Consider the following 144,179-nt stretch of genomic DNA (forward strand, 5'->3'; position numbering starts at 1 on the left):
ATGTGAAGGGGATGACACTGTAATAGTCTCTGGGGAGGTTGTTAATGGGTCTCCTGAGATACTGGAGAATGTAGTTGTGAGTCCAGTTGAAGAACTGAGGGTTGTTCAGGATGAGGGAGACAGTCCTACATCTGAGATGATACTTGAAGATGGTTCAAGTGAAGGGATTCCAGAAGATGAAAACCAGCAATGTGAGGGTGTAAGGCGCTCTGCTCTGCAAGGCAGATTAAACCACCAAAGAAATTCCACTATCCTCATTTAGGGAATCCTTTGATTTCTGTTGTTCAGTCCTTATTACAAGGGTTAAGTACTGCTTTTACCCAGTCTGAGGAAAATTCTGATTTATTCTGGAATAAATGTGTCATGGTACCGGATAATCCCTTGTCAGTACTGACCACACAGCCTCATCCATGCCCGAGGACGTGCATATGATCAGAGGGGGAGGGTGTAACCCAGGTTACCAACATTCTATTGAGCTGGGAGTAGTTATTTTCATGAGCTCTGAAGATGCCAATAAGAGCATTTCATATATTGAAGAATTGACCAATCACGAGTGAGAATGCAGCATAGTGCTTTTTTTTTTTTAGTGGGTGACGACATATTGATGTCTTAAGACAAAAAAAGGATCGGTTTGTGCGAGAAACCAAACAGTATTTATATAATTTTTTTTATAACTCTAAAACACCAATATGTCCAACTGCATTCAGCATTCGCTCGGTGATATCTGACTGCACTCTGACAGCGGCAGTGATGTCTTGCGCTCATTGAAGTATATGCGCGAGACCTCACTGCCGTTGTCAGAGCGTGATCAGACCTCACAAATCGAGTGATGAATGCAGTTGGACATAGTGGTCTTTTAGAGGTAAAAAAATATAGAAATAGTGTTCGGTTTCTCGCACAAACCAATCGTTTCATGTCTTAAGACATCAGTGTGTCGTCACAAACCGCAGGGTTTAATTTGGATTTGTCTGTCGTGTTTTATTTACTCTTATAGTCAAAGTTCCCGCTGACTTGCATTATACCACTTAAAAGTTAAAAATAATCATTTGTGTTCTACTGAAGAAACAAAGGCACCTACATCTTAGATGCGCTGGGGGTAAGCAGATAAACATCAAATTTTCATTTTTGGGTGAACAATCCCTTTAAGTGAAAATTATTCAATGCCCTTAAGTGATAGATTTGGATGTATGCTGTCCTGCACGAAAGAAAAAAGGGTTGATCTCATCTTTTGTAAATTATAAGTATAACAAAAACTGTGGAGTTTATAAAGCACTAGATAAACTTATAGATTGTAGTATGTCAATTCAACAACATTTTATGAATGAGTTACTGATAGTGTTACAATTCCACTGGTGTATAAAGCACACAAACGAGGAGATAAGAATTAAGTCTTTAGTTGAAAATCCTACAGGAGTAGACACGAACACCACCCAATAATGTACTGAACAGAAACAGGAACTTAAATACACTGATTGATTAACTCAAATGACGAACAGCTGTGATGAATGTGATTAGTGTCCATGGTTACTGATTGTGGTGGAACATTAAACAAAAGGAACAAGTGACAGAATGACAACAAACAAACAAACTGAAAGTCCATGTGAATGTAACAGATAGCTTATTGCTGACTGTTTTTTTTTTTTGTTTTTTTTGTTTTGTTTTTCACTCTAAAATGTTTTTTGGACCTAGTGAAAAATGGTTGGCTCCTCTGGTTTATACTTGCTTGTATAGTTAATTATTAGGAAAATGTAGAAAATGTGTAATTCTCATTTTTTTTATGAACTGTATTTATTTTAAAACGTTAATTTCTTCTTTTTAAATTCACTTCAAGGCACTTTCAGTTTCACATGACAAGTTTTCACCTTGCTGTAGTTTCCTGTCATGTGATTTACTGAAAAGCATCAGCCTTCAGATCACATTTAAGCTGTGGCCCAATTCAGGAGCTATACACACTTCAGAGTGCATGAAAGGGGTGGGGCTTTGGAGTGGAAGGTTGCCAGGTCTGCGCAACAAAACCATCCCAAAAGTAACGTAATCACAGCACAAGTGTAAAAGTATCCCAAACTCCAGACGTGGCAACAATGAGCCGAGCGTCGTTATGCGGCTGTGTGACAGGCAGCTGACAGTTGACATTTGTGTGTGCATTTTAAAATTGTATGACTTTCTATTGGGTTTTGACATTTACTGCCGGTGACGACGGGACACTGGACCAAAATATGTATGGTTAACTATGTAATGTTAGTTTTATATCATTAGCAATTAGTTAACCTTGTTTGTTTTTTTTATGTTAAATGAAATGTTAACTGTGTCAGTTGTCAGGTTTTAACTAAAATAAACTTGCACTGACATATCTTAAAATATACCTGGTGAGCATGACTTAATTGTAACAGGCAAGAATTTTAAAGCTATGATGACCAAGACAAAATTTGAAAGGACCATCTGTTTTGTATGTTCAAATATTTTACGATTGTGTCAGCCCTGCAAACCTGTTGGTAGATACGCAGTGGACAGAGGAAATATGCACTCCCAGTTGATGTCCCACCGGCAGAGAGGCCTTAAAGGGTCTCTAATGTGGAGCTCATCCAGGTCCAGCAGCTCCACCAGGGTCTCCCTGCTCAGCTAAATTAAAGTGTACATAAATAATTTTTATGTACCGTTAATTGAAAATGTTATGTTTTTCTGATGTTAAACCAAAGTTCTGTTGTAAATAGTTGTAAAGGTACTTTATGTAATGTCACTAGAACAATGTATTTTAATGTAAAAACATTTAATTTACATGATGAAAAAAATGATTGTATGTTGTATATGTATAATGTTTCATGTAAAATTATAAGTTGCATAAAAGAAATAAACAATGAACAGAACAATTCTTTTATTTACACATGTGAACATATGTAAAAACAATTAACAGAAATTACTCCAGCTCATTTACAAATAAATTACATTACAAATATAATGTATACAACTTATGCATTTCATTTTTAACTTACATCACAAAAATAAGTTGTACAGAAATTAGGCTGTTTCATTGACAAAGTGGCCTTTGAAGTGCGATTCACCGCGGCGTGAGGAGGGCTGACGTAATTCGAGAGTGACTTCAAGTGCACCCTCTCCGTTTCCCCGTGGAATGAAGCGTCGATTCACGGTCTACACTATCCCACAGTTCATTGCACGCCGGTAACGACAGGAGTTCTGTGTGAATTCACATAAATGTAAGCAATGCCCCGATTTCACCAATATGTAATATCTAAATCAAACTGTAATATCCGTGATATCCAAAACGTCAGTTTTTCATATTTGTCTCTGATGAGTGCAGTTGAATAAAATCCTAAAGTACTGTACTTTAAATTTAGACTGAAATACAGAATAAATGTACAAATATGAATGTGTATATTTTCACAGTTAATGTTTTTTAACATAAAAACAAGGTTAACTAATTGCTAACGATATAAAACGTCTCAGGTTACGTATGTAACCATAGTTCCCTGAGAACAGGGAACGAGACTCTGCGTTCGATGACGCAATGGGAAACGTCCACGTGACCTGGTGTTTCGAAACCTCACTACCAAAGACTCCAATCCTATTGGCGCGACCCGGAAGTATAAAGGTGCGTCTATGGAAGCAGTCAGTATTCATCGTCTTTGAGGGACTGTTCCGCAGGCAGCCCCAAGCATGGCATAGAAACGCAGAGTCTCGTTCCCTGTTCTCGGAACTATGGTTACATACGTAACCTGAGACAGAACTTCTACTCTGCGTTCGATGATGCAGTGGGGAACGATATACCCACGCCTCCATGCTTAGGGGAGTGCATGCCAAAGAATGGCTGAGACAGACGTCTGTACAGTTCTTATAGAAATTGTAGCAACTCCCCCTCAGGTCACACCAGACTGTCAGTGACAGCATTCCCTAAGGCCAACAGCCTAAGCTACGCCTATAAGAGGCCTTCCTCACAGGAGAGAAGGCCTGATAAGGCCGCTAAGAGCTTCTGAGACCAACTCTTCAGCAGACGGAGTGGTCTCTTCTAGGGAATGAGGGCAGGGAGCCAAAGGGGATCCCGACCAGCCACTAGAGGGGACACCCTCAATGGCACCAGTGAAGCTGACCTGGTCTTATCATAAGACATGCTAAGTCTTAACCAATCCCTGTCTGAACACAGAATCTTAGAAACGCATCCTTTACGCATGGGTTTGAGTTGCTCCTGCCCTACTTCAGTCACTCTTACCCGTTCCCTTCTGTAGAGACAGGCATCCTGGAGAGCAGAACTCAGATTAAGTGCTATGAACCCTCATATTGAGGGGAGTGTATTCCGCTCACCTAGGATCTACTTAGTGCCTGATTAACGCACTAAGGAGGCTGTGTGCTAAACACCTGATTCCTCAGGGGAGCACAAACCAGCCTAAGGGCTGAAACTCCATGATCGGCTAAGGGGGCTAAGCATTATTACGTACACAACCCAAAGGGAAGTACAAAGCTCGTCTAACAGGTAGACCATGCAATGGGCCAACAATCATAGAGGCAAAAGAGGGGCCTACAGCATGCATGACAAAAACTGGATATGAAACAGCAGAATATTCAGAAGGTGGCTTAGAGTAGCCACCCCGAACATCTGTTATGTTCTGGAGCAGACAGAACACTTTGTTCGATTGCATGATACTCTACCCAACACGAACAAATGAGCAGTGTACTCTGTAAAAGCACCTTTTACTCTTTCAGCAAGAGGAGTACCACATACGCCAACACTTCATCGAAGAAGACCTATACAGGCCTGTCACCTCATCAGCTCATGGCAGTGTTTAGGCACCTGAAATGATACTAACTGACACGGAGGTTAACTACCATCTAGACCCGTGGCCAACGGTGTGTGTAAAGATCCTCAGATCTAAAAACACATCAACATATACCATATGTTGAGAAAGGCGGCTTATAAGGCCTAGACACCTTTAAAGGGCACCTATTATGCCCCTTTTTACAATATGTAATATTGGTCTTGGGTGTCCCCAGAATGTATTTGTGAAGTTTCAGCACAAAATACCCCAAAGTTAATTTATTATAACCATTTGAAAATGTCATTTTTGGGGCCTGTTTTAAAAAGAGCTGTTTTGGTGTGTACCACCTTACATATAAATGAGCTGCATATCCCCGCCCTGCCTTTGGATGAGGGCGTAACTTGCATACCTATGGCAATAAACAGTCAGTAGAAGCAGAATGGCTGAGAATGAGAGACCCTCTGTTTTGTATGGCATTCAGCCGTACATGTTTGAACCGGAATCAGACTCAGATGATGAAGAGACTCCGGCAGGAGAAACACAATTGAGTACAGAGCAGGACGTCTCTGAATGGTTATTTGATACATTTATGTACTTATAGAGTTTTAATCGTGTCCCCTTTGCAATTATGGATGTGCAACACACACACACACACACACACACACACTGTGATAACATTCGCGCAATTTTTTGAAACTACAAACACAAATACTGTGATAACGTTTGCCAAGTACGTTAGATACACACTATACAAACAAGGTTTAAATTATATACACAGACATTTCTACGACGACGACGACAACAACTTTAGATGCATTTGTTATTGAATTGGCTGACATCGACTGAAATGACTATTTGCTCAAAAAAACATTAAATACACTTACTTCTTCTGGAGGTGATGTTGGATCGCGAACAGTAGGCAACGATCCACACTTGAGGATTAATTTTGAAGCAAGAACTGCTTTGAATTGACCTTCGTTCTCAAAACAGTCAGTCAAAACATTATTCGGCAAACATAAATGTATTTTGGAATTTTGAGTGGCTCTGATGTCGGAAGTAAGTGAAAACTACTATGTTCATTATTATATCCCACAACAGAACACTTATGTTTCTTAGGAGACATTACCGGCTGTCGTTGAAACAATGGAGGATGGTTGACAGATCATCGACGGCGGGGTCTATGCCAAAACCAGATTGTCAATCAAACCACGTGGGTGGGGCTTAGCGCAATTCTACGTCACAGTGAGAGCAATCTTAGAACAGGGCGTTCTGAGACAGTGCTTATGAATTATTGAGATTGTAAAAAAAAACACTGGGTGGATTTTTCTCATTCTAGGGTGGTTTTGCTCACATACTGCCAACACACATTTATGGTCAAACACCATGTAAAAGTGAATTTTGCATAATAGATGCCCTTTAAACATATGGCATAAGTCCATTGGCCTTCACTAGGAGCATAAAAAGATCCAACTTAGACATCTCGGTGGGTGGAGCTCATCTAGCATATCTCATAGGCTCAGTGAGATAGATGTAGTAAAAAACCAAACCTCAGTAAGGTTCACTACACTCTACTGAGGGGCTAACCACTCAGAGTACTCAGAAAACCCACACCATTCCTACAGCAAGAAGAGTACTCTAGGAACTCTAGGATTGGAACACTAGAAACACGAACGAACCACGGTTCGTTTGCGTCATCAATCAACAGCTGTTTACTCTGTTGCTTAGTAACGACGGCACAGGAAAAGGCGGCAAAATCTCTTCACTTTTATATTTTTGTTTTTGTACTATTGGTTTTGTTCATAACAGCACTGTAGAATGCTGAAGGTGAGCAGAAATGAGAAAGGCTACACCTGCTCTCTGCTTGCAGCACGTCAGTCACGCTTGTCAGGAAAGTGAGTGAAAGACACACACAAACACACATTTTTATCAAATAATACGGCATTAATAGCCGTTCACTTCCGCAATTTGGCACGTTTGCATTCATATCAGAAGCGAACCGTACAGGAGTTCACTTGAACCGCAACCCAGACCAGCCTTTTTAAGCAGACTCGGGTATGGTTCGCGGGTGCACACCCGAGTTCAGAAGACAGTGTTCACATCATCTAAATGTGATATGGTGATTAAGTTCTCAAAGTTAATATATTGTTAATAGTATTTTTCTAATATTATAAAATTGTATTTAATTAATTATATGTGTTTTTTGAGAAGTAAAGTCTGTTTTGTGCATTTCCTAAATTAATTGTTTTCATTTGGCATACCTGCGTCATGACGTCATCGCACAATAGTTTGGTGCGTGCCTGTGATGTGCTTCATTCGTTGCAAATGAAGAGACGAGAAGCCATCACAGCAGACTCTATCTTCTTTCATTTTACTTCTTTCCAGGTAACTGCGAAGTAAAATGCACAAAGCACACTTTCAGTTTCAGTATAAACACTGTCTAAAGTAAAACGAGCAAGTTGTATGTGTTCTAAGCTGTTATTTTGTACTTTACAAAACTTGTCGTGAGTTCAGTGTGGTTGAGCACATGATTAGCATGTGCTCCGCGACTAGCGCAAAAGCCCACCTATATTATAATGTTAATAATAGAAATATAATTCAAATATATTGTGACGAGCAGGGCGGGCGAGAGCCGTGAGGGAACGGCGCGAGGCCGGTGACGCGAGTGATAACGAGCATCACCTGCGAGGCGTGCCGGCCTCCGGAGCTCCTCCGTGAGAGACTCGCAGGTGATGCTCGTTATCACTCGCGTCACCGGCCTCGCGCCGTTCCCTCACGGCTCTCGCCCGCCCTGCTCGTCACATATATATATATATATATATATATATATATATATATATATATATTATTGTTTTAGCGTTATGAGATATCTTCATTTTGCATACATGGTTGTTTAATTCATGGTTATTTGCGTTACATTTGACAATATATGTGACGAGTGAATTTCATATTCAATATAATGCATCAGAATGAACTGGGAATATTGTTCATCTTCTCAATGTATTTATTTTGACATAAATTTAATGTTATTATTTAGATAAAGGTTAAAGGTTAAATACTAGTGATGTCAAAAATATATATATAGAGAGAGATTTAATATATAGATATGTTTATTATATATATAATATATAAAAGCGTTTGATGCTTATCTGTATATTTTAGGAATCTTAATCTTGTAAAAGAATAAGACATTTGAGTGTCACTTGGTGGATTCTGATGATGAAAAATATTGTTGTTCATGTTTATACCCAGTCATTGCTGTACAAATATGCAAGTCATACACGTGTTGACCACTGTAATGTGACAAACTTTTGTTATATGCATTATTGCTTCATTCGTTGCAAATGAAGAGACGAGAAGCCATCACAGCAGACTCTATCTTCTTTCATTTTACTTCATTCCAGGAGTATTACAATTTTGGAGGCACTGCTGGGATTCGATGTTCGGTGGAGTGACTCCCTGACCGGCAGAGCCCATCAAGCAACATCATCCCTCACTAGCGAACCAGTTGAGCTACAGGGTGAGACAGCCAGGACGAGTGGTGGAAACGATCTGATTGAGCAGTGCGTGCACTGGTGGTTCAGTTTGATACCAGCGACGGCTAAGTCAAGTCAGTAAGTGAAATACCACTCTCAACGGCATGTCTACATAGCAGCTAAAATGGATGAGCTAAAACATCTTCAAGAGGAAATTGGTGAGAAATTATGCACACTATCACGTGAAAAGCTGATAAAACTCTGTGTCTTCCTTCGGCTAACGCGAGAGGATGAAACACACGTGACACGTTTGTCCCTGTTAAACCTTATTAGCAACTATTTACTGAGAGCTGAGCTAGAGGAGTTCGAAGATGGCGGTATGGCCAAACTGTTAACAATTAATGATAAACTGAGCCAGCTCATGGGAGTCACAATTACTGCTCCTGAAAAAGATACAGAGAGGGAGGAAAGTAAACTTGGAGATGTTAACACAGCCCAGAGAACAATACAATTAAGTGGAGAGAATACAGCTGAATTGTTTTCTGCCATGCACATTAGCCCCACCGCATCACAAAATGCAGCCCAGAACCTAGTTCATTCTTCACCCGCTTTTCAGAGACAAGTCACCTCAACATGGCAGAAAGACTTTAAAATTTCTGGTCTAATAGGAGATCTAGGGCAGAAGGATCGACTCTCATTCTCCAGTCTGGCACGGCAGATAGAAGGTGGACTCAAAAAAGGCTATGCAGAACAGAAATAGTAGATTCTGTCATCAGGGCTATCACACCAGGGCTTCAGCTGCGGAGCTATCTTGAGGGAAAGGCAGGGCTTACGCTCCCAATGCTAAGGCGGATACTTCGTTCTCATTATCAGGAGAAAAATGCAACTAAATTATATAAGCAGCTCACTACAGAAGCTCAGTGCACTAGAGAAACACCACAAAGCTTCCTAATTCGAGCCCTGGATCTGAGACAGAAAATTCTGTTTGCTTCCCAGGAGGATGACTCAGGGTTGAAATATGATCCCGCCCTATTTCAGAATATGTTCTTGCACACCGTCTTGACTGGATTGCAAAACGATCGAATCCAAAGTGACCTTCAACCATACCTTTCAGATCCCGCTGTCCCAGATGAAGTGTTGCTGGAGAAACTCAATGTTGCTTGTTCCAATGAATCTTAAAGACAAAATAAGCGAAAATATGAAAAAAATGGTACTGTTCATGCTGTACAGTTAAATGAGTCTGCCCCTGAACAAAAACTTCAGTGCAAACAGTCAAAGTTTGATTTAATGTCACAACTGAAAAGCCTGAGTGATGATATCATGCAGATTAAAGAGTCAATTCAACAGCCCTTATCTGTGCCTCAGCAGTGTTTTGCGGTTTATGACAAAGAACCAGCAGCAGCGTCCCAACAGACATCAGGATGGACCCAAGTCCAAGAGCATAAGACCTGGAAACCCGATACAGTTACATATCAACAACAGGGAAGTCCATACATGTCTCCACACCAGTTCTCACAAAGCCAACAAAAGGTGAGAGAACAGAAAATGCCTCTTGTACCTGCAAACCCAGCTCAGTTGTCCACTGTTCCACCAGAACATTCTCTCCAGTCACGTCAGCATTATTCAATGGTAGAAACTCACCATGGACAGCCGTATGTGTATCGCTCTCCTCAGCAGCTCCCCATGTCCATCAATTATGAATCTCAGCCGTCAAACTTTGCAGCACCGCAGTATTATCACCAGCAGTATATGGTACCACCACAGCAGCACCACCATCAGTTCCGCCAGCCCCGTCCCTCACGAGCCAGACAATGTTTCCATTGCCAGCAGCGCAAAACAGAAGAACCTTGCACCCATTGTTACCACTGTGGCAGCAGCGAGCACTTCTCCGCTGGCTGTAAGAGTAAAGGTGTCAGGCCTCAGCGTGGAGCTCCGTTAAACAGGAGCGGGTTACCCCCAAGGGACAGGGTGTGACCCGAACGACAGAAAAGTCCCAAAAACATGAGAAATGTAGCATGGGCCATCAGAGACAGTTTGAGTTCCATTCACTTGATAGTACTTTAACTGCCCCTTGTCAAGTTAACCATCATTCTGCCATCACGTCCTTAGTGGGGAAACAGTGCCTTGTTACCTGTTATCTACAGGGAAAAAAGACTGAAGCATTATGGGACACAGGCTCCCAAGTATGCATTATAGATGAGGAGTGGAAAGCCAAATATGCACCTGAGGTGACACTGAGAAATATTTCAGAGGCGATCAAAGCACCAGACAGCTTGCGCCTGGTGGCAGCCAATGGAGCAAACATGCCATACAGTGGATGGGTGGAGTTGACTTTCAAGCTGGCATCTCCTGTGACCAATGGGAAAGAGTTAAACATTCCTGTGCTCGTTTTGAAGGACCAAGAATTGCCCAGGCCCATCGTCGGGTATAATGTGATAGAACAAATACTGAAACAAGTCGATCTCTTGATGTGACTAATGCTTGTTTGTACAGAACTGTTAGAAGTGCTTTCCCTAGCATAAAGAAGAAAAGTGTTCATACCTTCATCAACTTGGTGACCGCAGAGGACCTCAGCGAGTACGTAGTAAGAACCAGGAAGGAGCCTGTGAACATACGGAAACACACCGTTATGCAAATTCAGTGTCTGCTAAAAGTGCCTCACGTGCATCAAGATACAGTGCTACTGTTTGAGCCACATGTTAACCCAATTTACCCAGATGGCCTTGAACTCTTTGATACCCTCCTCATTCTGAAAAAGGGGGTCCGTCCAATAATTACTATCAGTGTGCAGAATAGAACAGATCATGACATCACGCTCAGTGGTAGAACAGAGCTAGGAACTCTGCAGCCAGTTAAATCTGTCTTACCAATATCAAATACACAGGGTGAAGCCACAGCATCTGTTACTCAGGTTCTACCAGAGACAACTGAGGGAGATGGCGATACAGATCGATGGGACCCTCCAGTGGATGTGAACCATTTAACTCCGCCCCAACAACAACAAGTTAAGCAGATGTTACGTGAAGAATGTCATGCCTTTTCGAAGTCAGATGACGATATCGGCTGTGTTCCAGGTTTGCAACTGAGTATCTTATTAAATGATAACACCCCTGTTGCCCGCACATACACATCAGTCCCTAAACCGTTATATCAAGAGATGAAGGACTACTTACATGACCTGATTACTCAAGGGTGGGTGGCCAAGTCTCATTCCCCTTACTCGTCTCCAATCGTCTGTGTCTGTAAAAAGGATAGCAGCCTCAGGCTGTGTATTGATTACAGGGACCTGAACAACAAATCTATCCCTGATCGCCAGCCAATACCCAGAGTGCAGGATATCCTAGATGGGCTGGGAGGTAACGCGTGGTTCTCACTGCTAGACCAAGGAAAGGCGTACCACCAAGGTTTCATGTCTCCAGAGAGCAGGTACCTGACTGCATTCACAACACTGTGGGGCCTATACGAATGGATTCGTATTCCTTTCGGCTTTATGACTGCGCCTGCAGCATTCCAACGATTCATGGAAGAAAGCCTGGAAGTGTTAAGAGACAAAATTTGCATACCATACTTAGACGACATCCTGGTCTTCACTGAGTCCTTCGATGAACAAGTGGAAGCGGTGAAGAAAGTACTGCAGAGGTTACAGTTCCATGGAGTCAAGTTAAAACCAAGAAAATGTGAGCTCTTTAAGAAAGAGGTACGATATCTTGGGAGAATTGTGTCAGCTGAAGGCAGTCGTATTGATCCCGCAGATACTGTTGCTGTAACGGCACTGAAGGAACAGACACCAAGCACGTGGGGGAGCTACGCAAGATTCTTGGCCTGCTTAGCTATTATCGGCAATACATTAAAGATTTTTCCCGAATTGCCAGTCCCCTCTATGACCTGCTAAAAAGTAGCATTGAGGATGCTGGGCCACAGAGAAAGGGAAAACACAAAGTAAGAAACAACAAAAGAAATCATGTGGTGCCATCAAGTAAATCAATTGAGTGGACAGCAAAACACCAGGAGATACTAGAAAAGTTGATTAACTGCTTGATTGAGCCTCCGATCCTGGGATTTCCAGACTTCTCTCAACCATTCATCCTTCATACGGATGCGTCCAACCAAGGGTGGGAGCTGTCTTATACCAGCAGCAGAATGGCAAGCTGAGAGTAATTGCCTATGGTTCTCGTACTTTGACGGCAGCTGAGAAAAATTACCATCTGCACAGCGGTAAGCTGGAATTCTTAGCTCTGAAATGGGCCATCACTGAAAAATTCAGAGACTACCTGTACTATGCACCAACATTTACAGTTTTCAGTGACAATAACCCATTGACCTATGTCTTGACCTCTGCAAAGTTGAATGCCACTGGGTGTAGATGGGTGTCAGAGCTAGCAGATTTTCACTTCACCATCCGTTACCGTCCAGGTAAAGAAAACATAGATGCTGACTCGCTCTCCAGGATGCCGGCAGGCCTTCAAACAACAATGAGAGAATGTACTGAGCAGTTTTAACCTGACTGCGTGGGAGCCGTGATCCAAGCAGTGGAGCTTCAAGGGAATCCAGATGTGACACTTGCAGTAGCCTGTCAGAGTGTACTGGCAAGTATGGAGGAAAATGAGGGAGTCCTCAAACCCCTGTCAAAAGAGGAAATCAGATTAGCACAAAGGGAGGACAAGGACATTAGAGTAATAATTGAACACTTACAAGCAGGATCTAGGCCTCCTCAGCAGTGGCGTTCAGTCGACTCGGCAGCCAAAGTTCTGCTGCGAGAGTGGGAGAAGCTGAAGTTAGATGAGCATGGCATCCTGTTCCGCCAAACGTCTCAAAGAAAACAGCTGGTGTTACCAGCGCAATTCAAAAGAACTGTTCTGAGAGAGATGCACGATGAGATGGGTCATCAGGGACTCGATCGCACCACAAGCCTCATAAGGGATCGTTTTTTCTGGCCTTACATGCAGAAAGACATTGAAAACTATGTCCTGAGAACTTGCTGCTGTATTAAACAGAAAAAACCCTGCCGTGAGACAAGAGCGCCCCTTAAAAGTATCAAAACGACTCACCCATTTGAATTGGTTTCCATTGACTTTCTGCATCTGGACAAATGCAAAGGTGGCTATGAGTACATTTTGGTAATCGTCGACCACTTCACTCGATTTGCCCAGGCATATGCCACCACCTCGAAATCAGCAAAAACATTAGCTGACCGGTTATTCAATGATTTCGCCCTGAAGTTTGGGTTTCCGTCCAGAATTCACCACGATCAAGGGGGAGAATTTGAAAACCAGCTGCTCACACAACTCAAAAGTACAGCGGCTCAAGGACCACCCCCTACCACCCCCAGGGGAATGGGCAGGTGGAACGATTTAACCGGACATTATTGCAGATGCTGAAAACCCTGACTGAAAGACAAAAAGCTAATTGGAAAGATGCACTGAACAAATTAATCTTTGCCTATAACTGCACTAGATGTGATGTGACTGGCTTCTCACCTTTCCAACTGCTGTTCGGACGCTCACCAAAGTTGCCCATCGATACTCTCTTCGGACTCAACTCTGACAGTAACTCCCAAAGTTACAGTGAGTACATGGAACGATGGACAAAGGGAATGCAGGAAGCTTGTGAGATAGCGAGAGAACAGGCAAACAAGTGTGCAGAAAGAAATAAAAGGAATTATGACCAACGAGTGAGATGTACTGACCTGTTCCCAGGAAGCAGGGTCCTCGTAAAAAACCTGACCCCGAGAGGTGGGACCGGGAAACTGCGAAATTACTGGGAGGATGAAGTTCATGTTGTTACGCGCCAGGTGGCAGATGATGCACCAGTCTACGAAGTAAAACCTGAACAGAGTAAAGGTAGATCACAAGTTTTACATCGCAATCTTCTTCTTCCATGTGACCATCTACCTCTCGAAATCACACCAGCTCACAGTACTAAACCAAAACAAGGACATCAACTAAGAAACCGCAGAACGCAGCCCGCCCGGGAAAGAGAATGTGAGTCAGAGTACAATAATGAAAGTGAAGAGGATGAGTACTACTTTCAAGTGGAGCCCTTTCAGATAAGACCACAAGGAAGCAGTGATTGCCTAGAAAAAAGAAATGTGTTATCACAACAGTCAGTACCTTCTGAGCCTCGATCTAACTCTCCAGTGGTGGAACCAAGGCCACAGTCACTTCCAACCGAGTCAGAGATAGGTCGCCCAGAGTCTGCACCTGAAATAAGAGAACAGCTTAATGAAAAGGAACCAGCTGTTGACCTAATGCAACAAGACTTACCTGTTAGGGAAGCAGCTGCAGCGCCTGGGTCCAGAGACAGGACCTCAGAGGAAGAAAACCAGTACCAGTTCACCAAGAGAAAACGACGGCCACCTAAAAAGATTACCTACGACAATCTTGGGTCCCCATCATGCTACAATGTGCATATAGTGGGCAACAACCACTACCCAAACTTTGCATCCAGTGGGATGACAGCTGTGACGCCCGTGGTATAAACACCCCTTTGTTACCCCCAGTCCCCATATGTGTGCTATTAACTTTGAATTGCACTACCACATGAATTCTACCCCATAACTAGTCACTGTATGGCCTGTGTTGAAAGCATGAAATGTCATGATACAGAATATTACCCAGGGACTGTTTATTGCCCATAGTGAGAAACTATTGCAAAACGAAAACAGTAGACTGTTATCAGATTTTGAAAAATAATGGACTGTTGTGCGGTTTTGAAACTGTGGACACTTTGAATCACTTTGAGACTTTCTTTCTTGACACTTTTTTAATCTTTTTTTCTTCCGTGAAGGACATTTTGCCATTTTTTCTCGATAGAGCAAATGAATGGACTGTTTTTCCTTCCTAACAGAGACTTGTTGGTGGTTTGCAAATTATTTTTTTTTAGAATTCCTTCATGGGACTATTTACAAACAAGTGCCTCATGTCTATCGACAAATAAGGACTCTTGTGAGGTGAAATGAGCAATAGCACAACTGTGAATGTTTGATTGTGAAAAAAAAAGGGGAGAATGTACAAGGAAAATTATAACAGTGCTGTAATATCTGATGTGGTAGACAACTGTTGGGTAAAGTGAAAAGAGTTTAAATACTGTAATTTGAGCATTACTGTGACTGACTATTTAAGCAATTAGATGTCGGGACGACATCTTTATGTTGAGGGGGAGAGTGTGATATGGTGATTAAGTTCTCAAAGTTAATATATTGTTAATAGTATTTTTCTAATATTATAAAATTGTATTTAATTAATTATATGTGTTTTTTGAGAAGTAAAGTCTGTTTTGTGCATTTCCTAAATTAATTATTTTCATTTGGCATACCTGCGTCATGATGTCATCGCACAATAGTTTGGTGCGTGTCTGTGATGTGCTTCATTCGTTGCAAATGAAGAGACGAGAAGCCATCACAGCAGACTCTATCTTCTTTCATTTTACTTCTTTCCAGGTAACTGCGAAGTAAAATGCAAAAAGCACACTTTCAGTTTCAGTATAAACACTGTCTAAAGTAAAACGAGCAAGTTGTATGTGTTCTAAGCTGTTATTTTGTACTTTACAAAAACTTGTCGTGAGTTCAGTGTGGTTGAGCACATGATTAGCATGTGCTCCGCGACTAGTGCGAAAGCTCGCCTATATTATAATGTTTATAATAGAAATATAATTCAAAATTATTGTTTTAGCGTTATGAGATATCTTCATTTTGCATACATGGTTGTTTAATTCATGGTTATTTGCGTTACATTTGACAATATATGTGACGAGTGAATTTCATATTCAATATAATGCATCAGAATGAACTGGCAATATTGTTCATCTTCTCAATGTATTTATTTTGACATAAATTTCATGTTATTATTTAGATAAAGGTTAAAGGTTAAATACTAGTGATGTCAAAAATATATATATAGAGAGAGATTTAATATATAGATATGTTTATTATATATATAATATATAAATGCGTTTGATGCTTATCTGTATATTTTAGGAATCTTAATCTTGTAAAAGAATAAGACATTTGAGTGTCACTTGGTGGATTTTGATGATGAAAAATATTGTTGTTCATGTTTATACCCAGTAATTGCTGTACAAATGTGCAAGTCATACACGTGTTGACCACTGTAATGTGACAAACTTTTGTTATATGCATTATTGCTTCATTCGTTGCAAATGAAGAGACGAGAAGCCATCACAGCAGACTCTATCTTCTTTCATTTTACTTCTTTCCAGGAGTATTACATAAACGTACCGAACTCTGACGTCAATCGAACCCGGGTGCGCACCAAAAGTGCTAATGTGAAAGCACCCTAAACAGGAAGCTAAAAATAAATAAATAAATAAATAAAAAAATCACCATCTTTCCTCAGAAAGTGGTAAAGCTACCCTGAGTATGCAATCCAACTGGTGATGCACTCAGTAACACCAATAAACCTATCAATGGGGAATATTAAGTCACCAATGTCTACAATAGCGATTAAAAACAAGCCAGCTATCATGTGACAGGTGCCTACCTGTTGCAGCATACTAAGCTCACATACAAATATGTAGGGCAAGGATCTAGAACTTAAAGCAAGCACACAGCGGCTTTAATATATGTCATTTCAAAAAAGGAAATCGTTCTTCCATACAGATTCTCAAATCTGTGCTAAGCCATAGAGGACAAAAAACTAAATTATAGTAATGTCCACTCAACTTGATTGTAGCATACAACAAGTTGCCTAGAGGAGAAAACACAAAATTGACATAGCGTTCTAGAATGTGGGGCCTAGCAAAAACCTGCATAACTTATCTGCCTCAACAAGATAAGGGCCTAATCCACCAGAATAAAATGATTTTATTTTATTTAGTAACGTTTTGTATTTATCTTTGCTAAACATTGTATCACCTTGATAAGAAAATCTTTTTTTCCTGAATAATTTTAACATGCTTCTTTGGTAATTGATTAAGCAGACTTGAAGGAACATTATGGCTGTTTTTCAATTCCAAGAACGCAGAGAACGGACTTGCGTTCTCGTGGAGTCCGGTCTTGCCAGGCGACCTTGAAAGAACGATCTCGGAAGGACGCGAGGACAGAGAACGCAATACATACATATACATACATATATATACATACACACACACATATATATATATATATATATATATATATATATATATATATATATATATATATATATATATATATATATGCATACATATACCTATATAGGTACATATATGCACCTATATGTTCACCTATAATAGCAAAATTAAAATCCATAGCTGCTAGGCAACATAAATAAAAGTCCAAAATGTACAAATGTACATTATTTACTCAAGATCAATCAAATAGTACAAAACAAAAAAATATAGTACAAGAACAAAAATAAGACAAAAAAACCTGCTAGGCAACATCAATAAAAGTCAAAAATATAGAAACTAATATTTTTGTAAGTCCTTCAAGATTTCAAAAACAATATAGAAACTGGAACTAAAACCATAAGAAAGGGAGCAAGAGAGAATATTGACTCTGAAATTCTACTCACAGATTGAGTTGTACACTCAATTTACAGTGACAGGAAGTCCGACTGCATCCTTCAATTTCAAAACAACACACTTCAAAAAGGTCAGTGTCTTTTTCAGTCCTTTAGGATAATGGATTGGATTCGATTCCAAATGCAAAATATACACATAGGAGGAGGTCCAGTGCCATCAAGATGTCCTCACTCTACTCCGTGATTAACTGGCCATCCAACGTGAACAAAATGTGGTCATACTGCATGAGATGATCCTCCCGCAGGCTTTAGGTACTATCTTAGGTGTTGGGATGACAGGAGGGCTGGTCTGAGCATGGCCCTGCAGAAGAGGGGATAATAGCATTAACCATCTTCACATATTTATTTGAAAGGCAAACCTTATAAGCTAAATTAATTCCAACTACTGTCATAAACAACTGCTCAAATACTTTTGGCCATTAACTGAAAATGAATGTAACTTTCTCTTCACATTGAGAGAATAATTTGTGTATTATCATTTGTATAGCAAAATGTGCAATAAGTGTCGTGCTTTGATTAGGTTGTGCTTCACACACTGTAGTCAACTGTTCATGGCTCACCTCAATGTCAAACAGCAACCCCAGGTCCACCTTGAACAGTGCAGGCAAGAGGAGAACAGCTGCTTCCAACTGTAGGCCTTTAAACCAAATAACATCATTAGGTTAACATAACATGGGGGATGCTTTTACCCAATACTTTTTGGTTTTGTTTTTTAAACATTCATTACTGTGTGTAAAGCCCAAAGTGTACTTCGTATTTTATGTGTATGCTTTTTCTGAACTCAAAACAAATTAAGATCTTTTTGATGAAGTCTGAGAGGTTTCTGTCCCTCCAATGATGAGGGTGAGTAATTAATGACAGAATTTTCATTTTTGGGTAAACTAATCCTTTAAAGGTGATTACCCTTGCACAAATCAAAGCAATTCTCAAACAACACAACTGGATATTCATACAACTACACATTTGTACTAGACATACACTAGAGCTGCAGGATTCTGGATGATCATTAATAAAGTAGGATCACGTGGGTGTTTGAATCGAGATCTTTTTACGATAAATTGTGCAGCTCTAACATACACATACAAAGTAAATCAAAGGGGTTTCGGACAAGCAAGGTTGATTATGTATATCATACCTGATGTAACCTCACCTCACAAGCTGATGTAACTGAAGTAAGTTGATTCAAAACTTTAACTCCCTCAATGTCAACAGATGGTTCATGAAGTTCTCCCCCTCCTTCCAAATAATGAACAACGCCATGGTGAGCTGCTCCTCAATCATCTGTCGGGTTATCCTAAAATAGTGAACGTAAAAAAAACAAATTTGGTCACCTTTTGCTAGCATAACTACAAAATACACAAATTTAGACTTATTTTTCTGAAAATAAACCAAAATAGAATATTCTTACGTTCAACTCAGAAAGTACTCCTTGATGAGGTCTTCAGGACTTTCTCTCAGGAAAAAGGTAAGGGCCTTCTCAGGTGAATGGTTTCAGTCTGGGATAAAGCAATTGTGATTATTTTTCTTATTAAAAAAAAAAAAAAAAAAAAAAATCACAATAATTTGTAATAGGGAATCAATTTTTTGCAGATTTGCAATAGCAAAGGACAAGAAAATATGAAAATAATTTGTATTAATGACTGGCCAAATTTGCAATTAATATATTTATGGACAATATCAGCAACACTTGTGGCGTTGAGGGATCCAAAAAAAATAAATATATAAATAAAAAATTTTTAAAAATTATTTTTCCAATGCGTTTCAGCACACAGGCCTTCATCAGTGCTAAAATACTACAGATTTAGTCATTGGTTTCATTTAAAATTATGAATTTATAATACATAATTATAAGTCTGAAAATAAAACATGCATCAATTAATAAATTAGCTTTATACCCCAATATATTTAATCATTCTTGATTAAAGGGATATTTCACCGAAAAATGAAAGCTAGCTGTTAATTTACTTACCATCAGGCCATCCAAGTTGACTTTTTTTTTTTATTTCTTCAGTAGAACAGTAAATATTTTTAGCTGGAACTGTGATCTTCTGTGATTAATGTAATGTCAATGGCTACTGTCACTGTGAGAATAAAAAAATAAATAAATACAAAATTAATACAAAACAACAAGAAAAAAAATTCACATGCATTTGAGATGGCATAAGAGGGAGTTGATGAATGTTTTGGAATGGATAATTCTTAGTCTAAAGTTTGTTAATGAGGATAACATTCAAGTCAATAGACAGCATTAGATGGATTTTATTCAAACATGTCCAACATTGGTAATTCATATTATCTATTAACAATTATAGCCGTTTTTATAGAAATTACTTACCATGTAAAGTTATTGCAAAGTGTCCTTAGTTGTCAAACATTGAAGAGTTTTAGATACTAAAAGGGGGAGGGGAATCAGTGTTTATAAATGAAAAAAAAAACTTGTTTGCTGCATTAATTAGTTGTGTAAATACGCAACCATTTCATTCTACTAAAAAAATAGTATAAAAAAACACCTCGTGCTAGTCAAATGAAATAAGCCTTAACTATGTCTTTACTCACAGACTTTCTTCGTCATTTTGGTCGAACAAATAGATCAATAAATCAGAGCTAACGTGAAAAAGACAAATAAAAGAACTGACAAACATTAATTTAAAAACCTAAACTCAATAATTGTAATGCGAGGATCCCCTCAGCCTCGACTCGAGCGTCTCTCCCGCTCCCCACGCACTTCCTGCCCGCAGCATTTCAAATAGTACACGCTACATACACGGTAGGGACGTTTCTTTTAAAAATTATTTAGAGACATACTTACATGGTCCAAACTGAATACATTTCTTTATAATAAAACGAGTAAATTCAACATCTTGTAACTAACCGAATGTTTGAATTTATTGCAGGCCGCGCAAATTCAAAAATTAGGTTAGATACTATTTCGTTAGTATTCATGTTCACAAACAACGTTAATTAACTCATAAACAGCTAAAACACATGTTCAACCTTTGCATTATCGAGTAACAGTTATATTAATTAAAACATTTCCAACCTACCTTAATACATCCGAGTCCAGGGGAAATTAATGGCGGCCGAGCAGAAAACTCGAGAAAGGCTCGTGAGTCATGACGTCAGAAAAAAAAACGTCTGTCACTGGGTCCTTAACCTCCTGAGACCCGGCCTGGTGTGCATTTTATAATTGTTCTTGCTATTTGGGATATGTAGGACCTAATAAGTATAATACCTAAAATTTGTTTTTGTACAGGAAGTAGTTTTTGCAGAAAAAGATGTCCTCATGTGAGGACAATGGGTCTATCATAACTTTTTGAAATATTATTTGCTGTTGGGGCCAGAAGGTCCTAATTAGTCAAAATTCTAAATTTCAGCTTAATACAATAAGTAGTTCTCTAAAAAATGAATGTCCTCATATGAGTACAGTGGGTCTATCTTACTGTATGACACACATAGACTCCATTGCTACAAAAAGTTAATTTGACACACTTTCACAGTTTATTTGAAAATGTAAACATCAGAGTGTAAAGCCTACATAAAATGTAAACAGCCTGAAACATGGCTAAAATGTAAACAGCCTGAAACATGGCTAAAATGTAAACAGCCTGAAACATGGCTAATAAAACAGCTAAAGTGCAAACTGTAACAGTAACAAACAGTTGAGTTGAACAGTGTGAAATGCTGCAAAGCAGTTTCGTTCACTTTGCAAGCACAGATGCACATTGCATGTCATGCATCGCACACTGGATTTCCCAGTGCAGCCTTGTGCTCTGCAACGAATGGGGTTTTTCAAGGCCACCATCTCCGGGAGATGAGCAGCACTGCAACGGACTGAGATATGGGGGATTGGAGCGACCCTAGATTTTTTGCCTGGTGGTGGAAGGTGTCCGTTCTCATTCTCTTCTTCTGTGACATGAGCACCTTCATGAAGAACATCAGACTTGCTGAGGAATACCTAAGCCACTACCATGCGAAACTCAAGAAACTTCATGATAGATTTCCTTGGGGTGCCATTTTCCTGGTTATATCTGCGATACAGCAGCCAGCTGTTGGCAACGGCAAGATCCATGAAATGCATCAGCATGTGAATTGTCCACTTCTTCGTCCGCACAGGCATTCGGTAGTAGCTCATCATTCTATCTGACATGTCTTCACCTCCCATCTTTGAGTTGTACTCACGCACGATGCTTGGTCTTGTCACGGTCACATACTTTTTTCCCTTCTTGGACCACCGCTAGCAAGTATCTTCTGGCTGCTCTGAGTGAACAGTGGAGAGCATCACAATTGGCTTGTTGTCGTACCACTTGACCACGCATAGTTTCCCATCTGCCCTGGTTACTGTGGAGACGGCACCTCTCCCTTGGTGTTTCAGGGTTTTGTCATCGGGTAACTTGTTCATTGCTTGTTTGACTCGGCCCTTCATCACTGTACCAATAAGATAAATATCATCCTTCAGCATGTGGTCAACTGCTTGTATGGTGGTAAAGAAGCAATCACAATACACTTGTGCTAGCAGTGAGGGTTTCGGAAAGACGTTTGATGACAAGTGTTCCTAGACCCAATCCATCTGAGTCCTGAACCTTCGAAGCCAGGGTTTTTGAACCTTGATAGACTTCAAAGTCTAGCACGAGTCCATCCACAGATGCCAGCACAAAGTTCTTCATTCCCACTGGATTTGGCTTTAGTGGCACGTATTGTCAGAATGGACAGGCCCCTGTAAACGGGATTATCTGCTCGTCTATTGAGACACATTCTGGACGAACCTGAAGGCGGCAGCCGGTAAGTATACGGTCCATAAAAGGCCTCACCTTCCAGAATTTTTCGGTTTCCCCCTTATCTTCTGATACATCATAGTCAATAACTACTTTCAGATGGCTCCTAAGTTTGAAGAAGCGATCACGTGACATTGTGTTACTAATGGCGGGGATTTGTAGGGCATTGGACCAAAACACTCTTATCTGTGGATAAGGCACGCAAGACATCAAGATTGCTGCTCCAAAAAAGTGATAAATCTCATCTACCGAAGTTGAGAGAGATCGCCCACTGTTACCCAGTGACATGGCATTTGTGCAGTCAGCAATGAGTTTCATCAGGTCTGAGTCAATGTACTGCTCCACATAATCCAGTGGCTGCCAACCTGTTCGCTCATCTTTCAGTCCATCATCTCCATCCTGAAACTGGACCAAATTTGGTCTAAATGGAGCAGACCTCCAGCGTTCTCCACGTCCAGCATTCCTTGGTTCTGGTCTGGGCTCTCCATGTCTCTGATCTTCCTCATCCAGCTCATCATCCTCAATATGCTGTTGTTTACGTCCGCGTCTGTGCACTTGTGGATGATTTGGCTGACTTTCATTCTCAGTCAGTATCTTCAGCTGCATCAGGTGGTGTGTACTCTTCACCGGAATCATCTCCTGATGAATCAGGTGGCGAAAAATCTGGATGCTCATCCATGAGGTCAACATCTTGTAAAAATGACTTTGTCCACAGCAGGATCATTATCTTCCCCATCTGAGAGGTCCTCCACTTCAGAGTTGTTTGCAATTGCCATGAGCAATTGTTCTGCTCTTGACAATGAAAGTTTCGCAGTAATAACATGAAAAAAATTTGAGATCCAGCTGGGGTTTGGGTAGGCCTATCTGCCGATATCCGATATTTACTAGCATGATTCACCTGTATAAACCATATTGTAGTATTATTTACTATGATTTACCATGATTTGCTCTGGTCACACACACACACACACACACACACACACACACACACACACACACACACACACACACAAACACACAGACAAATGTTGTTTTTTCAATGCTAATGCATCTAAATCCATCTAAATATTCCCATGTTTAGCTAACCACCTGGTAGAAAAAATAATATTATAGTCCCAATGTCCTCAAACGAGTGCTTCACATTTACTGATGTCCTAGAGTGCTACTATTACTAAAATATGTCAAATTTTAATCCCCATATGACGATAGAGACAGTATTGTACATAAATACATTTGTTTCATTCATATAATTTGAATAGATTTTTTACCTGGGTCATTTTTTCTTTCGGGAACTGGAGTAGAAGTTTTTTGCTGATATTCCAGCCATTGTGTTCTCACTGACAGTGGTGTAATGTTGTGATATCACCACAAGGTTGTGTGGGCAGTGTCCCTAAATGTGGCCAACAGGTCTAAGATTCACAAAATTGACTATCATTGTATCAAGAGGCAAAAATGTAATGTCCTCATATGAGGTCACAGGGTCTCAGTATAGGTTAAAGAGAAATTATCCTTTGGCTGAAAGTGAGATATTTGAGTAGTTGAGTGTACAATATTGAGAGCAATTCGCAGAAAGAAGAAGTAATTAGACTCAAATAGTTATAGCAATCCAACTTACACCCATATTCACTTTTACAGAGGGCTTGGGGACAAAAAGGTTGAGAACCAGGTTATGTTTAGAAAATACACTGTAATTTAATGTTGTTTTTAATCCTTTCCCCACCTAAACTAAGAGAATAAGAGAGTTAGAGAACCTTTAAAGAACTATACAGAGGCTTAACGGGTTCTTTTTATGGCAGTGGTGCTATATAGCACCTTAACCACAGCAAGGAACAGCTGAAGAACCATACAGGGGCTTCACAGGTTCTTTATAAGGTAGTGGTGCTATATAGCACCTTAACCACCCCAAAGAACCGCTGAAGAACCAATTTTTTAAGAGTATAGTTAAATTCCATAACATGCCAATTACATGTGATACCAATTTCACGTGTTCGCACATACATAAGTTCTTGCATAATTTTTTTCGTTAATTCGTAGTTTTTGCCTTGATAATAGAAAATATAATATTTTGTTAATGATTTGAAATAGGCTATGTTATTTAAATGCGAATGGGCAAGGCTACAAACAGCTCTTGAGATTTGAAGTTTGTTTGCATTAGCCTACTGTTGCACACGATAGGAATAGTAAAACTCGATGATCTCCGTTCGCTTGCATTAACTCTGCCCGCTCTGCTTCTGATGGCTGGGGCCGCTCATGTTTTTTTTTTCACCTTATTTCCCGGCTCATGCATGGAAGCAGCTGGCCTGATTAGGGAAGTATCAGAGACGAGCTTCAAGTTAATTGCCCACATGGTGTATACGATTCTACAGCTGCTTGATGCTCCAAACAAACTGATGCAGAACATGGACCTTCTAAGTGCTGTCAAATTAGTTACATGTGCTTCGGAATGCCTTACGAATTTGCGCAATGAATCTGAATTCTTAGAGCTGTGGGAGAAGGCTGACGACACTGAAATGCCAAGAACCCCCAAACGAAAGCGCACCATCAACAAAGGCCTTCAAGATTATCTGCTGGAGGAATTGCCAGCATTGGCCAGGCTCAAGATGATTTGGGAAATCAAGAAGAGCTCAGATGATTATACTACAGTACTTTGGACGCAGTGCTTGCAGAAATCTCGGAGCGTTTCGTAGAAAGAAAAAGCAAGTTAATTGAAGCTCTTTCAGCTTTTGATCCACAGTATGACAGCACTTTCTTGGATGCGCAACTCGTACGAGATATGATGAACTTAACTAATTCGAAGTGATTCATTCAGAATTTATTGTGGCCCGTCAATTCCTGCGTAAAGTACTGGCTAGATCGATTTCTAGTAGCGAGAAATTAACTCTTGAACAAATACTTCAGGAGCATCATACCACGCTTGAAGCTATGCCGAGTGTACTCGCTGCAATGAAATGTGCACTGACATTAGGAGCTTCTACAGCTACATGCGAAAACTCATTTTCTACTCTGAAAAATGTGTTCACGGACAATCGAAGGAGCATGCTACATCAGCGAAAGGCACATTTAGTGCAACTGGCATTTGAAAGAGACTTGACAAGAAAATTTCGGGATGAATTGAAAGATGCTCTACTGAGAAGGTTCAACCAGAGTAAGCGCCGCAGACTCCAGCTGTTCTAGCAGGTTGGTGTTATTTTATTTATTATAGAATGCGTTTATAATGTTTGTTTATAACGTCATCTTATTTTAATCCTGACTTTTAAAAAAATGTTTGTGTAAAGTCTGAACCAGTTCTGATGTGCAAAATTATAATACATTTTTCTTCTTTGCGAATAGTGACATAATTAGTAATACTAATCACTTTGTTTTATAGGCAAAATTAAATTATATCGATACCAAACGCCCACTGACACTCACGCTATGTGCCCCCCCGAGCAGAAGGGATAGCCCCCCCCTGTTAAAATGTCCTGGCGCCGGGAGTGTGCCTAGAGGAGAAAACATATTTTCCTTATTGACATAGCGTTCTAGAACGTGGGGCCTAGCAAAAACCTGCATAACTTATCTGCCTCAACAAGATAAGGGCCAATCCACCTGAGATAACAGAACAGGGAGTACCACGATAGTTTTACAACCTAGCTGTTAACTCAACCCATGCACCTACATAAATGGGGGATAATGGGCATGCGGCCTAACAACTCCCTCGGGAGGAAGCCAAAACTAGGAATATGTATACATATACCTTGTGTCACTTTTGAATGATTTATGACTTTTACACATGATTTATTGCACCCTCATAATTCTCAGACTGACAACTGACAGTTGTCAGTTGATTGCGGGTTGTGTTAAAAGACACCCAAGCCTAGTTTGTGTTATGCTCACACCTCACCAGGAATAGTAATGGCTGTTCAATACAGTATATGTTAATTGAGTCAAAATATTTGGGTCAAGACAGTCAGATAGACAATCACCCCCCAACACAACAATGGGTATATCCATTTAAATAACATGTGTGTGTGTGTGTGTGTGTGTGTGTATTGCCATCATAGTACGATCAGTTGTACCTGAACTATAGGTTAACATTAGTGCCTAAGACAAACAATCAGAAATATTCATCAAGCCAAAGAGTCCTCATTACCTATACACCACAGAATAGGTGTTGTTTGGGAAGATTTTCTTTTTTTTTTTAGAAAATCTGTATCTGTTTCCAAACACATTGATATGATCATTGTTAAAAAGACAAAAGAATGAAAAGCATTTATTTATTTAACTCACAGTGAAGATGTTTGTGAGTCAACCTAGTGGGGGAAGTGCATACTATATGTTTCTGTGTTAATGGTTTTACAACAGTTGCTAGATGTTTTAAGAATGACACTTCATCAAAACCTTTCTGGTGATTCTCTGGGCTCTCACACAAAAACATCCTAGACTGATTCAGTGTACATAAATTTGTTCAGTTCAATTCCCATTTATTTGTATAGTGATTTGCACAATACACATAGTTTTCAAGCAGCTTTACAGAAAATGCATGTCAACATTACAATTTAAAGTGATCTGTTATCAGAGGTGACTGTGTGCAAGTTATGTAATTTCATAAATGTATATACAATTCACGCAGTTAGCTAACAATCTATTAATTTAAATGTATTAATTTAAGGCTGAAAACAACAAGCTCACTGAAGTAATGATTACATGTTAACAGATGATTAAGATATATAGAAAAATGTAGCATTGGTGCGTGTTGATCCAAAAATTGTGTCATCTGAAGACCTCACAGCGGGTTGGGGTCATATCTTCACAAGTGTCAAGACATCTGAAGTCTTCATAAGATCTGAATGTGTCTTTACTTTTGATAAATTTTAAGAAACGTTTTAGTTTTAATTAACTTATAGTGTGTGTGTGTGTGTGTGTGTGTGTGTGTGTGTGTAGGTGTGTGTGTGTGTGTATGTGTGTGTTTAAACGTTTATACATTTGTTTGGTTTGCCGCAAAAAACAATGCATGTTGTCTATTGTTTTTAAATAAAACTTTTATTTTTTCTTTAATTTCTTTTAAAACAGCCTGATGACCATTTTTATTTTATGTTTTTTATTTTTGTAAAATATTAGTAGTAGTAGTAGTAGTAGTAATGTAGCCGAGTGGTTTCACACGATGAGTAAACACATGAGTAAAACTTTTTGGATGTGTTTGTAGCAAACACATCATTTTCACATAGAAAACTTTTAAATGTATGAATGAACCTTTTTTTTTTCTTTTGACAAAACTACATTTCAAATTATTTACCTGAGGTGTTTAACAAACACAAAAGGAAGTATGTTGATCACTAAGTTTAAGCATATAGTACAAACACGCAATGAGATGGAATTTAACTATTACCATCTTCTATGACCCCACATGTACAAGTAACTGAACAAGTAACGGAATGTTCTATCACAGCGACATAACATACACTTAGATCTTTTTCTCTGCATGTATGTGTGTAAATAGTTATGCTAAAATCTTGTGCGTATTTTTACACGCTGACATATTTTGTCAGGGCTATGTCACATCGCTGTGATGCAAAGTTCCACAGTCTATAGATAACTTTCAGACATAATCTTTATACAGAATTATGTGTATCTAAAACACTTAACATTCAAAAGTCCAAACCACTAAGAAAAATGAGTACAGCATGTATTTAAAAGTATAGTTATTATAAAAGCACATACACACACACACAAAAAACAAAAACAAAAAAAACATTTGTGAGCAGTTGTGAAAGTTTGTAAATCGTTAGCCTCATAGCATAATTGCCTAAGTCATTCATTTTCAAATGATACTTAGGCAATTATGCTATGAGGCTAACGAAATGTGGTTTTGTAAGTGATGTTTTTTTTTTTGTTTGTTTTTTTATTACTCCACTAGTTTTAGTTCAGATAGCAGATGACGCTGTTCACATGTTGTTTGTTGGAAACGTGCTTAGTTTGTTTTGGGTTTTTTTTTTTTTTTTTTTGGTGAAGACTGTTCTTTGAGAGTTCTCAACGTTCACTATAGGAATAAATGAAAATGAGGAACTTAAGTGATAGCCTTTCTGTTCGAGTGTTTGAATACTATATTGATGTTTCTTTTAGTGCAACTTTCCAGCTATCTATGATATGGGATCACATGAAGCATCAACACGAAAAGTAAGTAACACTGTTTTACACTTAAAACTATGATGATGAATCACAACTAAGTAACGCCCTGAAAGCTGCACATTTTATTTTTTAAGTTTGAGGTTATTAAACAGCATACCACGCTCTGGTAAACCCGAAGATAAAATTAAAAGATTTTGTGTACACCATGAAACTTCAAGAGCCCAAATCACCTAGAAAACACGGTATACTATACAAGAAAAGCACTGTTTATAATAAATACAGACTACAGAAAAGTCATTCATGAGCAATTTCTAAGTTTGTTACAAGTTTGTAAATGTGGTTTTGCAAATGCCGTTTTTACTACTCCACTAGGTTTAGTCATCTTGTTCAGATAGCAAGTTACACTATTCACATTTTTGTTGGTTGGGATGTGTTTTGTTTTAGGTGAAGACAAAACAGTGTAAGTTTATGCTTTTCCTCACATGGGAAAGCATGTGTGATGAAACTTTTTCAAATGTGTGACTGAATGTTCTCTTTTGATAAACCAGCATTTCAAATGCTTTTCCTAAGGTGTTTTACGTCTGCAGAATAATTTCTTTCAACATCCCGCTTGAGGTGAAAGATTATAGTATGTTTTCAACTATTATCACCATCTTCTCTGACTCAAACAAAGCTACTTTATGTGCTAAAAATCTTTGTTCATTTATGCTCTTCTGTCAGATTTGTTAGAGGGACTATGCCACACTGATGTAATGCAAACACATTAAGAACCCTAAAGTCACATGCCTTTGTAAAGACTATAGATGTCACGGAATGAAGGAAGGATGCAGATGCAAGTTAAATCTCTTTAATAGAGCTTCACACCGAAGGTAGTCAGCTTCAACATACACAAAGAACATATAACAGTCAGCAGGAGAGTGGTAACACAGGGACGTCGATGGGCGGTGAAGATCCGTGAAGAGTGATGACCGAAGAGCAGTGTCCGTGAAGTAATCCGTGCGTGAAGTCCAGAGAGTAATCCAACGAGAACACGAAAACCAGGAAGCAATGAATCAAAGTCCAGTCCAGGGAAACACACAACAAGCAACACAGGAAACAACACGCGGACACCGTACAACGATCTGACAAACAAGAGACGAAAGACAAGGCGTTATATAGGCAGATGGTAATTGCTCACAGCTGCCGCTGATCAACAATCAGCGGCGACGCCCACACAAAACAATCAGGTGACACACCCACACCATCACACAGACACCAGAATGAGACAGCGGATTCATGAACCGTGACAGTACCCCCTCTCCTAGGAACGCCTCACGGCGTTCCCAGAACTCCTTACCTGCCGATTGTAATCATCGATAAGGGAGTGATCCAGAATGTCTCTAGCAGGAACCCAACTTCTCTCCTCCGGACCGTAACCTTCCCAGTCCACCAAGTACTGGAATCCGCGTCCCCTCCGCCTCGAGTCCAGAATGCGATTAACCGAATAGGTTGGTTCCCCGTCTACGAGCCGCGGCGGTGGGGGAACCGGAGTAGGCGGATTAAGATGCGAGTGAAAAACAGGCTTAATTTTGGAAACATGGAAGGCGGGATGAATCCTCCTGTACGCCGGAGGCAATTTGAGTCGGACTGCCACTGGGCTAATAATCTTAGTGACAGGAAACGGGCCAATGAATTTGGGAGCTAACTTATTGGCAACGGAACGGAGCGGAATGTTCTTGGTAGAAAGCCACACTTTTTGACCCACGACGTATACGGGAGGCTTTGACCGGTGGCGATCAGTCTTAGCCTTGGTGCGCGCCCTCACTTGTAACAGAGTCTCGCGGGCTCTGTTCCAAGTGCGGTGGCACCTCTGGACAAAGGCGTGAGCAGAGGGGACCGCGACTTCAGATTCCAGACTGGGAAACACAGGTGGCTGGTAACCTAAACTGCATTCGAACGGAGAGAGGCCCGTAGAAGACACTGGTAACGAATTGTGTGCGTACTCAATCATAGAGAGTTGTTGGCTCCAGGAGGAAGGATTCTTGGACGCCAAACATCGCAACATACGCTCTAAATCTTGGTTGGCTCTCTCGGTCTGTCCATTGGTCTGGGGGTGGAACCCAGAGGAAAGACTAGCCGTCGCGCCCAGCAGTCTACAAAACTCCTGCCAAAATTTGGACACAAACTGGGGACCCCTGTCGGACACCACATCTACCGGGAGGCCATGTAACCGAAAGATGTGGTCTACGACAGTAACCGCTGTCTCCTTGGCAGAGGGCAATTTGGTCAAGGGAATGAAATGAGTCGCCTTTGAGAACCGGTCCACTACGGTCAAAACGACCGTGTACCCCTGGGAGGGTGGGAGGGCGGTGACAAAATCTAGAGCGATGTGGGACCAGGGTCTCAAAGGGACAGACAGCGGTTGGAGTAACCCATCTGGAGGGCGGTTGGACGTCTTACCAGTGGCACAAACCGAGCAAGCCAAAACAAAACTGCGGATGTCCCGAGCCATAGCAGGCCACCAGAATCGTTGCTTAACCAAAAATCTGGTTCGATTAACCCCTGGATGACAAGCCACGTTGGAACAATGCCCCCACTTGATGACGCAGGACCTTAACTCCTCCGGCACAAACAAACGGTTCGGTGGGCACCCGGGCGGAGGCATTACCCCTTCTAAGGCCGCCAGGACCTTCGATTCGACCTCCCATGTAAGAGTGGAGACTACTAATGTCTCAGGAAGAATACACTCGGGAGTGGACGGGCGCTCGGATGGATCAAAAATACGAGATAAAGAATCGGGCTTGATGTTTTTGGAGCCCGGGCGGTACGATAGAGCAAAGTCAAAATGTCCGAAAAAAAGTGCCCACCGAGCCTGCCTGGAGTTGAGTCTTTTGGCCGATCGAATATATTCTAGGTTCTTGTGATCAATCCAAACGATGAAGGGCACCCCCGATCCCTCCAACCAATGACGCCACTCTTCCAACGCTAATTTGACTGCCAACAACTCTCTGTTACCAATGTCATAATTGCGTTCAGCGGGAGACAAACGATGAGAAAAATACGCGCAGGGATGCATCTTCTCGTCCGAGGGCGCCCGCTGGGAAAGAACTGCTCCTACCCCCACCTCTGACGCATCGACCTCCACCACGAACTGACGCGAAGGATCAGGGGCGATAAGAATGGGAGCCGAAACGAAGCGGCTCTTCAGTTTGGCAAATGCAACCTGAGCTGCATCTGACCACCTGAAGGTCGTTCGTGGTGAGGTCAAGGCGGTCAGAGGCGCGGCTAGCTGGCTGAAATTGCGAATAAAACGCCGGTAAAAATTGGCAAACCCCAGAAACCGCTGTAGGGCCTTACGGGAATCTGGACTTGGCCAATCCACCACAGCCTTAACCTTGTCAGGATCCATGCGAATTCCCTCGGACGAGACGATGTACCCTAGAAAGGAAACAGACTGTGCATGAAATTCGCATTTCTCCGCCTTGACAAAAAGCCCATTCTCTAGCAGACGCTGGAGCACTCGTCTGACGTGTTGAACATGTTCCTGGAGAGACGACGAAAATATCAATATGTCATCCAGGTAGACATAAATGAACTGATCAACCATGTCTCTCAACACGTCATTGACGAGTGCCTGGAAGACCGCGGGCGAGTTGGAAAGCCCGAAGGGCATAACCAAGTATTCAAAGTGCCCTCTAGGGGTGTTAAAAGCGGTCTTCCATTCATCCCCCTTCCTAATGCGGACCAAATGATAAGCGTTCCTCAAGTCCAATTTAGTGAAAACGGACGCTCCCTGCAACCTCTCAAAGGCTGAAGACATCAACGGCAAAGGGTAAGTATTCTTTACCGTGATGTTGTTCAACCCTCGGTAATCAATACAAGGTCGCAGAGATCCGTCCTTCTTCCCCACAAAAAAGAACCCCGCCCCCGCTGGAGAAGAGGAAGGGCGGATGAACTTAGCTGCCAGAGAATCAGAAATGTATTTCTCCATGGCCTCCCTCTCGGGAACAGACAGAGAGTATAATTTGCCCTTAGGCGGAGACTTACCCGGAACTAAGTCTATGGCACAGTCATAGGGACGATGCGGAGGGAGAGAAGCAGCACGGGACTTACTGAACACTTCCTTCAGGTCCAGATACTCCGCGGGCACGTTAGACAAATCCGCAGCCTTTTCCTGTAACACAGAGACAGACACAGTGGGACAAGCAGACTTAAGACAAGACCTGTGACACAAAGTGCTCCACTCGGTGATGGTGTTGAGTTGCCAGTCGATCCGAGGATTGTGCTTGGTGAGCCAGGGGTGTCCGAGAACTACGGGTGCTTGCGGTGAGTCCAAAAGCATGAACTGAATCCTCTCGTTGTGGATACCGGAGGTGGTGAGGGTGACGTAATCCGTGATCTGAGAGATGTTAGGAAGACGTTGACCGTTGAGTGCGTTGACTGTAACCAGGTGAGTAAGTGAAGAGATGGGTAGTCCATGCTGTAGTGCGTAACTGGTGTCCATAAAGTTCCCCTCAGCCCCGGAGTCAATGAGTGCATTGCAGGTGATGTTGTGAGACGCCCATCTCAGTCTTACCGGGAGAAGAGGTGATGGTGAGGACTTCTCAGCGGAGATCCCGCCCGATAGTAGCCTCGAGTTTACTATCGGGCTTGGTCTTTTACTGGACAAGACCTGAGAAGATGTCCCGATGCCCCACAGTATAGGCATAAGCCCAGGGATCTCCGCCTTTCTCTCTCCTCCTGGGAAAGCCGAGCTCTCCCTACCTGCATGGGCTCAGGATCTGTGGCGGGACCGACCGTATTAGCAGCGCTGGCCGTCCGGCCCTCCGCTCCCTGTAGTCTGGTGCTGGGGACCTCCAAAAACTCCAGTCTCTGGAGGCGGGAATCCACCCGTAAAGCGAGATCAACCAGCCCGTTGAAAGTCTGAGGAAGGTCCAGGGTGTAAATCTCGCGGTGAATACGGCCGGCCAGCCCATGCAGGAACACATCCCACTGCGCCTCCTCGTTCCAACGGCACTCCGCCGCGAGGGTGCGGAACTGGATGGCATAATCCGCGACCGTGCGGCTGCCCTGCTTGAGTTCGGTAAGCTGTCGAGCGGCCTCCTTTCCTGCCACCGCACGGTCGAACACCCTCTTCATCTCGGCGGAGAGTGCCTGGAACGAGGAACAACATGGGTAATTATTCTCCCACACCGCCGTTCCCCATAAAGCCGCCTTCCCAGTCAACAATGTAAGGACGAACGCCACCTTGGATTCCTCATGCTCGAATGTACGAGGCTGCAGAGAAAAATGCAGGGAACACTTATTCAGAAAAGCTCTGCAAAACTCTGGCTCACCGGCGTAACTCTGGGGCACAGGCAGGCGGGGCTCCGGTAGATCGCGTCGCTCCAGCGACGCGGGGGGAACAGGCGGTGTGGGTGGCGCAGTGGGAGCGCGAAGTTGTTGAAGTTCCCGGGAGAGCTCGGACACCTGTGTTACCAGCGCTTGGACAGCGCGTCCGGTGGAAGTGATGCTCTCCTGCTGCTGGTCCATGCGGGAGATGCTGTGGTTGATGAACTCCGTTAAAGCTGCTGAACTCGCTGCATCCATATTGGTCAGATCGTTCTGTCACGGAATGAAGGAAGGATGCAGATGCAAGTTAAATCTCTTTAATAGAGCTTCACACCGAAGGTAGTCAGATTCAACATACACAAAGAACATATAACAGTCAGCAGGAGAGTGGTAACACAGGGACGTCGATGGGCGGTGAAGATCCGTGAAGAGTGATGACCGAAGAGCAGTGTCCGTGAAGTAATCCGTGCGTGAAGTCCAGAGAGTAATCCAACGAGAACACGAAAACCAGGAAGCAATGAATCAAAGTCCAGTCCAGGGAAACACACAACAAGCAACACAGGAAACAACACGCGGACACCGTACAACGATCTGACAAACAAGAGACGAAAGACAAGGCGTTATATAGGCAGATGGTAATTGCTCACAGCTGCCGCTGATCAACAATCAGCGGCGACGCCCACACAAAACAATCAGGTGACACACCCACACCATCACACAGACACCAGAATGAGACAGCGGATTCATGAACCGTGACAATAGATAAAATCAAACACAATCTTTAAACATGTTTGCACAAAAGTCAATTAAAGACATCGATTTACTACGAAAGTGTTGTAAGGCATATACGAAAAAACAATTAGCTATAAGGAAAGCTATAAAGAAGAAATTTGTTGATTTGTAAGTGTCATTTTTACCACTAGTCGATGATGCTGTCGATGATTTTTTTTTTTTTTTTTTTTTTTTGTACATTTGTACAGTTTGTAAAGTCTATACTCTGAGCGTGGTCAAATGTGTTCATAGGAGTTAATGAAAAAGGAGTTAATGAAAATGACACTGCTTAAGACTAAACAAATGATATTTCTTTTAGGTCATCTTTCTGGTCTGTCTACAGGATCACAAGACACAAAGCCCCAACATGAAAAGTGAGTCTTGCTGTTTTTCTGTTATACAGCTATTACACTTCAAACTTTTCTAACTATTACACTTAAAGCTGTGCATTTCACGGCACAGTCATAGATACACAGCTCTTTTGTGTTTGTCTTTAAACAACAGTTAAGTAAATTAATTACAGTTGATAAGTAGTAGTTTTAAGTGAAAGGTGTGATGATTCATGCCTTTTTTTTTTTTATTCTGTCAACACCAATACTTTGGCACCAGTGTTTTTTGGTGTCTGTCCTTTAGATCTGATCCAGAAAACAGATGTTGTGTTCTATGTCTATATAATTTCTTATTCTTTTTATGAAGAAAAAAAAAAAATGTGATAAGCAGTTTTTGTCTTCATCAGCAGAATACTAAAATGGTTTAACATACTGTAAATGTCAATAGTTATAATTAGCAAATGCTAGTGAACTGTTTTTTACTGAGATAATTTACAGTTATATGTGAAACAAACTCAGTCTCAGTCAGTTGGATTCTAGTTTCTACTGAACACTGTTATTGTACCACGTTTAACAATGCTTGTGTTCACGGCCTCATCAAACTTCACACAAATCACATACTGACTCTGAAAGCAGACCAAATATAAGGATGTAACAGTTTGGAGACATTTGTGTTTTCTTTGATATGTTTGCACTTTTCCACTGTTTTCAAAATTGTCTACCTATTTTTAATACATGCTCAGTGTATTGCTGTGTGACTGTAGTGTGTGTGTGTGTGTGCTTTCCTTACACATGGCAAAAACAACTTTGAAAAACAAACTGTTTCCTTGAATCTGTTGTAATGTTAGTGAACTCTAGGTGTTCTTGGCTTGTTTGTCCGTATACGTTCCCCATGAATTTGCTTGACTTAATAAAATAATGGTTTAAATCATCTTCTTCACTTGAGATCTTTACATTATTTTATTATACTATCCTATTTTTAAAATAGTGCTATTTTCGGGTGGTATGTGGATATTGAATTCAGCACAAGGAACTCTGAAATATTTTATCTTGTAAAACATCTACGTAGGGTTTTAAATAATTTAAGATAATTATTTTATTAAGATAATTTAAGGTTTTTTTATGATTATTTTATTTTATTACCTCCTATAGAATCAGGATTGCAAATTTTGTAATACTGTTTTTAATGAGGTCAGACATGGTCATAAAATAACAAGTAATCAAACTTTTATTTCAACATTGTTGATTATACACTGAAGTTGTGAAGAAATGACATTACACACAAGTAAAACAGTAATAATGACATTACAGGTGGTCTAACCATAAAAGAAAATCTCTGCAAGCTATCATGTTTCGGTCTAGGGTGTAATGGACCAGTGTTTCAACAATTTGTGCCGATCATCAGCATTGTTTGAACGCAGTGAGACACAAACATCTGTAACAATTGTACACATACAGAGAACCACAGTAACGTGGACTGCTGTGCTACTGCAAAACATCTCTTTGAGCAAAATTTGAAGCAACATTGTATGTTACATGGACCGCCAAAATCAATTTCAACATTCCTGTCTGTCTGAGCCTGACGCTTCTTTGACTCACACTTTGGGGGATCAGACCCAAAAACCTGAACTTCAAACCATGAATGCACAAGACCTACATGTAAGGACTGTCTCACAGGATATTCCAGGAACTATTCGAATCTTTCACCATCAAATAGGGGACAAAGTTTATACCGTGCACCAAGTTGAGTTCTGAAAAATCCATCTTCAACGTATGTGTAATAAGAAAAGTTCTGGATGTGATGTCTGGATGTACCGAAGAGTTAGGAGTTACTGTGGTTCTCTGTATGTGTACAATTGTTACAGATGTTTGTGTCTCACTGCGTTCAAACAATGCTGATGATCGGCACAAATTGTTGAAACACTGGTCCATTACACCCTAGACCGAAACATGATAGCTTGCAGAGATTTTCTTTTATGGTTAGACCACCTGTAATGTCATTATTACTGTTTTACTTGTGTGTAATGTCATTTCTTCACAACTTCAGTGTATAATCAACAATGTTGAAATAAAAGTTTGATTACTTGTTATTTTATGACCATGTATGAGCTCATTATAAACAGTATTACAAAATTTGCAATCCAGATTCTATAGGAGGTAATAAAATAAAATAATCATAAAAAAACCTTAAATTATCTTAATAAAATAATTATCTTAAATTATTTAAAACCCTACGTAGATGTTTTACAAGATAAAATATTTCAGAGTTCCTTGTGCTGAATTCAATATCCACATACCACCCGAAAATAGCACTATTTTAAAAATAGGATAGTATAATAAAATAATGTAAAGATCTCAAGTGAAGAAGATGATTTAAACCATTATTTTATTAAGTCAAGCAAATTCATGGGGAACGTATACGGACAAACAAGCCAAGAACACCTGGAGTTCACTAACATTACAACAGATTCAAGGAAACAGTTTGTTTTTCAAAGTTGTTTTTGCCATGTGTAAGGAAAGCACACACACACACACACTACAGTCACACAGCAATACACTGAGCATGTATTAAAAATAGGTAGACAATTTTGAAAACAGTGGAAAAGTGCAAACATATCAAAGAAAACACAAATGTCTCCAAACTGTTACATCCTTATATTTGGTCTGCTTTCAGAGTCAGACGAGCACTGGGAAAGACCATGTGATTTGTGTGAAGTTTGATGAGGCCGTGAACACAAGCATTGTTAAACGTGGTACAATAACAGTGTTCAGTAGAAACTAGAATCCAACTGACTGAGACTGAGTTTGTTTCACATATAACTGTAAATTATCTCAGTAAAAAACAGTTCACTAGCATTTGCTAATTATAACTATTGACATTTACAGTATGTTAAACCATTTTAGTATTCTGCTGATGAAGACAAAAACTGCTTATCACATTTTTTTTTTTTTTTTTTTTTTTCATAAAAAGAATAAGAAATTATATAGACATAGAACACAACATCTGTTTTCTGGATCAGATCTAAAGGACAGACACCAAAAAACACTGGTGCCAAAGTATTGGTGTTGACAGAATAAAAAAAAAAGGCATGAATCATCACACCTTTCACTTAAAACTACTACTTATCAACTGTAATTAATTTACTTAACTGTTGTTTAAAGACAAACACAAAAGAGCTGTGTATCTATGACTGTGCCGTGAAATGCACAGCTTTAAGTGTAATAGTTAGAAAAGTTTGAAGTGTAATAGCTGTATAACAGAAAAACAGCAAGACTCACTTTTCATGTTGGGGCTTTGTGTCTTGTGATCCTGTAGACAGACCAGAAAGATGACCTAAAAGAAATATCATTTGTTTAGTCTTAAGCAGTGTCATTTTCATTAACTCCTTTTTCATTAACTCCTATGAACACATTTGACCACGCTCAGAGTATAGACTTTACAAACTGTACAAATGTACAAAAAAAAAAAAAAAAAAGAAAATCATCGACAGCATCATCGACTAGTGGTAAAAATGACACTTACAAATCAACAAATTTCTTCTTTATAGCTTTCCTTATAGCTAATTGTTTTTTCGTATATGCCTTACAACACTTTCGTAGTAAATCGATGTCTTTAATTGACTTTTGTGCAAACATGTTTAAAGATTGTGTTTGATTTTATCTATAGTCTTTACAAAGGCATGTGACTTTAGGGTTCTTAATGTGTTTGCATTACATCAGTGTGGCATAGTCCCTCTAACAAATCTGACAGAAGAGCATAAATGAACAAAGATTTTTAGCACATAAAGTAGCTTTGTTTGAGTCAGAGAAGATGGTGATAATAGTTGAAAACATACTATAATCTTTCACCTCAAGCGGGATGTTGAAAGAAATTATTCTGCAGACGTAAAACACCTTAGGAAAAGCATTTGAAATGCTGGTTTATCAAAAGAGAACATTCAGTCACACATTTGAAAAAGTTTCATCACACATGCTTTCCCATGTGAGGAAAAGCATAAACTTACACTGTTTTGTCTTCACCTAAAACAAAACACATCCCAACCAACAAAAATGTGAATAGTGTAACTTGCTATCTGAACAAGATGACTAAACCTAGTGGAGTAGTAAAAACGGAATTTGCAAAACCACATTTACAAACTTGTAACAAACTTAGAAATTGCTCATGAATGACTTTTCTGTAGTCTGTATTTATTATAAACAGTGCTTTTCTTGTATAGTATACCGTGTTTTCTAGGTGATTTGGGCTCTTGAAGTTTCATGGTGTACACAAAATCTTTTAATTTTATCTTCGGGTTTACCAGAGCGTGGTATGCTGTTTAATAACCTCAAACTTAAAAAATAAAATGTGCAGCTTTCAGGGCGTTACTTAGTTGTGATTCATCATCATAGTTTTAAGTGTAAAACAGTGTTACTTACTTTTCGTGTTGATGCTTCATGTGATCCCATATCATAGATAGCTGGAAAGTTGCACTAAAAGAAACATCAATATAGTATTCAAACACTCGAACAGAAAGGCTATCACTTAAGTTCCTCATTTTCATTTATTCCTATAGTGAACGTTGAGAACTCTCAAAGAACAGTCTTCACCAAAAAAAAAAAAAAAAACCCAAAACAAACTAAGCACGTTTCCAACAAACAACATGTGAACAGCGTCATCTGCTATCTGAACTAAAACTAGTGGAGTAATAAAAAAACAAACAAAAAAAAAAACATCACTTACAAAACCACATTTCGTTAGCCTCATAGCATAATTGCCTAAGTATCATTTGAAAATGAATGACTTAGGCAATTATGCTATGAGGCTAACGATTTACAAACTTTCACAACTGCTCACAAATGTTTTTTTTTGTTTTTGTTTTTTGTGTGTGTGTGTATGTGCTTTTATAATAACTATACTTTTAAATACATGCTGTACTCATTTTTCTTAGTGGTTTGGACTTTTGAATGTTAGGTGTTTTAGATACACATAATTCTGTATAAAGATTATGTCTGAAAGTTATCTATAGACTGTGGAACTTTGCATCACAGCGATGTGACATAGCCCTGACAAAATATGTCAGCGTGTAAAAATACGCACAAGATTTTAGCATAACTATTTACACACACACATGCAGAGAAAAAGATCTAAGTGTATGTTATGTCGCTGTGATAGAACATTCCGTTACTTGTTCAGTTACTTGTACATGTGGGGTCATAGAAGATGGTAATAGTTAAATTCCATCTCATTGCGTGTTTGTACTATATGCTTAAACTTAGTGATCAACATACTTCCTTTTGTGTTTGTTAAACACCTCAGGTAAATAATTTGAAATGTAGTTTTGTCAAAAGAAAAAAAAAAGGTTCATTCATACATTTAAAAGTTTTCTATGTGAAAATGATGTGTTTGCTACAAACACATCCAAAAAGTTTTACTCATGTGTTTACTCATCGTGTGAAACCACTCGGCTACATTACTACTACTACTACTAATATTTTACAAAAATAAAAAAAATAAAATAAAAATGGTCATCAGGCTGTTTTAAAAGAAATTAAAGAAAAAATAAAAGTTTTATTTAAAAACAATAGACAACATGCATTGTTTTTTGCGGCAAACCAAACAAATGTATAAACGTTTAAACACACACATACACACACACACACACACCTACACACCTACACACACACACACACACACACACACACACACACACACACACTATAAGTTAATTAAAACTAAAACGTTTCTTAAAATTTATCAAAAGTAAAGACACATTCAGATCTTATGAAGACTTCAGATGTCTTGACACTTGTGAAGATATGACCCCAACCCGCTGTGAGGTCTTCAGATGACACAATTTTTGGATCAACACGCACCAATGCTACATTTTTCTATATATCTTAATCATCTGTTAACATGTAATCATTACTTCAGTGAGCTTGTTGTTTTCAGCCTTAAATTAATACATTTAAATTAATAGATTGTTAGCTAACTGCGTGAATTGTATATACATTTATGAAATTACATAACTTGCACACAGTCACCTCTGATAACAGATCACTTTAAATTGTAATGTTGACATGCATTTTCTGTAAAGCTGCTTGAAAACTATGTGTATTGTGAAAATCACTATACAAATAAATGGGAATTGAACTGAACAAATTTATGTACACTGAATCAGTCTAAGATGTTTTTGTGTGAGAGCCCAGAGAATCACCAGAAAGGTTTTGATGAAGTGTCATTCTTAAAACATCTAGCAACTGTTGTAAAACCATTAACACAGAAACATATAGTATGCACTTCCCCCACCAGGTTGACTCACAAACATCTTCACTGTGAGTTAAATAAATAAATGCTTTTCATTCTTTTGTCTTTTTAACAATGATCATATCAATGTGTTTGGAAACAGATACAGATTTTCTAAAAAAAAGAAAATCTTCCCAAACAACACCTATTCTGTGGTGTATAGGTAATGAGGACTCTTTGGCTTGATGAATATTTCTGATTCTTTGTCTTAGGCACTAATGTTAACCTATAGTTCAGGTACAACTGATCGTACTATGATGGCAATACACACACACACACACACACACACACACACACACACACACATGTTATTTAAATGGATATACCCATTGTTGTGTTGGGGGGTGATTGACTATCTGACTGTCTTGACCCAAATATTTTGACTCAATTAACATATACTGTATTGAACAGCCATTACTATTCCTGGTGAGGTGTGAGCATAACACAAACTAGGCTTGGGTGTCTTTTAACACAACCCGCAATCAAAGAAAGCACGGTCACAGACATGACACCTTTTGCACCATCAGACTGGAAGGAGCCAGCAGTCAAGGAAGGAATAATCATAAAACATCATTGCTGAGTGAGAGATGTGATACCCTATCAAAAGTCAGAAGTCTCCCCCTGTTTGATCTGCTTTTTAACACGTACAGACAACAGCTTGGGAAGTCATACAGCCACTGGTATAGGAAGTCACATAGCCACGTCACAATGTAACACCATGGGTCATATATTACCTGACATATGTCCTGACATCTGACATCTGACAACTGACAACTGTCAGTCTGAGAATTATGAGGGTGCAATAAATCATGTGCAAAAGTCATAAATCATTCAAAAGTGACACAAGGTATATGTTAACACTACTTGTATCCAATGGGGATAATGTAAATAAAGTTATTTGCAAATAACACCCCTAGCTCTAGCCTAGCCGCTTAGCTTGTGGGCAAAGAAAAACAGCAAACAAAGACTATTTTAAATATTGCTTTCAATCCCTATAAAAAGAGAGGAAAGCAACATACCCAAACAAAAAAGTCAGGCGGCCGAACAAAGCCACCGACTTTGCATAAACTGAAGTGATAGGATTCGAGTCTTTGGTAGTGAGGTTTCGAAACACCGGGTCACGTGGACATTCCCCATTGCGTCATCGAACGCAGAGTAGAGGTAATAGTTTAACCATACATATTTTGGTCCAGTGTCCCTGTCGTCGCCGGCAGTGAAGCATGTCAAAACCCAATAGAAAGTCATAAAACTTTAAAATGCACACACAAACGTCAACTGTCAGCTGTCTGTCACACAGCCGCTAGTCATGTAATGACGCTCGGCTCATTGTTGCCGCGACTGGGATTGGGATACAGGTCGGGTTTACACTGCACGTGTGTGCGGCGCGTTACGGCTGCGACGCGGCTACCGGAGCTGATACGCGGCCACTCTAGTCAATGCTCGTGTTTACACCAGCCGCGGCGCGGTGCGTTTGAGAAGCGCCCCAGAAGCGGCTCGTCGCGCAGCTTTGCTAAAGATAGGCGCCTCGCCTATTTTTGACGGACGCCGCGTCCAAGACAGCTTAAATACAACATAAAGTCAAAATAATCACCCTGAGTAAACTCCCGCTCATATTTCACTTCACTACGATGCCAGAAACCGACGACAAGAGATTCAAAGTTGAAAAACTTGAAATTTCTTTGTTTTTGTTGTCCATAATGGAATATTAAGTGTACAATTATTATTAACTTAATCTGTATAGCTACAGCAAAATAAATTATGGCATAGCAATAAACACAATTAAACCGGGCAATATATAACAATTTAGCCATTAAAAACATGAAAAAAATCAACGAAAGCAACGTTGGACGGGTAATCTAGTGGTCTCGCGAATCCAGCCGCTTCGCTTCTGAAATGCTTCTGGTGTGAGTTGACACAGAGGACGGAACAAAACTATGCCGAAGCCGTAACGCAACGCACACGCGTGCAGTGTAAACGAGGGGTTACACTTGTGCTGTGATTACGCTACTTTTGAGATGGTTTTGTTGCGCAGACCTAGCAACCCTCCACTCCAAAGCCCCACCCTTTCATGCACTCCAAAGTGTGTCTGCTGATACTTAAATGAATATGGATAGCTGCTTACCTTTTTGACTTGGTTAAATATTCACATTCTTCATGGTATCGTTTATATTTTATCCTATTTAATTATAATTTGGTGTTTTCACTTCAGCTTTGTAGTATTCGGTTCACAATGTTGATCTGGTTACCATGAGAACAGTGTCACGTGCTGCTGCTTCAGCCATTGTATGGTAGAAAATGTCCAAATAAAATAAATGTGTTCAACAACCTTACAGAAGTTGATCCATTTATTTGTTGGAAGCGTGTAAATGTAACTAGTTTTAATGTCGTCTTTGTAAATATTCACTTTCCCATATGACCACGGAGGAGAATCGGAGGGTCACGTTCAGGACACAGACACGCTGTATTTTTGTATTTATTTCAACAAATGACAACCAAAATCAAACCCATAGAAGCTCGTGAACAGTTTTGAAGTGGCTGTGTGCAGATAGGCGAATCATTCACAAGCCGAGTACTCTAACATAATGTTAATTATTACACAAAAACCAAATACAAAACTAAGCAAAGTATGTGATTATTTTGAGTGAAAGGCAGTGGGTTTATTTAGTGACATTAGGCTATTACATGTGCTAGTCGTCTTCCCTCACCTTTTCAACCAAGGCGAAAATTGTCTATTATCGTGCATTTTTTTTCCACGAACGATATCGTGAGTTCCTATTACAATTCTCGATTCAGCATAAATAAGCACATGGAACCTTAAAATGCTATGGGAAAAAAGTTCTTGTACTACAGGGAAAAGTTGTAAAAGATCTAACCAGACATTTCATGTATTACTGTAAAATGTAGTTAATGATATAGTTTTTAAGTAAGTAAAAAAGAACAAATATAATTTATATAAATATAATTTATCAAAATTATGTTAACTGTAAACTGATATTCCTTTTGTGAGACTCCACATTTGAAAGTATTTTGTTTATATAATCATGTTTCTTAATAGTTTTTGTTATCTGATATGTACATGAGCACACCCCCTCAGAACAAATACAAAATATGTATTTTCTTTATTATTACTAATACAATTCATGCAAAGATGGCAAAACTGAAATATATTAAACATATACATATTAAAAACTGAGAAATATGTCATTAAGAGCAAAAAAAAAAGAAAATCTTTTTTTTTTTTTTTTTTTTTTTTTTCAAAATGTTGTTTAAATTAAGGATTGCAGAAATGAGTACACCCTAGATTTAATTCAACAAATGTATAATATTCCAGTATCTGTCCTGTTTAACTCCTGGATGATGAGCTACTTAAGTGCCCTGTGCCCGGTTGCATAAAGCACCTTAAGTGTAATTTTCCCTTAAGATCGCCCTTATGTTTCCCTTAAACTTAAGGGTGTTGCAGAAAATAACCGTTAAGTGTTACTTAAGGGTTTCTTTAGGCGAAACGTCATAAACCCTTAAGAATTTCCCTTAAGTATATATTTTTCACTTAAGTAATGCGTAAGTGTTGCATAAAGCCCCTTAACCTTCATTTCCCTAAGTATATCGTAAGGTTCGTAAAACTTCACCTTAAGTGTTACACAGAGTGAGCAGGTTCAATCCAAGTCGTATAACGTGCCACGATCGGCTGCTTTATATGATAGACAAATTGTACTTTAGCGGTTTATTCACGTAAACATTGATGAAATATAACATATCTTATAACATATCTTATATGGTCAACGGAAGCGCAAACGTGCGTGCATCACACGCAAAAACAAACCTCATTGGTTCTTGCGCGCACATTTGAGCTTCCGACACAGCCGTAATCATATGGATGTCTTTCAATAAATGGACATAAATGATGAGAGAATATTAAAAATATCTTTATTTGTTATCCAAAGATGAATGAAAGTCTTATGGGTTTGGAACGACATGAGGGTGTCAGGGTGAGTGAATGACGGCAGAAATCTCAATTTTGAGTAAACAATCAATTTGAGTTTCTCGTCTCTTTCATATTTGGTTTTCTTTTTTGTTTTCCTTATCCATATTATGTTGTTTTCTGTGAAAACTTACCACGATACGTATTAACAAATAACGTGTCCATGGCAACAGTAGAATTTTTTAACGGCAAAACCTGGGATGCTGTCGTTAAACACTTAACGGTTTCCCTTTCCTAAGAGAACAGTTTAAGAGATTATATGCAACACCCTTAAGTCATCCCCTTAGTTAAGGGGAAATCACGCCTTAAGTGTCATACTTAAGGGAAAAACTTAAGGTGCTTTATGCAACCGGGCACTGATCTTTAATGGGGAATGTTGCTCAACTCGTCTCCACAGAATCCCCTGCAGGTGCTCAAGAGTGTTAAGAATGAATGCAATACATTTTTGTTTTTCACCTTGGGAGAATGCATATCCTCATTGCCATGTTGAAAAAAAAAAACCAACAATGCAGGGAATGAGGAAAGGTTAACTTCTTCTGTTTCAAGTTTGTGTATTAAATTACACAGTGGTGTGGAAATTCATGACAGCATTGATAAAGCACAACTCCCTCATACCTTCAGCACTCATACATCCCTATATAAGAGCTTTACTACCACTGAACTTTATTGTGGGAACTAGGTACTTCTCAGTGTACTCCTCCTCTAGCAACACCATAACATTTTGGATGTTGTTAGATAAATATGGGCTTTTGAAATGGCTAATTTACTTTATTGTGCTTTCGCTATAGGTAGTTTCAGTGAGAACAACAACAATGCATGTTATTTCTGCAGGCTGCATCTTACTCTGTGAGATAAACGGTCACTCTTTTCATAGCTTTTGCTGGCTGAGACTCTCCTGACAGTTATCTCCCAACTAGTTCCATTGTTGTCAGCATTAAGTCTGAGAATGATTCAGTGGGCTATATAACACTTTTAATTGTCAATACATTACTTCTCTTTAAATGTTTTGGTTTAACATACTACCTCTTGATCAAACATTGCCTTGAACTTGTACCAGAATAAAATGATTTTATTTTATTTAGTAACTTTTTGTATTCATTTTTGCTACACAACATTTTATCACCTTGATAAGAAAAAAAAAAATGTTTTTTCCTGAATAATTTTGACATGCTTCTTTGGTAATTGATTAAGCTGACTTGCAGGAACATTATATCTCTAAAGAACCCTTACATGTCTTCTAAGTAACTGAGTAATTGCTGGCTTTCAGAAGTTTCAGAGGGGGTGTACTTACAGTGGCATGAAAAAGTATGTGAACCCCTTGCAGAATCTGTGAAAATGAGAATTATTTTAATAAAATAAGAGGGATAATAAAAAATGCATGTTATTTTTTGTTTAGTACTGTCCTGAGTAAGATATTTTACATAAAAGATGTTTGCATTTAGTTCACAAGACAAAACAATAGCTGAATTTATTAAAATAACCCCATTCATAAGTATGTGAACCATTGATTCTCAATACTGTGTGTGGTTACCTGATGATCTACGATCTATGTTTGTTTGTTTTGTGATGGTTGTTCATGAGTCTCTTGTTTGTCCTGAGCAGTTAAACTGAGCTCTGTTCTTCAGAAAACTCCTCCGGGTCCTGCAGATTCATCAGTTTTCAAGCATTTTTGCCCAAGCCTGGCAGAAGAGAACGTAAAAACTTAATTAAATTGTACAATGTGACATAAAATGTGGTGTAATTTCAATTATAAATAAAAATAAAAACAAAACCTTACAAATTTTACATTGAATCGAATTTTAATTCAACCATAACCACTAAAAAAATATCAGGCAAAAATCTGTCATGACTGTCGGACTGATAGTAGGCGGAGATTTGTCTCCTAGTAACGCTAGCCTATCAGGGAGCTTCTTACAATTGCGAGTGATTCATCAATGATGGCTAATGTTAGATAGATTACTATAAGGCAGTATAAAAATGGATATACGGAAATATATGACAAATCGGTTCCGTAATTTGCAAGATGCAATTGTACAATTGCAAGCATCTAACAGCAACTCGGTAGACACGCCAGTCGACAAGACACCAACATCGATTGATCCTCTGCCCTCATGCTCCAGCTCATGCACATCTGGACCGCCAAGAGTGCCTCTCGACCTTGGTGAGGATAAACCGAATCAGGTTAAATTAAGACATTTTCCTCTTCACCTTTGCTACAACCAGCATCGATCATTTGTTGCGTCATGGTATACATCACGGGAGTGGTTGGAATACTCTGTGGAAGCAGATGCTGCATTTTGTTTTCCATGCAGGAAATAATTTCTCCATCAGACTCAGCTTTCACTGTAAGGGGCTTCAGTGATTGGAAGCACACTGTAGAGGCGGGAAAAGGCCTTAACAAACATGGAGCGTCAAAAGAACACATTACAAGTATGGCACTCTGGAAAGACAGAGAAAAACGGGCTGAAAGTGGACTTAAAATTTCCACTATGGTTAACAGTAACCAATTATCTAGGAATCGTTACTACCTCTTATCTGTAGTGGACATGATTGAATTTCTTGTCGTGAATCATTTGCCACTAAGGGGAAGCACAGATGCTTTTGATAGTCTAACAGAGGATGGAAGTGGACTTTTCCTTTCATTATTCGAATATACCCTCCGAAAAGACCCAGAGTTAAGGAGTGTTATGAAGACAATACCACGCAATGCAACGTACAGTTCTCACGAAATTCAAAATGACGTCATTGCAAACATGAGCAGTCTGGTGACTGAAGAAATAGTTTGAGAAGTTGCAGACTCCTGGTACACAATCAAAGTAGATGGCACACGTGACCCAACTGGAATGGAAAATATTTCCATAATCGTTCGCTTTGTTAAGGACAATTATCAAGTCACAGAGCGACTTCTTTCCATGACAACAACTGAAAAAGGGGATGCCCTGACCCTGACCAACACAATAATTACAGAGCTTGAAAAGAATGGGCTCAGTACTTGTCACGATATCCAGTTGGAGTACCCTGGTTGGCCACCAGAGGGCACTCCAGCATGGACTACGTTTTCACTTCATTTCCCATAATTCAACCCTTGGACTTATCAGCCTCATGTCATTGCACTCAGGTGTTTTGTGTTTGCTCATTAGTTCTGTCTATTTAGTTTCAGTGTTTTTGCCTGTGTTTGTGGTTCGTTGTTTACTGTTTCGTGCACTTTGTTTCTGGGTTCTGTTTTTGTGGACTGTTTATTCCCTGGGCTTACATCATTAAACTGCACTTGGATCTTATCATTTTGTGTCTGTGCATTCCGTGACAGAACGAACCACCAATTAAGATCCAGCATCATGAGGACTATTTTGTCAGGCACATGCAGGGAGCGTGTGGCTCTGCTTGGGGCAGTGATGGCGTTACGCCAGGAGGGAGAAGAGGTAGGATGCTTTGCCAAGGTTTTTTGGACGATGGCGGTGGGGCTGAGGTACAACGATGCGGCACTGAAGGATATCTTTAATGGCTGCATTGACGATCCTCTACCTCTGTGTGAGATGGAGGGGCTAAAGGACTTGGATTTCTGGAGATTCGCCGCCTATCTTCGCCACCGGGTAGATTGGGCCTCACCAAGTCAACCAGGCAGTGTGCATGCTCTTGACCATGAATCCGTCTCTGAAGTCACCGGGGAGGTGGGCACTGAGCCTCAGCTTCACCCTGGTAAAGCAAGGAGGAGAAGGAAGAAGGTTTCCTTCGGACGTCAGGGCCCGGAGGCTGCTCCAGCCAGTGAGTCCACTCTAGAGCCCGCTCCAGCCAGTGAGTCCACTCCAGAGCCCGCTCCAGCCAGTGAGTCCATTCCAGAGCCCGCTTTAGTCAGTGAGTCCACTCCAGCCAGGGATTCCACTCCAGAGCTCGCTCCAGTCAGTGAGTCCACTCCAGAGCCCGCTCCAGTAAGTGAGTCCACTCCAGAGCCCGCTCCAGTCAGTGAGTCCACTCCAGAGCTCGCTTTAGTCAGTGAGTCCCGTCCAGAGCCCGCTCCAGCCAGGGAGTCCACTCCAGAGCCTGCTCCAGCCAGGGAGTCCACTCCAGAGCCCGCTCCAGTCAGTGTGTCCACTCCAGAGCCCGCTCCAGCCAGTGAGTCCACTCCAGAGCTCGCTTTAGTCAGTGAGTCCCGTCCAGAGCCCGCTCCAGCCAGGGAGTCCACTCCAGAGCCTGCTCCAGCCAGGGAATCCACTCCAGAGCCTGCACCAGCCAGGGAGTCCACTCCAGAGCCTGCTCCAGCCAGGGAGTCCACTCCAGAGCCTGCTCCAGCCAGGGAGTCAATTCCAGAGCCCGCTCCAGCCAGGGAGTCAACTCCAGAGCCCGCACCAGCCAGTGAGTCCACTCCAGAGCCCGCACCAGCCAGTGAGTCCACTCCAGAGCCCGCACCAGCCAGTGAGTCCACTCCAGAGCCCTCTCCAGCCAGGGAGTCCACTCCAGAGCCCGCTCCAGCCAGGGAGTCCACTCCAGAGCCCGCTCCAGCCAGGGAGTCCACTCCAGAGCCCGCTCCAGCCAGGGAGTCCATTCCAGAGCCCGCTCCAGCCAGGGAGTCAACTCCAGAGCCTGCACCAGCCAGGGAGTCCACTCCAGAGCCCGCTCCAGCCAGGGAGTCCACTCCAGAGCCCGCTCCAGTCAGAGAGTCCGCTCCAGCCAGGGAGTTCGCTCCAGAGCTCGCTTTAGCCAGTGAGTCCACTCCAGAGCCCGCTTTAGTCAGTGAGTCTACTCCAGCCAGTAAGTCCACTCCAGATCTCACTCCAGTCAGAGAGTCCACTCCAGCCAGTGAGTCCACTTCAGAGCCCGCTCCAGCCAGTAAGTCCACTCCAGAGCCCGCTCCAGTCAGAGAGTCCGCTCCAGCCAGTGAGTTCGCTCCAGAGCTCGCTTTAGCCAGTGAGTCCACTCCAGAACCCGCTTTAGTCAGTGAGTCTACTCAAGCCAGTAAGTCCACTCCAGAGCCCGCTGCAGCCAAGGAGTCCACTCCAGAGCCCGCTCCAGCCAGGGAGTCCACTCCAGAGCCCGCTCCAGCCAGGGAGTCCACTCCAGAGCCCGCTCCAGCCAGGGAGTCCACTCCAGAGCCCGCTCCAGCCAGTGAGTCCACTCCAGAGCCCGCTCCAGCCAGGGAGTCCACTCCAGAGCCCGCTCCAGCCAGGGAGTCCACTCCAGAGCCCGCTCCAGCCAGGGAGTCCACTCCAGAGCCCGCTCCGGTAAGTGAGTCCACTCAAGAGCTCGCTTTAGTCAGTGAGTCCCGTCCAGAGCCCGCTCCAGCCAGGGAGTCCACTCCAGAGCCTGCTCCAGCCAGGGAGTCCACTCCAGAGCCCGCTCCAGCCAGGGAGTCCACTCCAGAGCCCGCTCCAGTCAATGTGTCCACTCCAGAGCCCGCTCCAGCCAGTGAGTCCACTCCAGAGCTCGCTTTAGTCAGTGAGTCCCGTCCAGAGCCCGCTCCAGCCAGGGAGTCCACTCCAGAGCCCTCTCCAGCCAGGGAGTCCACTCCAGAGCCCGCTCCAGCCAGGGAGTCCACTCCAGAGCCCGCTCCAGCCAGGGAGTCCACTCCAGAGCCCGCTCCAGCCAGGGAGTCCACTCCAGAGCCCGCTCCAGCCAGGGAGTCCACTCCAGAGCCCGCTCCAGCCAGGGAGTCCATTCCAGAGCCCGCTCCAGCCAGGGAGTCAACTCCAGAGCCTGCACCAGCCAGTGAGTCCACTCCAGAGCCCGCTCCAGCCAGGGAGTCCACTCCAGAGCCCGCTCCAGTCAGAGAGTCCGCTCCAGCCAGGGAGTTCGCTCCAGAGCTCGCTTTAGCCAGTGAGTCCACTCCAGAGCCCGCTTTAGTCAGTGAGTCTACTCCAGCCAGTAAGTCCACTCCAGATCTCACTCCAGTCAGAGAGTCCACTCCAGCCAGTGAGTCCACTTCAGAGCCCGCTCCAGCCAGTAAGTCCACTCCAGAGCCCGCTCCAGTCAGAGAGTCCGCTCCAGCCAGTGAGTTCGCTCCAGAGCTCGCTTTAGCCAGTGAGTCCACTCCAGAACCCGCTTTAGTCAGTGAGTCTACTCAAGCCAGTAAGTCCACTCCAGAGCCCGCTACAGCCAGGGAGTCCACTCCAGAGCCCGCTCCAGCCAGGGAGTCCACTCCAGAGCCCGCTCCAGCCAGGGAGTCCACTCCAGAGCCCGCTCCAGCCAGGGAGTCCACTCCAGAGCCCGCTCCAGCCAGTGAGTCCACTCCAGAGCCCGCTCCAGCCAGGGAGTCCACTCCAGCCAGGGAGTCCACTCCAGAGCCCGCTCCAGCCAGGGAGTCCACTCCAGAGCCCGCTCCAGCCAGGGAGTCCACTCCAGAGCCCGCTCCAGCCAGGGAGTCCACTCCAGAGCCCGCTCCAGTCAGTGAGTCCACTCCAGAGCCTGCTCCAGCCAGTGAGTCCATTCCAGAGCCCGCTCCAGCCAGGGAGTCCACTCCAGAGCCCGCTCCAGTCAGTGAGTCCACTCCAGAGCCTGCTCCAGCCAGGGAATCTACTCCAGAGCCCGCTCCAGCCAGTGAGTCCACTCCAGAGCCCGCTCCAGTCAGAGAGTCCGCTCCAGCCAGGGAGTTCGCTCCAGAGCTCGCTTTAGCCAGTGAGTCCACTCCAGAGCCCGCTTTAGTCAGTGAGTCTACTCCAGCCAGTAAGTCCACTCCAGAGCTCACTCCAGTCAGAGAGTCCACTCCAGCCAGTGAGTCCACTACAGAGCCCGCTCCAGCCAGTTAGTCCACTCCAGAGCCCGCTCCAGTCAGAGAGTCCGCTCCAGCCAGTGAGTTCGCTCCAGAGCTCGCTTTAGCCAGTGAGTCCACTCCAGAACCCGCTTTAGTCAGTGAGTCTACTCAAGCCAGTAAGTCCACTCCAGAGCCCGCTGCAGCCAGGGAGTCCACTCCAGAGCCCGCTCCAGCCAGGGAGTCCACTCCAGAGCCCGCTCCAGCCAGGGAGTCCACTCCAGAGCCCGCTCCAGCCAGGGAGTCCATTCCAGAGCCCGCTCCAGCCAGGGAGTCTACTCCAGAGCCCGCTCCAGCCAGGGAGTCCACTCCAGAGCCCGCTCCAGCCAGGGAGTCCACTCCAGAGCCTGCTCCAGCCAGTGAGTCCATTCCAGAGCCCGCTCCAGCCAGGGAGTCCACTCTAGAGCCCGCTCCAGTCAGTGAGTCCACTCCAGAGCCTGCTCCAGCCAGGGAATCTACTCCAGAGCCCGCTCCAGCCAGTGAGTCCACTCCAGAGCCCGCTCCAGTCAGAGAGTCCGCTCCAGCCAGGGAGTTCGCTCCAGAGCTCGCTTTAGCCAGTGAGTCCACTCCAGAGCCCGCTTTAGTCAGTGAGTCTACTCCAGCCAGTAAGTCCACTCCAGAGCTCACTCCAGTCAGAGAGTCCACTCCAGCCAGTGAGTCCACTTCAGAGCCCGCTCCAGCCAGTAAGTCCACTCCAGAGCCCGCTCCAGTCAGAGAGTCCGCTCCAGCCAGTGAGTTCGCTCCAGAGCTCGCTTTAGCCAGTAAGTCCACTCCAGAGCCCGCTCCAGCCAGGGAGTCCACTCCAGAGCCCGCTCCAGCCAGTAAGTCCACTCCAGAGCCCGCTCTAGTCAGTGAGTTTACCTTAGCCAGTGAGTTCACTCCAGAGCCCGCTGCCGTTCTGGAGCAGCTCGAGCCCGCTGCTGTCCCGGAGCAGCCCGCTCTCCCTGATACGGCCACGGAGGCCGTCACCGAGCTGCCCGCTCTCCTTGATACGGCCATGGAGGCCGTGATTGAGCTAACCGCTCTCCCTGACACGGCCACGCAGCGCCCTTGGTCAGCCCTTCCACCGCTGCCATCCAAGCCTTCTGCCCTGCCGCCGCCACCTGAGCAGTCTGAGCCTGCTGTCGTTCCTGAGCAGCCCGAGGCCACTGCCGTCCCAGAGCTGCTCGCTCTTTTCGATATGGCCACGGAGCACCCTCGATCGGTCTTGCCGTCGCTGCCCAGATCTTCTGCTCTGCCGCCGCCATCCAGGCCTTATGTTCTGCTGCTACTGCCCAGGCCGTCTGAACCATTGAAATTGGCTTGGTCAGTTCCTCCAGCGCCGCCCTGGCAAACAGCTAGGACTCCAGACCAGCCAGTGCCCGCCTGGTTGGTTCCTCCAGCACCGCCCTGGCAAACAGCTAAGACTCCAGACCTGCCAGTGCCCGCCTGGTTGGTTCCTCCAGCACCACCCTGGCAAACAGCTAGGACTCCAGACCTGCCAGTGCCCGCCTGGTTGGTTCCTCCAGCACCGCCCTGGCCTTCGGAGGAGCACGCTGGATCTGGCCCGCCATCCCTCCCCCTGATCCTCCTCCTAGCCACCTCCCTTCTGAGTTTTGTTTTGTTAAGTGGAGCGTCTGGTATCCGCTCCGTAGGGAGGGGGTAATGTCACGATATCCAGTTGGAATACCCTGGTTGGCCACCAGAGGGCACTCCAGTACGGACTACGTCACCAGTTTTCATTTCATTTCCCATAATTCACCCCTTGGACTTATCAGCCTCATGTCATTGCACTCAGTTGTTTTGTGTTTGCTCATTAGTTCTGTCTATTTAGTTTCAGTGTTTTTGCCTGTGTTTGTGGTTCGTTGTTTACTGTTTCGTTCACTTTGTTTCTGGGTTCTGTTTTTGTGGACTGTTTATTCCCTGGACTTACATCATTAAACTGCACTTGGATCTTATCATTTCGTGTCTGTGATTCCGTACGTGCATTGCTTCAATCATCAGCTCCATCTTGTGGTAGTTCATGCAATATCCACAGAGCCTGCGGTTGAAGACTTCTTTAATGTGTGTTATTAATTCATAAAGAAGCCAACCGTTGCCGTCTTGTATAGAGGGCAGCAACTTAAGAGATTACTTGAACAGCGTTGGACAGGGCATCTTCAAACGGTCAAAACAATTCTGAATTCTTTTCAAGACATCACTGAGTAGTTAGCCGTGATCAATGGAAACCACAGATACGAGACGGAGGTGCGCATGGAGCTTCAAGTTAATTGCCCACATGGTGTATACGATTCTACAGCTGCTTGATGCTCCAAACAAACTGATGCAGTCAGAGGACATGGACCTTCTAAGTGCTGTCAAATTAGTTACATGTGCTTCGGAATGCCTTACGAATTTGCGCAATGAATCTGAATTCTTAGAGTTGTGGGAGAAGGCTGACGACACTGAAATGCCAAGAACCCCCAAACGAAAGCGCACCATCAACAAAGGCCTTCAAGATTATCTGCTGGAGGAATTGCCAGCATTGGCCAGGCTCAAGATGATTTGGGAAATCAAGAAGAGCTCAGATGATTATACTACAGTACTTTGGACGTAGTGCTTGCAGAAATCTCGGAGCGTTTCGGAGAAAGAAATAGCAAGTTAATTGAAGCTCTTTCAGCTTTTGATCCACAGTATGACAGCACTTTCTTGGATGCGCAACTCCTACGAGATATGATGAACTTAACTAATTCGAAGTGATTCATTCAGAATTTGTTGTGGCCCGTCAATTCCTGCGTAAAGTACTGGCTAGATCGATTTCTAGTAGCGAGAAATTAACTCTTGAACAAATACTTCAGGAGCATCATACCACGCTTGAAGCTATGCCGAGTGTACTTGCTGCAATGAAATGTGCACTGACATTAGGAGCTTCTACAGCTACATGCGAAAACTCATTTTCTACTCTGAAAAATGTGTTCACGGACAATCGAAGGAGCATTCTACATCAGCGAAAGGCACATTTAGTGCAACTGGCATTTGAAAGAGAATTGACAAGAAAATTTCGGGATGAATTGAAAGATGCTCTACTGAGAAGGTTCAACGAGAGTAAGCGCCGCAGACTCCAGCTGTTCTAGCAGGTTGGTGTTATTTTATTTATTATAGAATGCGTTTATAATGTTTGTTTATAACGTCATCTTATTTTAATGCTGACTTTTAAAAAAAAATTTGTGTAAAGTCTGAACCAGTTCTGATGTGCAAAATTATAATACATTTTTCTTCTTTGCGAATACTGACATAATTAGTAATACTAATCACTTTGTTTTATAGGCAAAATTAAATTATATCGATACCAAACGCCCACTGACACTCACGCTATGTGCCCCCCCGAGCAGAAGGGATAGCCCCCCCCTGTTAAAATGTCCTGGCGCCGGGACTGTGCCTAGAGGAGGAAACATATTTTCCTTATTGACATAGCGTTCTAGAACGTGGGGCCTAGCAAAAACCTGCATAACTTATCTGCCTCAACAAGATAAGGGCCAATCCACCTGAGATAACAGAACAGGAAGTACCACGATAGTTTTACAACCTAGCTGTTAACTCAACCCATGCACCTACATAAATGGGGGATAATGGGCATGCGGCCTAACAACTCCCTCGGGAGGAGGCCAAAACTAGGAATATGTATCCAATGGGGATAATGTAAATAAAGTTATTTGCAAATAACACCCCTAGCTCTAGCCTAGCCGCTTAGCTTGTGGGCAAAGAAAAACAGCAAACAAAGCCTATTTTAAATATTGCTTTCAATCCCTATAAAAAGAGAGGAAAGCAACATACCCAAGCAAAAATGTCAGGCGGCCGATCAAAGCCACCGACATTGCATAAACTGAAGTGATAGGATTCGAGTCTTTGGTAGTGAGGTTTCAAAACACCGGGTCACGTGGACATTCCCCATTGCGTCATCGAACGCAGAGTAGAGGTAATAGTTTAACCATACATATTTTGGTCCAGTGTCCCTGTCGTCGCCGGCAGTGAAGCATGTCAAAACCCAATAGAAAGTCATAAAACTTTAAAATGCACACACAAACATCAACTGTCAGCTGTCTGTCACACAGCCGCTAGTCAGGGATTGGGATACAGGCCGGGTTTACACTGCACGCGTGTGCGACGCGTTGCGGCTGCGACGCGGCTACCGGAGCTGATACGCGGCCACTCTAGTCAATGCTCGTGTTTACACCAGCCGCGGCGCGGTGCATTTGAGAAGCGTCCCAGAAGCGGCTCGCCGCGCCGCTTCGCTAAAGATAGGCGCCTCACCTATTTTTGACGAACGCCGCGTCCAAGACAGCTCAAATACAAAATAAAGTCAAAATAATCACCCTGAGTAAACTCCCGCTCATATTTCACTTCACTACGATGCCAGAAACTGACGACAACCCAGCAAACAAGGGACGTCCCCCGGACGTTGTGAACGTCCGTTAAGGTCCGCGTTTGGTCCACTTTGTAACATTCGCTGACCGACGTTCGGGGGACGTCCGCGTTCAGTCCGCTTTTTAACGTTCGCTGGTGGACGTTCGCCGGACGTTCGGGTGACGTCCGCGTTTGGTCCGCTTTGTAACGTTCGCTGACGGACGTTCGGAGGACATTCAAGTCCTTGCCAGTTTGCGAAAGTCCTACTGTCGTCCCTCATCTGGTATTTCCATAACAACACTTGTAAAAAAAAAAAAAACAGCCTTTTATCAACAGACCTGACACCTTGAAACTGTCACGGGTTGCACAGAGACAAGAGAGTAAGATCCATGTGCAGCTTAGTTTATTAAAGGGTAATCCAAAACGTAATCCAAACAGGCAATGGTCAAACTCCAGAGAAACAGTCCATACAAAATAAATAAAACAAACAGAGAATCCAGTGACAAACAATGAACCACAACCAAAGACAGAAACAGCTCCGTATAAATAGACAGACACTAATAACATAATACAAAACAGGTGTGTGCAATGAAGTGATCATGAGATAATGAGTCCGGCAGTGCGTTATGGGTAATGTAGTTCATGGGGTGAAAACAAGAGTCCAGGATGGAGTGCCCTCTAGTGACTGATACGGGCACTCACTGACGGTCGTGACAGAAACTCAGACAAAGGGCAAATGAAACTAAACCTACTGGATTTAAAGGAGGTTGTGTTCCTTAAAAATCCCTTTAAACATGATAATGGATTTACAGAAACCATGATTGTTTTGTTGTGCAGGTTGATATTATGGTTTTACTTCAAGTAAAAATAGTTGAATTCAGGTCATTCTACAGAAAAGTCCACTTTTGGTATGACAAAATGTCTTAAAATGTATTTCTTTTTCTAACGTTTAAACTTAGACCACATTATTATATTACACATTGACTTTATGAATACAAATGACAGCTTTATGATTTATTATTACTATTTGTTACGGTTGCTGGTGTATAAAGCACACGACGAGGAGAAATATACATAAACAAGTCTTTTACTGGAATATCCACTGGAGAATACAGGAACAGGCAGGAACATACACCAAACAATACAAGTACAATACCGGACAACACAGGACTGGAAACACAGGGCTTATATACAAGGGATAACAAGCAGGGTTATAAGGAACAGCTGGGTGTGATGATTAGTTGCTATGGTGAATGACTAGTGGCGGGAAATAGAACAACAACAAGTCCTGAGTGAGGCCAAAACAGAGTGCACATGTAACATATCGGCCCCTCCCGGAAAGGCGCGTCCTCGCGCCGTGGAGAGGGGAAGAAGAAATGGATGGTGCTGATGGTGTAGGAGGCGGTTCGGGAGGCGGACGGCTATCTGGGAGGAGGCGAAGTGCAGGAGTCCAGGGAGGTGCTGATGGAGGAGAAATCCAGGGAAGTACAGGTGGTGAAGTCCAGGGAGGTGCCTTGAGCATAGTCCAGATGTTGCTCCAGGCCACAGCCAAGACGGCGACCCAAGGCGGCGCTGCTGGAGGGAGGAGCAGAGGTGGTGAAGCGTTCCAAACCATCTTGGGGAGGCGTGGAAGCAGCGCCGCCGATGAAGAGGGACCCTTAGGCGAAGACAGAGAGCCGAAGGAGCGAAGTGATGCCAATGACCTCTGAGTCCGCGACGACATCCTCGTGACGGCCCCCCGAGGCAGCAGCAGTGTACCGGAGGGCTGAGGTGGAGCTGGAACGACTGAGGGCCGAGGCGGAGTCTGAGGGAAGGCGGAGCCCAACGGAGCCGTAGGGGTGGAGGGTCGGAGAAACTCGAACGAAACGTAAGTCCGTGGCGAAGTGCTGGCGATGACTGACCCAGGCGGAGTCGCAGGACCGAGGGAGTCCAGTGGAGCCGAACGCTCGATGGTCACTGCTGTAGACGAGGGTGGCAGGAGCAGAGGCGGAGGAGTCAGGACGATGAGTCGAGGTGGAATGACGTGATCTGAGGCCAGAGGCGGAGCCACAGGTCCTCATCGCCTGAGGCTGGCTCACAGCAGGCCCCAGGTGTAGCCACGCCACTGAGAGGAGGCTGGAGTAGAGCTGAGGGCGTGATGTGAGAGTGAAGGCTGAGTAGCAGGCAAGGTTGTGGGCTGGAGAACAGGCAGAAAAGCAGAGGGACTAGGACAAACAAAGTCATTAACAGGGTTTTGGAGAGGAGGTGGGAGAGGGAGGCTGGGCGGGACCATTTCATCTAAAATGAAAATGACAGTCTCAGGAGGTACTAACGCAGGTAAGGAATCTTCTTCAAAGTCATAATGGTCTATAGTGCTTGCCTGGAACTCCCTCTCAGTGGCGGGAGTGTGGGCGGGGATCCCATCCAACCCCTCGTCTTCCACACTGTCTCCTTCGGCGATGGTAGCAGCAGACTCACACACCTGGTCAGACACGCTGGGCTCCGTCTCCGCGGCGATGTTACGCTCAGTCGTTCCACTCATCGCTGGCTCTTGCATCGCGGTGGAGGCGGGCTCTCTGTCTTCGGTGGCGCTGCGCTGTCTTTCCACGCCGTCAGAGGGTTCCGGGCTGGGCACTGGAGTGGGAGTGGGACTGGCGTCGTTGTCACAGAAATCCACGGTCAACGACGATCCACAGGACGCCAGTACCCACTCCACGTATTCAGGGAAGCTCCCTCGAGGTCCTTCCCCGGACAGCAGCGCTTTGGTGGCGGTGTTCAGTCCAGCAAACAGGAAGTTGCAAAGGCTGCTATCCGGGTAATGTGTCGATGGTACAAGAAACAAAGTCATTCAAATGTTCCTCGAGGGAGCGGTCCTTCTGCTCAAGGCAGATTAACAGAAATGCGGGTGTGTACATAGTGACGGGGAAGAGGAGTGAAACACAAAAAAAACACTGAGACGGAAAACAACAAAACACTAAACACGCCGCAATCTGTTTGACTGTTTTGGTCCGGTATTCTGTTACGGTTGCTGGTGTATAAAGCACACGATGAGGAGAAATATACATAAACAAGTCTTTTACTGGAATATCCACTGGAGAATACAGGAACAGGCAGGAACATACACCAAACAATACAAGTACAATACCGGACAACACAGGACTGGAAACACAGGGCTTATATACAAGGGATAACAAGCAGGGTGATAAGGAACAGCTGGGTGTGATGATTAGTTGCTATGGTGAATGACTAGTGGCGGGAAAAAGAACAACAACAAGTCCAGAGTGAGTCCAAAACAGAGTGCACATGTAACACTATTATTATTATTATTTTGTGCATTTAAAGACAGCATGTACCATTTTTTTTTGTCACTGGTGTTACCATACTTCTCTGGCATTTTAAACATTTTTATGAAATTATATTTCTCAATTTTTTTCAGCACATGCAGTCAGTTACAGAAAAAAAGATAATGAAAAAAATAAGGAGATTATGTGTTTTTTTTTTTTTCAATCAGGTTAGTTAAAAGTGATTGAATTATGCTAATTTAATTATGCATGTATTTGCTATAACAATGGAAATACTTGAAAAAAAGTTATAAACAAGTAATGCAATCCTTTATATCTTAATTCTTGAGTTTAGCAGAATTCAATGAATGTAAAAGTATTATCATGTCACATATGACACAATGAATCACCAGTGACAGATACGACCAAAGATAACCTACTTATTCTTCAACTATAATCAAGGAGAGGAGACTTTTTTACATTTTTTTATACAATCAAAGACTTTTCATTGACACTTAGTGAAAGCAGTCGGTAAAAGATCATAAACAACATTTTAAAAATGTCTGTAAAATACGCTGCCCGTAAAGTCGCTGCTTCTCAGCTTCTCAGTTTCTCAGTTTAGCCAAATACCCTCAATTTAGCCATATCTGACCAAAGGAGGATTAACAATAGGAAAAAAAGTTAGAATCAAATTATTCAGTGCTATTTTATGCAAAATAACTAAATAAATAGCTTTGAATAAAGTTTTTTTTTTTTCTATAAACAACACCAGTAACAGTAACACCAGTGACATTTTTCATGAAAAATCCATTTTATGGCTGCTGCAAGGTATCAATCCACATGTTGTCAATCATGGTATAGTCACTAAATTAAGTAGTTTAATCCATTTGTATTCTTTTTTTTTTTTTAAATTCCCTAATAATAAAGTAGGTCACACCAGTGACTTCGACTAAAAGTTTCATATGAAATTATGATTTTCTAATTAAAATTTCTATAACTGAAAAGAGATAGTGGACTTTCCATGTGTCTTTCTTCATGGATCTTCAGGAAATAGGAAGAAGGTAGTCAACTGATGTCAACAGTGTGATTTTTATTTCAAAATAAGAGATTTTTGTTAAAGGTAACACCAGTGACACAACACCAGGTTTTTTTTATATATATATATATATATATATATATATACTTTATAATATTTATTCAGCATTTGTTTTTGTTTTTTTATGTCATTTACATAATATATTTGACAGTTATTCATACATTATTGTATTTAAACCCTGTTTCTGAGCTCAAAATAAAGCACTTTCCCACATGACTGTGGGGACGAGCACTTCTGTGCTGTTTGGAATTTTTATAATTAAAAAACAAATACTGCCACATTGATGCGCAAGAAGGTTTAATTGTTCAAATATTGTTTCATATTAAAATATTTTAAAAAAATTGTTTTCAATATAAAAAAAAAGTGTTTTCAAGTGTAATATTTCTGAAAAGGGACAGAAAAGTTGACTTTTCTGTAGAATGACTCATTTATTCTGTTTAATGACTGTTCTGTTCTGTTTAATGACTCAATTATTATTAACTTAATCTGTATAGCTACAGCAAAAGAAATTATGCCATAGCAATAAACACAATTAAACCGGACAATATATAACAATTTAGCCATTAAAAACATGAATGTAATGGTGTCGCGAATCCAGCCGCTTCGCGAAATGCTTCTGGTGTGAGTTGACACAGAGGACGGAACAAAACTATGCCGAAGTAGGGTGACCACCTGTCCCGCTTTGCGTTGTACCGCACAGCATTTTGACTCAATGTCCCGCATTTTCATCAGTCTGTTGGTTTTCACTTATAATATTAAGAAAACGTGCATGCGTTCCTTTGCCTTTAAAGAAAGCAATTTATTTATTATTTTTGCTGCGTAGTTTTTCACCTAACTTACCAGCGCTTCGACAGAAGTAACATCCCAACAGCCGTTTTTTTTAAATCCTATATCCAATGGTTGAAAGAAAGGAGTAAACACGGTCACTAGTTGGTTGTGACGGCTGTCAATCCAAATGTGGAGCGGAGTTGGACTTGGTCAGAACTGTTTCAAAAATAGGGTGACCAGGCCGGTTTTTGGTGTTCTGTCCCCGGGAATGTCCCCGTTTTACATATTGCTTAAAACAACCCGCATATACATTGCAAAAAGACCGACGAGCGTAGGCTACAGCAGCCTGCTGGAGAAATTGTGTAGTGATCATGTTCTCCAACAGAAGGGGCTGTGCAGCTACACTTGGTCGCGCGCGCCTATAGTTCATGAGGAACGTGATCTGGATCTGATCTGGACCAGAGCAAAGCGCCATTAATAGTTATCTGCATGATGCCTGATGCATTAAGGTCGGTGATATTTAATTTAAATGACATGTAAAATAAAGACATACAGTGTGATGTAATGGCGTTTTCTGGAAGGGACTAAAGAACAAGGTATTTTTTATAAGCTGAAAGGTATAATACAAATGTTTTTATTATGTTAGATAGGCATTATAACAGCTTCAGGTTGTGTTTTAGTGTTGGTAACATGTCCCACATTGTCCCACACAAACTTAGCAATCGTCCCACATTTGGTTTGTTTGATGGTGGTCACCCTATGCCGAAGCCGTAACGCAACGCACACGCGTGCAGTGTAAACGAGGGGTTACACTTGTGCTGTGATTACGCTACTTTTGAGATGGTTTTGTTGCGCAGACCTAGCAACCCTCCACTCCAAAGCCACCCTTTCATGCACTCCGAAGTGTGTATTCGCGTCTGCTGATACTTAAATGAATATGGATAGCTGCTTACCTTTTTGACTTGGTTAAATATTCACATTCTTCATGGTATCGTTTATATTTTATCCTATTTAATTATAATTTGGTGTTTTCACTTCAGCTTTGTAGTATTCGGTTCACAATGTTGATCTGGTTACCATGAGAACAGTGTCACGTGCTGCTGCTTCAGCCATTGGTAGAAAATGTCCAAATAAAATAAATGTGTTCAACAACCTTACAGAAGTCGAATCCATTTATTTGTTGGAAGCGTGTAAATGTAACTAGTTTTAATGTCGTCTTTGTAAATATTCACTTTCCCATATGACCACGGAGGAGAATCGGAGGGTCACGTTCAGGACACAGACACGCTGTATTTTTGTATTTATTTCAACAAATGACAACCAAAATCAAACCCATAGAAGCTCGTGAACAGTTTTGAAGTGGCTGTGTGCAGATAGGCGAATCATTCACAAGCCGAGTACTCTAACATAATGTTAATTATTACACAAAAACCAAATACAAAACTCTGCAAAGTATGTGATTATTTTGAGTAAAAGGCAGTGGGTTTATTTAGTGACATTAGGCTATTACATGTGCTAGTCGTCTTCCCTCACCTTTTCAACCAAGGCGAAAATTGTCTATTATCGTGCATTTTTTTACACGAACGAGAGTTCCTATTACAATTCTCGATTCAGCATAAATGACCTACGATGGCGACATTTTTTACAATCACAACAGAAAATCAAAATACTGCTCTAACTTCACTAGTAGAAAGGCAGAGCGATATAAACAAACCCAGACTAGAACTGAACACGGCGTGGGCAGCTTCACATCCTCTGCGTCCTCGATGGCAGGAAAGTCTTTTAATTCAGCTGAAAAGTCGCTCATCTTTATAACATAAGGATCGCGTCCAACATATGTTGTGATTTTCTGTTTATACCTTTCTAAACCAGCAAAGAAAGGACTTACCACATCTTTTCCATTCTAATTTTCATTGCTTGCCCTCCACCGGAATTTCGCGCGTCACCAGAACCACGTAATTGCAAACAACCTATTGGGACACAGCTTCTGATTGGCTGAATTGTAGAGCTTTGTAATCGAGGTAAATGTATTTAAGACCACAACATAGTGTGCAGCATTCTTAATCGGTCAGGTTATTCAAGGAACCAAAACACATTTGTTTTTCATCCATTTGCTGTTTGGAATTCTGATTCATTTCAGGTTTGTAAGATTTTATTTTATGACAGGGGAGAGTGGGGAGTGTTGGGGGGGTAAGCACATGGAACCTTAAAATGCTATGGGAAAAAAGTTATTGTACTATATAGCTACAGGGAAAAGTTGTAAAAGATCTAACCAGACATTTCATGTAATTATTACTGTAAAATGTAGTTAATGATATAGTTTTTAAGTAAGTAAAAAAGAACAAATATAATTTATTTAAATATAATTTATCAAAATTATGTTAACTGTAAACTGATATTCCTTTTGTGACACTCCACATTTGAAAGTATTTTGTTTATAATCATGTTTCTTAATAGTTTTTGTTATCTGACAGTGCACATGAGCACACCCCCTCAGAACAAATACAAAATATGTATTTTCTTTATTATTACTAATACAATTCATGCAAAGATGGCAAAACTAAAATATATTAAACATATACATATTAAAAACTGAGAAATATGTCATTAATAGCCATAAAATAAGTAAATCTTTTTTTTTTTTTTTTTTTTTTCAAAATGTTTAAATTAAGGATTGCAGAAATGAGTACACCCTAGATTTAATTCAACAAATGTATAATATTCCAGTATCTGTCCTGTTTAACTGATGAGCTACTTAAGTGCCCTGATCTTTAATGGGGAATGTTGCTCAACTCGTCTCCACAGAATCCCCTGCAGGTGCTCAAGAGTGTTAAGAATGAATGCAATACATTTTTGTTTTTCACCTTGGGAGAATGCATATCCTCATTGCCATGTTGAAAAAAAAAATCCCAACAATGCAGGGAATGAGGAAAGGTTAACTTCTTCTGTTTCAAGTTTGTGTATTAAATTACACAGTGGTGTGGGAATTCATGACAGCATTGATAAAGCACAACTCCCTCATACCTTCAGTCTTACTTTGTGAGATAAACAGTCACTCTTTTTATAGCTTTTGCTGGCTCTGAGACTCTCCTGACAGTTATCTCCCAATTAGTTCCATTGTTGTCAGCATTAAGTCTGAGAATGATTCAGTGGGCTATATAACACTTTTAATTGTCAATACATTACTTCTCTTTAAATGTTTTGGTTTAACATACTACCTCTTGATCAAACATTGCCTTGAACTTGTACCAGAATAAAATGATTTTATTTTATTTAGTAACTTTTTGTATTCATTTTTGCTACACAACATTTTATCACCTTGATAAGATTTTTTTTTTTTTTTTCCTGAAAAATATTATTTATATAGATAGATAGATAGATAGATAGATAGATAGATAGATAGATAGATAGATAGATAGAGGGTTCAGGTCAGGGTACTGGGATGGCCATGGCAGAAGCTCCATTTTGTGCTCAGTGACACTTTTTTGTGTTGGTTTTGATGTTTGTTTTGGATCATTTGATGGAAGATCTAATCATATATATATAATATTCTGCAATGACTTATAAACTTATATCACTTATTATAATATGAGAATGATTATTGTTTAGATCTGTAATAGATTAGTATTGCATTATTTTTTTTAATCTAGAAAATATTTAGGAGTATAGCACTTTATCCAGGTATAACCCTTTATCCTTTATGTTACCTTCTTGTCCACATGATTTGGTCAAAATAATCTTATCATTTGTCTCTTTAAAGGAGGATAACTGGCTTGAAAGAAGAACCTTGAAAGAAGGGAGACGAATCTGAAAACCTGATAATTTTAGAAGACCCACTTCATATCCTTGCAATTTAAAATTGAGCAACATGGGTAAGAATTATTTTTTTCAATACAATAACATCAATATCCTATATATGCAAATATATTTGATTTTTATATGATGATATTTGGTGATGATTTTTTTTTTTATATTGTTGCACTGGCAGGAAAAGCAGCAGCAGGAGAAGAACCGAGGGGAACTCTACTATCACCACGAACATTAACATTGATAGTTGTAATAGTTGTAGCAATAGTAGTAATTTATGCATTTATGTTAACATTAGCTGAAGTAGTAGTAGGAGCAGCAGCAGGAGCAGCAGCTGGAGTATGCATTTTACAATTACTGTGGGAAGAAAAAGAAAGAAAAGAACCAGTAGCAGTAGTAGTAACAGCAGTAGCAGGAGGCGTAGCAGGAGCAGCAGCAGCAAATTTGCGATTAATGGTAGGAGCATACTCACTAACAGGATCAGCAATAGTTGGAGCGATAGCAGGAGCTGCAATTGTAGCAATATCAAAAAAACTGTTACAATATGTTATACAAAAAATACAGTGGATAATAAAACACTTTAAGACATTGGAAATAGTGTCTCTAGTGGGGGCAATTGCGGCAATAGCATTATGGGCAAGAAATAAAATAAAGTGGTTGGGAGATCAAATAAAGAAGGCAGTAGACAAAGTAAAGAATGCAGTACAATCGAGTAAAGAAGCTGCCAAAGTAAAACAAACACAATCGACTAAACAAGATGCAGCCAGATTACCATCAACGGGAGGATCGGGATCAACAGCAATACCAGGAGCAGGATTAGAAGCAGGAGCAGGAGCAGTATTAGCAGCAGCAGGAGCAGGATTAGCAGCAGTAGGAGCAGGATTAGCAGCAGCAGCAGCACCAGGATCAGCAGAAAGACAAGATAAGGACAGATTAGCATCAATGGGAAGATCGGGATCAACAGCAATACCAGGAGCAGGAGCAGGATTAGCAGCAGCAGCACCAGGATCAGCAGAAAGACAAGATAAGGACAGATTAGCATCAATGGGAGGATCGGGATTAACAGCAATACCAGCAGCAGGATTAGGATTAGCAGCAGCAGCAGCAGCAGCAGGATTAGGATTAGCAGCAGCAGCAGGATTAGGATTAGCAGCAGCAGCAGCATCAGGATTAGGATTAGCAGTAGCAGCACCAGGATTAGCAGACAGATTAGGACAAGCTGCAGACAGATTAGCATCAATGGGAGGATCGGGATTAAAAGCAATACCAGCAGCAGCATTAGGATTAGCAGCAGCAGCAGCAGGATTAGCAGCAATAGGGACATCAGTATCGGGATTATTTGGAGGGTTACTGGGACTTGTGTTAGTACTTGCAGTAGGAATTACAATCTTTGGATTGCACTCGAAAGAACAATCACAAGGACAATCACAAGCAACAGATGTCGGGTTACAAGTTGCTTTTTTTGTTTTTTTGCTTTTTGTTTTAATTTGTTTTCTTGTTTCCTCAATGGGTTTGTTGCGATTTTGCTGTTTGTTGTTGTTTCTTTCTCTTTTCCTATGTATTCTGCTGCACAACCGCTCTGAAAGGAACTGATCATGTTCACCAAGAAGGCCAGCATAAAAACCAGCTGATGCCTCAGGGAAAAAAAAAAAAAAGAGACTTATACATGTTATCTCCGTATTTACAATTCTTTAAAGCCTTTAGCTACTGCCTACAAACTCTAGATGCTTCTCTGAAAACCGAAATTAACTCACTCCCACTAAACATTTACTCTTTAAAATTATTGTTCCTGGAAAGTTGACACCAGTGTGACTAAAAGTTTACTAAGAAGTATTTCCTTCTCCTTCTTCTCCTTCCTCTTCTTCTTTTAAGATTTATTGGAGTTTGTCAAACAGTGAAATGGATCATTACTGCTACCTACTGGTATGGAGTGTGGACCAAAATGTCTGTTATCTACATTTTATTTTATATGTAGAAAAAACTATATCTGTAGACCTATTTTGTGTTTGCAAACAGCGATAACATTTTTTGTGTGTGTGTGTGGGCGGAGCGTACCTAGTGACAGAAATAGTTCTGCAGTTGCAGACTGTGGAAGCCACAGAATAAAATAATAAAATAACTTATGTTATAGACTATGCTTAAAATTAAAAATGTTCTTTCATGCTATAAATTCTATGTATGTATGTCCCCTATGTACTGCATATGGGAATATTTTGTAGACTTACAGTTTACATCAAATTCTTGCTTTAATAGTAGACTAATCAATGCAGGTTTCATCCGTCCAGTCTGTGACTTGCAACATATAAACATATCCGTTTAGCTTCAAAGGGCGTCTTCAAGGATGGTATTCTATAAAAATGAAGACTATATTGTTTTGCATTCCGATTCGATCATACAAAGACACAAAACATTTTTCTCTTATTCGATCTTCCTCAAACCTCATTTCTCCCACTTTTCTTTGGATCCTGTGAAACCATTGCCCTTTTCTTGCATCTTCCCTTTCCCACCTTTTTTTCAGTCTCTTTTTAGTAATGCCCTTGACTTCTGCCCTGCTGATGCTGCAAATCACTGTGATCACTTAGTGACTTCCTTTGCTACCTTATCTGCCATTTTATTTCCCTGATCCCCAGTGTGTACTGGTACCCACAAAAATACTACTGTAAGCCACATCATTTGTATTCTGTATGTTTCTTGATTCTCTATCAAAATCTCTATCTGGTGTGTTTCTAAATGACTGCACTGTAAACTGATGAGCTTGAGCCTAAACAATGATTGCTTTTAGTGGTCTTAGATCCTATAATAGCAATATTGCAAGCATTTCTCCTGTGTAAACTGTTAATCTCTTAGTGATCCTTTTGAAATATGAAATTCTGCAACAATAAATGCTGAATCACCTGAATTCTTTGATGCATCTCGAGTTACCAGTTCAGGTAACAAGAACCCTACAATTTAGTGTGCCTCCTCTATTTTAAAACCCACCAGCTGCCCCTGCATCTCTGTACCAATAAAATGTGCATCACTTTACATTTTACTACCAAATTATGTGTAACAGCTAATGAATTTAAATTACACTGGAAGGTTTTCTCCGATCTCGCAATTTCAGGGCTCGAGAGTTCCAGAGTATGATGAACAAAGGAATACACTTGGCCTCAAATACTCACAGTTTTGAAGCTATATTAGAGTGGGCATTGGGACAGGCCATGTGTTTTGTTATAGGGAAGTTATAGAGGTCCAAAAATTAAATAAGCCAACTTCAATTTTTCACTTGTTAAATTTTTTTTTTTACTCCTAGTGCTGGGGCATTAGATGAGAAATTGGTGTCTAGTTTGTTACAAATCCTGATTTTGAAAAGTTTAATTTTAAATGAATTTTGCTACCAAGTATTGTTCTTGCTGTGATTGTGCATTACTTGATGTAAAAAAACAAAAAAAACAAACAACCCAAATCAATTGAAGAAATTGCTTCACAAAATTATTCCCTGTTTTGAAGTAACTGGTTTCAAATAGTTTTATTTATTTATTTTTTTACTATTTCCTTAAAACAATTTAAAATGAAAAGATGGTGGTGGGTGGCATAATGATTTGTAAGGTAAGTGACCCCAGTAAGCCTACGTACCAAATATAAAACCACTTTTTTTTATTTTTAAATATAAAGAATTCTAAAACTTTTTTCTGTTTTGACAATGCTTTTAAGTAGAAGTTCGCTTGTGGTGGCATTCCTCCTTGTTATCTGTCTCTTACTATGGTTTAGTGCTCTTAAAAAAAATGAAGTGCTAGCTATAGGTCTTTGGTAAAGTGCCTTGACTCAGGGTATAAGCTATTCTCCCCAAATATCCCCTAAACCTACCCATCAGAAAACTATTTACATTTTTACATTTTCAAAAACACCATTCTGTATGATGTATAAGCTGGTTTCCCCATTGGGGCCAAGAAATGTCCAAACAAGATCAAACATTTTTGGTATTACTATCCTTGTGGGGGTATCTGACCCCAGAATGTAGGGAATGCCTGAACAACACACACACTGTCTGCCTTACTATCATTGTGGGGACTCTCCATAGACAAAATGGTTTTTATAATAGACAAACTGTATATTCTATCCCCTTATAATAACCCTACCCATCACAGAAAACGTTCTGCATTTTTACATTTAAAAAAAAAAAAAAAAAAAAAAATCTGTATGATTTATAAGCTTGTTTCCTCATGAGGACCTCAACTTCGGTCCCCACTGGGATAGAAAATCATACACGCACACACGCACATGCACACACACTTGTGTTTGCATTTGTAAGTAGTCTAAAACAGAACACAAACATATGCATGCTTAAAGGTAATTTTATAGATACAATATATAATTCTTTTATTTAAGATCTGAATTTGAAAGACAAAAATACATGGTATGATTGAAACATCTTGCACTACATCATAATGTTTTGCACAACAGGCATCACATGTGCAGTAAATGAAAGTTCAATTTAAATATTAAATAACTGATGACAAAAAAAAGTAAATATGTAAACACTAAGCTAGTAAGATATTTGTTTTTCTATTGCAACACTTCCGATTAAAGTGGTTGGTAACAGTACAAAGAAAGAAGTAATTGAACAAAACTCATTTTCTTCCAGTTGTGGTGAAAAAACACAGTGCTCTTCAAACATCCTTGCAGTAATTCAGTTACTTGACTTTTGTTAAAAAAAAAAAAAAATGGTCCATGGATTTATTTTTTCTGCTTCATTTCTGCTCACCCCATTCCAAACATCTGGTAATAAACCTAAATGAACTCCCAACCATCTGTTGTTTTAAACCAAAGCACTGACGATTCATTGGTGTGTATTTTTAGGAAAGGGGCATTAATGCGAACAGTCCTTCTGTGCAAGTGAGTGTGCGTTAGTGGGCTTCTCTATTTTTAATTCCCGTATTAGAAGATGACAGATTTTGATTTAGTATAGTAAGGCCCCTATGCTGGATTAAGATCAGAATAGACTAGACTAGATTAAATTAGCATCTGGGAGAGAAAGGGGGGTCGGCAGGTGACTCTGTGAATGACTTGAGCTCATAGGCAGCACCACTGTCCACTTCCATGGATTTACGGGAAAAAAGGAGCCGGATGTCCCGATGGAGGTAGATCTTTCCAGATTTGGAGCTCTGGAACCTGAGAGACAAATGGATGAGAGAAAGAAAGAGCAAACAGTTAATAAGAGTAACTAGTGTCATGCATACAACAATTGATCAGACATATTTTGTTTAAACCACTAGGTGGCAAATACAGCAAGCTAACAGTTTCTTTGTCTTCCTCAAGGGGGCGCTTGATGGCTCAGAATGTTGAATCCTTGGTGGAGTCTTACTTCAAAAGAGCAACTATTTTGATGGGATACATTATTGATACTATACAAAACATTAAACTGCAAAAGTATCATTATTTGAACGTGTTTATTAAAAAGGTTGGTGCCTGACATACAATTAAATATCTTGCACTAAGTCCAAATAGTGTTAAATGCCAAATGCAAATAGCGATAGATGCTATTTATTGAGCTATTGAAAATAGCTGTATTTTTTAAACATAAATATTTTTTAGATACACTTCAGTGTATTATAGTACATTATACAACAGTATGCAATAATAACAACATATTGAGTGTAAATGATTATATTTATTAAAATCATGAAATGGATGCGGCCTTATTAGGACAATAAAGTCCTCCCCATACCTACTCCTGACCCTACACAATAAAACTTTATTTCTACTATTAAATACCCGTTCTTTCCACTTTTCGAACCTTTTCTTCATTTTTATTTAAAACTTTCTGATCTGATATGTAATGGGAAAAGGGAGAAATGGGTCAATTGCGTCAAAAGTTACCACCACCCACATTACTCTCCATGCCACTGAATCTGTTATTTGGCAAGATTCTTTTATAAATTTGTCTGGCCCAACCAGACAGTGGGGGGCGGAGTTAATGTAAAAAGTTAGTGTCAATAGCCTCTGCTAACAATTTACACTTAGTGTGAATAGACGTTCCGTTAAAAAATCTTTAAAAGATTCTTATCCAGTAATCAAAAAGGACTGATAAGCACTGAAAAAAAGCATTTCATGCTATTTATGAAGCAGTGATCTAAATAATAATTTAATTATTAATAATTATAATTATTTTTAATTATACATTTAATTAAATAAATAAATCAATGCCTAGGCTGTCATTTCCAGGGACCTTTTCCTCACTAATTTCATGCTAATTCTACTCACTTATTCTTTTTATATGGGTTGAACACATGAGAAATATCTACATGAGTGATGCAACAAAAGTTCATGGCCCACTGGGCCTAAATCTGAAACCCAAAATGCTAATTTTTAATATAGAACAACTATGAATTACATTCATATAATTACATTCATATAATGATAATGTAACTATGAATTACATTCATAGTTACATTATCATTATTTCTATATAAATATCAATGTAAGTTATATATTTTTCCAAAAGTGATTGCACTTGTTACCTTTAAAGGGTTAGTTCACCCAAAAATTAAAAATTCTCTCATTAACTACTCACTCTCATGTCGTTCCACACCTGTAAGACCTGTAAGAACAAAAAATAAGATATTTTTGATGAAATCCGAGAGGTATAGGACTCATCTATAGACAGCACTTTAACCACCATTTTCAAGGCCCAGAAAGGTACTAAAGACATTGTTATGCTGTTTACGTTCAGCGCTTTCAGGTTCTACGTCAGAACGCAGGCTCAGTATCAGCAGAGGCTGTTCACGTGAGCAGCATTTGTGTGATACTGACGCAGGAGCCGGCCAATAATGACTTGGCGTTCTGACTTAGAACCTGGAAGTGCTAGATGTAAACAGCGTATGAGAATGACACAGAAGAGAAGATATTTGTTGAATAAAGTCGTTTTTTTGTTTGTTTGTTTTTGTGCACAAAAAGTATTTTCATCGCTTCATAAAATTAAGGTTGAACCAGTGCAGCCGCATCGACTGTTTTAACTGTCTTTAGCACCTTTCTGGACCTTGAAAGTGGTGGTTAAATTGCTGTCTATGGGCGAGTCATATTCCTCCCGGATTTCATCAACAATATCTTAATTTGTGTTCCGAAGATGAACGAAGGACTTACGGGTGTGGAACGACATGAGGGTGAGTAATTAATGACAGAATGTTCATTATAATACAACTTCTGGGGGCTCCTAGTGAAAATAAGTATACATCATGAATAGGAAGCCACAGGCCACAAGGTACCTTTTGTGAAAGTGTGGTCTAGACCAAAAGCTCTATGACCATTTTACAGTAAACACTGAACATTTAAGCCCCGTATGCCTGAATGAAAATAAGTGAGGACTCAGGGTGACCGGCTTGACGCCATGGTACTGACCTCAGATGGACGAGGTAGCGGAGGGTTCGTCCTTGCCCCAGTGGGGACGGCTTTTTGTTGTTATGTCCATTGAACTCGCGTTTGACTGGGACTGAGAAGGTTCTCTGCCGCAGGAATGTCTGATGGCTGGCGGGCATTTCTCTCAGATCATACATCACCACAAACATCTTCACCACTGTCTTATTGGGGTTAAATAAGGTCTGACATACGGAGACAAAAGACAAAACATCCGCTGAGCATCAAAGTTACAGAATCCAAAGCAGAAAGCATGCATGCAAATCCAGTACAATAACAGTCAGTGAGCATTTCATCAGTAACACATGAGCAGAGAAACCATCAAAACCTCTAATAAAAAAACGTATTTCACGATCGTCCAAAATCATTAAATAAAAACAGTGAATCAGAGCAATTTGTTCATGACTAATGAAAATCTTCCAAGCACAAGTATCGACAACATTTGTGTCTTAAAATCAGTTACCATGGTAAAGTCTGTTCCTTTAATTATTGTTTTAAGATTTACACCAGATATGAAAGGTTAGTAAGTTATTATTATTATTATTATTTTTTTTTTACCATTGTTCTGTTTGCATGTAAATGTAATTCCTACACATTCACCAGTAGAGGGCACATCTGTAAACAATTTTAATAGTTGACATTCTCCTTTGTTCTCAGAGTACTGTCTGATGGTTATTACACACACTTGTGAGTAGTTATTACTCATTTGCAAAAGTGTGTCATTACCATGACACATAGTGTGTAAGCAGATAATTATGTATGTATTTAAAATAATCTGATGAATCTTACCACTTGAATGGTTCCTGAAGGAGGTACTCGATATCCCCTCTTACCGAGGGACTCCAAGTTTATGACACCCTGGAGAGAAACCAGAGAATTCAATCAATAAATAGTATGAGCCTTTTAAATCATTTAAAAAATTATTATTGCCTCCTTAACAGATGTTTGTATTACAATTCTCTGTACAACTACACAAACCTCAAAAAAAAAAAAAAAAAAAAGGGGGTATTTTGGGCAGCATTCAAAATACTGCCTAAGAAATTTTACTTTAACATATTCAAAACAAGTACACAAAATATGTAAGAAACTCAGCTTGGGTTATTACCATGTAGGGGGAAGGTGCGTTATCATCAGAGACGCTGTAGAATGACACGTCCACAGGTAAGGTCATGTGACTGGGGCAGAAGGTTCCGCTGGCACCCACCTCTGCTGTGAAACCCTCAACAGTTCCCAACGGCTCCAAGCGGTAATTCAGAACACACTCCTACACAAAAACACAAAGATATACACATCAACACACACAAAGAAACATCTGTCATCTGGGTATGTGCTCATTTGGAAAAAAAAGGTATAAAAATAAACCAAATAAGTTAATTAAATTATAAAAATGCTGGAAGATTTCTGTTAGGGTTATAGTGTGGGTTAGGCAACAGTATTTTTTAACTAGCTGTATATAAAAACAACAGAAGTCTATGCAATGTCCCCTTTTAGATAAGTAACTATATGTTTGTGTGTGTGTGTGTGTGTGTGTGTGTGTGTGTGTGTGTGTGTATGTGTGTGTTCTGGCATATGTGGATTTCGAGGACACAAATGAATATAATGGCATGGGTGTTACAACATATGAGGACACTTCCTGTGTCCTTGTAAACCAAATGGCTTTAAAGGTGCCATCGAATTGAAAATTGAATTTAACTCGGCATAGCTGAATAACAAGAGTTCAGTACATGGACATGACATACAGTGAGTCTCAAACTCCATTGTTTCCTCCTTCTTATATAAATCTCATTTAAAAGACCTCAGAAGAACAGGCGAATCTCAACATAACACCGACTGTTACGTAACAGTAGGGGTGTACGCCCCCAATATTTACATATGCCAACCCATGATCGAGGCATTACACAAGGGCAGCCAGTATTAACGTCTGGATGTGCACAGCTGAATCATCAGACTAGGTAAGCAAGCAAGAACAATAGCAAAAAATGGCAAATGGAGCGGTAATAACTGACATGATATCATGATATTTTTAGTGATATTTGTAAATTGTCTTTCTAAATGTTTCGTTAGCATGTTGCTAATGTACTGTTAAATGTGGTTAAAGTTACCATCGTTTCTTACTGTATTCACGGAGACAAGAGCCATCGCTATTTTCATTTTTTAAACACTTGCAGTCTGTATAATGCATAAACACATCTTCATTATTTATAAATCTCTCCAACAGTGTGTAATGTTAGCTTTAGCCATGGAGCACTATCAAACTCGTTCAGAATCAAATGTAAACATCCAAATAAATACTTACGCGATTAGACACGTTGCATGACGAACACTTTGTAAAAATCCATTTTGAGGGTTATATTAACTGTGTGAACTTTGTACATGCACTGTTTAAGGCAAGCGCGAGCTCCGTGGGCGGGGAGCGTGAGCATTTAAAGGGGCCGCAGCCCTGAATCGGCTCATATTTGATGATGCCCCAAAATAGGCAGTTAAAAAAATTTATTAAAAAAAAAAAAAAAATCTATGGGGTATTTTGAGCTGAAACTTCACAGACACATTCAGGGGACACCTTAGACTTCTATTATGTCTTTTAAAAAGACGTTCTAGGGCACCTTTAACTGTTTTTTTTTTATTATTATTAAAAAAAAATGAATAAAGTTTTCTGTGATGGGTAGGTTTGGGAGTAGGGTTAGTGTAGGGGAATAGAATATACAGTTAGTAGAGTATAAAAACCATTACGACTAGGGAGAGTCTCTGTAAACCACATGTAACAACGTGTGTGTGTGTGTGTCTGTGTGTGAAATAATTTGTCCATCTACCTCAAAGTTTCCTAAAAGGCTGAGGCTGGCGGGTGGAGCGCTAGCACTGAGGATCTGCTGCTGAGACTCATCACAGTCTTGTGATCTTTTCAAAACCCTGCAAACACAAACACAAAATTCAGTCAGCCATTTTGGGTAGTCTGTAGCTTTAGGGATAACTCTAGTGTATGTGTGCACAGCAGATGGCAGTGTATGTAGAAAAGTCTCAGTAAAGGAAATGTCAGTGAAATTTGGAACAATGGCACTACAGCAGGAAATAAAGTGAGGAAAAAAGTCATACCTCTTATTGGTTGCCCATGGCACACCTCTGCAATGAATCAGCGATGTGTCTAAATCAAAATATCCTGTCTGGCTTTTTCTTTGAGGAACCTGAGGGGGAAAAAAAGGAGGAAGCAGATGAACACATTTACATCTTTGTTTTGCAAGGTTGTGACCACTTGCAAAATGTACATTATATAAATATCTATTTTCTAACTGTACAAAACAATGTACCCAATTTACACTTGTACATATGTTCATTTACTGTCTAGATTTTTAGATTTGTAATTTGTTTTGGATATTTAATACAAACAAGTGCTTAAAGCTTTTGCAAATCAGAAAATATTTTGTGTGCTGTGATATAGTATCATATGATAAAACCATGGTATATCATCATCAACAAAAACATTTACTTATAAAGCACATTTAAACACAATCTAATCTGATCCAAAGTGCTGTACAATATGATTTAAGAGTACATTTAAAAATGCCAAATGAAAAAGCAAACCTCACATGAAATGGGGAGACTATTCCAAAGTTTGGAGCCTTATATACAAACAAGAGAATTTTAAAAAATTAACCCTGGAATTAACGGAAAGCCAGTGGAGGGACACTAGTATCGGGGAAATATGGTCCCACCAGTGAAGGTCCAATTATTGTATCTCACTATTCAGTCTTTACTCTGTTTGGTTATTGCCATGTGTTAATTTTTGCCTACCCTAATCATCAACTACCCATTAAATCCATGGGAAATTATTGGTTGATGAAAAGGTTGTTCATGCATCAATCACAGATCAAACCTAACCTAATCTGACTGGTTGATAGGAATGTTATTTCAGGACCAAAAAGGATGACAAAATCATAGTCATCATGGTATGTCAAAAAGAGGAAAACATAGTACTTTTTTATAGGCATGCTTCTGATCTTTTTTTAGTCTGTTCCTGTCTTTGAAAAAATGCTGAACAAAACAGTTCAGTTGTTTGTAACATTTAATGAAAACCAATAGAAAGTATGAGAATTACATCTGAGTGGATCTCATCTGAGAGAACAAGAGCACCACTCATCTGGAGTAACAGCACCAAACTCCCACACACAGTGAAAGCACTTGAGTCATATGGCACAAATCAGAACTCAGTCCACAGAGCAAAACTGACATCAGTATGATTTGAAAACACACATGGCTTAATTTGCAAAGAGTATTAATGGAAAGTATTATTAAAAACTTGAGTTACAGGGAGGAAGTTATTATTATAGGTCTATTCTGGCCCATGAGACTTCTTTAGCGAGTCATCTAGGAAGCACAGGAACTCTGTGGACAGCACTGAGACAAACAAGAAGTGATTCAGATGTGAGGCTAGATGAGTCACAGGCACAAAGGGTTTGGGGCCCTTTCAATATGATGCTGTGCTATAATCTATATATTGGAGGGAAACAGAGGGATCTGCGCTCTTACAGGGCTGGAGAGGAGAGGTAGGCCTGTGCAGGGGTGAAAGGCTTTTGTTGCAGTTCCGTCTATGGAGTGGCGATTCTGTTTCTTCCAGTTACTGCATGGCTTCAGAGGGGAGGGAGGATGTCTCTGATATTAAAAAGACAAGGAGGAGAAATTCAGCAGAGGACATTAGATAGGCAATGTAAGTGCTCTGATAGACTTGGTTTCAAAGGAATACTTTTTTTAAAAGGTTTTAAAACAAAACACACTCTTGAACTTAAAAATCGTAAGGTAGGAGAGACAATCAACTCACTGTATAATTGCTCTGGGCAGGGGAATGGGCAGGACTAGAGGTGTTGAAGGTAAGGTTGGCTGGTGTGCTAGAGGGGGACGCCCAGGGCTCCTGGTTCTCATCCTTCTCAGGACGAGTGAACCCATCCCGGACATGCTTTTCTGCTTCTTTCTCATGGATTGTCTCTTGGGTCTTGGAGGGCTGGAGGTATCCAGTCTGGGTCAGTCCATTCTCCTGAGGAGAGCTTGCATGGCTAGAGTTGTTTTTCAAGGAGGTCCAGGACTCTCTACTGGCATACTGTTGGTGATTATTTGCCGTTAAAGGCTGTGATTTTGTGACGCTGTGGTCTTCAAGTTTTGAGCTGGCCACCTCTAGTGGACTAGGGGAACAGTCTCGCTTACTGCGACTAGATTCAGGAGATCTGTAACATTTTGTTGCTTGAGACATACGAGGATCTGTGCTTGCCGCACCATTGGGTGCACTTGAAAACTTCTTATGGCTTGGTGGTGATATAAAGCCATTTGTCTGGGCTCCGTGGTTTGCGCCAACCTGTTCGTTGTGAGAGGTCTTCACTTTATAGGTGCCATTCAGGAGACTGTAGGAATGTTGCAGGCGCTCCTGAATCAACCTCGAAATGTCCTGAACAGCATCTGCAATCAGCGAACCCTCAGTGGACTGATCACTGAGTACCAGGCGCCTACATGTTGAGAGTTTTGGGGAAGTTTTTGATTCACGGTCAACTCCATCCAGCCGTTTTCTGCTTCTAGGGCTCATGGGGGTGTCAAAGAGAGAAGACCGGCTCCTCTCGGGGATTTCTGGACTGGTTCCATTGTGGTTTTGAGGCTGGGGGACTGGGAAGAGGGGTTCTTTGGATTTCTTCAAGCGCTCCTTATCCTGTGATGAGTTCCAGGTTGTTTTGTGTCCTGGAGGTTCTTGAGAAGTGAAGAGAGCATCAGGGAGATGGGGAGCTGTAGGATCGCAGAAATTCAGTCGCTGAGCAATGCGAGCGATGACTTCCTGTCTCTCCTGAAGCAAGGAACCAATGAGGGGGTTGGTTTCACCTGAGATGGACCTGGGGCTCGGACTGCGGGTAACTAAAGGGTCGGTGATGGAGAGTGATTTAAAACCACGAATTGGTGACTCCATGCTTGAGGTCTTTGGGCTCTCTGCCCCATTAGTACACAAGCTATATGCCTCCATAGGGGGGGTGTCCACACTGCCATTCAGCCGAGAATATAGCCACTTGACTGCTTTGCCTGGTGGGAGAGGGGACTCAGGGCGAGAGGGGCATTTACGGGTGTTAAGAGGGCTGTGAGGAGTAGGAGAAGGGTGTAGTGGTCTGGAGAAGAGTGGAGATCCTGGCAAACGGAGGGAACCGTGGTTCTCTCCAGCATGGTTACCACCCTCGCCACGCTCCAGGCCTCTCTTGCCCAAAAAAGCTAGACCTGAGTGGATGCTACATTTGAGTACAGGGTATTTGGGCTGGCGGGGCAAAGACTGAACCCGCACTTTGAGAGCGACGCTATGGGACACGTTTGGGACAGGGAAGGCATGTTCAGAGGGCGTTTGTGAGAAGTTCCATATCAGTTCTTCATCAGCTGCACTTATTCTGCAAAATATAGCAAATGGGATTGTCAAAAAACAATGTAAGGTCTTTCTTCCTTTCTCTCTTGACTGTCCTGACTTCCTGTTTCACCTGACCAAAACATGTAAAATCTTTTGGATGGTTTTATGAACCATTTACACAGTATTATTTTTCTCCTTATGTTTCATGAACAAGCCTCATGGAATCACAAACATACACATAGGCTGTGTTCCAAAACCTACTGAGAATCCTAGAGAAATACTGATTTTAAACAAAAATTTATATTTTATTCAATACCAATAATATTAATAAAGTCCTTCTGAAGCGAAGTGATGCGTTTGTGTAAGAAAAATATCCATATTTAACAAGTTATAAAGTAAAATATCAAGCTTCCACCAGACCGCCGTCGTCAGTTATGCTTTTTTTGTAAGTTGAATATGGAAGGCGGTCTGGCGGAAGCTAGATATTTTACTTTATAACTTGTTAAATATGGATATTTTTCTCACTTCGCTTCAGAAGGACTTTATTAACCCCCCGCAGCCGTGTGGAGTACGATCATAAAGGAGGGATTCACTTTCTTCAGCTTCATACTTGTTGTTTCCCGTTCACTGCCATTATTAAGCTTGGATGCGTCAGTATATTTATTAATATAACTCTGATTGTGTTCATCTGAAAAAAGAAAGTCATATACACCTAGGATGGCTTGAGGGTGAGTAAAGCTTAGGTTAATTTTCATTTTAAAGTGAACTAATCCAATCTAAGTCCATACCAGGAAAATGTCATCATTCTTTCCTACTCTTGAAAGAATTTTTTATGTGTAAATTATGTTACCTGTAAAGGATGTTTCTAGGTACAAGTCCGTGAGAGGCACTGAGCCATGCGCTCAGCTGCGAGAAAAACACGTAGGAACGCACGGCCAACAGCAAGGTTTTCTCCTCAATAAATCGATCTCCACTTCTGCAACAAATACCAAAACCACTTTATTATATTTCCCTAGACCTGTGTGAAAGAATATATATTAGAAGTACTGTAAGTGACGAGTATATGTCTTACTGTCTGGGCACTGGCTGTAAAGTCCATCTCTCTAGTAAGAGCGCATCTTGCTTTATTGCTGGGTCATTTAGGTCTGTGCAGTCTGTGGTCGGGCCTTCATCGCTATAGCAACAGTCAGGAAGCAGCATCACCTCGATCATGATGGGGATGTGATTGCGCCATAGTAACATGACCTCTGACCTTGTTCTCCTTGCTTGACGACACTGTATTAGGGAAAAAATATTTTTTTCTTTCTTTACTACATTGCACATGATGCAAAATAACCTAAACAGTATGCACAAGAACCTAAAGCTGACGTGCAATTTCCTTGTCACTAGTGGAAAAAAAAAATGGAATTGCAAACATTCTGACAGTTTTCAATCAGGTTTCCAAACATGATTGTTTGTCTGTCCCTGTTAATAAAGACCAAGAGTTGAAAAAGTTGTATTCTCAGAGATGTACAGCTGTTATACTGATGACAACATAAGGGCATAATAATTGGATGCATCTTATCATCTCAACTGCATGCCCCACCACGGGTGGATAAAAAAGGTGTAACCCACCTGTGGTATTTTGTCACTGCATTCATGTTTGGTGAGGACAGGCAAAGCAGACTGGGCAGGTGGGCAGTGAACACCCTCGGTCCGCCCCTTTACGGAACATTCTGGAGTCCGTCCTTCTGTGATCAGGAGTGTCAGGAACACCAGGAACTCCTCAGCATCATACTCAAAGAACTCCTCCGCTGCTTCTAAAAAGATAGAGATGAAACATGGATCGAATTACTGACATGTTGCCATTTAATAATAAAAAAACCTAAAAAAAAAAAAAAAAAAAAAAAAAGAGCAAGATTACTCAGATAATTTGTGGCATATATCCTCTCAGAGTAACACACTCTCACATCTGGATTATCAGATTGTACAGTAGGTTTCAATAGCTTTTTCTGTTTCTTAGAAGACACCTTTCAATTTGTCAGACAATTTGTCTCCATGAAATGCCTTTTCTTTCCTTAGGGTGGGAAATACTGTGCGGTTTGTCAGGAGTTCACCTCAGAGCGCCAAAACCATTTACTTATGACTTGCTAATTCTAGTCAGTGTCAGATGATGGAGGGACCTACTCACTCTTCACAGCATTTTATTGGATAAAAATGCCCCAGTGAACAAGATGATATATCTGCTATAAAGTTTATTTTGTCAAGTTTTAGGAGTGCACTAGCATAAAGAAAAGCCTCAAAGCCAATAGATATGGACTAAAAATGCTAACTGATACATTAGGAGTATCTTTAAATTCTGTTTTCATAACACCAGACACACATAGATAGTTACACAGCTCCAGAGAAGATAACACTGTTTATCCATAGCAAAGCAATCTTCTCTCAGCTGTGAACACTGGTCTAAACAAACATGCATACTCCAGCAGCAAAACATTCCTGATAAACGGCTTAATAAGAAAGCAGCTGTCTATATTTACATGGAATGTAGAAACACGTGTTCAATGCGACACTCCATATTCTGAGTCAGAAATTCCAAAACAAAGCTGGATTTGACCACAACCTGATGAACCTGTTGAATTACATGTGTTGTGTATACAGAATGTGTACAAAAAAATGCAAAGCTGACAATTAAAATTCAACTCAATTGGTCTCATAATAGGTCAAACATTTGCTGTCATAATCATTCCAATTAAAACCTGTACTGCAGGTGAATCCTCATAATTTGGTAGTGCGCAAATGTAACAGGCCCACGATGACAACTAAAGTTCAACACAGAATTATTCCATGTTTGTTGAGAAGCAGATTGAAGTGAAATTCACAAGAGCAGAGTAGGTTAACCCACAGCTTTGAGCAGCAAACAAAAGGCATCTACATGGCAGTTGAGGTCCGTTACAGACGGCCAATGGGCCTATTGTTCCGGCAGCGTCAGACTCCCAGGACAACAGGACCAACAGAGAATATGCCATCCTGGACTGCATAGCCTTATCTGTCTCTCACTCTTTCTCTGTCTTTTATCATCTAAAGGTGTGGGTTTTCATAGTCAAATAAAGTTTGTGAACCAAAACAGTATTCCAAAGAAATTATTCATTAATCACTTTTCTTTTGCTGAACAAACAGAGTTTTAGTTTTTAAAATTCCACGCTGTTGGTTCCACCATGTTAGGATCAAAAAAGTGTAACAGATGGGAAAACACACTATTCCAATGCAGTTCTTTGAAAGCAGACAGTATATACAATTATATACAAATGTATATACAAAAACCACATTCCATTATAATGCATCTCATTTCATATACGAGTTGATAAATTCCATAACCCATCTACTACAGCTCATTCAGTGTTATTCACTGAACAGTAAACACAAATTTCACAATGTCACAGAATACAGTTAATTTAGCCTTTAAATTTCCATTATTTTAGAGGGAAATGTTTATTATTACAATGTTTTAAATATCAGTCATTCATTTTCAAGTATGTATGTACTAAATATTTTCTTTAAATGTATTTTTGAAGAAATGTTGGTGATTTTTCCACCCTGTTATGCCACATTTGAGTATTATTTCTCAAACTATCAAACTAAACTATGATGAAATCTAGAGTTTTATAACCTTCTCATAATGCAGTGTTAAAAGTTCTGATCTTTGAGGTTGAAAAGGCACAGAATGATCCATTGGGTGGAGTACACGCAACATAGTTTTGAAGAAAAAGAGCCTATTGATGCTCTTAGTTCTTGGAAGGGTTGTGTCAAAACAATCCTGATGCATTCAAGTCTATTTCAGAAATCCTTTCGTTACACCAATCTGTCAATGGCTTGGAAAAAACGTTTTACAACAGGGCTCTTAGGGTGGTTGAGCATGCATGAATGAACCTTTTTTCCAGCTCCATACTGGCGATAATTTTAGCCAGAACATGTCAGGTGGTGTTCACAAAGTGAATACACACACTATGCTTGCCTTGTGGTAAAAATAATACTATGCAAACCAAACACGATCCTGGAAAACCAATGGGCGAAGACACAGAATGGCTGTTCTAGACAACAACATACTGTACAGAACTGTTCTATGAGCCACTTGTGTGGAATTAATATACTCTCTTAATATAACCCCCCCCCCTCACACACACCACCCCGAAAAAAAGGTGTTTTTATTGATTTTTGTACTACTGTTTGTTCATGATTTTGAAATAAAAAGCACAGTTTACTGAAAGATACACAAAAGTCCATATGACTTAAGCATTATATTTTAGGTCTTCTGAAAACATAGAAAGTTTTGTTTGAAAAACCGACCTATATTCAAGTCAGGAATTGAACGAAAATCTTCTCATATTTAATTTCAAATGCGTTTTGACACAACAAATTTTAACTTACTTAAATTTGAAAGTTACAGTGAAAGTTACCAATACTAAATGATATGCGGATGGAGTAATTAATGACTGAATTTTCATTTTTGGGTGAACTAACCCTTTAACTGAAAGCAACTTGCACTGACATATCTTAAAATACAGATGTCAGTGTCATAGTTTTGTCTCACCATGTGAATTTCTTATCACCACCTGTTTTTGGTGGTTGTCAGTGTATTACAAAGGTACAAAACAGATATTACTAGTATAAGTTGTTACATTAACATTAGTCCTATATCAATTAATGCATTTTTTTTTTTTTTTTGTTACTGTAAATTTATTTGAATTCTGTAAAACCTAACATTTTGCTACCATATTTTTAAGGTAAATTTCTGGCAACCACAGCTGCCTGTTTTTTATTTATTTATTTTATAAAGTGTGGTATTGGACGATATCAGCATAAATCCTTATCATTTTTTGGTGCAAATACATTAAAGTAACTTGACATTATCATTGAAGACCAGCAATAATAATTTTCATTTTGATTACATAATAATGGCAATATATACATGTCTAAGTCAGGCATGCCCCTTTGCCAGCTGTGATGCCTGGTTACTGGTTTAAACTTGGCCCAGGATTGTAAAAGATTTTTGGATCAGCACACCTTAGTAGCTTCAACAATTGATTGCCAATTAAGTTTAGAATACAATGAACCAGTTAGAACCCAGTTTAGGTCAGATAGCTGCTAACGGTGGATATTTTAATAATTCGAAAATGTGAGTTTTTTCTATGTATAAACTGTTTATGTAGTAAAATATGTTTTCGTAGTTCATGGTGTCCCTTATCAGTGCAAAATTAGCACAAATTAAAAAGGATTCATTTATATAATTGTTTTTTTTTTTTTTTGGGGGGGGGGGGGGGACTATTCCTAAAGTATAGACAATATTTCAAATCTGCTATGGACAATCAATGTCAATTTGTTTAGAGTGCTGTGAAAAGCAAAGTCTGTTGGAACATGACATAGGCCTGCTAAACTAATGAGGCTTTCAGAGATAAGTGGCATCATTGCACAACAACTCTGCCCTAATCTATGCCTATGTTGTGCGGGTACAGTCACGCTTGGTGAGTGACTGTAGAGCCAGCAGTGATGTGTTGTCTTGGAGATGGGATGAGTGCTCCATGGCACAAACATACAACCCAAAGTAAAACCATAGTCAGCTTCTGCTGGCAACAGGTTCCACACAACAAGTGCTCTTTTGCTGAAGGTATGTAACTAGATAGTCTCAGCCTCAGACATCACGTTGAGTGAACGTCTGATGCATAACACACACAAAATAGGACACACTTCAGGAGTTTCGAAGTTCGCGTTCTTTAACGGTCCAACTGGAAACAAAGCTAACATGACACCAAAACATCTCATTGAAGAAGAAACCCATCAGCTGTGACAATGAGAGCTCATCAGGATCAACCAAACACTGGATTTTCAAAAGCATGTGAAGTTTGTGGTGCCATTGATGCAGTAAACTTGCACAACGTTCTAATTAATATTAGATGAATGTCGGTCTGTTATTGTATGAACATCCGACTTTACATTTTCACACTCCTAGACTTTAAATGCTCAAGCTCTTTAAAGTGTTTTGGATTCTGATTGGCTGTCAATGTTTTTATTGTTCATCAGCTGGAAAAAAAAAAAAAAAAGTGATTGCAACAATATTGTTTCTCTGCGCCGTTATCATTAAAGTTGTTTTGTGGATTCTGGTATTCTTTTAAAATTAGAATGATTTTTAAAACAATATCTTTATCCTTTTTATAGTTATCGTCCTTGGTGTCCCTGATGTTTTCTTTATTATGAGATGAGTGCATGAACACCATTAAAATGTCACATTTAGCACAAATTCTGGATTTCTTTGAACCCAAATTTCCAAGTTTTATTTGGTATGGACCATAAAAATGTCTTTAAAGGGATAGTTCACCCAAAAATAGGCTTACCCCCAGTGCATCCAAGATGTAGGTGACATTTTTTCTTCAGTCGATCACAAATTATGATTTTTAACTGCAACCGCTGCCCTCTGTCATTCAAATAATGGCGGTTGATGGGAACTTCATCTATAAGAGTGAATAAACCTTACTTAGACAAATCCAAATGAAACCTTGCGGCTCGTGACGACACATTGATGTCCTAAGACACGAAACGATCGGTTTGTGCGAGAAACCGAACAGTATTTATATAATTTTTTACCTCTAATACACCACTATGTCCAACTGCATTCAGGAATCCTTTAGTGATGTCTGATCGCGCTCTGTCAACGGCAGTGATGTCTCGCGCATATACTTCAATGAGTGTCAGACATCACTGCCGTTGACAGAGCGCGATCAGACATCACTAAAGGAGTCCTGAACGGAGTTGGACATAGTGGTGTATTAGAGGTAAAAAATGATATAAATACTTTTCGGTTTCTCGCACAAACCGATCGTTTCGTGTCTTAGGACATTAATGTGTCGTCACGAGCCACAAGGTTTCATTTGGATTTGTCTAAGCAAGGTTTATTCACTCTTATAGATGAAGTTCCCATCAACCGCCATTATTTGAATGACAGACGGCAGCGGTTGCAGTTAAAAATCATAATTTGTGATCGACTGAAGAAAAAATGTCACCTACATCTTGGATGCGCTGGGGGTAAGCAGATAAACATCAAATTTTCATTTTTTGGTGAACTATCCCTTTAAAGGGTTAGTTCACCCCAAAATGAAAATTCTTTCGTTTATTACTCACCTTCATGTTGTTCCACACCGGTAAGACTTTCGTTCTTCTTCGGAACTAAACCTACTACGGGCGCAAGATCAAACCTCTTCCAGAAGTTCAAACGTGCTGTGTAACCAATGAGGTTCATTCTCATGTATTACGCAGCACGTTTGAGCTTCCTTAAGTGGTTTATTCTCACGCGTGTAGTAGGTTTGGTTGAGCTTCTGCTTTTATTTGCTGATCAATGTTTACATGAGAGTAAAAGCCTAAATTAAATCTGTTCATCATCAATCCTCTTCGGACTAAACCACTTGATTCATATGGATTAGTTTTCTGATCTCTTTATGAAGTTTTTGAAGCATCAAAGTGGTAGTTGCAAAGGCAGTCTATGGAAAAAAACCTGACAGTATTGTGTCATCAAAAATATCTTAATTTGTGTTCCGAAGAAGAATGAAAGTCTTATGGGTGTTGAACGACATGAGGGTGAGTAATTAATGACAGAATTTTCATTTGAGGTGAACTAACCCTTTAAGTGCAACAGAATTGTGGGCAGTGCTCTGACAAGTTTTAATAGTGAATGTTGACTGTACAACTTAGCTTTCTAAATCTTGTTTTGGTCAGAAATTAAATCATAGAAATACAATAGAACTTCTCTTTTTCTCCATTAAAATACTTATCCCATTTAAAATACTAATTTAAATGTGTATGAAATGAAAAACAAAACAAGGTTCTTAGATCTGGAGCTCTAGCAAGGAAAGGGACATTGTATTTTTCCTTCATTAAGTTCCATTATGACATCATCCTTCTCTTGGTGTTCTACATTTCCAGCACAAACACAGCTCTTTGAGTCAGTAGGCAAGGCCCAGAACACTTCTGCCCAATCAGCACGTTCTAAGCTCCTGCCAATCACAGGAAGCAGCACAGAGGGTGGAGAAAAGCCACGTGCAGGGCTAGTGTCAACCCAAGCGAACAGCTGATAGTCAATCTCGCGTGACTTTGTGAAACAAAGAGCCAGATCTCTGCACAGAGTCTACGGTGGAAATGCCATGACAGCAGATAATGATGTTTGTTCCTGTTTATTCCTGCCATGTTTACATATAACCTCGTCTGTATTTCATAAACACAAACTTATAAGAGCCTGAAGAGTCTCAAGGCTTCTTGAGTTGTTTAGTGGGAGGTGTATTTGTCAAGCCTGTTGTTGCAGTATTCATTTCCATATGACTGTGTACACACACATTCTTACAGGGAACTCCTCCCACGTGCTAACTGTACATGGAGAAACCGCAGACAACAGAGTGAAAAAGAGTGGGGTTCAAGCTGCCAGCTGAAAGGGAGGAGTAAAAAGGGGGAGAGAAAGACTGAGAAAGAATATTTGCCTCATGTAGGTTAAAGGTAAAGTTTCAGCAGGGGAGGAGTGACAGAACAGACAGGGAGGAGGAGCAAACGAGAGGCAGAAAAAAACAACACAAAGGAAGAATAAATTACCAGCACCCCATACATTTCTTCCATGTTATGAACTGCCTGAACTTACTCTCTCACATAAAAAAACAAAAAAAACAACCAAAAAAAAAAAAAAAACAGTCTAACATCAGCCAAACTAATGTGGCTACAAAACAAAAACAAAAACAAAACAAAACAAAAAAACAAAACAAAAACAAAATAAAACAAAACAAAAAACAAAACACCAAACAAAACAAAACAAAACAGTACAACATGAAGCAAAAAAAAAATATTACGACATAAAAACAACAGACAAACAAAAAAAAAACTTGACTTGGGCATGAAGCATGTCAATCAGTAGTGATTTTTACTCTGTTTACTAGGCAATATTTGTTCATGAGTAGCATCGCAAAGTTTATAATTTACCTAAAAAGATTATTTCTCCCTTTCAGAGTATAGGTCAATAATTCAGTGATCCAGTCCGTTTTAGACCGTTCCTATCATCACACACACATTTGTCACCTGGAGATGTTCTCACATGTGCTTGCTGCATTCTAGCATATTTTTACCCTCCACATGCCACAGATTTTGAGTGATCAGAATTATGTTTACTGTACGCGATTGTTGGATCTAGGACAGGACAGGACAGAACACACCAGTGTTTCTTATATAATATAGAGCTATTTCAGGCGCTTGAGTGCTAGGCTAGCATTATTAGAGTATGTGTACACGTGCAAATAGAAGAAAATGCAACTGGACACTCACACACACACACACACACACACACACACACACACATTGTGTTTCCATGTTTTATGGGGACTTTCCATAAACATAATGATTTTTATGCTGTACAAACTGTATAGTTCCTAATCCTAAAGCTACCCCTAAAACTACCAATCACAGAAAACTGTTTTTTTTTCTAATGGTAACCAAAAAATGCCCCTACAAGGTCAAAGATTTCTGCCATTGCCATAGGGAATACCTGAGCCACACACACACCCCCACCCCCACCCACCAGATGAGCACAAGACAACATGTTCCTACTCTATATACAAATCCAACTAGAGACACAGTATTCTTATCCAAGTTTGACATCAGCAAACACAGGAATGTTGTGTAAGGTGTAAAGTCATGCTGCTACTTTTTAGACTTTTTTTGCATTAAACAAATTCATAATTTAGTTATGACCATTTTCCAACTGAAATAAACACTAGTGGCAGTTAAACAACAACTTTTATTTCTTTTCCCAAAAAATGTGATTACAGCTTATCGATTAATAAACATTTATTTTCATGACCTCAAAACACTTTTACCATGGTGCAGGATTAAAAAAAAAAACTTGCATCACATAAACGGCTCCAAATGTATGTCTTTTGTGATGTAGTAAACTTACACGGGAGCTCACCCCGTGTTGTCAAGTCCCTGGTTTTCATGCAGAATTGGGCTACTTTAAGACTGTTGCCGTGGGTTGTTTTTCATGTCCGTGGGTTGAAGCGACCCGAAATAACATGATATTTAGCCCCTGAAATGAGAATTTTACAAGGGAAACCCCTTTTACCCCTCAGAATGAGATATTTACCAGGAAGACTCCCCCCTAAAACGCTATTGGGCTAGTTTTGAGTAGCAATTGGCCTGTTTTTGTTGTGAAAATTTGGCAACCCTTTTTTATGTCTGCGGGTTGAAGCGACCCCAAATATCATGATATTTAGCCACTGGAATTCAAATTTTACTGGGGAAAACATTTTAGGCTAGTTTTGAATAGCAATTTGACGGGTTTTGTTGTGAAAACCTGGCAACCCTGGTACAAGTCCTGTGAAACAAGTCACAATAAAAACGCTCAACTCAAAAAAATGGTATGGTTGCTTCAGAAAATGTGTTTTATCTCATGTTGGCTTTTGTTAACACTATCGGTTAGGTTTGCAATAAATGGTATATTATTTTCAAACATGATAGGATGTATTTTTATGTGCATATATGCATGGTACCAGATTCACGTACATATATTTTGAATAAAACAAGCTTATAGCTCTACTGGGTATTTCATTTTAAAAGTGTCATGAAAATGTGCAAAAACAACATCATTTTGCAGAAATGTTCCCACAGGCACACTTTTTAAATGAGTCTGGGTTGCACTGATATGTAGACATGGGTAGTTATATGTTAATGAACTCATGGTGATGTCATAACACTGATGGTTACTAATGAACAGTTCAGTTTCAATAAATTGAATGGATAGACTGGGAATGAATCTTTGAGTTGTGACTGTTACAGTATTTAGTACATCAAACTCTTATTTCGACAGAGCAAGTGCAATCTTGTTTTTCCATGATATGAGATAAATAGGGTAAACCGACAAAACTACAAACTGCATACCACTAAGTGAAAACAGAACACAGTACCGCTGATATATTCAGCTCCTCATATCTTACAAAAACACTAGTCTTGACCCAAATTTACAGCAAACTCTCCTCGCTGTTTGCATAATCAGACGGCATTGTGGGTGCTTGCCTGGTTTCTCCTGCTGTAGATTAACCCAACACTGCTGGAGAGAGTTAAGCTGTACATTTATATAACCAACGGCAGAGGAGAAAAAGATTTGCTGCTGTACTGAAATTTCTCTCAACGGCAGCTGGGATCAGAATGATCGGTGTTCTGTAATTATGAGGACGATTTCATGTTTCATCACCCCTCACAGCAATCCTGATGACTGACAGAGAGCGAGAGAGAGGGGGATTGTAATGAGATGATAATAAAGGTCTATCTTTCTGTCATAAAGAAATGATCGGTGTAATGTGTCCATTACAGGTGACAAAAATCTTTCCCGTCACCTTTTAATTTGTATTTGTAAACAGTCCATTCAGCAGAAGAGAACACCAGAGAGTGGAGCTTTTCTGTGTAAAATTCCTTCCACAATGCTAGGGAATACTGGGTGTACAAGTCAAATGATCCCACTATCCATGTCTGTATTATATTCTGATCTCTAAGGCTCTGTTTACACCTGGTTTTAAGGTGCGTTTTGGTTGATCGGATCACAAGTAGACGAGGGAGACAAATTCCCACACATACCATTTCTTCAAAATGAATGGGCTTTTTCAGATCTTTCTATCAAATGGACAAAATAAGCTCTCGCAATTTATATATGAGCATGACCAGATATGACGGAAAAACACACAGACAACAGCAGAGAACAACAGCTTTTGTGGCTGTTCGAACACATTCGACCACATGAGCGTTTCACAATGAAAGTCATTCAGTCCAATGCGTTTTGGACTACCTTTGGAAGTGGTGGAAAGTGGACAAGCTCAAAACATTTTAGACCCCGTTTACACGTGTATTTGACGTCGTTCACTTCCATTTGACCAAAACTCATCTTAATACCAGGTGTACAGGGCCTAAAACTGACTCTCTCTCCAGCTTTAGCGTGTTAGCATACTAGCATTAGAGTTAAAGGTGCAATATGTAAGATTTTCCGTTCGCTAGAGGTCGGTAGAGGCCTATTCAAAACAAAGGTGCGGAACCATGGAACATGTGGTCTTCACTTCACAGCCAGTTCAAAAGAATCGGGAGCTGAACGAGGCCGCTGGAGCGATTGCGTAACACACACCGCGAGCAGCGGAACTTTTATTATGACACAGTCGCTGGTGCTGCTTCCGCTTTTCCGGTCATGAGTATGAGGTAACGCAGCTTTGTTTATCATATTAGATACATTTGAGTGTGTTGAAAATGTTATAACGTTACTCTGTGCGTTCGCTCGGTGGCTGCTGTGAGACGCTTGTTGCACACTGCAGTAAGATAGATCGATTTTAGAATATCATGTTAAATGCTGGATGGCTGTGTTGATAAATGGCATGCAATTAACTTTAAAACGTATTGTATGATGGAGAAAATTCTGTATTACAGTTACTAAAAATAAATCTGCATCTGATTGCGCTATGTTAGCTACTTCACAAAATAGTGTTTTTCTCTGAGGCATGGTAAAGCATGGTACTCGCAAAAAAATTAAGAAAATTAGATTTAAAAAATAAGACTAAACGTGTTGAGCTATATAACAATAATTAGTTTTCTGTCTATAAATATATCAAAACAGTTGTTCACTTGTCTATTAAAACATGTAAATATTAAAGCGTCTTTGGTGTTTCCATGGTTTCTACAAAATAAAACTGGAAACCGAGGGTAACGTGGGTATGACGCAACTCACAGGCAACTCCTCACGCGTCCCGGAGCCTTTGTTAATTTCTTGGTCAATTTTCTCACGATTTACCAATGGTTGGAAACATTTGGGATATTGTAAGCACTCAAGTGAGCAAAATATATAACACTGGCCAAGTGGTTTTTGGATATTTTACTGCAAAATTCTTACATATTGCACCTTTAACAGATTCAAAGGTAACTTGGATGTCGGACATGTATTTGTGTATATGTTTCAATACTTGCGTCACGTTTCTGACTTAAATAAGCTCATGGAAGTCATATAATCATGATGATTTAATGATTTAATGTATTAACCAGTACTACTGTAATTATTCATAAAATACATAAAAACGTAGTTAACTTGAGTACACCTCTTCTATGATAACATGTCTTAATTTCTAAATTTAATTTAAATCTTTTTCGAGGCATAAATTAGAAAATGTTTGGTCATGATATTATTTCTTAAAAATAAACCCTTATTTTGTTTTCATTAACCTTTTTGGTATTTTTTTATAATTATATATTTAAAAAAAAATAGTAGTGAAACAACTTATCAATATATAAAAATATATAATGTATAGTATAATTTAGAATGACTTGAAAAACATAAAGCCATATATAACCATAAAGCCGGAAATGACATCATAGAAAGGACTCCTGAAGACCATCAGAACACTGTCAAGCTCAATAAGTCTAATAAATTTCCTTTTTTGATAAGGTAAGGTTAGTTAGGGTTGTAAAATTGTGGCTCTTAATCATATTTATAAATTAATAATTCATAACTTTTACTCGGGGTGCAAGAGAAATATGTTTAATTCATGGTTACACCATATTTTGAGTTATTACATTTTGTTGAACTTTTGTTGAAAATAAAAGTTTTTCAAAACCATTTAAAAACAACATGAATACATGATTACAATTATAAGAACTTGGCACATGCATGTATTTTTTTTGCTTGTTTTTTACATTTTAAAAGTTTTTCCTTTGACTCACAAGATCTGAATGGACTGGGAAGGAAGCTTTGAGTTGTTAATGTTACAGTTAGCCTACATAATACATCGAACTCCTCAAAATACCAAGAAGAATCCTGTTCTCCATGATATGTGAATAACACACGGCCATAAGGTATTCATTTCTTCTACAGTCAAAGTTTTGCACTGCTGGGTGAAGGATTTGATTGTGACGGCTTGTACCTGCACAACTGTGTATGCAAAAGAGGTTTTATCGGTCCACATGCAGCGCTGGCGCAATAGCAGATTACAGATGACTCCAACATGGTAAATCTGCTTACGGCCTGCACCAGAGTGATCAGTTTAAACACTACAGTTCTAGACTGACACGTTTCTCTGCATGAGGCTATGTGCACTGATAATGCCTCTGTGGTCAAAGGTAAAAAGCAGTGATCAACTTTATATAAAAACTAACCTTCCACTACACAAAAGCATCTGAGATACACATGGAATAGCACTGGGTCACGAATCTGATCTTTACGATATAATAATTGTAATGTGATTTACTTGGCCCTCAGTTTCCAATAGATACAGTAATTCAAAATAATAGAGTATTACATAAATAATAAAAAGTGCATTAACATCATCATAAGATTCAGAATATTGTTTAAGTTTTCTGTCAGTATACCAGTTCCAAGCCCACTCATTTCATAATTCGTGGGCATGAGAGAGCAGCTAAAATTTTGTGCAAAAAAAGGCCCATTGTCTATAGATCAATGAAGCACTGCTCACACAAAAATCACTTTCAGACAAAGCAGCTTTCTGTCAGCATGGCAATTTCGCATGAACAAACTGAACATAGGTGAAATCTGCTCAGGGAATTTTTTTGAACTTATTGGAATGAGTGAATTTCGCAGATGAAATTTCGCTGAACGATGGTAAATGTCACTGAGCCTTAAAGGGATAGTTCACATAAAAATGAAAATTTTGTCATCATTTACTCACCCTCAAGTTGTTGCAAACCTGTGTGAATTTCTGTCTTCTGCTGAACACAAAAGAAGATATTTTGAGTTGATGGGCCCCATTAACTTCCATAGTTTTTTTTTTTTTTTTTATACTATGGAAGTCAATGGGGACAGTCAACTGTTTGGTTACCCATATTCTTCAACATATCTTCTTTTGTGTTCAGCAAAAGAAAGAAATTCATACAGGTTTGGAACAACTTGAGGGTGAGTATATGGGTGAACTATGCCAAAAATATCCCAACTAGATTTTTACAGCATTTATTTCTTGCTTAAACCTAGTTCTTTGAATCCAGTTCACAACAGAGGCTTTACTTTACTTACTAAAAAAAAAAGTTTAACGAAAATACAAAATATTTGGCTATATATTAGCCATATTGTCCAGCTCTAACACATTTCCTCTCATTCAACACCATCAGTCCACTGACACAGATATAAAAAAACAAAAAACAACACAGATATAAAAAAAACAAAAACAATGTGACACAATCTAGGATCCACACACAGCCGACGCACATGTCCCAGTGACCTAAAAACACCACTCATGTTGTCTAATTAACAAAATCGCACCATTTATTGGTTTTATACAGTGCTGCCTGCAGCAAATTCCATCTCTCTCAGCTGTGAGAGGTTTTATCGTGCAAAAATTGCACTGTGGCACCCACAAATACACCACAACAAGTACACCATATATTTTGTCTTGCTAGATACAGATTCACAGGCAGAAGGTCGTGAAGATCACCGCAGGTCTCCATGACATCCACACAACCAAGGTCTCTTACAACAGAAGCAGGCCGTTCTAAAATTGGCCTGACTTATTACTCATCAAAGAGCTGTCCTACTGGGGACACAATGATCCTGACCTTTGCTCTGTTCCTGTCCTGTGTTGGTGGACAGAGTGTTACAAGTAACATGCTTATGTAATTACATAAAAAAAAAAGAAAAACAAAGTGAACATTATTTTTTGGGAAGCATGTGTTACATGTTACTTATACACTATTGGTCAAAAGTTCGGAATAATTAAGATATTTTAATATTTTTTTGAAATCTCTTATGCACAACAAAGCAGCATTTATTTGATAAAAAAAAAATACAGTAAAAATGGCAATATTGTGAAATACTACTATTTCTAATAGCAAATAAAATGAATTTTCAGCATCATTACTCTAGTATTCAATGCTGATTAGTTCTCAAGAAACATTTCTCGTTATTAATGTTGAAATCAGTTTTGCTGCTTAATATCCATGATTAGAAACCATGATACACTACCATTCAAAGTTTGGGATACGATTTCTTTCTTTTTTTTTAATGAATACTTTTTATTGAGCAGGGACACATTAAATTGTTTAAAAGTAACAGTTAAGGCATTTATTTTTTCAGTTTTTCCATCACAGGAATAAATTACATTTTAAAATATATTAAAATAGAAACAGTTTTTTTTAAAACTGTAATTATACCCACAACATTACTGTTTCTATTATATTTTTGATCAAATAAATGCAGTTAGCCTTAAAGAAGGCAGCACAATAATATAGAACAGTGATTAAAATGATTGAAACTAGCTGTGCATTAAACGTTTGAAGGCACAGATTAAACACGCACCCAAACTTTGCCACATGAACACACAGAGAGGTGTGAGATTTGGTGTTGGTTTGTACAGAGGGGTTTTGGGGGGTTAAGAGTCTATATTTGTCTTACAGGACACATTGGTGGGGGTGAAGACGAGTTCACTGCCTGATTTGGTAACACAAATTGCACACTCTAAAACCTACAGCTCTATATGGAGAGTCAAAAGTCAAACAACTACACACTGACTGAAGTAGGGCTGAAATGGATCCCAGCTTTGGTCTAGAACACAGTTAGATCTGAGACTTCAGTCTCTGCATGGCATCTTCATTCTATGAAGGATGTTGTTCTTAAAAAGCAAAACATCATAGAGATTTGTCTTTCTAAATGTCTCAGTGATCCAAGTGACTTTAGTCAATACTTCATCTGATGGCCAAAATAGAAGAACAGAGAGGAATCCATCATGTAGAGAGAAAAAAAGGAGGGAGGGGACAGAAGAAGAGGATGATGTCAGTTTAGTGTGAGTGGAGAACAGATGAGCAGTACTGCTGTGTGTGTGTGTGTGTCACCCATGGGAGACGTTAGAGGACGCTGGCACTGATCTGACTGGCATAAAGTGGCATTGCTTTAGACTTCAATGACCTTTAGACATTAAAGAACATTTTAAATTAAGTAATTTGTCTGAAGTCCATTGCTAATATATGATCTAGATGTACTCAGATGAGTAGTCAGACAGTGGGGGTTTTTAAGAGTCTGGATGTCAGGGTCCGAAGGGCAGTCAGGTTACACAGAAATCATCGCTTCAAAACCCAAAGCTATGATGGAACACTATGGCTACCATCCAGCCTTACATACATAGCCATTTTACTGCAATAGTACCATGTGCAAAGACGGTATCAGATGGTAATATTGTATATAAAGTTTAGTTTCATATATAAAATAGTACTATTCTGACAATGGTATTTACATGGTGGGTGAAAATTGTTTTGGATGTATTGTGTTGGGGGCTGAATTGTCCAACCCAATTTTACAGGAAAACGCAACTAATTTATAAGGTGCCAATTTCGTATGATGTGAATTGTATGAAAACATACAATTTTTAGAAAAAAGTAAACAAGAAGGTTTACCCCTACTCCACCTCTATACATAACAGTCACTGGGGCGTAAGCAGATTCATACAAATGATATTGTACAAATTCAATGCCAATTCGACAAAACCTAAAATTCTTATGAAATGCTATGAGATTGTATTGGAACTGTCTTAAAGGGTTCATTCACCCAATTCGGTCATTATTACTCACCCTCATGTCGTTCCACACCCATAAGTTCAACTTTGGAAGATAAATTAAGATATTTTTGATAAAATCCGATGGCTCAGTGAGACCTCCATTGACAGCAAGATAATTAACACTTTCAGATGCACAGAAAGCTACTTAAGACATATTTAAAACAGTTCATATGACTACAGTAGTTCAACCTTAATGTTATGAAGCGACGAGAATACTTCTTGTGTGCCAAAAAAATGAATAAAAAAATAACGACTTTATTCAACAATAGCTAGTGATGGGCGATTTCAAAACACTGCTCCATGAAGCTTCGAAGCTTTACAAATCTTTTGTTTCGAGAGCTTGTATCTAACTGCCAAAGTCACATTAACCATTGAAATTTCAAAACATTTCGAAACACATGACGTAATGAAGCCTCGTTTACTGAAATCACGTGACTTTGGCAGTTTGATACGCGCTCTGAGCCATTGATTCGAAACAAAAGATTCATAAAGCTTCGAAGCTTCACGAAGCAGTGTTTTGAAATCGCCCATCGCTAGATATTGTTGAATAAAGTTGTTATTTCGTTTTTTTGGCGTACAAAAAGTATTCTCGATCTTAAGATTGAACGACTGTAGTGACATGAACCGTTTTAAATATGTCTTTAGTAGCTTTCTGGGCATTTGAAAGTGTTAATTATCTTGCTTGCAATGGAGGCCTCACTGAGCCATCGGATTTTATCAAAAATATCTTAATTTGTGTTCCGAAGATAAACAAAGGTCTTACGGGTGTGTGGAACAACATGAGGGAGAGTAATGACAGAATTTTCATTTTTGGGTGAACTAACCCTATAATGATACTTTATAACAAGCTTCAATGATTTTGAAATAAGCTACTTTTGATTTTGGGTACAATGTTTTTGTGAGATATTGTTGGACATGTCCAAAAAACATGGTAGTATCATGGTACATTTTGGCTGATTCAGTGGGCAAATGACCAGACAGAAATGGAAAGAGAGAGACACAAGACGGAAGACAGACAGGTCAACCTCACTGGCTGATCTAAATGCATCCCTATAATTACTTCCTATAACAGGCCATGAATAGAAGCCGACCACACCATGATGTACTTCACAGCAGTCTGAGAGACAGCAGCTCTTTTATAAACCCTAGTGAGCTGCCTTGCTGTCTACTGCCTACACGCACAGCTATCTTCAAAGACAGCATGAACCTCATAAGTTGCTGATTTGTATTGCTCTAGTCTACATGGGCGACAACTCTGGGTGCCAAACAAACAGCACTCCTCGTTGTGAAGAATGTGGAGAACCTGACTCACAACTGGTTCCAAGTTTTATGTTAGCATCTTACTAAGCTATCAGATACTGAGCACACACATATTACAGGGATAGTTCACCCAAAAATTCTGTCATCATTTACACACCTCCAAACCTGTATGACCTTCTTGTCACAACATGGACAAACAACACTGATACATTTCTCAAAATATTATGTTCCAAAGAAGAAAGAAAGTAATGCAGTGTTGAAAAAACAAACCGAATTTCCATTTTTTTACAATCCCTTTAATAATTATGTGATGTGCTCAGTGTTTTTAAATTAAGATTATCATGCTGTTAGTCAAGTCACCTTTATTTATATAGTGCTTTATACAAGATTGTTTCAATAGCTTCACAGTAATAAACAGGAAAATAGCAATCAATGATGCAAATTTCATCAATGAGACATAAATTAAACGTAAAGCAGCTCTACAGAAGACAAGTGTCATTGTTGAGCTCAAGTTGGTTCAGTATTTATTCAGTTCAGCTCAGATCAATAACTGTGTTAAGTTCATCAATTATAAAACAAGAAGCTTCTACAGAAGACAATAATGTTAGCTAAGCAACATGCTAACATTAAACTCCAACATAAAACTATCCTTTTAAGTTAAATGGTACATTTCTAGATTGATTGAACTATTTAATTAATACTTTTCTCAATTTAATAAAATACATTTATAATAAACATTTGTCCATCCACCATCTTGGAAGGTTTTTTTTTTTTTTTTTTTCACTGCGCTTTGCATTATGGGACTGCTGCTTTAGAATTTGCTCAGAATCTTTGTTTGGTATCTTAAGCCGCTGTTCCACTAAAGGGCCGAACGGTTCTCATTGCGAAACCGTTACATTCCATGCCGATCCAGGCCAGCTGGTACGGTTACGGATTCATTTTCTACTGTGGGCCTGATAACGGCTGCTCTTTGCCAAGTCTGCAGTTTTCCCGCCAAATTGGGCTACTTTAACACTGTTGCCGTGGGTTGTTTTTCATGTCCGCGGGTTTAAGTGACCACAAATACCGTGATATTTAGCCCTTACCAGGGTTACCCCTCCAAAAACGCGTATTTTACCCCCCAGAACGCGATTTTTTACCGAGGGACTGTCCACTGAAACACGACAGAGGTAGTTTTGAGAAGCAACTGAGCGGGTTTTGTTGTGAAAACCTGGCAACCCTGCTTTGGAACTTGCAGTCTATGCTTTGGAATGTAATACAAAAGCATCAGTCGTTGCCTTGATAAGGCAAAGGTTTACTGAGGAAATGAGATGTAATGCTGCATTCCAGGCAGGTTTTTGAGCCCGTAAGTCATGACTTCAAACCACGACTCATGACTTTGTAGCGTTCCAGGCAAGTCCAGCCAAACTGCCTGAGTGTAAACAAACCAGCATGGCGGACTGTATGGGGCTTATGCTCATTTACAATTATTTCTATCGCCGAAAGTGCTTACTCCTTGCTTATTTGAGGAAAACGGAGGATGAAAATGGTGCATAAGGTGAGAGTAGCCTTATTTTACCGTGCACTTGCATAAACACAGCATCCTTAGGGGCTGCCATTGTTGTTTCGCGGGCTATGTGACGTCACAACACGTAACTGGGAGTACATCGATCTAGTACGAGTTCACGGGTGGAAGTCACGGGTTTGACTGCTTTTCCAGTGCACTTTCACGGGTAGGACGTTGGAAAAACATAGGTTACGGGTTGCCTGGAACACGGCATAAATAATGACCGCGTTATGGAGAATGACCGGATATTTATTTTAATTTTATTATTAATTTGCGTTTCCGTTGCTCAAATAGAGCGCTTAGCCAGCTACGGAGAAACTGGCAGCCAGGCAACAGACCTGAAGTGACCAATCCTGTGTGTCGACATCAGTTTACGCATTCTACCAGCACGATTCAGCATGGTTAGACAACCGTGCCGAGAATTCCGGGCCAAGAACGGTTTGTAATCGTGCCTTGCCGTACCAGGCTCCAGTGGAAACACAACTGGAACCGTTCCTTACCATTCTAAGAACCGTTCGGCACGATGGTGGAAAAGCGGCTTTAGAAGCTAGAATAAATATGCTCTATTAATTATCCTAAATTGCTGCCTAGGTAGGCAGCTGAATAGGTTTTGGGACAAAGCTAGTGTGTGTGTAACGTGGATGTCAGTGTGTTGTAATTGTCAGGGCAGTTTTCCCATGGACTGCCATGGTGTCTTTGTTCTCTGTTGTAAATACAAAGAGACTTTATCCATTCAGGATTCTGCACACTCTTCATGCCTGCTTTTCACCATTTCACCCTGTACACTCAATCCTACACAAATATCAGAAGACTGGTGATTATTTACTTTGCCTTATTTCTCATGGGAGGTACAATGTTGTCATTACTTCTGTTTTTGTCTGTGGAACGGTTGCAGTCTGCAACAACGTTCCCGCCTTGTCCCACTTTTAATCTGCAGTTAAAGTCTGTTTTCTATCTAGCAAACAAACACTAAAAAAATTACCTTAACACACGCATGAGGAACCTTTATGCCTCAGATTTACCTTAGCAAACTTTCCTCTCAGAGTTCAGTGGGGGCAGACTCCAAACTCACATAGCAACAAGCCCTGCGCTGTGATTGGACGGTGGCTTCCTGCCAAGTCGTTAATACAGTTTCCTGTCTGTGGGCCAGAGAGTGTCTGTGTGTGAGAGAGCAAACACACATTCTGTTTTGGGAAGATGCAGAGGCATCTGCAACCCAACGGCTTTTCAAAGTATACTTTGGGCACATATGTTAAACTCTTGGGTGTGGGCTAAAGCGAACCATGGGAAAAGCTCCATAAACTCACACAAACACATCAAAACACATGACTACAAACACACTAAGATTTATTGTATACTTATTGTGAGCTGAAAACAATTTGTTCTCTAGCATAGCTATTTAACCTGAGCTTTTAATCATGTTTGCAAACAGTCAATATGGATGTTACGTAAAGGTTTCTGAGGGCCGCGCAATTTCATTTACATAATTGAACAATTCTGTGGATCAGGGAACAGCCATTACACAAAATAGAACCCAGAGACTTCCATTTCTGTCATTATTTACCTTTGGATTATTCTAAAACCATATGATTTTCTTTCTTCTGTGGAACACAAAAGAAGATGTTTAACAAAATGTTAACGCTGCTCTCTTTCATATACCCTGAAAAAATAGGTGTACTTTGAAAAAAAAAATTCACTCAAGTGATGAGTAACAAACTGAAATTTTGAAGTAGACTGAAATAGTATTTTCTAGTAAGACATACTCCAATAACCTTTGTTTTAAACAACCAAACGGGCAAAAAAGTACAAGAAAACTATAGTCTGAAAGTAGTTGGTGCTTGACAGTATATGGAAGAAAGCAGCGTAAACATTGCTCAAACTATTTGTTTTTGTGTTCAATGGAAGAAAGAATGTCATGCCATGAATGTAAGCAAATTATGACAATTTCTTTTTTTGACTATCCCTTTAAGGACATGTACACACAAAAATTTAAGCACATGGCCTATTGCCAGGGCTATAACTGTCTCCACAAAGGCAGGAATCTGAAAAACAACCCTGGACCACAACATGTGATGCGTAACACATGTAAAACACCATCTGACTACATTTTAACTGTATTAACTATTACACTGCTTTTATCTGTGTTCAGAGAGTGACCTTGAGGCAGTAAGGCTGACAGTGGTGTGCATAGATGCTTTCATGAGAACTTGTTCATTCATTTAGAGTTTGAGTGGATGCGTGACCATGAGCGTCATGTTAAAAAGAATAAGCGACAGAGTGAAAACGTGAGGTGAGACAGAGACACTGGAGACGAGTGTTCGGTCTGAGGGCTTGTGCGAGATACCACAATGAATCACGTCTTTCATGCGCTGGGTATGTAACAGGATCAACTGACAACACACTTACTGGCAACAACAAAACCCAGACAAAAGAAAACACACAAAAGCTGTGGGTATGAGGCAAAGAGAAGTGCTTGGGGAGAATGACACAGACATCATTGTGTGACTGATAAATGCACAGGGAGTGATGAAATGGCTGATTTCAGTTGAGTTGCTGGGCTTAAGTTACCCAAGACAACACTACATTTTGAAATTTTCTGAACAAAGTGTAAGTGGTGGTCTAGGTGCTTGCTAGGAGCTGTGTGAAAAAAATTCAATCACATTCTGCACTCTAAACTATGGTTTGGATCTATCCTTCACAGTTAAAGAGATAGTTCACCTGAAAATTAAAATTCTGTCATCATTTACTCACCCTCATGTCATTCCAAAATTGTAAGACTTTCATTCATTTTTAGAACACAAATGAAGATAATTTTAATGAAACCTGAAATATTTCTGTCCTCCATTGCAAGTCCATTCACCCAAAACTTTCACGACTCAAAAACTTGTTTTGATTAATTCATTGTAGAATTAATTGATATGAATCGAGCTATTCAATCAAAGTCTTTTGAAGAGACACTATTGCTTTATATGATGAACATATTTACATTAGGTTTTATTTCAAATACAAGCACTGATCAACGCACATTAAATATGGTAAACAGGATTTTTGTGTGTTACGGAAAAACAAACCTAATTGGTTTTCACGTTATGCAAGCACATTTGAGCTTCCGTTTGCCATATTTGATGAGGTCTATGTACAGTATGTCCATTGATTAATGTATGTAAAAGCCTAAATTAAATGTTCACCATATAAAATGATCATGTCTCTTCAGAAGACTTTTTAAACCATTTAATTCACATATGGATACTTTTATGATGTCTTTATGAACTTTTTGAAGCTTGAAATACATATATTTTACTCTTACTTTACTATTTACTAATTGATGGATTACTTTACTAATTACTATCTACTAATTATACAATCATCATATAAATTTAACAGCATTTACAACACGTTTAACTTCTATAATGTGATGTATTTGAGACTGTAGGATTGTAGGTGTCTCTGGTTATTAATATGAATTTTCCCCACCCTGGTTTATTTAAAGGGATAGTTCACTCATTGAAGTATATTCGCGAGACATCACTGCCGTTGTCAGAGCGCGATCAGACCTCACTAACCGAGTGCTGAACGCAGTTGGACATAGTGGTGTATTGGAGGTAAAACATTATATAAATACTCTTCGGTTTCTTGCACAAACCGATCATTTCGTGTCTTAGGAGATCAATGTGTCGTCACGAGCCGCAGGGTTTAATTTGGATTTGTCTGTGCATGTTTTTTCGACTCTTATTGATTGTGTTCCCATTCACTCCCATTATTTTTTGACTGACAGACGGCAACGGTTAGAGTTAAAAATCATAATTTGTGTTCTCCTGAAGAAACAAAGTCAACTACATCTTGGATGCGATGCGGGTAAGCAGATAAACCTCAAATTTTCATTTTTGGGTGAACTGTCCCTTTAACAACAGAAATGTAATAATCAAATGTAAAAAAAAAAAAAAAAACACTGCTTAGTCTTCACTATGAATTAAATATTGATTCTTATTAAAGCTTCTAAAGTTATTCAGTCAAGAGCAGTGAGTGATTATTAGGCTGCTGTCACTTTAAGAGCTGCACGGAACCAATATATTGTTACATGCGCACTTTCTTTCTTAACTGTTTAGTCCGCTTAAGTCATAACTTTCTTTAGGTGAATACTTACTCACAAAGACTGGCATTTTTATATAATTTTGTGTATTTGGCCATATAAGCTGTCCGAGAGGTGGTTTCCTGTGAGCGTGAGTACTTCACTTATTGCATGTAATAACAATAAGCATGTCACAAGTATGTAACAGTCATGTGTCTAGTCTACTCTCTGCTGTCTACGTCGATCTAAACCATGAAAACTTTTTGTAATCTCTTGGAGTATTAAAATCATGCAGTTATCGCAAGCCATTGCAATATGTACATTTGCAGTATTTCAATATATCGTGCAGCCCTACATGAAACCCTGGAGTTTTGCAGGTCAAACATGCCCCAAATCAGTCAAGAGAGCTCAAAAAAGCACCAACTGCCTGAACTCAACCCTCAAACAGCCTGCAGGACCATCAGCCACCTGTCTGCTTACATTGAGCTTTACAACAGATCTCACACACAAACACACACCTGTCCCCAGACACATGCTATGAGGCCAGGTTGAGCAATCTCAGTGAAAAACAGAAGCCTGGTTCACCAACATAGTGTCACACAGTGAAAACTGAACTTTGACTTTGTGAAACCTGCCCTTAAATCAACATTAAAAGGAAATCAAAACAAAGTGGTGAAGATCAGTGTCAAAAATCTTAGCTTTAAAGTAAACACAAAACAGCTTTTGACCTATTTTATTAAGATAATTTGATAAAAACAGGATGTTTAAATTGGAAAACAAAAAATCCTTTGGGGACTGATTGGATCACAGAAAGTTTCCACTTTTGAGGAAGGTTTTTTTTTTTTCTCAAAATATCCTAATGGTAGTGCTTTTAAAATCTATTTTTATTTGCTATTATTATCGTATCATTACATTCATTTAATAGCAGTTAATGTTAAGGTATTAATAATACCTGACATAAAAAAAAAAAAAAAAGATTACTAGGTAACATCAGCTAAAAAAAAAGTTGGTTTAGAGGCAGAGCATTTTGATGAAAGATTATATATTCTTTGGAAGAACATGCACAAATGAATCATTCACAAGACCAGGAACATTTACAGCCAATTCTGATTTCATGTTGACTTTATACAAAGCTGATTAGTGATGGACTTCAGGTTAACTAGAACAGTGCATCAAATAACTAACAACCTATTTAATATTAAAGCCACGAAGCACTGGGTCAGACAAACATCTTGTATGTGCCAAAAACAGAAACTACTAATAAAACTATCAACTAAGACACCAGTCCTCAATTCTGCTTCGTGTTGAAACGTCCTGCCATAACTTGGCATGCTTAAAGTGACCCATTGTCACAAGGGAGCGTGTGTGTATATTTTCCACAGCCCTCGATCAGCTGATTTCAGCTGAGTATTTGAGATGCAGACAAACCAGGCCACCCGTGCAACTGATCCCTGTTGTCAGTAGCAACAGAGGAAAATATAAACACTGTGACTTTGAAGAGAGCCGTGCAGATCTGCTTTTACAGTGGTTTGGAGTATTGACTATCAGAGGATGATAATTTGCAGGTAATTTGAGGCAGAGGGGACAGGTATACCCTCAGGCCCACAGTATGAGAGAAAAACAGCTGAAATACACCCAAGACATCATCAAGGGTGAACCAGATGTGAGCAAAAAGCTTCTGAGTAACAGTGATAATGAAAGGTCACACCTTGTGTCCAGTGATGGAACAGGTTAAGAGGTTTAAGCCTCCACTGAAACTCAGGGCAGAAAAATAAGATTGGTCAATTTCTGTTTTAAGGTTTTTGAGGAAAAGGCGAGGCAAAGTATAAGGAGAGTTGGGCTCATACAAGCAAGAAATTTAACTACACTCTTAAAAATATAAGCTCTTTATTGACATTGATGGTTCCACAAAGGACCTTTTAACATCCATGGAACATTTTCATCTGACAAAAGTGGAAAAATGTGCTTAGGATTATTCAAATGTTCATCACACTAAGAAAAAAAGTTTATTTTCTTTTTACTTAGGGTGTGTTCATACTTGGCAGGTTTGGTTCAATTAAAACAAACTCTGGTGTGATTGCTTTGTTAGTGCAGTTAATTTAAATTAAGCCCAAAGTATAGGCCTAGTTCACTTTTTACACGTTTGCGCAGCGCATTTAATTGTTTTTGCAGTAATTTGTTTATCCACAAGGTGGCAACCGTGCCCTAGGGGGGGTCGATTCATAAGGTAGTCGTAGAAAAACTAAACAGAACAGGTGAACGCATGCAAGCTACAGTGATGATGGAGGCCTATATAGACGACAAAAAATACCCTCATTACCCTCAACTCTAGCATGGAAGAATACAAAGATGTTTACATAGGTTGTAACTCGTGGCGAGAGACTGCTCAAAACTGCGCATACATTGAATGCCTGTGTATGCGTACGAGTCAAATGAATTATATTTCGTAAGGCTCAGGCTGAGCGCTTGACTATTCGCCTACAGTAAAGTATACCCTGGGCTTAAGAGTGAACGCTGCCATCCGAATCTTGGTGCACACCAAACAAGCAGACCAAGACCACTGAAAAGGTGGGTCTTGATCTTCTTTCAAACAAACTCTGGTGCAGTTCAACTGAAATATGAATGCAACACGGACCAAAGACATCTAAACCAGGGGAGCCCAATCCTGTTCCTGGAGATCTACCTTCCTGAAAAGTTCAGCTCCAACCCTTATCCAACACACCTGTCTGTAATTATGAAGTGCTTCTGAAGATCTTAATTAGCTGGTTCAGTTGTGTAGATCTCCAGGAACGGGATTGGGCACCCCTGATAAATGCACTAAAAACAGGATGTGATGTCACAAGATGCGACCCTAAAAACCACAGAATGCTCAAGCATACCTGGTTCTTCTCATCATATGAGATAAGTTGTCCATTACAGTTTGGTACAGGCATTGGAAACGCCACCTCCTAGCTGCAGATCTTCATTTGTGTTCAATTCCTGGAGCTGTTTTGACTCCTTTACACATTTTATAAGCTCTTCAAAAGTTCTCAGCTGATAAAAATAACATCATATGTACACACATACAACAAGTGCATTTAGCCCATCATACAGCATTGTTTTGGATGTTTATTAAGTTCTGTCGCAAAAAGCTTTTTTTTTTTTTTTGGTTCGGTCGTAAAAAATGACAGTATAACACTAATCAAACCTTTTCTGGTCCAGACCAAAAGAATGAAGAGAACCGAATTACAAGTGTGAACACATCCTTGAAATGGTTCTTCTATGGCACTTCTGTAAAAAACCCTTGTAGTGTAAAGACTTATTTAAAGGGGTCAATATAAAACAAATTTTAAAAGTTTATTTTATTATGAAAATATATTGTAACTTTCAGACATTCTTAGAAAACAAAACAAAAAAAAAAAAACAGCTCAAAACTGTTGATGTTGGATAGCCCCATTTACATAAGATGCAGATTACTGTCTTCGGCCTAGGAAAAGCTTGCTGTCGGACAAAAATCCATGCTTATATCATGATGATACAATGTCCAAACATCAAGGCAATAGCCTACCATGCTACATTTTTGTTAGTAAATTCTGAAGAGGAATTTAGATTTCTCCTGTAAACACAAGAAGAAAAATCCAATAATTGAATACTCAATCATAATAAAACATTCAACTATGATTTCGCCTAAAAGATCCAAGTTATTCTCTGAGATAAAAGCTTATTGATTTTAAAATCATATATTAAATGTTACCACAATGAATAGACTGCTGCAGTAGAGAAAGATCAAATTGATAGTAACAGCACTTGTTTAATGTATTCCGATATGGGTCACCAATTACGAGTGTGGAATCGAGTGTGGAAAAGTGATATGTTACAGGTTGTTACACAGTTTGTCTTCTCATACACTTGTCCTTGCCTTTGTACAAAGATAACACATAATTCCACTTTTGTATGTGTCCCAGAATTCCCAGCCCATGAGAAAGAAAGGCCTTTCCCTTCTACTTCTATCTTAAAGACATCATATTTAATAGTAGTAAATCATAAGTGTTATCTAATCCAGCAGATCTAAAGCAATATTTTAAATTCAAAGAAGCTCATCACAGATGAATTTCAGGATGCCTCAGAGACAACCTCGCACTTTCTCCTCATATGCTCCCCCCGGCTGCTTCACGCTAGCTTATTTTAAATGAGAGCAACAGAGGCGCAGCAGACGGTGGCAAATCTCATCGTAAACCAAAGATGTTTACCAAAAAGCACTCACTGAGCTGAAAAATGAACATTAAACTGATTCTCAGCACAGCTTTTGAAAACACTGCTTTATTTAAATGCAGATATGTTCAGAACATAGTGAGGGGATTTGCTATGCTTTTCAGATAAAAATGTTTAGTCCATGTCAATCACCTTTATGCTATCATCTATATGCTCGTGTACTAGGGGTGTAACGGTACACTATAATAACAGTTCAGTACGTACCTCGGTATTGAAGTCGGATTCGGTACAGCAGGAGGGAGGAAACGAAACATAAACCTGCTTTTTTTCTTTTTTATTAAACAGTGGTTTACTTAAATTGTGTCTGTCTTTAAATAAATTCAATTATAATTAAAAATTTCTTAAGGTTAAAAAATATGCTAATTCTGTAAACTATATATAGGAAGCACGTTCTTGCATATTACTACAATATTAAAGATTACAATTATCAACAGAGTGCAAATTAAATTAAGCTATTTATTTTAAATATAATCAAAACACACAAAAATTGTATGCAAACATGTAAATTGCATATCAGGCAGTTTTTGCATTAATTTTTAAATCTGTTTCTACTGCAATTCGATGTTAAAATATATTCATTGACACAGTGGAAGTCATAACTTGTTTTCAAGATTTATTTAAACATACATTAAACAATCAAGACAGGTTAAGTAAAATATAATGAATAAATAGGCTAATATAGGCTAATATATGTAGTGAAATAGTTAACTTCTCTAGCGAACTAACAAGATGTGGAGAATGAATGGCATTTCTGAGGTAAAAGCTACTTGACATATTGTTTACCAGCTGTTTCACTGATGTCTTTCCACGGTTAAAACACTGAGTGGTCACACGAGATATGTTTCAGTAAGCTGTACTGCATCTTTAAACATACCTTCAGATGTTCATTTAAGTTTATTCTGTAACTAGTATTAAAGAGGAAGAGATGATCGCATTCACTCACGCTCCGCGCTGAAATGAGGCGCCTCTACAGTGATCTGTCACGCCACATCAAAGAGCAACAAAACAGCATTTATTGTTTGAATTTTATGATAAAATGGACAGAATTTCAGGGATGAGACTTTGCTTCTTATCGAAAGTAAAAAAAAAAAAAAAAAAATCACAAAGCTTATTGCGATAATTGGTGGTTAATTGTGGTTAAAAGTGGTTAATTGGCTTTACAACTCTACTCATCGGTACACGTGTACCGAACAGAAAGGCGCGTTCCGAAAATTTTCGGTATGAATGTGTGTACCGTTACACCCCTACTCCTAAAAGTTTAGACATATGCATGCAAAATGCGCAATCTTTATCTTTCGACAAAATGGACCAACATTATTGATAATCTTGTTTGCAGGGGTGTTTAAGTTGTCCAATTAAATGCTCTCTGGAATGAGAATGTCCTTCAATACATAATGTCCTTCAATAGAAATAGCAAGCATAAACCGTGGTTCCTGACTGCAATGTAAGCTAACACTATAAAAATAAAAAAGACAGTTGTCACAGCCCAACATTTTTATTTGTAAATACATAACCACAGGAATGAAAACTGTGCTCGTAAAAACATTTCATGGGGTCTTTAAGGAGAAAAAAAGTAGTCATGCACTCATTTTAAAATTTTTCTAATACCGATAAGTTGATCATTTTATTCATGTCAGATAAAGATATTTAGCTTATAATAAAATTATACATTCTGTTTAAAAAATAAAATGTTAAAAACTAAATCAATCATTTTAATTCTTGTTTAGTCTTTCCATTTCAAATAGCCCATCTAATCTGTTGAATCAAACAGTCAATTCATTGTAAATTAAACTTAGCATTTGTTTGAAGTCGGTATGAAACAGAAGTTATGCTAGTCATTTCTTAACTATTGTGAAGTATATTCTAGTGAAATGGCTTCTCGAACAAGACAAAATGTAGGCCGGGGACACAGAGAGAAACACATGCAAGGTCTGAGGTCAAATGAAATGAATTTGTTTTCCACTCCAGATATACACTTTTCAAAATAATGTTAATGTTACATTTTAGAAATGATACATGACAATAATTTGAATGTAGCTTTTGTAAAAACTATAAAGAAAAACATAAATGTGCCAAAAACGTACACAACTAGTATTTCCAGTGTTAACTAGCAGCAGCAGTATAATTTAGTCGACTAGTTGACCAGACTCACACATTGCTAGTTTTTAAATTATTGGTGCTATTGGTAACTGTAAGTGAGCATTAGATGATGGCAAATGTAATCTAAATGTAAAAATAGAAGAAATGAGCATGCTCAATTATATATCCAACACTGGCCAATAACCAATAATGTCTCATGTGTATTTAAAAAAAAAAAAAAAAAGGCAAAGACTAGGCTGGGTTTTGCCAACCTACAGTATGATAATCATGACACGTTATGATTCATACTGTGATGCATCATGATATAGTAGGACTGCACTTGAAACTGCAGCAAATACACAAAAGTCACCCAGCATGTCTGACAGAAAGTCAATCTGTGGAATCAGTCACTGTTTGTTTCACTCACTGTACAATGTGGCGACAGTGAGAAATGCAGATGTCAGATTTTGTGTTTCTGCTTCTTCATAACGTAAATTAATGTAGAAGACATGAATAAAAAACATGTTAATTCTTTGTGAGAATTAACTTTGTTTCTATTGTGAGAAAAAGAATCACGTTACATGATCGTATCTGCACTGCGCTAGCTATATGTCAGCCAGATACCAGACAGCATTCATGCTCTCAAAAAGGGCAAAATCAATGTACTTGATGATGGAACACAAAAATGCAAATAAGATGACACTGAAAATGCAAATGAGATGCCATTCATTTTGTTTGCATAGCTGCTCTTTTGTCCATACAGGTCCTACTAGCTGAGGTATTAGCACAGTCGAGGTTCTCAGGTGTGGTCGGGTTGTGTTTACGTATACAGCTTGTACATATTCCAATAATAGAAACGCCCACAGTGAGTGTTTACACCAACAGAGAGATGAGCTACAGGTCCAGATGGCCCCCTCGCTTCATGCTGACTCTTCTGTGTGTGCAGCTATTTAGGTGAGAGTGCTGGTCTAGAAACAGTTTCGCCTTTCCTGAACCTGCCCTTCATCATGCTGAACCAAGCCACGGTGGTCATCACTAAAGATCACAGCCACACAGGAACTGATGTCATCACGCTTGCCTGCCCCCCAGCTGAAAGAGCAAATGGTCATGTGAGAGAGAGAGGTTACGTAAGTCTGCTGACTGTTTCCACACTCCAAAGACAGAGACTGTGGAGAACAGTAGAAATATGCCTCACTTGGGTGAATCTCATAAAACCTGTTAAGGTCATGTTCGAGTTACATTTCACCCAAAATAAAAAAAAAAAAAAGAAGATTTATATTTTTTTAAAAGATTACACAATTTCTATTATACAGCTCATTTACTGCAGTGTGAAAAAAAGGTTACATTTAAATTGTGAAATATTAACATCACAGAAGCATTTTTTTGCACTGCCTTTAATTTATGATCATTTAGATTTCTTAACTACATTATTACTATTCTGAGTCCCACCCCAAACTCACACCATTGGTTGAGGCAATGTTGCTACACAGCAAAATCCCCAGAGTTAAATCAACTCTGCTCAGAGTACATATGGTCCCTCTCTAAATAGTGTTAAAATAACACTGAAGCAGAGTTAAATTTAGTGAGATAATTAAGCAATTAAGTAATGATTGCGCAGTAGTGATGAACACCTGCTGTTAACAAGCAGAATCACTGAAGAAGTAAAAAACACAAGAACTACAAGTGACTTAAGTCACAGCCTTATTAATTGCTTAATTATCTCATTAAATTTAACTCTGCTTCAGTGTTACTTTAACACTATTTAGAGAGGGACCATATGTACTCTGAGCAGAGTTGATTGAACTCTGGGGATTTTGCTGTGTATATCGTGCTGCTCAAATAAAAAGATTACAATTTTATTTGGTGCAACAGGGGTGCAAAAGTTGCATTTAAAAAAAATAATAAGAATAATGTCACAATTTATTCAAAATATATATTTATTATTATTATTATTGGTTGGAATAAAAATTGATAGCTGCATTTAGTTACCACAACTTAAAATTCAACATTAGAACAAATGTGATGTTTCTACAAAAAAAAAAAAAGTGTTTTTGACTTAAAATTTTAAGTTTAGTTAACTTTAGTTTTAGTAATAGAGGTATTTGTTGTTTCTTTGGCAAGCAAAGTTTTATGGGGTAGGGTTGCCAGCCCAACGCCCAACCCTCCTCCTTTATCCAGGCTTGGGACCGGCACTGTCAGAGTTTCCTCTTCCAGAGGCCGAGTCATCATCGTCATCATTGACCATTTCCATCATCGTCAAATTTCGGCTATACGATTCTATCGTTCTGTCAACTGTCAGCATGTCGGCTCATGTTCAGAATAAGGTAAATGCCTTTCATTATGAAAATGTCGTATCCTCAAAGTAAACTACACTGACCAATTTCGAAATTAAGTGGTGCGGCGACAGAGTGGATTCAACAGGCTGGACATCATAGTTGTGGTACGCCAGCTCCGTTTGGCAGGGCATATCTCAGAGCCTCCCTCATGAGGCTATGAACTGGATTCCACTAGTCAGTAAACGTGGATGTGGTCGCCCCCGTATCACCTAGCGCCGCACTTTCATAGCCAACCTTAAAGGGTCAGTTCACCCAAAAATGGAATTTCTGTCATTAAGTACTCACCCTAATGTCATCCCAAACCCGTAAGACCTTTGTTTCTCTACGGAACACAAATTAAGATATTTTTAATGAAATCCGAGGGTATCTGATCTACACATAGGCAGCAACGACATTGCATCTTTTGAGGTCCAGAAAGGTAAGACATTGTTAAAACAATGATATTATGAAGCAATGAGAATACTTTTTGTGCAAAAAAACTAAACAAAAATAACTTTATTCAACAAATTCAACAGGGGACAGACAAATTTGTTGAATAAAGTTATTTTTCTTTTGTTTTTTTGCACAAAAAGTATTCTTGTCGCTTCATAATATTAAAGTTTAACCACTGTAGTCACGTCGACCTGGACCTGAAAAGGTGCAATGTCGTTACTGCCTATGTGTGGATCAGATACCCTCGGATTTCATCAAAAGTATCTTAATTTGTGTTCTGAAGACAAACTAAGGTCTTACGGGTGTGGAGCGACATGAGGGTTAGTACATAATAACAGGAATTTAATTTTAGGGGGAACAAACCCTTTAAAGTCATTGATACGTCATCGGATGAAGCCTTAGCCACTACAATGGATAGACGTTGATGGAGAAAACTTGTCGCACGATGTGCTCGTGAGCATGGGAGGAACTAAGTCTAAGTAAGTAACTTTAGTTTAGTTAAGTTGGATATTTAAGTTATCTCGACAAATTTTAAGTTGTTATAACTAATTGCAGCAAACAAAATGAAAATAAAAAAATAATTGCTGGTATATATGAGCCCATAAAGTGTGTATGCATGCTCTTCAGTTGGCTTATGAGAACATTTTTATGTCAATATTTGCCTTTTAAAATCCCGATTCATTCCTCAGTTTTAAAATGGGATGAAATTCATGGAATTTAGGATCAAACCTGTATGTGTGTTTTATAATTGAAACCCCTGAATATGTTTTCTAGATTTTAATTTATTGTATAAACTGCCTATAAGCATTTTAAACAATGTCTGATTCTCCTACGAAGGATTTAAACGTGGTGGGCTCTTCTTTGGTGACAATTTAATCCCCGGTAAAGCAAAACAAAGAAGCAAACAATGTGCAAACTAGCAACCATTAACACACCTAAATTCCCAACGCATTGGGTGTATACACACATGCTCGCACCACCCAGCTCAAGGGAAACTGTGTCAAAACCAACAGCTGTTCGACTTTAAGGCGAGACACTCCAAAATCTCCCAGCTGACTAAAGTAGGCCTGCTCCAACTGGTTATTCCAGAACTCTGACAAAAATATGACATCATTTCTCCACGGTACATGTTTCCACATGGCCTTCACAACTCAAAGTTCCTGGATCTACTAGTAGCTTTCCACCTCATGATATCATGGACAAAGACTTTTATATCACACACAAACAAAAAGAAATCTAAATGCTCAACTGAATCAGTCCTGTGTGCTGCCATTAAGCTCTCATATGAGATGGAACGGATTTTTAGTCATGGTCAAGAACCTGTGTTATCTCTATATAAAGTGCTTACAGTTTTAAAATAACTCACCTAAGAATGAAAATTCTGTCATATTTTACTAAGAGAAAATCCACTTTCATAGAAGCAGAATGAACAATGTTCAAAACCTCTGATTTTCACAAAAGAAAAGGAATGACATGGTTGTGAGTGAGTGAGTGAGTGAGTGAGTGAGTGAGTGAGTGAGTGAGTGAGTGAGTGAGTGAGTGAGTGAGTGAGTGAGTGAGTGAGTGAGTGAGTGAGTGATAACAGAATTTTTTGGGTCAGCTATCCCTTTAACAATCTATTCTGATCAACCGGTAACCAGCGCTGGATCAATAATGCTGAGCAAAGATAAAAAAAGAAAACGTGTTTGTTTACATGCCAAACAAGAGATGTTTATTGGTGTCAGCTCCAGACAAATTGATTTTCAGCTGTGATAGAGTCCAAAGGAAGCCACATGATCCTGTTACATGTCTGAGCTTATTGCGAGTGTCACCCTAGTGCCAGAAACAAGAAAGCGTCACAGAATCCCTGTTCAAAAACAGCAGTCTTAAAAAAGGAAGCTCCTTAATGAGATATTCTGAAAAGTGTGCAAAGAGTTTGGTGCATTGTTTTAAGTTCTAGTGTAAAAAGGAAAGAAAGCAACTAAGCAAGAGAGAGTGCTGGTGGAAGTGAACAACCTGCTATTTTCATCACTGGAACAGTACGTTCCAAATAACAATAGCACAGAAGGGATGTCATATCTTCTCCAAAACAGTCTTTTGACTGTAATCAACTCTCATTTGAAGAGCCAAACAGACCCAAGAGGTCTCTAATCCACTGAGAGAAATCCAATAGAGGGAAATGACTCTGAAGACACCAAAGGAATGCGGCCAGCTCATTCCATTTTTAAGAATATTTTTGTAACAAAATTGAGATCCAACAAAAATATTTCTGGATAGTCAAGCCTGTTTGTTGGCTTTTGTAAATTGGCAGCTTTGGCTGCGGCAGTAGGGGCAAACCACAGTCACGGGGGCCAAATTACATCCAAACATGACTCCAGTCTGTCCAAACATGGAAGCTTAGAAGCAAGAGTACAGCAGTTAAATAGATCATCATCTAGATATAGTGGCTATCAAACAATGTGTGGTTACATTTCAAAACATTAATTGCTTAGTGAACCCTTTGAGTGCAGTAAACATGTCTTACATTTTTCTCTGAAAGAAGAGGGACAACACATTTACATGGGGGAGGGAGTGAGGACAGGTAATGTCATGCAAATCTAGGCAGGTCACTAATGTAATGCTAGTCACTTTTTTTTTAAGCGGTTATTCACCTAATTCTTCAGAAAGAAATAACTCACATAATGTTTATGTTTTAAACCCATACCCAACAGAAAGCAAACCTAACCCCCATCCCAAAACAACAACAACACCACCTTACTAAAGCAAGCACATGTCAAACTAAAACAAATCTTATATAGCCAAACAAAACATATGTTGGCCTACCTAGCAAAAGATAAATCTGAGAAAAAAAAACTACCTGACCAAAACAAACCCATACCCAACAGAAAACAAACCTAACCCCCACCCCCAAAAAACAACACCTAACTAAAACAAATCTTATATAGCCAAACAAAACATATGTAGGCCTACCCAGCAAAATATAAATCTGAAAAAAGCTACCTGACCAAAACAAACCCATACCCAACAAAGAGACATACCCATACTCAACAAAACCAACCTGTACCCAACCAAAACAAACCCATATCCAACAAAAACAAATCTTTGCCCTCCCAAAAATAAAACATGTACACCTAATATTAACGTGCATGTACAAATTAACGACATGGTCAGTTGAGATCACGCTCTTATATAACAGAGTGGACATTTCTGAAGAGTGTGAAGGGGAGAGTATGTCAGCGGAAAAAAACACAAACACAACATACAGCACAGCACACACAGCTGATCTAGGACGCTTTGTTCCCTTCAGAAAGCGACGTATATAGCATTTACAGCGACAAAAAAAGACAGAATGTTACATTTGAACATAATCAAAGCACATGCATGAAACAATGAAACAAACACACTGCAGCGCCGTGACGTCACGACCCACAGACCGATGACATTCAAACACTGTAATCACGCAAGCATTTTCTTTTCTTTTTTTTTTTAAATTTTACCTCTGTCAGGTTTCATGTTGGTCACAGACACCGTGATCCCCTCCAGGATGCCTTCAGTCCGTCTTCCGTCTTCAGATCTTTGTTTAGACTTTAAAACTCGTCCTTTAGACATCGGTTAGCTATCGATCTGGCACACAGCCATTCGGATATCAATGATTTGAGCTGTACGATCAAACGTAGATCTATACGCCACTGTATGTTAGAGTCCAGTGGTCTGATGAACTAGTTCACCAAAACACCAGCGTTCTACTTAAATAAGCATGCAATTATCATCTCTCGTCTCTATCTAGCTAAATATCCCAGACCTCCGCCGCCAGTCGACTCATTGCCGATGCCAAACGAGCTCCAGTACCAACACAGTCTCCTGTGCCACTGATCTGCTCAAATTAAAGCCATATGAGACGTATCGGGGTCGCCTGGATCATCATCCCCAAGCCTATGGACAGCTAGATCAGACCCAGGACAGGTAGAAGAGACACTAAAAAGGAACCACCAACATCATCTCCTCCAGACTGGAGAAACGTTACGTGGCGGTGATGACTCTGACTAAAGCCAACAAGAAGTGGCTCATAGCTCTAAACCCCCTTCTCGACCACTTAATCATAAACCCTCCCTATAAAAACAGAACAATACTGGTGACGGAAGGACTTGGTTAAGTGAGACAACTAGTTCAACAAACTGTCTATATAAAGCGACTGCAAAAACCCAGCGATGACGAACCCTAAATCGAAGTTTACGAGCTGTCTAAACGATATCTCGGAGATTAAATGATCAGCAGGGACAAAGCTCATGTTCTCTCTCTCCCCCTCTCTCTGCTTGTCAAAACAAATGCAGGAGGACAGCCTCTAAGTCATGTGTCCCAACAACAGCTCGTCCCGCCCCCAGGCTGTACGTCACTTCCGCCCGGCACTGGCTTGAACTCGTTGCCGCGGCAACGCGTGAACATAACCCACTTAGCTTAACACTTTTAGCTTTAACGAGGCCCACTTTTGTTCACGTTTGAAATGTGTGTGAACGTTTGACAGCAAAATGTGGCTCGCCATTAACACTGTAAAACTTGACATAGCCTATGAAATATTAGTCTGAATTTTTTCATTAACCTTTAGTCAACATATATGTATTTTATGTTTTGTATCATGATACATCAGGTTATATGGCCCATATAGTAGGCCTGTAAATTAGTGAGATTACCCTTACAAAAAAAAGAAGTATGCTACTCAAGCCTATACTTTTATTTGTAGCCTTCCATTTCAGTACTTATTGGGACTTAATTGTCCAATTTTTTATTTAGAAAATATACTTTTAAAGGAGTAGTACACTTTCAAATGAAAATTACCAGAAGCTTTATCCTCAAGCCATCATAGGTGTATATGACTTCCTTCTTTCTGATAAACACAATCAGAGATATTAATAAATATTGGGATGCATCCGAGCTTTATAATGGCAGTGAACGACAAGTATGAGCTGAAGAAAGTGTCTCCATCCAGTTCCATCCATCATAAACATCTTCCACAACGCTCCGGGGGGGTTAATAAAGGCCTTCTGAAGCAAAGCAATGTGTTTGTGTAAAGAAAAAAATCCATATTTCTGAATAGTTTTCTCATAGTTCTGAAGTAAAATATCTAGCTTCCGCCAGACCGCTTTCCGTATTCAAATTACGAGGGGGAAAAAAACAGAACTGGTGTCGCGTCAGTTAAGTTTTATATGGAAAAGTTAAAGGAAGCCGGTCTGGCGGAAACTAGATATTTTACTTCATAACTTGTTAAATATGGATACTTTTTTTACACAAATGCATTGCTGAACTTCAGAATTAAAGGGTTAGTTCACACAAAAATTAAAATAATGTAATTTATTACTCACCCTCATGCCGTTCCACACCCGTAAGACCTTCGTTCATCTTCGGAACACAAATTAAGGTATTTTTGTTGAAATCTGATGGCTTAGTGAGGCCTGCATAGCCAGCAATGACATTTCTTCTCTCAAGATCCATTAATGTACTAAAAACATATTTAAATCAGTTCATGTGAGTACAGTGGTTCAATATTAATATTATAAAGCGACGAGAATATTTTTGGTGCACCAAAAAAACTAAATAACGACTTATATAGCGATGGCCGATTTCAAAACACTGCTTCATTAAGCTTCGGAGCTTTTGTGTCAAATCATGATTCGACTGCTGAAATCACGTGACTTTGGCGCTCCGAACCACTGATTCGACACAAAAGATTCATAATGCTCCGAAGCTTCCTGAAGCAGTGTTTTGAAATCGGCCATCACTATATAAGTCGTTATTTTTTTGTTGTTGTTGTTTTATTTGGCGCACCAAAAATATTCTCGTCACTTTATAATATTAATATTGAACCACTGTACTCACATGAACTGATTTAAATATGTTTTTAGTACATTAATGGATCTTGAGAGAGGAAATGTCATTGCTGGCTATGCAGGCCACACTGAGCCATTGCATTTCAACAAAAATATCTTAATTTGCGTTCCGAAGATTAACGAAGGTCTTACGGCTTGAGGGTAAGTAATAAATTACATTATTTTCATTTTTGGGTAAACTAACCCCTTAAGGCCTTTTTTAACCCCCGGAGCCATGTGGAGTATGTTTATGATGGATGGATGTGGATAGAGAAACTTTCTTCAGCTCATACTCGTTGATCCCACTCACTGTCATTATAAAGCTTGGATGCGTCAGGATATTTATTAATATTTCTCTGTTTCTCTGTGTTCATCAGAAAGAATAAATTATACACCTAGGATGGCTGGAGGGTGAGTAAAGCTGGGTAATTTCTATTTGAAAGTGAACTAATCATTTAAGTGTACTATAAAGTCGGCATGGAACAGTAGTTGCAATACAGTCTATCCCTATTGTGACTGAAATCTGAGTGAAATGGCTTCTTGAACAAGAAAAAAATGTAGGATGAGATTTGATTTTGTCCATCGGAATTGATAGAATCTTTGGGTGGTTGCAGTTTGCTATTGGTGGATCTCATATGATTGACAGGTTGACAGTTAATGCGTCATCAGAGAAAAGATGCTGCTGCACAAGGGAAGGTAAGTTATTTTGATTAAAGATTAAAGGGCACATGAATTTGTAAATAATAATAATATTAATAATAATAATAATAATAATAATGTGCTAGAATAAATCATTTATTATAAATACTGCAATAGTATAATACTGCAATTAGTTTTGATTTCATATGTTGACTAAGTGTAACCGTAGTAGTTTTGAGTAGGGTACAGAATTACAAAGTTCTTATTTAGTATTGCAGCTATATTAAGTGAACTTTAAGTATACTAGCTTAATAGTTATGTACTTCTAGCAAACTTTTTGCAACTAAATAGTGGGCCAATTTATTCAGCCTTTACTCACTTTTGAAATAGTACACATAAAAACTACTAGTGCACTGCAAATAGAATACTTACTACATAAAGTATACTTTTTACTTTCTTTTAAAGGAGCAAAATGTAGAATTCAAAAACAGTTACTAGCGACACCGGTGGCCGATAAGTGAACTCTCTGCAGCCAGCAACTTTGCTCGTGCTCATGTAGAGCACTGTACGTGATTCGATGCCCCAATAAACTCACAGATGTTATTTTTCGTTTTTGCTTATAAGTAAAAATTACTTACAAATACCTTTGCAGCGACCTACTGTTAAGGAATATCCAGACACTGTCCACGCTGCTGAGAGGGATGTTTAGATGTATATGTGCTGTGCACTTTATTCAACAACAAAAATTACAGCGGTGAGAAAGTAGCAGTTAAACTTGCAATATGTAAGAATTTTGCAGTAAAATATCCAAAAACCACTAGGCCAGTGTTATATATTTGGTTCACTTGAATACTTACAACATCCCAAATTTTTGCAACTGTTATCATGAGAAAATGTCTCAGGTTACGTATGTAACCATGGTTCCCTGAGAGGGAATGAGAAGCTGCGTCAAGCACTTTTGGAAAGCCTCTGCATGATTGCTTCATGAAGCACGTGAAATCTGTCCAATGGCATGACAGAATGTCATAGGCGGGTGACGTCATGACCAGGAAACTATAAAGCACACCTGACCCAAACAGAGTTAGCTTCTGAAAGGTCGAAGTAAGTCTATTACAGGCATGCAGGGAGTATGGCAACGTGACGCAGCGTCTCGTTCCCTCTCAGGGAACCATGGTTACATACGTAACCTGAGACATTCCCTTTCAAGGGAACTCGCGCTGCATCAAGCACTTTGGGAATGAGATACCCACGCTGCCATAAAACCAAGTGCCTGTCCGTGTGAAACTGTCCAGTGCACACTAAGACACCAGCACTCTTGACCCCGGGGTCGAAGGCACATCTAGTTTATAAAACCTAACAAACTTCTTGGAGGGACACTCCACACAATAAGGCCAAAGAGGCCGCCATACTCCGTGTAGAGTGAGCACGGACCCTAAGTGGTGAAGGATGTCCGGCAGACTCATACGCAAGTGAGATAGCCTCAACTACCCACTTACTCAACGTTTGCTTGGATGCTGGGTGCCCCTTAAGCGAGGCCCCAAAACACACGAACAGTTGATCCGATTTACGCCACTCTGTGGATGTAGGCATCAGCAAATTAAGTCTTTCCTGGTCTGGATCCAGAAATGGAGGAGGACAAAAGGCCTGCAACATAATAGGGCCTGCCACATTAGTGGGGACCTTAGGAACATAACCTTCCAGAGGAAAGAGGAAGGCTTTAACCATGCCTAGCACAAAGTCCAAGCAAGACGGAGAGACCGAAAGGGCTTGTAGGTCACCAATTCTCTTTAACGACGAGATAATGAGGAGGAAAAGAGTCTTTAGAGTGAGGAACTTTACATGAACCTCTTCAATAGGCTCAAACGGAGCAATAGATAGGCCCTCCAACACTATGGCCAAGTCCCAGGTCGGAACTCTCTGACGTGCTGCATGCCTCAACCTCAGTGTACCACGAAGGAAGCGAGTAACCCATGGGTGTCTGCCAAGAGAAGCCACGTAGAGCTTTAGCGTAGAAGGAGACAAACCAGAAGAAAACGTTTCTTGAAGAAACTCCAGAACTGTGCCGACTGGGCAGTTAACAGGATCAAAGTTACATTATCTACACCAAGAAGAGAAAACATTCCATTTCAAGGAATAAATCCTCCTCATGGAGGGAGCTCTGGAATGGAGCATGATCTCCACTACCTCAGTAGGGAGACCGGAATCTTTGAGCTGTGCCCCTTCAGATGCCACGTCCACAGTTTCCACAACTCCGGGTGGGGGTGAAGGATTTAGCCCCCCGCCTGCGAGAGTAGTTCCCTCCTGATCGAAAGATAATAACCCTCTACAGACCCTGCGTCGAGCGGCCACTCATGACCTTCCCCCAGCCGCTGAGGGATGCATTCCCCTCGGTGAAAATCCCTTGGTTTTGAGCCACCACTGCAAAGGTCTCATGTACAGCAGGCCAGAAGGTATCAGGTTGGACCCAGCTGCTATCAGACCTAACAGTCTCTGAAACTGTTTCACAGTGCATGACTGACCTAGCTTCAGCTTGTTCACGGCTATGAGAATGGCCTCTATGCGAGCTGGTGATAGACATGCATGCATTGACACTGAATCCCAAATTATGCCTAGAAAAGAGGTTCTCTGAGCTGGAGAAAGCACACTCTTCTTTGAGTTTAGCCGTAACCCGAGATGCTTCATATGGGCATCTCGAGAACAGCATCTCGATGCATCTCGATGAACCACCAATCTCAATGCATCTCGATGAACCACCAATCTCAATGCTGAACCACCAATTCTTCTGATTGTGCTAGAATTAACCAGTCGTCTATGTAATTCAACACGCGGATGCCCTGGTGTCGCAACGGAGCCAGAGCTGCATCCATGCATTTTGTGAAGGTACGGGGAGATAAAGCTAGGCCAAAGGGAAGAACCCGATATTGGTACGCTTTGCCCCCAAAAGCGAACCTCAGGAACTTCCTGTGTTGAGGAAGGATGGATATATGTGCTTACGTGTGCTTCACGATGCAATCACCCAGAGGCGTTCCCAAAGCACCTGACGCAGCACAAGTTCCTTTGAAAGGGAACTGCAATTTTAAACAAGGCTCAGGGACGTGTGAGGAGTCGCCTGTCAATTGCGTCATACCCGCGTTAAGCTTGGTTTCCGGTTTTATATTGTAGAAACCATGGACACACCAAAGATGCTTTGATATTTACATGCTTTAATAGACAAGGGAACAACTGTTTTGATATATTTATAGACAGAAAATGAATTGCTGTTATATAGCTCAACACTTATTGTTTTCTTGATTTCTTGCGATTACCATGCTTCCATGCCTCAGAGAAAAACACTATTTTGTCAAGAAGCTAACATAGCATAATCAGATGCAGCTTTATTTTTGTTAACAGTAAAAGGCCTATAGAATTTTCTCCATCATACAATACGTTTTAAAATAAATTTTTATGCCATTTATCAACACAAGCCATCCAGTATTTATTCTAAAATCGATCTAGCTAACATTTTCAACACTCTCAAATGTATCTAATATGATAAACAGAGCTGCGTTACCTCATACTCATGACTGGAAAAGCGGAAGCAGTGCCGTGACTGTGGCGAGGCGTGTGTTGCATAATCGCTCCAGCGGCCTCGTTCAGCTTCCACAACACTCGGTCCTGCTCTGCTTCATACTACAGTAACATTAATAATCGCATCCATGAACATGATTTCTTCCTGAGGTGAAGACCACAATGTCCCAAGATTCTGCGCTCAAACTTGGCATCATCAAGTTACCCCTTTGTTTTGAATAGGCCTCTAGCGACCTCTAGCAGCTTTAAGAAAGCATCTGATCATAGCGATGTGGATATGTTTGCACCAGCTCTGCAATTCACCGCTATCGTGTCAACAGATGGGGTAATTAATTTCAAACTGTTATGATAGTTTGATTATAAATTGTAGCCTATTAGACTAGAACAGAAAGAGGCTCTCCGAAGCGTGCGTAAATGTCACATCCTTTTGATTTTCCAAGCAAAAACATCCCGAGTCCACATAAAAATCAATCTACATGCTTTCACAAATAACTTATTAAGTCGGGGAAGTCTCGTTTTTGAGCTCTTGCTACAAGTTCACACATTGAAAATATTAATATTAATACTATTATATTCATATGTAATAATTAAAAATATTAATATAACCAGTTATTCTTATGATTTAAGCTTTAATAATAATTATGATAACACTTTACAATAAGGTTCATTTGTTTACATTGGTAATTGTAATAACTAACCAGAAATAACCATGAGCAATATGTGTTACTGTATTTGTTAATCTTAAAGTTAGTTAACCCTAAAATGTATGACTGTTTCGCCAATCATTCTTACATTTTCGGGTCTTTATCGACCCGGATCAATATCTAACACGGAAGGATCTCTACCTGTCGTGATAATATAAAACTCCTCTGATATTAGAGTAACAATTACAGAAGAAAAAAATAAATCGTATTTTGTTACCTTTTGGAGCTTGAAAGGGCTCCGTTTGAGCAGATGTTTTATGCCATCATCACTGTCCTCGTCAGAGCTCATTTCCCAGTAAATTCAGCAAATAATGGGCTAGTTTTGTCATATTTATGTCATATTCTCAGAACTATATAATTTTCAACATCTTCAAAATCAATATTTCGATCGCTAACAGCTTCACCAGATCCATCCAGTGACAGTTAGTCATATTTGATTGTGTTTAGTACTTGCTCTGCAGTAAATCGCTGAGCCATTTCATGTTTCCCTTATTATTTCGTTTTCTGTCTAAATGAGTCGTCACTTCAGCATTGTGTATCAGAAATTGCCACCTTGTGGAATAAAGGTGAACTGCTTTTATTCCGTCATCTTAGATTCAATTATTGTTGTGCAGAAAAAATACACATACACTCATACACACCTTGGGTCGTTTGCGACCCTATACAATTTTTACAAAAAATGAATACAAAAATAGGCATTCTTTTAAAATTTTATGATTTTTTTCTTGTTATATACTTTATAATGAATTGACTGAGGAATACCAAGAAGGTTGATGTCTAACTTTAAAAAATGAATGAGGAGGAGGGTAGTGAATGACTCGGGTCACTAAAGACCCGAGGTATGCATTTAAGGGTTAATAAAATAAAACAAAAGTTCACTGTTCATGTTAGTTCACAGTACATTAACTAATGTTAACAAATACAACTCTTGATTTTAATAATGTATTAGTAAATGTTGAAATTAACATTAACAAAGATTAATAAATGCTGTAGAAGTGCAATTAATTTTAACGAATGTAGTTAAATAATGAGCCTTATTATAAAGTGATACCAAAATGATTAAAGATTTTACAGCAGAAGACATGCACAACCTCAAGGAGGACATTTTTTAGAATTAAACTAAAATGAGATTAAATGTATACATTTAATGTTATATAAATTATATTAATATAGAGAAGTCAGAGACCACTTTGAGAATCTGGGATGCAAAATCTATTTTATGCAAAAAAGATGTCAAATTATGAATTATTTAAGATTCTGCACTTCTAATCGCACAAACAAATCTGTGAAATTGGCTATGTGTACTCCTCAGATTTTCTTGCTTCCATTGAAACACAAGACGCTCTTTGGAATCATATCTTGGCGAACAACATGATTATCAGATTTTGTCCATGAACACACCAAATTCTTGGATTTTAATTTTTCAACAGTTTGGTCACCTAATTCTTTCCACACTACTAGTATTTAATAAGAAATAGTACAAGTGCATTTTTTGATACAAGTGAATGTCAGCTGAATGTTATCATGTGTAATCTATTAAATTTAATCTGTCCCAGGGGTTCAGGCCTCATTAAAATCCCTCGACTGTCTTTTCCTGTTATTAGATAATAGCACACAGGTCATGGGTGACTGATGGAATAGAGATTCCATGCATACAAGAACAAAAGATTACTCAGAGGATCAAACTGACCTTCATTTTCATTTATTTATTTATTTATTTATTTTTTTCACTGACAGATATCAAGCACAAATCATATAATGATATAGGCTTTTAATTCACACACTCACTTTAACACACTCCATTGTGATAAAAAATATTACCTTAGTAAGAGCCTACCAATCAAATGATGGTATTTAAAGCTATGTTACTTTGGATTCCTATTGACAAATAATGGTGTAGGACTACAAACAGGAAGAAGAGATCCAAGTAGTTGAGATCCAACCTGCTTATAGCCAAATGAGGTCAGAATTGCATAACCTCCTGTGATTGAAGTCTCTTTGTTTGACATAAGGGACACAGGTTCAATAATAACAGTTGTGTTATGCCATCTAGTGGTCTTTATGTAGAATTACAGCTTAGAGAGGTAAAATAAATATATAGCATGCCACTTGTTTTATGTTTTTTTGTTACCCAAAAGCCATAAAACATTTCCACCTATTTGGCTAAAATGACAATTTATCATGAATAAAGTCCTCAATAAAGTTATAGCATATAAAACACACCACAAATAATTTTTGTGTTGTTTTTCAGTACATTTAAACATCTTAAAAAGATGAATTTACTTGAGAAGCAAAGACAACAATTAGATTTCTAGGCCATTAATTAAACCAGAACTATTATCAGAGCAATATAAAGATTTTTCATTAGAAATTGGAATAAAAATGCAAAATAAATGTATATTTCTTTTTAAGGTCAATTGGCACAAAATGAAGAGGTTGTGTGATAACAGCGTATTAAATATTATTGCACAGTTTATAACTGCGCAGTATAGTAAGATGCATAGTGTCAAGTCAGGTGCACTGCATTGTGGTAAACAGTTTTATTGTGCACAGTGTGATATATACTGAATATTTTGTCAAGTGTAAAAAGTCATTTTGCGCATTTCAACAGCTCTTTATGAGCAGCAGTTTATTCATATTATAGGCCATATTATGCCCTTTTTACAAAGACTTGATTTTGTAACTAGAATAGGTTGTCATGCTTGAATGTTCCAAAAACCAAAACCAATATATATATATATATATATATATATATATATATATATATATATATATATATATATATATATATATATATATATATAGGATGCTTTTAAAGAAGAATCACAAATTGCTGCTTACTTGAATTGCCCGTCACTAAATTACTAAAATTCAAAGTAATCACTTTGGTAATCTAGAATACATTTAGAGGTGCTGCAACAATTTAAAATATGTGAAAAAAAAAAAAAAAAAAAAAAAAAAAAATATATATATATATATATATATATATATATATATATATATATATATATATATATATATATATATTTTTTTTTTTTTTTTTTTTTTTCACATATTTTAAATTGTTGCAGCACCTCTAAATGTATTCTAGATTACCAAAGTGATTACTTTGAATTTTAGTAATTTAGTGACGGGCAATTCAAGTAAGCAGCAATTTGTGATTCTTCTTTAAAAGCATCCTAAGCTAGGCTACAGTTCTGCTCATAAGATTCATACCCCTTGCAGAATATGCAACATTTTAATAATTTTAACAAAATAAGAGGGATCATAAAAAGTGCATGTTATTTTTATTAAGTACTGTCCTGAATAAGCTATTTCACATACCAGATGTTTACATACTCCACAAGACAAAATGACTGAATTTATAAAATTGCCCCATTCAAAAATGTACCCTTGAATCTTAACTGTCCTGTCATTACCTGGATGATCTACAACTATTTTCATGTTTTGCGATAGCTGTTTGTGAGTCCCTTGTTATTGTAAAAAAGGTAAATGCAACTTTTTATCTCACAATTCTGACTTTTTTTTTCTCAGAATTGAGAGGTTTAAACTCACAATTGCATTTTATAAAGTCAGAATTGCATTTTATAAATCTCACAACTCTTTTCTCAGAATTCTGACTTTTTAATATTGCAAGTTTATATCTCACAATATCTGACTTTATAACTCACAATTGCAACTTTATATCATGCAATTCTGAGAAAAAAGTCAGAATTGTGAGATAAAAGCTTGCAATTACCTTTTTTTTTGTGTTACATACTTATTAGTATTCCAAAGTAAAGTATTTAGATTAAGTTACAAAATTACTTACTTACTAATAAAGCATGTGTTTTGTAATCTGTAGTGAAAAATTTAAAAAGTAACCTACCTAGCCTTGAACATTACACACTAAAGAAAGTTAAAAATGTAAAAAAGCATAATATGCAAGCTTTTAAAGTCCCCCTGCATGCAGTAAGTAAATGATATATTTAAAAGTTTCAAATGAGTTTTTGAGACTATCTTTGGTACACTGCAGTTTTAAAGGATTAGTTCACTTCAGAATTAAAATTACCTGATAATTTATTCACCCCCATGACATCCAAGATCTTTCTTCAGTTGAAAAGAAATTGAGGTTTTTGAGGAGAACATTCGAGTATTTTTCTCCAAATAGTGGACTTCAATGGCTACCAATTGGTTGAAGATCCAAATTACAGTTTAAATGCAGCTTCAAAGGGCTCTACATGATCCCAGACGAGTAATATGGGTCTTATCTAGCGAAATGATCAGTCATTTTCTAAAAAAAAAAAGAAGAAATTATATACTTTTTAACCACAGCGCATTACATAATCACGTTGGAAAGGTCACGCAAGTACCAAACAAGTGTTTACAACAACAATCAAATGTGTTTACATCAAACGTGCAAAGACTAAGTCAAATGGCTTTTACAAAAAAATAAAAACATTATTTTGTAATGCGTGACGCATCCCAGAGCTAGTGCAAGATGAGCATTTGGGGCCAGTTGTTCAAAAGTAATCTGATCGGAGTTTGGCTATTGGATTGGATCAAATCTTTAAAATAGGTTGTTCAAAAGAAAAAAAGAATTCTGAAATCAGATTAGACCACAAAATCCAATCTTGGTTTTGATCTGGATAAAATTATCAGTTCAAAACTTTGGTAACACTTCACAATAAGGTTCATTACTTAAACATTAGTTAATGTATTAACTAACATGAACTAACCATGAGCAATACATTTGTTACTGTATTTACTAATCTTTGTTAACATTAGTTAATGAAAATACAGTTGTTCGTTGTTTGTTCAAAGCTAGTTCACAGTGCATGATGCACTGATGTTAACAAGATTGTAATAATGTATGTTGAAATTAACATTAACAATGATTAATAAATGCTGTATAAGTGTAGCATTAGTTCATGTTAACTAATGTTAAGTAAGTGTTACCAAAACTTTTTAGTAAGATTGGGCCGGTTGTTCAAATGTAATCTGATCAGATTTCGGCTATCTGATTGGATCACATCTTGAAAATGGGTTTTTAAAAAGGAAATCAGATTAGATCACAAAATTCAATCTTTGTTTTGATCTGGATAAAATCATCAGTTTGTGTTGTTCAAAACATTTTAGTAAGATTGGGATACCTTTGATCCAAAAAACCTGGATTATACTGATCCCATCAGAGGAGTGGATTTCAGGAACAAAAATTAAATGTTTATGTAATGTAACTTTAAAACTGGTCAAAAATACAACATTTTTATCATGTAATATACATAAACATTTTTTTTGTGTGTGTGTGTGTGTGTTTTGCTCTTGATTAGTTAACTTTTAAAGTAATAAATTAGAAATAGACATTAGGCTACATATTTAGCCTTTCGGTAACCTAACCTAAAGTAAAAAAAGCGATTTTGTTGCCATAAAATAATCCCCAAACAGCTGTAAATATGAAAATATAATATTATATTTGATTCCAAGTGTTTGTATCACTATTTGTAAACTACATTGGCACAATCATAAGCGATGAACCAGTCAAAATTTCTTTGCAGGGGAACGCAAAGTTTCTCGGGTGAAAGCTACGTGGAATTTTTGCAAAAGAATGCAAAAGCATTGAAATGTGTTTTTTCCCCATCTCATATTCTATCACCATGTCCCTTTAGGGGCTCCGTAGAGCACTAGTAACCCAGATTTGGTAATCTGAAAAAGTTTGTATCTGGATCAGGGAGATCCAATCCAATTTTGCTTTGAAAAACCAGCACTAAAGTAAGATGGATTACCTGATCCTGGAGAGCAAAACATGGGATTTCCAAATCCAGATAATTCTGGATAAAACTTTTTGAACAACTGGCCCATTGGGATACCTTTGATCCACAAAAATCTGGTTTATACTGATCCCGTCAAAATTTAATAAAACTTTAAAACTGGTAAAAAATACAAAGTTTTTATCATGTATACACACATATTTTTTATTTTGCTCTTTATTAGTTCACTTTTAAAATAATAAATTAGAAGTAGACATTAGGCTACATATTTAGCCTTTCGATAACCTACTGTAAAGTAAAAAAGAGATTGTGGTGCAATAAAATAATCCCCAAACAGCTCTAAATATCAAACAAAAATATTACATTTAATTCAAAGTGTTTTTTCAATCATTGTTTGTAAACTGCATTGGCACATTCATAAGACATGAACCAGTCAAAAGTTCTTCGCGAGCGAACGCAAAGTTTCTCGGGTGAACGCTACATGGAGAATGCAAAATCATTGAAATGTTTATTTATTTATTTTTTTCCCCATCTCATATTCATTCTATCGCCATGTCCCTTTAGGGGCTCCGTAGAGCACAAGTAATCCAGTTTTGGTCATCTGAAAAAGTGTGTATACGGATCAGGGTGATCCAATCCAATTTTCCTTTGAAAAAACAGCACTAAAGTAAGATGGATTACCTGATCCTGGAAAGCAAAACATGGGATTTCCAAATCCAGATAATTTTGATCCACATTAAACTTTTTGAACAACTGGCCCTTGTAGTTAAAAAAGTATATAAGTATAAATATATATATATATATATATATATATATATATATATATATATATATATATATATATATATATATATATATATATATATATATATATATATATATATATATATATATATATATATATATATATATATATATATATATATATATAAAAAATATAATTTCTTTTCGACTGAAGAAAGAACGACATAAACAACTTGGATGACATGGGGGTGAGTAAATTATCAGGAAATTTGAATTCTGAAGTGAACTAATCTTTTAAGGATAAAATACTCAGCAATGGTGACTGACGAATTTGCACAAGGTTTGTCTTAAAGCATATTAAAAACACCACACAGATATATAAAAGAAATTAAAAACTTGATTTGTCTCTGGGCTCAGGCTGTCCTTGACACCAATATTTTAAAGATGATTATGATTATGATATTTCGGTTTTACAGCACAACATGAGTGTACTGTTTAGCACTGTTTGCTCTCTGCATCTGATAGACGTTTTTGGACCAGAAAAATGGTGACAAACGTGATGTCCGATTTTTCAAGCAGATTCCTGGGGAAAACTATCCATTATAATTCCTGTGATCTGAAGGGCAGCTGCTCGGCTGGTGCAGGATCCACTAGAATCCAGCTTTCTTCATGGGCACTCATTCAGGAACATTTACACTGAAGAAACAGAATGTTGAATCAAACAATGTAACATACACTGTATTACAGCGTAGCATACTACAGCATTGCATAATCACATACTATATATAGTACTATAAAGTCTATGCAAAAAATTGTATGCAAAACATAACCTTTGTTGCAACAAAACATTTAGGGGTTATTGTAAATACAGTAATGACCAAAAGTTTGCAAGCAATCTGAGCTTTGTGCTTCCTTATACCGTTAAACTAGGAAACGACAACTTGATATGAGCCATTCAGCAAAGAAAATCAAGTTTAAAACCTGTCAGTGTTATTTTGATGGCATGTAACAAAATAAAGATATTGAACTAGAAAAAAATGCAGGACAGAACTTGAATTTATCCTTCAGATATAGGTTGGAGAGTTAAAAGTTTTTGTAGGCTGTTGTACACCAGATTGGAGCCAAAATGAACACAAATTATGTGCACTTCTGAGTCATTACCAAGAACATGCATTATAAAGATTCAATTTTGATATCATTTTGACTTAAATGATATAACATAGCCATATTTGTAACCACATAGTGTTGTTGAATATCATAGATATGTTGAACAAAAGACACGAAAGTCAAGAAGTCTGGTTGTGATGCGCTGGAAAACCCAACCTTTTTATTTTCTACATTTTTGTGACTACAGAAATGCTGAAACATTTTAACACTGAAAAAAGCATGGTGACATCATTACTTGCATCTTTTTTTTTTCATTTTTCTTTTTCTTGCTTAGCAAACACAGAAGATGATATTGCACGGCATATAGAGAACAGTAGCTAACAGGAAAGAAAGGGGAAAAGAAACAAAAACAAACAATTTGATATAGATCGGAATTTAAAATTAAAAGCATGACGCATTACAACCTGAGAGTAATACCTACTGCATTCCTCCACTGAAACAGACACAACATACAGAGAAAACAGGCCGAGAGAAAGAGAGAAGAAAAAGAAAAGTGTAACAACAGAACCAGCTTGATACAAGATGCACTGTTCGAAATGGTAACAAGCACTACTTTTGCGAAAGAAAATGTCAGCAAGTTTATTTTTCAGTTTATCAAAACCTTCCTCTTTCTTTATAATAATCATCGCTGGAAGTAGTCCCTCTTGGACCTACAAAAAAATAAATATTAAAAAATGAAAAACATGATTTTGTTTTCCAGCTGATTGTCTTAGGCGCTCTCAGTATTATACGGCACACAGAGCCAAGCCTTCTATCAAATAGGAACTCCTTTTCCACGACAACCAACTGGGATAGGAATTAATGATTAGAGCAATCCCAACATTCACATACATCGAGCTATCTAAGCTAGACACTACATTAGAGGAGTGGGTCGGGACGGAGCGTAAGGTTTTGGGAAGAGAAGGGATGAGTATTCTGATGCAGACAGCTGCTGTGACGCTGTTGGCGAACACTTCTGGGTCTTTGACTGTGTTGTGGGCAGAGAGGATCTTGACTCACAGTAGGGCTTGATTTATGCCACTCTTTGCTATTGTACAAAAACAAATCTTAAAAGCTGCACCTGGATCATCTATCCGATATCCCTTATGCGACACAGGAAACCCATGGCCAGCGAACCTAATGAAACAATTCTGATTGTACAGCATTGTGAGACGAAAAGTGCTGCTATCATGGGCTTTCTCTTCAGTCCTGCTAATATAAGGGACATTGTTATGCCTCATTCTTTTCATGATGTTTTCAAGTGGTGTCCTCCATCCTTAGCAGACACACACAATGCACCCAATTGTTAAGGTGAACTGTACAAAACCATGTCTGAACCACTAGCAGAATCAAACAGAAATGGAAACTGCTGAAATAACAATACAGGCTCGACCAATGCTGTGATTTTGAGGGGGGGGCAGTCTGATACTGAGGGGTTTGCAGTTTTCCATTATGTAGGCACAAAGCATTTGTCTATTTAAAGTTAACCATGTATTCTGACCAAACAAAAGTTTTGCAAACATAATGGCATATGTTTTGCCAGTAACCAATTTTTGGGGTAATTTAGAATTCCTCAGATAATCCAAACTGTGGAAGACGGGAAGAATGTTTGAAACTTGTTTTCTGCAGATCTGTTTGGTGCCACTAGTGGAGCAGAAGTTTCGTCACCTTCAACATACAACATTAGACACACACTTTCGCCCTCCCCATACATGCACACATCAATTCCTGTTTACTTTGCAGATTTATTAGACTTTGCTCATTGTCAGTACACACGTTCGAACCAAAATTGACATATCAGATGGATCTAGGCAGCAGTGCCACGTCAATTAAAAATCAACCCAGCGACGTGGCCCCGCCCCCGGCAGACCTGCTGCCCCGCCCACGCTCCACCCTCTCAGTGTCTGACACAGCAGGACTTGTAGCCCTCCTTCCCAAAAGCCACAGATTGTACTGTTTAGCAGTAAATGCCCCCTACTAAGCTTGTCTGCAATGTCCCACTATGCCCTCTACTGGTTCATACCCGTGCAGACAGCAAATAACCTCACAAACGCCAGTGATTATGCAAAAATTACACTACTTTCTTTCTTTCGTCCCCCCCTCCCCCCTCCCACTTTTTGGTTTGGTTAGAAAATCTTTGGATGTGCAGCAATACCCATAAAACAATGATTTGAAGTACAAAGGACAAAATCATTCTGGACATTTAAATAACATTAAAAAAAATAAAATAAATCAACTAAAAACATCATACACTGCTTTTTTCGCCGCAATGAGGTCGGGTCTCTGTGGGCGGACCGTTCGGATCTCTGGCAGTGTATTAGTACAAGGGCCAAAGTGCCATCTAACATACAAACACAGAGGAATGGAAATTCATCAATATATCTACACTTCAGACATAAGGCTGTAAAATAAAATAAATGTCCATTTTTTTTGTTTGTTTTTTGTTTGTTTTGTTTTTTTTCAAAAAACCTACTATGTACAAATCTATATTTTCTACAAATACATAAATTAAACAGAGGTTAAGCGATACAAAAATGCAATTAAATTAACGGAAATCACAACACCGTAGTAGAAGAAAGTGAACGAATATAGACACAGAATCACAGCAGTTGGTTTTACCCTGTAAAAAAGAATAGTCAAACATCCTTAAGAGTATCGGAATAACACAAGGCTTTAAAAAAAATAAGCTTCTTTTTCTTTCTGCAAGTTTCAGGCTTCTATCTCAGAAACTCGCCTTTGGTGACCAAAACTGAGCACTTTAGCCAAAACCGTCAAAATAAATACTCATAAAGCTTTTTCCCGAAGTAACATCAATGATTACCAAACTAGTTAGTTCTGCCTTAATCACATAAACTCTCTATACAACAGAACTGTGAAAATTTATTACTATGAGGTATTCAGATATTGTTAAAGACGTGCACGGCCTAATCGGTGGACACACCCACTGGTGACGCGGTGAGGGGGCGGGGCAAGCGGCAGATTTGGCTGGGCGTTTAAAAGGGAGGTGGCAGGAGCTTTGGTTTGTCAGTGAGAGTTGGAGAAAGCAAGAGAAATTCCTTTGGTATGTTTTCATTGCATGGTTGCACTGGCAAAAGCACCACGGTGAGAGAGAAATGAAGAAATATTCCATTTTTTCTTCATCAGTGGCCCTTCCACAGGCTGAGGTATTCCGAGAGTTAAAAGGTGGGTGTCGAGAGGTCAACGGCGGTTTAACACTTTGGTTCAAGCAAGGCACTCGTCCTGTGAGTTTAAAACATGTCTGCCGAGGGCGCTGTTATGAGCACGGATGAGTGATAGAGAGCGAAGGAGAGGAGGAGGCAGGGGGGAAAGGAGTGGAAACACACCATCTATTCATCCACCTTATCATTCATTTAGGCCGTGCAAAGAGAACAAATCTTTGGTATTCTTTGGTATCATTACTTTGATAGAAATCACAAATGGAAACGGACTGAGGTAGCATCTTTGGTTCACACTATAAATATCAGCAGGTCTTAACATGTTTTTTTTTGTTTGTTTTTTTTTGTCATTTTTCTGCTTTTCTACATGAGGAAGCAGCGCTCTTTTATATATGCTTCGATGTTGTAATAGTCGTAAATACCAAATATATTTTAAAGCTAAAACACACCACAAGAGACAACAAGGCCAGATATCTTGTGAGTTTGAGTGAGTCTATTATATGAAGCGAACGCATCACCCTGCTTCGGTCTCAATAATGCTTTCTTCCTAGTTGTGAAATGCATAGAATGCTCCCTCTCTCTCTTTCCAGGCGGGGTATTGGGTTCTGGGCCCGAATGGGGACACTGCGGTGGCGTTGATGGTCGATGGCGTGAAAATGATGCATTAGACAATGAAATAGCCTTCTATAAAGAAATAAAAACAGCATCTAAGTGGGCTGAAAGGGGAAATTAAACCACATGACGGCTTATGGGTATGTGAAAGCATGCTGACAGCCACCAGTCATTCAAACGCTACATTAAGGATGAGAAAGTTGGTTGTATGCAATGAAATAAGTCTGTGAAATGAAATGTAACACAAAACAACCTGAATTTCCTCCTGCTTCCTCGAATGACAATTAACATGTGCATGCAGACAAAGCTAATTATGATAAATGACAAAAACCCTGTGTTATTTCACCCAGACATCATTAAACGAGAGTCTGCGAAACTCAATATCTCCTTATAAGCTATGTTTGACTGATGGATGTGGGTATGAAACGGTGACAGATGCTAGTTAGTGTAACTTTATCTTTGGTTTTCAGCAACTGGCATTGAAACATTTAAAATACAGGTAAAAAAGGCAGGTTAAAGCTAGCAAAAATCTCCCTGAAATAATCACAAGAAAGGACCGAGGCAGGAATGGGGTGCGGGCACAGATGTGTCCTCACAGAGACATGCTTGATTACTACTAGTTTGTTCGTTAGGACAAATAAGAGACTTAATTATATGTTAAATGGCTACAGGACACGCAGTCCATATTTCATTTACGGAGTCACCTGAATGGACCTGTCACAGAGTGTCTTGATAAGAGGAAGTTTTGCCTGATTTTAAAATAATAATAGTAATAAAATACACATGTTTCTTTGGTTCTACCATCTGTGATTGATAAGAAGTGAAGATGGCAAGTTCACATGTATTTTTTAGGTTCCTATGTAACTTTTCCAACAATTAGGAAGAAAGCACTATCCTGAGGGTGACATTCAGGCAACCTTTGTCAAGATTCTACACCACCTGATTATATTTGGCATCCCTGGCTAGATCTGGGATGCCTAAAAACACAGAGGTGAGGCATTACACCTGCAGGTCAAGCCCCTCAATGATGGAATCTGACATCAGAGTGAATAACAATCACTCCACGTTTGAGAGAATGACCAATCATTGATGAGAAAAAGTTTCTGAAAGCAACCGATCACTTGAAAAAATAAAGACTTTGAGATGTAAGTTAGGGGATTGTGTTGAGATGGGGAACGACCAGTGATTGAAGTGTAACGTTTTTCTTTTCTTTTCTTTTTTTTTTTTTTTTTGTAGAATGTCAGACATAAACGAACAAAGTCCTAAATGGGGGTCAAAGCAGTCTTTGGTGTTTTTCTTTGGATATTATAAATATCGGTACTGTACAAGTTTTAAGGGCAAACGCTGTCTAAAATTGTCTCTTGTTAAGTTTTCTTTGTTTAAAGCTTTTCCACCGAAGTTTTTTTTGTTTTGTTTTGTTTTTTTCCCCATAATGCAGCCATTACTCCATCATGCTTTGGTACAAGTGCTGGAGGAGGAGGAGTTGGCTGAGTTGGAGCTGCCGTCGTCCAGCCACTTATCAAGGCTCCGTCGACGCGCGTTCATGAAGAAGTTGCTGACGGTGGCGAGCTCCAGGCCCAGCTGCTGAGAGATGGTGATTTGTAACTCTTTGGACGGGCGCTTGTTTTCTTTGAATATTGCATGTAAAGTCCGACGCTGGACATCAGTGAAGACCAGCCGGGGCTTCTTGGAGATGCTCCCCCGCTCGCCTTTACCGTGCTCCTGCTCCTTTCTCTTGCACGCTGAAAGAACAAAAGGTCGACATGCAAAAGTCAGACATAATTGCCTAACATGTAAAAGAAACTGGACATTCTGATGTAGACTCATTTGCTGTGATAGTATGAGGTTTTCTAAATGGTTCTTAATGCAAATCAGTCAAAAAAATGGAATAACATGCTGCTTTTTGGAGGGTTTGTATTGTCATTTCATGTACACTATGAATAAAGCATCTGGAACTGTCCGTGGTGCTTAAATCTAGCCGCATGCATGGCAGATACACTGTTACAACTAATATGATCACTTCCTATAATGACAATAATATTAATAAAAAAGCTTCTTAAACCACAATAAGCAGTCTTTTTGAGTAAAGACGACTACTGAGGTTTTCTGTTTTTGTGCGTGTACATTCACAGTGGCGGCATAACGGTTTAGCTTCAAAAAACCACAAGGGGGCGCTAAAAGACGGTGCGAAACCGCTTAAAGTAGGCATTTACTTGAACGTCACACACATAGAATACACTTGATTCGTCAAGTGTTTTCTTAAACCATCTCAACTCATTAATATGTAAAACACAGATTTGCATCTGAGTTCATTCTAAAGCGCATTTCCTATTTACATGCAAAAGTTTAGACAAGCGTACTCATTTGAAAATGTAATATTCAAATAGATCATATTAGGCTAAGTAAATATTTTGAATATTATTTGAATATTCATAATATTTAAATCAATTATTAAATATTTAATAAAACGAATTATTCTAAGAGTTTATATATGTCTGTTTTATTGAATTGCTATACAAAGAGGTAAATTTGATAGTCGTGTAAAAAATTCTAGTCGGGTTAAAAAAATAAAGAAGGAAACTATGCACAAGGAAAACAGTTTGAAACTGGGTAAATATTAACAAAAAGCAAATGAGCTCGCTATCATGTGTCATAAATCAAAACTGTGTCCATGCACAAGGCCACTGTGACGAGACCCAAGCAGATTCCCAGGGAAATAACTGCGATCCTCTTTATCCTTCAGCACATTTGATCATCACAAATAGGTACTGTTTGTCTGCAAATCATTAGACAGGCGCCAGATAAGCGCGCACACGAGGGCGAGGGCGCGCCCACGGTCACTCATTTCACAGTAGCCCCATGCAAAAAAAAACAAAACTCCAGTCTAATCTTACGCTCTGGACTATTAAGTCGATATTATACCATATAATTATATTACATCGTTATATATAGCCTGTGTAATATTGCAGTATAGCCTAAAATAACAGAGCAGAAAATCAGATATGTGCTACATATCAATTACTGGTCTTTTACGCATGTTATGATTCAATAATACTTATGAATTATTATTAGAGATGTTGATTCAAAGTTAGTTATGAAGTTTTAGCGAAGCCGCATATGTACATTTGGGTTCAGACGTTTAAATACTTAAAATGGCTCACGGCTTTTTAGATAGCAGTTGTTTTCGTGAAATGTTTAGATGTAAATTTGTATAATCTGTAATACATTATTTGATATATTTTAATATGCACTATGTGGCCAACTTTTTATAATATTACAATAATTTCTTTCATGGAGTAGTTTGCAATGGGTGTCTGGGTTTTCTTCAGTTTTTCATTTTTATTCCCAAATATTATCTAATAGAAAAATTATTAACGATTAACATTAACATTATAATTAATTATCTTTTTTTACCTTTTAAACAAAATTACGCAAATACAAACTATTTAAGGTATGCTACAATGAAAATACATATTTATTTTTCTAATAAAATTAGACCAGGATGGCCTTTTAAAAAATAATAAAATGCTGATTCCTCATAATAAACATATGCTAAAATAAATATAAAGAGCTGAGAAAATTCAGTTGAATAGAAGCGCGAACGACAAATTCACAGCATAAAAATCTCGCGTGTGAAAAAGGTGTAAAGGCAGTGATGTGAAAGACTGCTGAGTGGTCTACTGTCTTAAATTACTAAGGAAAAGGAGAAGGGAACTGAATTTGAATAATCAATATACCAATTCTATATTTACCTCTCAGTAGGCCGATCACATACCCTCAACCATGTGTACTCGATCAATAATATACATCACTGTGTCTGGAACCTTTACTAATTTCAATATCATTTAACGGAATATGAAAATAATCTCGCTAACCAAAAGAAACGAAATTTAACTGACATGTAATTAGAACGTTCAGTATTTTTTTATTATTATTATTTAATATTTAAAACTATTTAAAAACAAAATACACAGCCTATGAAAATCATTACGTGAATGTAAACATGTTCTCTATAATACTGTTCTTATAGAAACGTGAGTTACTAAAATTGTATTGTAAATTTATGTGTACTTTTTACTACGAATGTGGGGCAAAAATTACAGAGCAAGGCCGAATCTGAATCAAACAAAACCAAACAAACATCAGCCAAACCTCAGTTTGACGGATATTTATAATGAAAGCAAAACTTCGATATAGAGAAAGGAAATCGAGCGCAACTAAGAATGTAAAATAAAGAGTAGACTGATGGTGTGTGCGCACAAGACTAAGATAATGACACAAAGAGAGAGCGTAAATTTAAAATCGATATAAACCTCTCCTCATACTTTATTTTTTTGCGATTAAATTTTCGTTTTTTTAACCTTTTCTCAGATGCAGAAATGAATTACTCTTATAACTGTGATGACAGTTATGATGGAGTGGTGTAAAACAGAGGGACACTAGTATTTGAGATGCTCTCTTTTTTTTCCATCTCACTTGCTTTGAACGGATCAGTGGCCCCCAAAGCCGCCAGCCAATTGATTCTAATTCTCGTGAGGCAAATTAATGGAGCCCCAATCAGTTAATTAAGAAAACCTACACAGAGAACACGTCACTGGAGCTGGACAATAGATGAAGAGATCCAACCAGAAGAAGAAAACAAGTCCCTTTTCTTGCAAACACACTGCGACACACATTCAGAGCCCATTTCAGTAGTGCGTTCAGCGAACACAGTAACATATTTACACACACCTGTTCAAAAACTAAATAGCCTATATTCACGATACGATTCATGTTGTTTCACCACAACATTATCATCAGTGGTTATTAACGGGCTGCACAGACATGTGGACATCGGGACACTGCATCCATTTTCACATAGAGACAATGGGCCACCGAGGCTTCCAGACGCACATTTCTGATCAAACTATTTCTGTTGACCCGTCCATGATCTGCATGGTCAAATTGCTCATCAAATAGCCCAAAACAAACAAGCAAACCAAAACAAAACAAACCCATTGCACGCGCGGAATCAATTTTCTACATCGAGAACAAACCTCAAGTTTGAAGTGGCACAACAAGCACATAATAACATCGCAAAATCTAAAATGTAAGCTTAGTAGGAAACCTCCAAAAAGCGTCGCAAAAACGATGAACGCTGGTCAGTCATGAAATGCATTTGAAGGCAATGAAATGAGAGTGATATACTGAGGAGAAGAGAAGAAGTGTGTATTACCTATTGTTCTCTCACCTGCGAGCCTGAGCGCTGACATTCTCTGGAACTCAGGCTCCTGCAACCATTTCCACATCCTGCGGAAGGTTTCCCGACCAGACTTGAGCTTGCTCCAGGGCTTAGGGTTCCGGAGCAGGTCCGAAAGCGTCCCTTGCGAGCGGCACAGCACTCTCTGGGCGAAGATGGCTTGCGGAATGCTGTATCTTTTCAGTTCCGTTGTGATCCTTTGGGCCACTTCTTTGGTATTGACCTCTTCCATCTGTCCCGAACTGCTGCCGTTGTTGAGCTGCGATCCGGGCGCGGAGGAGTGGTTCTGCTCCCGAGTGGAGCCCAGCACCTGCCCGTGGCCCTGGGCGTTGAGATGGGCGTGCGGGTGATGGTGGATGCCGTTGATCGGCACCATGCTCGCCGAAGACGCGCTCATGTGCTGCTCCCCGTGTCGAGCCAACATCGCGGGGTGGTGTGCCTCGAATCCGTTGGGTGTGAGCATCTTCTCGGCGGGCATGGTGGCCCCGGGGTGCGCGTAGGGCGGCAGCCCCTGCTGGGAGTTGTGGATGCCGCTCAAACCGGATCCGGACAGGGGCGACAAGCTCTGTCCCATGCTGGCGACGTCCTTGTGGTAGGGAGAGTAGAGGTTGTTCATCGGGGCTAGACCCCTATCGTCCCTCATCAAGGTGAAGCTCCCGCTGACGTTCCCCGGGATCCTTTGGTGCGGGTGATGATGGTGGTGGTGATGGTGGTGATGATGGTGGTGCGGGAATTTGTCGGAGACGGTGGAGATGGGCGGTAAGGGCTGCAGCGGGGTGAGGGTGGTGTAGGTGCTGCTCATGCTCATCCCGGGGGGAGCCTCGCACGCCATGCTCATGGCCGGGTGCAGGTGCGTTGCGAGCCCGGGGTGCTCCGGGGGCCGATGGTGATGATAGTCGCCGCTGTCCAGGATTGATGCCATGCCCATGGAGCGCGCATGGGCTGACAGGCTGCTCCGATGGCTCCTGTGATGAGCGCTGTCTCCGGTCATGAGATCCGCCGCGCTGGGGACCGGTTCATGGCTCACTCCGTGCAGATCGCCAATGTTCTCCATCGACAGCTGGGCGTTCATTATACGTGCAAGCGTGTGGACAAATCATCTATCTGATATAGCGGAGCAGTGTCCACAGAAGTGCTCTCATTGGAAAAGTTCTGTTTTTTTATCTTGAATATTTTTTCTTTGCTTTCTTTTCTGTTTTTTTTCTTCCCTTTTTCTATGTTTTATAAAGTTTTGTAATTTTGTTTTAATATTAAGGCCCCCGTCCCTTCAGCAGTGCATGGTGTCGGTGTGCTCGCGTCCCTCGCCATCTCTTGCCATGTCTGCTGTTGTTTCGCTCACTGCTCCGTGCTGCGGCTGCCGCTCCGCTTTCCCGCGCATGCGCGCTGGTCCAGGCTCCTTTGACGTCACTTATTAAGGAAGATGCACCCCATTGCTATTAAATAGGAAAGCCTTCTGCTGGATATATAGCATGATCAACCTCACACTGTTATACCATATAATAATAATTACAATAAAAAAGTAAGTGGAATGGAATGAAGTGTTATGACAATTATGCTTTATATGAAAAATCAGATGACCCTAGGAAGTTGCAGTATGCGCGTGAATAATGCATGAATAAAGGTAATTTGTTTGGCAGAACCTCCTTAATGCCATGGGCGCAGAAAACACACTTCCGGGTTCACCTGGGGGCCTCTGCTTGCATTAATATGCATATACATTAGTTCCTGATCCAAACTTCAGAGAAACCTTGCACATATGACTGCATATATTACTAATATTATATATAAAACGTCATGACATTCAGTTGTAATAAGAACCCACACTTACGCACACAATATATAAATATATTTTTTAATTGCAGAAAATTGTGCAAATATACAGATTGCTGAATGTAAGTCATCCTGTACCATGCAGAGTTGGAGTGTTTTTGGGATCAAGGACAGACGGATTGGTAATAGGCAGAGAAAGGCTGGACAGATGTTTCTATTGTTGTGCTATTAAGAGTAACGAACCAAGCCATCAGGAGTGTGTCCCGCTTCCGTGGCCTGGCGGTATAATGACACAGCACATTACGTTTCATGGGTGAACTTCATTCTGCACACAAATGAATAGGCAAAACGCACTTCTATTCCAAATCAACATTACAAACATACGCTTGTTTTTTCTTACATAATGGTTTTACTGAATACTCACGAGTTTAAAAAGCGTCAATCCGACTTTGCAAAATATGCACAGTTAACAAATTTATCAAAAATAGGCTATCCATATGAAGTCAATTAATGAAGATTGTGTAAAAGACAGAAGGCAGATCAAAATTTAATAACATAAATCCGACATGCCGATCTTTTAGAAGTTTTTGAAAGTTGGCGGAACAAAAATTAACAAGGCAGTTACAAGCCCCCCTAATCCCCCCCACCACCCACCCACACATATTACAGAGATATCACTTTGCACGACTTCACATTGTTTATAGTTAAAATCGACTCCAAAAAGTCAGTTTCATAACCAGTCAAGCGGGAGAACGGGATAACTGGACAGTTGGAGCCCGGCGAAAGCGTCCAAGCCCGGGTGGGGTGACAGCTTGCAGTGGTCAGTCCTGGGGCCCCCAGCCCTCGGCCCCGCTCGTGCGCATAGGGGACATGTCAAAGGTGACGCTTCAAGACTCCTGAAGCTAACAGCTGCGGGGGAGGGAGAGAGATTAACTTTTTCAGACTTTTCCTTGTTTCTTAGGGACCTGCTTAGTGACAAAACACATACATCTGTCAGGGTCAAGAACAATGCCATCCGGATTAACGAGTTAAGAAGAACAGAAAAAAAGTAAATTACGACAAATTAGAAGTCAACTCGGATCATTTGTGAGGATTTGACAAGTGGTTAACTTAACAAGAGATTAATAATAACAATAATAATAATTTGCTTATTATTATTATTATTATTAACTAGAAGGCAATTACAAATAAAGTTTTCAGAAATGAATCGACATTGTCAGCTGAAATATAACAACAAATAAGTAAATGCATGCATTTTTTTTAACACTTATTAAGAGGAATTTACAGCGGTAACAAACTCTCTGGCTCACGATATCATTTATTTTCACATAAACAAAAAATGGAAAGCCATACAGTGCAGGTCGCAGGCTTTGCATTGCATCGACCATTAATTTGATGAAAAAGATCGTATTCAAGCACGAAATTTAGCAGCCAGCCACATCTGCGCACATTCTCATAGTGGTCGATATTTTTCATTCGCACTCGTGTCTCCGTGACGTGCGCAGCGGTGTGTGTGTCTGTGTGGGGGTGATGGAGGCTTTTTTTCTGTTGAGGCCTACCTAGGCGTCTCTCCTTGGCTCTGAAACCAGAGTTTTAAATCTTTTAACTGTATGTAGCAGTGGTGGAAAGATCAGTTTGGATATACAGTATTAGACGATAACGCGTAAATGCGTCTTAAAATTAATGTCACAAAAAGGCGCAGGCCAAAAAAATTGTAATATAGAATTATATTTTATTATTATTGTTTTATATAGAATTATATGTTATTAAACTGATAATATTTAATAAGCATACAATTATAAACCGAGGCTATGCTTGGGAGAATTTTAATTCAGTAATTAAATTTTCACAGCGATTTACTCTCATGAAAAAATAATACTACTAATAATAATAATCATAAAAAAGACTGAAAGGCAGTGCCAATGAAAAAAATATTGATTATATAAAAAAATATTTTCCGATTAACATTTCTTAATGGGGTAGGTGCATTCACTCACAAATATATTCAGTTATTTAAAGACTTTTGCCCCTGAACTTCCCTCAAATCGTTATACTGTTTTTATGTGGAGAGCATTTAAAATGTGAATTAAAGCCAAACCTGAGCACTTATGCCACTATATGAAACAAAGATCAATACAGAGTCAAATATTAGCATGACAGGTTGATGGTAATTTATAAACAAACAGAATTACAGTTTGTTTTTCAACGATATTTCAGCAATAACCTGGCAATTTAAATGTTTACCCAAATAACGTGGTTCGAAAAAAAAAAAAAAATCTTCTGGCATCAGGTGTAAGGTTTTAAATTATCCAATACTGTAAACTGTGAAGAACATAATTCACACGTATATAC

The 144,179-nt window shown here is 39.4% G+C and overlaps 2 protein-coding genes, 1 long non-coding RNA gene and 1 pseudogene across 4 annotated transcripts; 1 reads left to right on the forward strand and 3 right to left on the reverse strand.

The window, feature by feature from the left end:
* Positions 1–17,944: 17,944 nt before the first annotated feature.
* On the reverse strand, positions 17,945–23,222 carry LOC137022867 (piggyBac transposable element-derived protein 3-like; annotated as a pseudogene).
* A 38,782-nt stretch (positions 23,223–62,004) lies between these two features.
* On the forward strand, positions 62,005–65,828 carry LOC137022608 (uncharacterized). The gene is made up of 3 exons (XR_010895407.1): positions 62,005–62,130; positions 65,295–65,406; positions 65,523–65,828. It is a non-coding gene; the product is annotated as an uncharacterized lncRNA (long non-coding RNA).
* Positions 65,829–69,683: 3,855 nt separating this feature from the next.
* Positions 69,684–116,920, reverse strand: atosa (atos homolog A). Its single transcript, XM_067389828.1, has 12 exons — positions 116,120–116,920; positions 80,703–80,887; positions 80,161–80,363; positions 79,939–80,064; positions 77,544–79,131; positions 77,255–77,377; positions 75,824–75,912; positions 75,544–75,640; positions 73,839–73,997; positions 73,523–73,591; positions 72,719–72,918; positions 69,684–70,492 (listed from the first exon to the last, which is right to left on the reverse strand). Exons 1-12 carry the CDS (start codon positions 116,229–116,231, stop codon positions 70,339–70,341), a joined length of 3,105 nt encoding a protein of 1,034 aa, XP_067245929.1. The 5' UTR covers positions 116,232–116,920; the 3' UTR covers positions 69,684–70,338.
* A 16,231-nt stretch (positions 116,921–133,151) lies between these two features.
* onecut1 (one cut homeobox 1) lies at positions 133,152–141,352 on the reverse strand. Of its 2 annotated transcripts, none has more exons than XM_067389016.1 (2): positions 140,049–141,352; positions 133,152–136,560 (listed from the first exon to the last, which is right to left on the reverse strand). In XM_067389016.1, the coding sequence occupies exons 1-2, from the start codon at positions 141,127–141,129 to the stop codon at positions 136,268–136,270; spliced, it is 1,374 nt and encodes a 457-aa protein (XP_067245117.1). In that variant the 5' UTR covers positions 141,130–141,352; the 3' UTR covers positions 133,152–136,267. The 2 variants fall into 2 exon arrangements, with proteins under 2 accessions (XP_067245117.1, XP_067245116.1); XM_067389015.1 differs by having other exon boundaries at positions 140,034–141,352.
* Between the last annotated feature and the right edge of the window lie 2,827 nt (positions 141,353–144,179).

Source organism: Chanodichthys erythropterus, chromosome 7 (assembly GCF_024489055.1).
Source record: "Chanodichthys erythropterus isolate Z2021 chromosome 7, ASM2448905v1, whole genome shotgun sequence".
In the NCBI taxonomy this organism is placed as follows: Eukaryota; Metazoa; Chordata; class Actinopteri; order Cypriniformes; family Xenocyprididae; genus Chanodichthys; species Chanodichthys erythropterus.

Excerpts from the sequence above, each read along its gene's own strand:
- onecut1 (XM_067389015.1), bottom strand. The coding sequence starts at position 141,129 with ATGAACGCCCAGCTGTCGATGGAGAACATTGGCGATCTGCACGGAGTG. Across the intron at positions 136,561-140,033 it reads CGCAGGTGAGAGAACAATAG|CGTGCAAGAGAAAGGAGCAG; the intron begins GTAATACACACT and ends TTGTTCTTTCAG.
- atosa (XM_067389828.1), bottom strand. The coding sequence starts at position 116,231 with ATGTCTAAAGGACGAGTTTTAAAGTCTAAACAAAGATCTGAAGACGGA. Across the intron at positions 75,913-77,254 it reads TACCTCTCCTCTCCAGCCCT|GTTCCTCAAAGAAAAAGCCA; the intron begins GTAAGAGCGCAG and ends TTTCCCCCTCAG. Across the intron at positions 70,493-72,718 it reads CGCTACCTCGTCCATCTGAG|GTTCCAGAGCTCCAAATCTG; the intron begins GTCAGTACCATG and ends TTTGTCTCTCAG.